Below are 113,632 nucleotides of genomic sequence, written 5' to 3' on the forward strand. Positions count from 1 at the left end.
TAAAGTGAGGACCACCTCTGCAAGCCTGTTGGCTCCCTGGAGGCTTTCTGGAACCTTGGGAGCACATCCTGGGAAAGATTGAACATTGGTTTAATTTGAGAATGCAGTAAATGTTGCAAAGATTTAATAATATTTTGTGTAAATATTTATATGGAGCAAAAAGGATGTCGTGTTCCTTGCTGTTCGGTTTTGTCAACGGGCCAGAATAACTTTATTCACCAACTGGGATCGTGCAGATTGTGGGGCGAGAAAAAAATAAAGAGGTGCCTTAAAAGACATGCGAGGTTGGCATAAGCATCCATAAATGAATGGGAAGTGGACGAGGGGTGAGAATGCCCTCCCTGCAGGACACACGCACCGCCGCGCTTGCCCTCAATGGGAGGTGTTCTGCCCGCAGCCCTGCACATAAGTGTCGAGGACAAGCCGCTGATAGATTTCACCAGCAGATTGTCAGTCCCTCCCGTGTTCCAGGGGCTGGGCCTGCGTTTGCCTGAAGTCATTCTCTGCAAATCGGTAGCAGACGAGGAAGTATTTATTTAAAGAGGATACAGCCCTCTTGCACGGGCAACGTGAATAGAGCGGAAACACCTCTTTCCTTCCCAAAAAGGTAAGAACGGCATGGGGTTTTAAAACAAAAACAATCTTCAAAACTTAAGCGACTGTTGAAGTGGGGGGTTTTCTAGTTTAAAGTTGCGAGATTTGCTTTGCCTGTTATTGAGAACTATGTTTATTGGCAGTAAATGAGTTTTTCAATACATGGAATGAAAGCAGGTCTCTCCCCAGCCTGAACTTTCAGATAAATCTCAATGCGAATTATTGATGGTTTGATCCTGTTGAGTCTGGCCATGTGGTTGAAAACTGCCATGATTGCTATTTTTGAACAACTAACTAAAGAACTGTCAGTGCCAAGCATATAATTTGTTTGAATTCTAAAACAAAATGGCATGAATCAGAATACTACCACATGAAGCCATGGTGTTCTGATACTAAACAGGTGTGACATATTGTAAAACACGAAGGATAAAGCAGGCCACCAGAAAAATTCTTCCTGGGATTTAGTGGTAGTTTTAGATGAGATGCATTTCAGGATCTTACATTCCACATCGAGAGGCTGAAAGGGCCAGGAGAGATGGACTGAAAGCAAGCAGAGATATGGGAATGGGAAGGCATAGGAGAGGAGAAATGGGAAGGAGCAGGACCAGAGAGAGAAGAGGTTCCTGTGATCCAAGCTGTTGAATAAGATCCAACTAGCAGTTACCTGACATTGTGCAACCTTTGAGATGCACTGCCGCTAGCTTTTTCATTGAAGAAGGACCCAGGCCCAAAATATTGGCCATATATCTTCCCTGAAAAAAAAACCAGTCGAGTTCCTTCAGTATTTCGGTGTGTTTTTACTACAATATCAGGGTCTGCAGACTTTTGTGTTTTATTGTGCAAAATGACCCAAGTGAGACCTGTTCACAAAGAGCAGCACAGATCCAAACTGGCTCATTATGAACTAATCAATTTACTTTTAATCAAGGACTAAGTTGTTGACAGCATTGAGCAAGCAGCATTTGCTCTCTTCTTTTCTTTGGCTTGGCTTCGTGGACCAAGATTTATGGAGGGGTAATGTCCACGTCAGCTGCAGGCTCGTTTGTAGCTGACAAGTCCGATGTGGGACAGGCAGACACGGTTGCAGCGGTTGCAAGGGAAAATTGGTTGGTTGGGGTTGGGTGTTGGGTTTTTCTTCCTTTGTCTCTTGTCAGTGAGGTGGGCTCTGCAGTCTTCTTCAAAGGAGGTTGCTGCCCGCTGAACTGTGAGGCGCCAAGATGCACAGTTTGAGGCGATATCAGCCCACTGGCGGTGGTCAATGTGGCAGGCACCAAGAGATTTCTTTAGGCAGTCCTTGTACCTCTTCTTTGGTGCACCTCTGTCACGGTGGCCAGTGGAGAGCTCGCCGTATAACACGATCTTGGGAAGGCGATGGTCCTCCATTCTGGAGACGTGACCTACCCAGCGCAGTTGGATCTTCTGCAGCGTGGATTCGATGCTGTCGGCCTCTGCCATCTTGAGTACTTCGATGTTAGGGATGAAGTTGCTCCAATGAATGTTGAGGATGGAGCGGAGACAACGCTGGTGGAAGCGTTCTAGGAGCCATAGGTGATGCCGGTAGAGGACCCATGATTCGGAGCCGAACAGGAGTGTGGGTAATGACAACGGCTCTGTATACGCTAATCTTTGTGAGGTTTTTCAGTTGGTTGTTTTTCCAGACTCTTTTGTGTAGTCTTCCAAAGGCGCTATTTGCCTTGGCGAGTCTGTTGTCTATCTCGTTGTCGATCTTTGCATCCGATGAAATGGTGCAGCTGAGATAGGTAAACTAGTTGACAATTTTGAATTTTGTGTGCCCGATGGAGATGTAGGGGGGGGGTGCTGGTAGTCATGGTGGGGAGCTGGCTGATGGAGGACCTCAGTTTTCTTCAGGCCAAAATGTTTGGCCTGGAAGTCAGCCTGAAGAAAACTGAGGTGCTCTCATGAGAGACGTGGGGGTTCAGGTGCATGGTTCCTTAAAAGTGGCAATTCAGGTGGACAGGATGGTGAAGAAGGCACTTGGAATGCTTGCATTCTCTGGGTGGAGTACTGAGTATAAATATTGGGGCATCATACTTCAGCTGTAAAGGTATTGGCGTGACCACTGAGTGCTATGTACAGTTTGGGTTTTCCATCCGTCGGAAGGATACCAATAAGTTAGAAAGGGGCAGAGGATATTCACCAGGAAGTTGGTTGGACTAGAGAATGCGTATTATAGGGAGAGGTTGGATAGGCTGTGTCTTTATTCCTCAGAGTGCAGGAGGCTGAGGCTGTAGATGTTCTGTATTTGGATTTTCAAAAGGCTTTCATTAAGGTGCCACATGACAGGCTGCTTAATAAGATGGGAGACCATGGAATTACAGGAAAGGTATTAGATTGGGTGGAGCATTGCTGTCAGGCAGAAGGCAAAGGGTGGGAATAAAGGGATCCTGTTCTGGCTGGTTGCTGGTTACTCATGGTGTTCTGCAGGGATCGGTGTTGCGGCCTCTCTTCAATGTATATTGATGATTAAGATTATGGATTAAATAGTTTTGTGGCTAAATTTGTAGATTACATCAAGATGGGTGGAGGACATTTTATATTCTTTCTCTTTTATTTTTATTCCTTTTATCATAGCTTCCTTCCTTATCAACTCCACCAATGGTTCTATAACCAAAGCAAACAGTGAAGGGTTCAATGGGCATCCCTGTCTTGTTGACCTGCTTACTTTAAAGTGATCTGGTACATATTCATTTATTACTACCTTTGCTAACGGTCCATTATATAATGCTCTAATCCAGTTAATAAATTTTTCTTGTAGTTTAAATTTCTGAATCACTTTAAACAAATAATTCCACTCTACCCTGTCAAAGACTTTCTCTGTGTCCAGCGTAACAGCTACCATTGGCATTTTATTTATTTGTGCTGTATGAATTAAATTGATAAGTTTACGAACCTTATCAGCTGCCCGTCTTTTTTTTTTAACAAATCCAGTTTGGTCTTGCCTTACAGTCATTCAGTCTGTTTGCTAGTAATTTTGCTATTAATTTATTATTTGTATTTAATAATGATTTTGGTCTGTATGACTTTGGCAATAGCGAGTCTTTTCCCTCTTTCAGAATTACTGTAATTATTGCTGTTTTACATGATTCTGGTAAGTTTTGGGGCTCTTCCACCTGATTCATTACTTCTAGGAGGGGAGGGATTAATAGATTCCTAAAAACTTTATAAAACTCTATAGGGAATCCATCTTCACCTGGTGTTATATTGTTTGGTAGTTTCATTAATATATCCTGTACTATTTCAGTCTTAAAAGATTCAGTCAATTTATTTTGTTCTATTTGTAGATGTGATAGTTCAATATTAGATAAAAATTCATCAATTTTGTCATTTTTCCTATATTTTCAGTTTGGTATAATTGTTTATAGAGATTTTTTTTAAATTAATTAATCTCCAATGGGTTATATGTGATTTGCTTATCATCTTTTCTTGTCGCTAGAATGGTTCTTTTAGCTTGTTCTGTTTTAAGTTGCCAGGCCAATATTTTGTGGGTTTTCTCTCCCAGTTCATAATATCTTTGATTGTTTTCATTATATTTTTCTCTACTTTATATGTTTGTTGTGTTTCGAATTTTAATTTTTTCTCTTCCAATTCTCTTTTTCTCTGTATCTTCTCTTTTCGCTAATTCCTTTTCTATAATTGTTATCTCTTTTTCCAACTGTTCTACTTCCTGATTTATATTCCTTTTTAATTTTAGTCATATAGTTAATTATTTGTCCTCTAACAAAGGTCTTCATTGTGTCCCATAAAATTAATTTATCTTTTACTGACTCTATATTTATCTCAAAATATATTTTAATTTGCTGTTCAATATATTCCTTGAGATCTTGCCTTTTTAACAGTGCAGGGTTTAGTCTCTATCTATATGCCTTTGGTGGGACATCCTCTCTTCTTCTTTGGTTTGGCTTCGCGGACGAAGATTTATGGAGGGGTAATGTCCACGTCAGCTGCAGGCTTGTTTATGGCTGACAAGTCCGATGCGGGACAGACAGACACGGTTGCAACGGTTGCAAGGGAAAATTGGTGGGTTGGGGTTGGGTGTTGGGTTTTTCCTCCTTTGTCTTTTGTCAGTGAGGTGGGCTCTGCGGTCTTCTAGAAAGGAGGTTGCGGCCCGCCGAACTGTGAGGCGCCAAGATGCACGGTTTGAGGCGATATCAGCCCACTGGTGGTGGTCAATGTGGCAAGCACCAAGAGATTTCTTTAGACAGTCCTTGTACCACTTCTTTGGTGCACCTCTGTCTTGGTGGCCAGTGGAGAGCTTGCCATATAACACGATCTTGGGAAGGTGATGGTCCTCCATTCTGGAGACGTGACCTACCCAGCGCAGTTTGATCTTCAGCAGCATGGATTCGATGCTGTTGGCCTCTGCCATCTCGAGTACTTCGATGTTGGAGATGAAGTTGCTCCAATGAATGTTGAGGATGGAGCGGAGACAACGCTGGTGGAAGCGTTCTAGGAGCCGTAGGTGATGCCGGTAGAGGACCCATGATTCGGAGCCGAACAGGAGTGTGGGTAATGACAACGGCTCTGTATACGCTAATCTTTGTGAGGTTTTTCAGTTGGTTGTTTTTCCAGACTCTTTTGTGTAGTCTTCCAAAGGCGCTATTTGCCTTGGCGAGTCTGTTGTCTATCTCGTTGTTGATCCTTGCATCCAATGAAATGGTGCAGCCGAGATAGGTAAACTGGTTGGCATTCGATTGTTAATAACAAGGGTGAGTGATCAGATAATAATCTTGCTTTATACTCTGTCTTAACTCTCCCTTGGATCTGCACCGATAACAAAAACGTTGATTATTGAGTAGATCTTATGTCTCTTCGAGTACTATGAATATTCTCTCTCTTTTGGGTGTTGCTTTCTCCATATATCAATTAGTTTCATGTCCTGCATTGATTTCAATGTAAATTTAATTACTTTATTCTTATTGTTAATTGTCTTCCCAGTTTTGTCTATTATTGGGTCCAGGTTGAAGTTGAAACCCCCTCCTAGCAAGAAATTTCCCTGTGTATCTGTTATCTTTAGGAAGATGTTTTGCATAAATTCCTGATCTTCTTTGTTAGGTGCATAGATATTTAGATATTAAAATTCTGAATAAATCTGGCACTTCGTCATTATCTGCCTGTTGGATCTGTTATTATTTCCTTTATATTGATTGGTAAATTTTTGTTAACTAATATAGCTACTCCCCTGGATTTTGAGTTGTATGATGATGCCACTACATAACCTACCCAGTCCCTTTTCAATTTATTATGTTCTATCTCGGGTAAGTACATTTCTTCCACAAATGCAATGTCCACTTTCTTTTTTTTTAGTAATGTCAGTTACCTCTTCCTTTTAATTTGGTTGTGTATTCCATTAATATTTACGGTCATGTAATTTAATGTGCCCATCTTGTACCTCTTTTTTCAATTCTCTCTTGTCTCCTCAACTCTTACATCTCTCTTTTTCCAATATTTCTTTTTAAATTATTTTTGCATGTCTCAATACATGATGACACGATTAAAAAAACAAATTATCCTAGAAACCCCTACAAAAAATAACACATAAAATATTCCAAAATAATGTTAACCCACCCCTGCATTGGGTTGTCTTTGACTTCTTGCCAAACAACCACAACTCCCTCATCTATTTGGGTTGCAGTAATAACCACAAGCGTCAACAGATTTTGCAGTAGCAGTTCTTCTTTCCTCACCAGCGACCCCCCCCTCCACCGAGAAGCACTATATATTTTCCAAAAGTATGACAAAGCTTTTTATCCTTCTTTCTTATCTTTTTCCCTTTATCTTTTTCAACCTTAAACTTCATATTCACATTATTATCTTTATAACACTTTTTTAGTACTTCTCGTTTCATTGTCTGTTCAGCAATTGTTCTCCAAAGTGTTGAGCTTTTTTCAGGTCTGAGAACAGTCTATTTTGTTCCCCAGGAATTAATATTTTTAATACTGCTGGATGTCATAGCACAAAATTATAGCCTTTCTTCCACAATGTCTGTTTTGTCAAGCTAAACTCCTTTTGTTTCTTTAAGAGCTCAAAACTAATGTCCAGATACAAAAATATTTTTTTGTCCTTTATATTCTAGTGGTTGTTTATTTTCTTTTACTTTTTCCTTTGCCCGTTCTAATATTTTTTCTTTCGTTGTGTGTCTTAGTAACTTTATTATTAAGGAGCGTGGTTTTTGGTTTGAATGCGGCTTTGGCACTAATACTCTATGGGCTCTTTCAATTTCTATTTTGTCTTGTAGTTCTTCAGCTTTCAAGACTTGTGGGATCCATCTTTTTATGAACCCCTTTATGTCTGACCCTTCTATGCCTTCTTGTACGCCTACTATTTTTATATTGTTTCATTTGCTATAATTCTCCAACACATCAATTTTTTGAATTGACAAATCTTGTATCTCTTTAATTTCCTTGTCTCTATCTTTCAGTTTTTCTTTTAGTTCATTCATTTCTAATTCCACAGCTGTCTGACTTTCTTCCACTTCATCTGTTCTTTTTCCTATATCTGCTTTGGCCAGCTCTAGTCTTTGCATTCTATCTTCTGCTTTTTCCATTTTTATTTTAATTGTGTCAAATTCTGTTGTTAAAATATCTTTTAATGTCTTCATTTGTTCTTCAAAAAAATTCTCTATCTATTATCAGTTTATCTTTTTTGCCTTTTATTCCGTGACAGTCTTTGTCTTCCTTTTCTTCTCTCTCTGGCTCCTTCTCTTGTCTTCTGTTCACCTCTTCTTGCCACCTGCCTGACTCTCTCTCTCACTTCAGTTGTATCCCATTGTTAGGCCCCTCTCCTGTCAGTGTCTTTTTTGTTATGCGCAGTTGCGATACTTTTTGTGGTTCAGCGAGCCATTTTTGTAGTCCATTTCGGGAAGGGTCGTTGCCCAGCTGGGCGTCTAACGGCTTCGGGGATCGGGCGTTATTTTTTAAGGTAAGGCCTATCTTTTCTTTCTGCTGTTTTCCTGTCTTCTTCTTTATCTGTCTCTCTGATCTCCTTTTTTGGTGCCATCACTTGAGTTTTCTGTCCAGCTTTGTTTTTTCTTTTTTTCTTTTCTCTGTGGAGGGCTGGTTTTCCCCAGTCACAACTCCATCAGCGTGACATCACCCCCCCTTCCCCTTCACAAAGTTGGGGAAAAAGGTTTAAACATCAAGATAAAGATGAAAATGGGAGAAGTTAAGTACAGGAACAACGAGCAACACGATAAATACTAGATTATGTATGATTCAATATAACTGGCTACATAGATTCTATATTACTCAGAAATTAAAAGAGTGGGACACAACAGCATCAGATCGATGCTTTCGCTGTAAACAAGAGACTGGAACAACATTACACGCAATTTGGACGTGTTCAAAAGTGAAAACTTTCTTGGCAAGGCATGCCAAGCACACACAGCTCTGTTTTTTTTTTAAAAAGAACTTACTCCTGATATCTTCCTTCACTTTGCACTTTGTACTTCTGTCCTCTGGTGTTTCCTATTCCTTCCTGGGAAACAGGCACTGGCTGTCTGCTTTATCTATGGCTCTCATAATCTTGTAAACCTCTATTGTGTCCTCTCATACTTCTATGCTCCAAAGAGAAAAGTCCCAGCTCTGCTAACCTTACCTCTTTAGACTCATTTTGCAAAGGCTATAATTTGCATTTTTCAATATCCAGGTAAATCTCCTCTGCACACACTCCATAGCTTCCACATTATTCCTATAATGAGGTGACCAGAACTGAACACAATACTCCAAGTGTGGTCTCACCAGAGATTTGTATAGTTGCTACATGACCTCTTGATTCTTTAACTAAATCCCCCATTAATGAAGCCCAACATCCATTAGGGTTTCTTAACTATCCTATCAACCTGTATGGTGACCTTGAGAGATGTATGGATTTGGACCCCAAGGTTCCCCTGTTCATCCACACTCCTAAGTAACTGACCATTAACCCTGTACTCATCCTTCTCGTTTGTCCTTCTAAAATGCATCACCTCACATTTATCCAGATTGAACTTCATCTGACACTATTCCACCCAGCTCTTCATCCTATCTAAATCCTTTTGTAACCTGTGACAACCTTCAGCACCTTCCACAACTCCTCCAACCTTTGTATCATCTGCAAACTTACTGATCCATTCTCTGCCTCTTCATCCTGGTCATTTATAAAGATCACAAAGAGTAGGGATCCCAAAACAGATCCTTGTGGAACTCTAGTTACTGACCTCCAGGCAGAATATTTTCCTTCCACTACTACTCTTTTCTTTCTACACTGCCAAGGTTCCATGGATCTCATGCCTTTCTGAAATTGTCTCTCATGTGGATTTTGTCAAATGCCTTACTAAAATACATATAGACCACTTCTACCATCCTTCTCTCATCTCTTTCTGTTTTTACTTCCTCAAAAATCTAAATTAGGCTTGTGAGGCATGACCTTCCCTTCACAAAGTCATGCTGACTATCTTTGAATAGACTGTACTTTTCCAAATGCTCATAGATCCTGTCTTTAAGAATCCTCTCCAATAGTTTGCACACCACTGACATAAGACTCATTGATCTATAATTCTCCAGATTCTCCCTATTATCTTTTTTAAGACCACATTTGCCATTCTCAAATCCTCTGGCACTTCCCCTGTGCCCCAGCTGTCTCTTCTTTCACTTCCCACAGCAACCTGGGGTATATTGCATCTGGCCCCGGGGACTTGTACTAATGTTTTTAAGAAGATCTAACAATACATCTTCCTTAATCTCAATGTTGTCCAGCTTGTAAGTCTATTCTATTCCAACCTGATCCAGATCCTTTTCTCTTGTGAATGCTGAAGCAAAGTATTAATTTAGGACCTCTCCAACTTCCTCTGCCTCCAAGATCATATACCCTCCTTTATTAGCCCCACCTTCATTCTCATCATCTTTCTGTTCTTCACATATGCATAGAATACCTTGGGGTTCTCTTTAATCCTTCATGACAAGGCTTTCTCATCCCCCCCTTTGAGCTCTCATAAGTCCTTTCTTAAGCTTCTTCCTGGCTATCATATACTTCTCTTAAGTCCTTCCTGTTTCCTGTCTGCTTCTTTCTTCCTCTTGATTAACTGCATCACTTGTTTCATCTCTTTTCCTATCCACTTTTCCATGAGCCAGTGGGGCAAACCTATCCTGAATCCAGCACAAGTGGACCCTAAACTTCATCCATATTAGTTCTGTGCCATCACGCTTGAACATCTGTTTCCAATTTACTCTCACTAGTTCCTGCCGTATCCCATCGTGATGATCCTTTCCCCAATTAAACACTTCCCCATTTTGTCTGCTCTTATCCTTATCCATAGCTGTGCTAAAGCTCAGGAAGTTGTGGTCACTCTCTCCAAAATACTCCCTCACTGAGAGGTCCGCCACCTGACCAGGTTCATTACCCAGAATTAGATCCAGTATGGCCTCTCCTCTCATCCGCTGGTCCACATACTGTACTGTGTGAGAAATGCTTCTTGAACACACATGACAACTGCAGCCCCATCTACCCTACTTGCAGTCAAGAAGGGCCGGTCAATATGAGGGAAGTGGAAGACTCTCATAACAACAACTCTGTAATACTACACCATTCCAAAATCTGCCTATCTTTCTGTTCCTTGGTGTCCCCAGGGCTATTTGGGGGCCTATAGACTCCTCCCAGTATAGTGATTGCTCCCTTCCTATTTCTGACTTCCACCCACACTAACTCAGTAGACACTCAGGGTCCTGCTCCTCCTGATCTGGAACATCTGGCAACATGTGCCACCCGTTCTACCTGTCGAGGGAGTTCACCACCATCATCTTGATTGCAGTGTTCATTCTGTCCCAGGCTAACATCAGGTTGAGCACACTGTGATGAGCAACCATGAGACAGCATATCCTGATCATTGGAGGGGATTTCAATCACACCAACCTGATGAGCTACCATTATCATGTCACATGCGAGAGGCGAGGAGCCAACACACTCGACCACTACTACACCATCATGAAGAATGCCTACTGAGTCATACCACAACTGCACTTTGGCAAGTCTGATCACCTGGTTGTACTTCTACTCTCAGCGTACAAGCAGAGACTGAGGACCACACACACAGTGGTGAAGATGGCGAAAGTATGGTCGTGGGAGGCCGAGAAGCATCTACAGGATTGCTTTGAATCAGTGGACTGGAACATATTCAAGAACTCATCCGTAGACTTGAATGAATATGCAACATGTGTCACCGACTTCATCAAGACCTGCGTGGATAATTGTGTGCCTACTTGCACATAATGGGTATTCCCTAATCAGAAGGCTTGGGTGAACCTGAGGATTCACAACCTGCTGAGGGCAAGATCAAGGGTGTTTAAAGCCAGGGGATCCAGATTTCTATAAGAACTTCAGGCATGACCTGTGGAAGGCTATCTACAAGAGGCAGTATCTTAAGAAAGCAACTTTTATCCTCAAGGGCCCCTACCACCCGGGCCATGCCCTCTTTCACTCTGCTACCATCGGGGAAAAAGATACAGAAGCCTAAAGCAAGCATTCAATGGCACAAGGACAGCTTCTTCCCGGCTGCCATCAGATTCCTGAATAATCAATGAACCAAAGATAATGCCTTTCTTTGACGTTTCGTGCACTATTTTTTATTTATTTTTGTAATGTCGTTCATATAAATGTTCCCACTGATGTGATGCTGCACCAAAAAAAAACAAATTTCATAATATGTTCGTGACCATTCATTCTGATTCTGACACCATCTGCAGCATCCTCCTTTTGTATAGCTGTGACCAGTAATGCTACTCTCCCCCTCCGCTCTCATTCCTCCCATTCTATTCCTTTTACATCTCATCCCTGCTACCTGTATCAGCCAATCCTGCACTTCCACCAGCCAAGTCTCTGAAACAGCCATAACATCGTAGTTCCATGTACTGATCAATGCTCTAAGTTCATCTCCTTTATTCCTAATTCTCCTAGCATTGAAATACACACATTTCAAACCCTTTAACTGGGTACATTTAAGTTTCCTCCCCTGCCTGTCATTCCTCACAAACTCAGAACACCTGACATCATACTTTTGACCTTCTGCCCTCTCTCTGCACTCGCATTCTGTATTTGATGGCGTATCGGACCCTCCCCCCCCCCCCCCCCCCTCATTTTTAGTGTGAGATTTCAGGAAAAATTTGTTTTAGTGTATTTACCTTCACTCACCTCGATGAAAACCCTTCAGCCTTGCATGGCTGAGATGCCGAAGCCTCCTCACACTTGAGCAACAGCAGAATCATGACGGAGGCTCATGCTGCGTCTTCTCACTGTAGAAATGCCAATTGATTAACAAGCATGCCGGGATCCGCAGATGGGCGAGGAGCCAGGGCAATGGGCAGGGCCCAGGTCCACCATCGCAGGGAGCAGACGATAGATCGCTTGCTTTGAGGGGAGTGCTGGGCCTCAGTGATCAGGCTCCATGGTGAGCCTTTGTCTGACGAGCATGGCTCCCTGAAAAGATTGAATGAGGTGTGGGGGCGGGTGGCAGTGAACGAGCAGCCTGTTGAGCTGTCCTAGTCGAACGAAGCCTTATCATCGAGGCCTAGCGCTTCCCTCAAAGCACTGTGGGAGAGAGTGAGCAGCAGGAGGGAGTGGGAGAGAGCAAGCAGGAGGGATGGAGGGGTTGGGAGCGAGTGAGTGAATGGGCTTTCTCACTGGGGAAGTAAATGACGGCACCAACTCCAGAAAGCACGGGTCACCCGAGGGGAAAATAGTCCGCAAAGCTGTGGGGCCACTTCCTGAACAGCCGCAGCTCCTCCGTGGGCTTATTGAGCGCTTTCCTCCTGTCGCTACCTTGTGGAGGAAAGCCTCCACCACGTTTGTATTTTGGTACCCAAAATGGCAGCACCAAAATGTTACCTTCGTTTATAGGACCCAGGGTGGTTTTTGAGGTGACTTTTTTTGGGGGTAAAAGGGGGATACTATATGCTTTCAAATACGGTAGTTTAAAGAATTAACTTTTCTTGAAGACAATAAGTGCTGTTGTTAAATACACAAAGTTAACAACCTGCCTTAACAACATGTGCATCAATATGTGTTCAGTCTATATCCATGTAATCCAGAGATCTGTATATGCGAGATGCTTTTATAGCCTGTCTGCATCTATCCTGTCTAAGCATGCCCAGGCCTAAGACAACATTTGCATAGCAGCTGCACTGAGTGCATGCTCAGCCATGTGTGGACTGACAAAACAGCTTGGTTTGTGGGTAATGTATGAATAGACTTAAAATGTGACAGGAAATCACAAAATAGGTTATATCTAAAAATTGGTGCATGACAGGAAATTTTTAAGGCCATTTTCATGATCATCAGCCCAAAAACAGAGGTGTTCAGGAAGCAAAATCTTTCTTGTCCAGTGTAATTTTATCTTTGGCAAAAATCAGAAAATGAAGAAATCTCACTGTCTTGATTCAAAAGTTTTTTAATACTACTTCTGGTCTCCAATTACAATTGATTTCTCTCCCTCTCTCACACCAGATGTTAGATGATATTTCAAGGACAGAATTCCTGAGGAATACATATTAAGAGGTTTTAATAATGGTTATTTCTGGTGGGTGATGAGTACAGTGATGCTATAGAACCTAATTTTGACTTCTTCATATATTGTCGCTCTTCTGCTCCAAAAGTTTCTTCTCTACATGTTTTGCTGCAATCTGAATAATTTTACTCTTTGGAGCAGTGTGATGATGAATAAGAATGACTAGAGAAGATAACAGAAATCGAGTGTTAGAGAGGCCACTGTAAATTTCTCAATGAAGCAGACAGATGTGTACCAAACACTTTTTCCTGATGCCAACCTATAAGTTGCCACTGTCGCAAGTATAGTTCTGTTAGATGACACTTGGATTTAAAGAAATCTCCCTTCTGGGAATATCATATGTTGCTAATTTTATATCTGTTTCACACTTATTATCCAAAGTGATGCATAAGGTTCTCAGGGGAAAAAAATCCAATTGCAAATTAGACTTTTTCATCCAGATGAATGTTGTGTGCATATTTACAATAATTCTTTTTACTTTCTCTCAGTTTTCATTCACTTCATGAAGTATTGCTTCCCAATTAGATTCTGATTTACTATTAAGTAACATATATGCCAATTACCACAGGGTATTGTTGCAAGTTTGCTGGGATTCTGATAGATTAATGTCTGTGTGGACTCTGCAAAGAGTTTATAATCTCTTGACTCTAACTGGAATTTGAGAGGCTACGTAATGATTTGGAAAGAGTGTTGATAGAATAACTAGTTCAAATTTCAGATTTATTGTCAGAGTGTATAAATAAAACCCTGAGATTCTTTTTCCGATGGACAAGGCAGAATTACCACTTATTGGTAGTGCAAAAAAAACTGTACTCAATGTATGCATGAAGAAATATAAACAAACTGCAATACAGATAGAAAAAAATAAAGTGCAAAGTAAGAGTCCTTAAATGAGTCCCTGATTGATTTTGTCGTTGAGGAGTCTGATGGTGGAGGGGTAGCAGTTGTTCCCGAACCTGGTGGTGTGAGTCTTGTGGCACCTTTACCTTTTTCCTGATGGTACCAATGAGAACAGACCATGTGCTGGCTGATGTCGATCCTTGCTTATTGCTGCTGCTCTCTAATGGCAGCGTTCCCTGTTGAGATTCTTAATGGTAGAGGGTATTTTACCTCTGATGTCCTGGGTTCTGTCCCTACTACTTTTTTTCAGGCTTCATGCACAGGGGTATTGGAGTCCCCATACCAGATACCATCATGCAGCTGTTACCACACATCTGTAGAAATTTGCTAGGGTTTCCAGTGTCGTACCAAAACTCCACAAACTCCTGAGGAAGGAGAGGTACTGACATGCTATTTTCCCGATCCCATTAGTGTTTTGGGTCCAGGAAAAACTCCCAAGAGTTTAAATTTGCTCACTTTCAGTTGCTGGTATCCTTTACATTGATTGTGCTGGAAAATAGGCTGGTGCTTTGACAAGTCTGAGATTAGAAATGTTGGAATTAAGGACGATGTCAAATCTGACTGAATCCATTTTGATGGATAGTTTTGAATGCTTCAGGTGTAATGTGCTTCAGATTTGAACTTTCCTTTCAAGTACCCATGTAATGCTAATTGATTCTTTAATTCCAATTCAAAATTTGTATGTGTTTAACAGGGGAATTAGTGATCCACCCAAGCTTCCTGACAGTTCTGCAGGTGATGCCTGAAGTACCAAGGGGTGTAGCAGGTTCACTTGGTGGGACAGTGCTGTTCTTGGGGGCCCCTGTCACCAGAGGCTCCCTTCTCTCATGTATTGTAATGCAGCAGTTGCTTTCACAGAGGGGAAACATCATTGCATCTTTACACCATAAAGTGGGCTCAAGCGTGTTAAAGTGGAGTTCAGCAGCTCACCTAAAAGCAGCATTAGCTACTAAAATATGTCAACTTGGAAATGTCAGTGTTAAGCTGAAGGTGCTCAAGGCATATATTCTTGAACTATCTGGGGTTTAACATTTTTTTTCCAAAAATGTAGATTTTATATTGAATTGGAACATATACTATAAAGGCAGGAGAAACAATTTTATTTTATGCCACCTAGAATTTATTTGAATTACTAAAGTGTTTTTTTTTTCTTCTTCAGATCTGACAAGGAAATAAATGACTAAGAAGTTTTTAATTTTATTGGCAAAGTTTCATTGCTGGTAATGTTTAAAATTTACCTGAGCTACAAGGAAGTCTTTTCCTTTAAGCACACATCAAAATGTAATTTTCTGGCCATTTTGTTGTAACATTCAGGAGATGGTTAGTGACTTAACAAGATTTTCTTGAAGAAAACTAAGTTAATTTTGTGGCCTGTAAGTTTATTATGAGCAGTCAAATCATAGTCTTGCAAAGATAGAATTCACTTGTCACCTTGAACTGCATTATCTGCTCTCTTATGGAGCAGCAAAATTTTCTAATTTTCTAAAATGGCGAACCTTTGGATTAATTGGTTGAGGGATTAGAAGAAATTGAGCAGGACCACTGAAAGTATGAAACCAGTCAGAAGAGGCCACTGGTGTTTGCGATGCCCACTTAATTGTAATTTAATCAATTCAACAGTCTCTGTTAAACCCAGTGAAATGTAGTGGGGATAAAAGGGCATCGCAGGGGTCCTTGGATTATGAAAATTTCATAAATTTTATTTTTTTTAAATTTTGACATAAAGCACGGAAACAGGCTCTTTCAGCCTACAAGCCCATACCAACCAATTGCACCGAATTGCCTTACAATCCCTGGTACATTTTAGAGGGTAGGTGGAAACTAGAACTCTCGGGGAAAACTCATGCAGACATGTGGGATTCGAACCCTAGTCCCAATCGTTGGTGCTATAAAAGCACTGCACTAACTACTTCACTAACCATGCCACCTTAAAGACTTGACATGAGGAAATTAATTCTCCTAGACTCTGCACTTGAGTATAACACTCCAATCTCTTTACCTGGAAACAAGGAGAGATCATCAAAAAAATAATCTCCAAACTCTCCTTCAGGTAAGATCAAATGTTATGAATTCCGAGTTATCTCCTATTAGCACACACAGTCACACATGTAGACCTTCTGGCCTGTCAAGCCTGCTCTTCCATTCAGTAAGATCAAGGCTGAAATGGTCATGGACTCTGCTTCACTTACCTGCCTGTTTCCCCACAACCTTTAATTACCCTATGATTCAATGAAGATATTCGATGAATATCTTTAGGCCATTTCAGATAGCCCAAAAGTTGAGATATAAAGGCGGAGAAACTCCACCAAAACGCAAAATCAACTACCTTTCTGAATGTGCGGAGGCAGTCTCCGAGCTGTATATTCCAACCCCTCTCCGAGAGGGATAATTTCCACAGTGCAGCTCTCCGCCAATCAATCTGAATGTACAGTCACAGAAAGCGGCTGTTTAGGGGTGGGCTGACAATGCCGTCAGCTCGCGACCCATCTTCCCACTCACCCCTTGCCCTCCAAGTCAGGGCCAGTGGGGCAGCAGGGGCCATTGAGGCAGCGGGAGCCAGCTGAGTAGCAGAGGTAGTCGGGGCAACGGGGACCAGGGGGACAGTAGGAGCCATCAGGGGGCGGCCGGTGCAGGCTGGGACAGCCACACAGGGCTGCTTTGGCATTCAGGGCCACTCTCTGTGATTGAAAACGTGGCAGAGCAATGGCGTCTTCCCTACCCATAATCCCCCATGCACCTGGAACTGTTCTGGGAACCATAGAGCGGTTTCAGCTGCCGGGGGATTATGGGTAGGGAAGACGGCCATTGCTCTGCCACATATTTATGATGGGTGGCGCTACGGCACCAGTTACCCCACCTCTGTCAGATCCGGAGGGCACTATGGGGCACCTCTGGATATGAATGGGACGCTGGAGCAACCTTTTAGGGCTGCTGTCTGAAAAGTAAGTTCCCATTTTTCCATCTGCTCAGTAGCCAATCTCAAGGCAGAGGCCTGACATAAAATGGACTATAAATACACTTCAAGAGGAATGCTCTTCTACTTCCTTGAGCAATGAATTCCACAGATTAAACTGCAGATAGTTTTCTCCGTGATTCGCAGGTTAACTCCCTCCATCATTCCCCATGGGCTTCATTCAGACATATGTTTCTCACAGTTCACTTGCTGATATCTAATTCTATCACCTATGCTAAATTCCCCGTTAATTCTTTGCAAATTAGTCTCAAGTGTTGTACGCCTGAAGATTTTGCATTACAATTTTGGGGAAATTGTTTATTTTTGATTTATGGAAACTTCTATTTATGAACAGTTCTTAGTAATAGAAGTATTATGTAACTCTGAGTGGCCTGCATTACATTTCCAGGATGAAAATCTCAGGAAAGCAAATTATCAAAAACAAAGGAATGTGGCTAATGATACGGTTCTTTGAAACTGCCATGGTGGCTTTTTATAGTGAAAATTAGCGATTTGTAAAGACAGGTTTCCTCTGCCTTTAAGACATTCCATTTACCTGCATAAAAAGTCCAAAGGTGGATTGGTGGGTCCAACGCAATTCAAGGGTGTTAGTGTCAGAGGTGGAGCGAAGTCACTCCACCTTCTGTGTAAAAGGATTGCAACTGAAAGTGGCATGAAACAGGAATGTAAGATGATTGATGTTGCATTGATAGTCCCGTTGCCTCACTGTGCTGTCACAGAGCAGCCGGTGGAGCTGTCAGGCTTCTCTCGTTTACATTGCCCAGTTCCCTCAAGCCGTGCTGCTTGCCTGCCCCGCTCCCTCAAGCTTGCCTGCTTCCTTACACCTCCCGCCCCCTCATGCCACTTGTTCCTGATGGGGCTGTCAGGCAGCAGGGTAATGGGGTTGTTGGGATGGAGTGGGGCAGTGGGATTGGTGTGGGGCTGATGGGGGGGGGGAGATGGGGCAAGAGGAAGAAAAAAATAAAAGAATGAAGGAAGGGTGGGCAGTTTGCAACCTCTGAAAGGCTTGGGATTAGATAAGTTTCAGTTTGCTTTTGTATATTTAGCTTTATCTTTAGCGAAAAAATGTATTGCTAGTACGTGGAAAGATACAAATATGATTGATATTAATAGATGGCATAATGAGATAATATATTGTTTAATAATGGAAAAAATATGTATTTCATGTGATAATAATAATTTTTTATTAATAAGTTGTTATATTCAGAATATTTATATTTCAATTTACATTGATTAGATCTTAATATGTGTATTTAATTTTTCTTTAATATTTTTTTTTCTTTCTTTATGGCTCTCCTTAGGAGAGTTGGCTGAAGGTGGGGGGTTTCTTTTCTTTTTTTTCTATATATAAAAAATAATGTTCATGTTTATGGTTAATTGTTGTATATGACATATTATTTGTTTTTTGAACGAATAAATAAAGTTTTTTTTTAAAAAAGGAGGGTGGGGAATGGAGAGGGAAGGGAATGAGCGGGGCGGAGAGGGACTGTCAGGCAGCAGTATGGTGGGGCTGTTGCAGCCGCTGCTGTGCTACACATCCCGTCCCCTTTTCCCCTCTCCCACTATGAACTCTGCCCTTACCCATATATCCTCCATTATCCACACATCTGCCTTGGCCCCCTCGTGCAACAAGGACAGGATTTCCCTTGTCCTTGCCAACCACCTCACCAGCCTCTGCATCCAATAAATCAGCCTCTGACATTTCCACCACCTGCTACGTGATCCCACCATCAAATGCATCTTCTCTGCTCCTCCCCTCTCTGCCTTCTGCAGGGACTGCTGCCTCCATGACTCCCTTGTTCTTTCCTCCCTTCCCATCACTACCCCCTTTGACCCTTGCCCCTATGATGTCAGGATGTACTCTACTTGCACACACATCTCTTCTCTCACCACCATTTGGGGCCTTAAATGTCCCTTCCAAGGGAAGCAATGGGTCATTGACCACTTCCGGACCTCCCTTTGTGTCTCCTCTACATCGCAGAGACTGGGTACAGACTGGGGTAATGCATCATTGTCCACCACAATAGCAGGGATTTCCCAGTAACAACCTATTTCAATTTCCTGCCCCATTTCCTTAGGCCTTTTCAAATTGCCATGCAAAATGGGGTTAACGGGCAATTTGCCCAGTTAGTGCCCCAGTTATGTAGCAGTTTGAAAGGATTTGACCTGGTCAACCCCGTCAGAATACACTGTGTCCCTGACCTACCTCAAAGGGAGTCAGGGAACCCAGTTAAACATACCTAGGTCACATCAACAGGCAATTTGAAAATGAAAATGGCCGATGCACTTATTCTGATGATGTCAGTGCTTGCGTGCGTCACTGGGCAACCAGCATCTGAACATCCAGTAGTACTTCCGGTGAGTACGTGATGCATCATTGTGGGGGTGGGATTCCCCTTAAATCGCTGGGTTGGCAATTTAATGGGTTGAACCTCCTGCAATTTAAAAGGTGCTTCCAGCACCTTTGCCCCAGTAATCGCACCTGGGTCCCAGGAGGGCTACCCAGGTGCTGCAGTTTAAAAGGTGCTCAACGAAATGATCTCCCAGTCTGTGTCCGGTCTTCCCAGATTAGAGGTGGCCATTATCAGGAGCACTAGTTGCAGTAAATGACCCCTGCAGATTCACAGGCAAAGTGTTGCTTCATTTGGAAGGACTGTTTGAGACCCTGAATAGTGTTGAGGGAGGAGGTGCAAGTGCAATTTCTTGCGGTCACAAGGGTAGGTACCAAGAGGGTGATTGGTAATGAACAGACATGGCAGTCATGGAGGGAGGACCCCTAAGGAAATTGAGAAGGGAGGATAAGATATGTCTGGTGATGGGATCCCACTGCGGCTGGCAGAAATTGCAGAGTCTATGTTGGATGTAGAGAATGGTAGGTGAGAATGAGGGGAAGCAGGTTCTTGCTGCATCTGTGGTTGGGGGGAGGGGAGCAGAGCAAATGACTGAAAAATATGGAATACTGATAGGGGCTGAGTTAATGGCAGTAGATGGAAAGCCAAGTTTTCTGAAGGGCGACAACATCCCAGATATCCTCATTCTGGGAGCAGATGCAGCAGAAACAGAAGAATTGAAAGGAACAGAATCCTGACAGGAGACGGAGGGAAGAGGTGTAATCAAGGTAACTGTGGGCTTAGTAGCTTTATAGAAGTTGTCTATTGATAGTTTGTCTCCCAAGATTGGGAAAGGGGAGAGTTTCTAGAAATTAGACCGTGTATTTGAGATCAGGGTGGAAGTTGACAATGAAGTGGATAAAGTTGACGAGATCATAAAATTCACTTGTCAACATGTCTGTCCATAGTATCATGCACTGCCAAACTAAGACCACCTGCAAATTGGAGCCAAAAAACCTTGTATTCTGACTTGGCACCGTTCAACTGGATGGTATTAGCATCAATCTCCGGTTTCTGTAAGTTGCCCCTTCCCCCCCCACCCCCCCCCCCGCCAAAAGTTTCCTTTCCTCTGGTGCTTTAGCGCTCTCTATTTCTCTTCCCTTTTCCCTGCCTCCTCTCCATTGGCTCTCTCTCTCTCTCTCTCTCTCTCTCTCTCTCTTCCCCCCCTCCCCCTTCTCCTCTGTCTCCTTTCCCTTAGCTATGCTTCCACAGACATCCAAACAACCCCTCTCCCCCAGTCAATTCACACCTTTCCTCTCTCCTGTGTCCCATCCATATCCAATTAACACCTTTTGTTGATTGGTCTGTACTCCTCCCCTCCCCCCCCACCCCCCCCCCCCCCCCCCCCCCCCCCGCCACCCATTCTTCCGTCCTTAGTTTTTAATTCAGGCAACTGCCAGCTTTATACTATTACTGTGAAGAAAAGCTCAGGCCCAAAATGTGTCCTCTGGACACTGCGCGACCTGCTGAGTTCATCCACAGCATTTCTGTTTTCACTAGATTTTAAATGACCTGACCTGCAGGAATCCAACTTCACACAAATTCGCCCATTCAATTTTAAAACATTTTTCAAGTTAGCTGTAATAATAATAAGAATTATAATTATAATAATAACATAATTGAATGTATTCATTAATGATTGAGTTCAGTATGCATTTCATTAGATAAATCATGGTTGGCGTTCAATGAAGTGTAAGAATCTGTGCAGAGCAACATGATCTGAGTTGCTTTAGAAAACAAATGGCTCTGACTGATGGAGAAATCAGCTTATGGATTTGTACTGACAATAACCACACCAGCAGTGCGAGTATAAGACAGCTTTAATAAACTAATAGGTACACTAAGAGGTCTTGTCTCTCTGCAAGACGAACCTGGAAGGCTTGACTGTAGCTCTAGACTGCTTTATATACAAGGTCACCGGGATGACCCCTGGTGACCTAGTGGTGTAATTACATATCAGCACAGGATTGTTCTCAGGAACAGAACCCTGATGTAACCTCGTGGATGCCTACTCTGGAATCATTTGTGTACGTTTGTTTAAAACTATTTCAGATTTATGCAGTGTAATTTAGTATGTGGAAAAAAACCTAAAAGAGACTAATGGTGATGATCTACAAATATAATAGCCCACCTCACTGACAAAAGGCAAAGGAGGAAAAACCCAACACCCAACCCCAACCAACCAATTTTCCCCTGCAACCGCTGCAACCGTGTCTGCCTGTCCCGCATCGGACTTGTCAGCCACCAACGAGCCTGCAGCTGACGTGGACATTTATCCAACTGCACGAAAACCAACAAGGTCGGGTCAGATACAGCAATGAGCTCTCTGAACCCTTCTCCATTAACGATGGCGTGAAGCAAGGCTGTGTTCTCGCACCAACCCTCTTTTCAATCTTCTTCAGCATGATGCTGAACCAAGCCATGAAAGACCCCAACAATGAAGACGCTGTTTACATCCGGTACCGCACGGATGGCAGTCTCTTCAATCTGAGGCGCCTGCAAGCTCACACCAAGACACAAGAGAAACTTGTCTGTGAACTACTCTTTGCAGACGATGCCGCTTTAGTTGCCCATTCAGAGCCAGCTCTTCAGCACTTGACGTCCTGCTTTGCAGAAACTGCCAAAATGTTTGGCCTGGAAGTCAGCCTGAAGAAAACTGAGGTCCTCCATCAGCCAGCTCCCCACCATGACTACCAGCCCCCCCACATCTCCATCGGGGACACAAAACTCAAAACGGTCAACCAGTTTACCTATCTCGGCTGCACCATTTCATCAGATGCAAGGATCGACAATGAGATAGACAACAGACTTGCCAAGGCAAATAGCGCCTTTGGAAGACTACACAAAAGAGTCTGGAAAAACAACCAACTGAAAAACCTCACAAAGATAAGCGTATACAGAGCCGTTGTCATACCCACACTCCTGTTCGGCTCCGAATCATGGGTCCTCTACCGGCATCACCTATGGCTCCTAGAACGCTTCCACCAGCGTTGTCTCCGCTCCATCCTCAACATCCATTGGAGCGCTTTCATCCCTAACGTAGAAGTACTCGAGATGGCAGAGATCGACAGCATCGAGTCCACGCTGCTGAAGATCCAGCTGCGCTGGGTGGGTCACGTCTCCAGAATGGAGGACCATCGCCTTCCCAAGATCGTGTTATATGGCGAGCTCTCCACTGGCCACCGTGACAGAGGTGCACCAAAGAAAAGGTACAAGGACTGCCTAAAGAAATCTCTTGGTGCCTGCCACATTGACCACCGCCAGTGGGCTGATATCGCCTCAAACCGTGCATCTTGGCGCCTCACAGTTTGGCGGGCAGCAACCTCCTTTGAAAAAGACCGCAGAGCCCACCTCACTGACAAAAGGCAAAGGAGGAAAAACCCAACACCCAACCCCAACCAACCAATTTTCCCCTGCAGCCGCTGCAATCGTGTCTGCCTGTCCCGCATCGGACTTGTCAGCCACAAACGAGCCTGCAGGACTTTTACCCCCCTCCATAAATCTTCGTCCGCGAAGCCAAGCCAAAGAAAAGAAAAATCTTCGTCCGCGAAGCCAAGCCAAAGAAAAAGAAAGAAAAACACAAAATGAGGAAATATAACTATTATAGAACCTTTTAACTGAAGATCATTAAAATAATTATTTTTTTCCTCAAATTAATAAAAGTATGCAAAACATATATCAATGACTGCATGACAAGTTAATAGCCCTAGCTATAATCTGTTTTCTGACCCTCAGTTAGACTTCATAGCATCATAGAATTAGAGAGAGACACCAAGTCCCTGTTAATCCCAATTGTTATTATCCGACATTTCTATCAACTCCTTTCCAATTCGATCACTCACGTATGCACATTAGAGGAATTTACAGGGCTCATTTATCCTATCAACCTGCACATCTTTGGGATGTGGGAGGAAACTGGGATACCTGAAGGAAACTCATGAATAGGAATCAAGGAAAAGACTCTCCCTTGATTATTTGGCGGTTAGTCCCTGCACAATTTTACAAAGTCTCCTCAGCTTGTTACTACAAACCTTCATTTGAGATTATCCCAATGATGGAAGTATTTCAATATCTATCCCAATATACTCCTTCAGGAACCTTGTGTATCAATATGATCACCCCTCATTCTTCCAAATTCCAAAGAATAGAGATCTCATTTCTTTAGCTGTGTGGAAAGTCAACTGTCTCACCCCAGGAATTAGTTATTTGGAATGTCTCCAAGAGTTGTCTATCCTTTTTTAAATAAGTGGACAAAAATTGTTCATAATACATCAACCCTGTGCAATTGTAACAGGACGCCCCTTTACCCAAACTCCAACCTTCTTGCAATAAAGGCTAATATCCCAAATGCTTTTGATTCTTGCACACCTAATCCCTCTATATTTATTCATGAGTAACATTTCTCCATTCAGATAACACTGGGCGCTTAGATTCCTCTTATCAAAATACATGACTTCACACATGTCCACATTAAACTCTATTTGCCCAATCTTCACCCTCTCACATAACTTCATCATATCTTGCTGTAGAGCCCAAGTATTATTGCAACAGGCACTCCGATTTATTTTCCTGTCATCTTGAAGGCCCTTCAGTTTGCCCTCTCCTCCGGGTTATTAAAGGTAAAAGGTAAAGGTTCCATTATTGTCACATAGAACTACATTTAGAATGTAACACACATGAAATTCTTTAACTTTGCCGACAGTAAGGAAGACAGAGAGTCGCCACTTTGTCGAGTGCCCCTCACGGAAATGAGGTCCCAGAGATGAACGAACCCACAACCCCGGTTTACAAGGCCAGTGCTCTAACCACTGAGCTATCAGAAATTTGTATTAATATATTTCATAAGGAGTAGCAGCCCAACAACTGTTTCTGGATGCTCCACCACATATATTCTTACAGCCAATGAAGGCTTATTTATTCTTTTTTCTTTGTGTTCGAACCAATAACCAGTCTTAAATCCACATGAATGACATCCCCTCATATCACATGCTCTTATTTTGTTCTCCAGCCTTTATGTGTTGCCTTGCCAAATGCCTTCTGAAAATCCAAATGCATGAACTCTATACTCTAACAACCCAATTTGTTATATTCTCAGAGTTCTACCATGTTTTTTCTAAATGACTAACCATTTCTTCATGACTTGTATACTTCAGTACCTTGGAAATGAATATGGGAATCACACACACACACACACACACACACACACACACACACACACACACACACACACACACACACACACACACACACACAATGAACTGATACATACAATGATCAAGGAAAAATCACTACAATGCCCCACCACCCCTTGACAGTGCAGGCACGGCTCTATGATGCCAACCCTTTTAACAGTGCCCATCTTACCAACAGTTTCTCCAGTACCCTTCCACATTTCTAGGCCTGGAGTGAATCAGGGTGGTCCCAAGCTAGCAAAGAGAGAGAACCAAGAGCACATGACACCTTTATGGCGCTGGAGGGACAATCCCAGATCATTTACAGGGTCCAATGGCTCAGTGTCAGCAAGATTAATCCAATTACAACAGCCAATGGTCCAAGGCCAGGTCCAGGCAGGCTGGAGAGTGCAGTCCAGGTCATTTACATAGGTCAACAGCAAGGTGTGCACTAATGGGTGGTGTGGAATCAAACAGCTGGTGTGTCCTCCGACTAGGTGGGGGGGGGGGGGGATGCTGTCATGTGACAGCCACAACCATTCCAGTACAGATTTTAAATAGCTTTATATTTCAGCCCCATTTGCTGATAATATGACTCCTACAACATTGAAACCATTAAATACCAGAGTAACGTGAGTAGTTTCAATATAATTGCTTCCATGACTGGAAATCTATGGTGGCTTACCTGTTTTACCAGTTCATATTGTGTCAACAAATTCCAACTATGAATGAATAACAACAAATAATTGTCTTCTCACTTCCTTGAGATAATAAAGGAGACTTTCTACTTCGATTCATTTGTGTCATTCTAAGGTATTACTTTCTGTCTGTCTTTTAATCGGTGGAAATTCACCGACTGACAATTAGCATTTTGTCAGCCTAGAGTAGGTGCCTTTAAATTGCTTTTTGTACTTTAATTTCTAAAATTGCTTTAACATCTCCTTGCCTTTTCGGGTATCATATTTTTCGTACTTCACAGAAGGGTCATAGAGTGTATTTCTTCAGTTCTCCATTCCCCTCCCACCCCCCACCTACATTTGTTTCATTGTAACTGATTTTTCTCTCTCATCTGCCCATCAACTCAATTTTGATGTTCCTATCAGCCACCTACACCATGCATATTTTACAGTAACCCATTAGCCTACCAGTCTGCATATCTTTGGGATGTGAGGAGACACTGGAGCATCGCAGAAAAACCAATAACAGGAAGAACATCCAAACTCCACATGTAAAGCACCAGAGATCTGGATTGAAACAGATTGCAAGATCAATGAAGGAGCAGAACTATTTGCCATTTCATGTTCTGCATGAAGTATAATATGAAGTATACTCTTTCATATCAACTACCTTAATATACCATTATTCATACGTACAAGGATTTGATGACAAATACTAAGAAATTTACTTCTACAATGTTTCTTTTATTACAAAAACAGGAACTACTAAACATGGAATCCATAAATCTAGACAAAGGCAGGAGCTGGATTTGAATATTAGAATTGATGAGCAAAGATGTTCAACATCTGTCGAGATTGTATGATAAATATTATTAATATAAGGTATAGATTAGTTCAATTTTTTTTAACATCTGCTATATTTGACACCACAAAAATGAAATCAGATTTATCAGATTAATGTTTTAGATCTGGTAAGGAGATGGGAACTTTCTTCCACTCAATTTGGTCATGTCCCAAGATAAAGCCTTTTTGGGTGGACTTAGGGAATTTTTTTAGAACAAGTTGCAGGCATTGTATTTCCACAAAACCCAGACTTATTTCTTTTGTGAAATCTAGAAGGAACAAAAACTAAGTTGAAACTAGTGATATACCAAATAAAATTTGTTAAAATGGCATTAGCAGTGGGAAGGAAGTGTATTGCTGTGACTTGAAAATCTGATTCACACTTGGGAATGAGAAGATGGAATGCAGAAATTCAAAGTTGTATCACCTTGGAGAAAATTACATATAATTTGAGAAATAAATATGGTATATTTTTGTAAATTTGGAGCCCATATATATGCACATTTTAGATATAATTATGTTGTAGTGTTTTTCCAGCCTCGTGAGACCTGAGTTAATCTTCTTCCTTAAATTGATCATATAAACCTTGTTAGAGTCATGTGTTTTGGAAAGCAATCTTCCAAGCAATCCATGAAGCTATTTTTCTTTTTCCTTTATATTATTAAATATCCTTTTTGTATATAAATTTCTTTGGGGGTGGGGAGTTTAGGGAGAGGGTTATGGGAGGGGAGGGGGATGGGTTATAACCATCATGTAATGATTGAAATTCTCTTAAATTTAAATTCTTATGTTTTTATATTGTTTATTAATTATATATATATATACAAAAATTTTAAATAAAATATTTTTAAAAATTGTTTTTTTTATTCGATATTGATTGCACGGCAATAATTTTAAAGAAAAAGACAATGAATTTGGTTGCATGATGTTTTGACCTTTGTGATTTTACAGCAGGTTGTACCCTAGATTAAGGTGCTCTCTGTGGTGTCTCCTATACCAAACCAATCATCTGCTTATCTCCATTATCATTTCTTTCACCTTACTTCATTGCTCTGAAATTGATGTCTTCTCTTTGATTTGGGCTTTTGTAAAATACTTTTGTATCAAAATTTTGATTAGAATACATTCTGTCTTCTTTACTCCATTTTACTAGTTTTACTCTGTTTTGTACTGCTCCTTCTATTCTCAATCATCATGTTAATTTCTGCTTCCAATGAACAAATATAGTTATTTCGGTTCTGGCAAGTTCTGCTGGTAAAAATGCATGATTATTGATAACCAACCAAATCATCACAGGGCAATCAACTTGGAAGGAGTGAGGAAGACTCATACAAAATGTAACACTAGGTTCCCCCTCCATGATCCCATCTGAAGTTAGACAACATTGTTAATGCCTGTGCTTCATTAAAAAAAAATCTGATCAAGGCTATGTTCAACTGTATCTATTCCCTGTTCAATTAGTTCCTTCTTGGTGTATCTTAGAAATCTGCCCTCTCTGAACACAAGTTATCATTGCACCTCCAGAACCCTTTATCAGACTATTTCTGACAAAGGATCCTGGATCAAAATGTTTGTTGATTCCCTTTTCTCACATACTGCCCAACCTGATGAGTTTTTCAGCATTTCTGTTTTTATTTTAGATTTCTAGCTTCTTAAGTTTTTTTTTTATTATAATGTTTTTTAAGATGCAAACATGCTTTTTTTCACTAAGGGTGGGACGAGAACTAGAGGAAATGGATTGAGGGTGAAATGTGAAATATTTAAGGGGAACCTCTTAACCTGGAGGATGGTGAGAGTGTGGAACGGGCTTACAGTGGAAGTGGTGGATTTGGATTTGATCAGGATTTATTGTCAGAGTACCAACAAGACATCACAATCACCCTGAAATTCTTTTTCTGCAGGTGAGGCAAAATTACCACTTATTGGTTGTGCAAAAATATCAGTGCACATGTAAACAAATAAAGAACCATAAACAGATAACAAATGTAAACAACTGTGCAATGCAGAGAAATCTTTAAAAATAGCACAAGTAAAAGTCCTTAAATGAATCCTTGATTGACTTTGTTGTTAAGGAGTCTGATGGTGGGGGGGAGGGGGTAGAAACTGTCCCTGAACCTGGTGGTGCGAGTCTTGTGGCACCTATACCTCTTTTCTGATGGCAGCAGCAGGGACAGAGCATGAAGTATGGATTCTTGATGATTGCCGCTACTCTCTGATGGCAGTATTCCCTGTAGATGTTCTCAATAGTAGGGAGGGTAGGCTGTGTTCACTACTTTTCGCAAGGCTTTACACCAGGGGTATTGGTGTCCCCATACCAGACCGTGGTCTGGTATGCACACTTTCCACCACACATCTGTAGAAATTTGCCAAGATTTCTGGTGTCATACCAAACCTTTGCAAACTCCCGAGGAAGTAGAGGTGCTGGCGTGTTTTCTTCATGATGCCTGTAGAGCTCGTCGAAAGAACCAAAGACTTGTTGATCCAAACCAAGGCTTTTATTAGCAAAAGACAGGAGCACTTCACAGGTGGCCAACCAGTCCGGAATGATCCGACCTGGCTAGGGACACAACCCTTTAAGGCCCAGACAGTAGGTGTGGCTAAGCTCTCAGCCAATCGCTGTAAGCACAGTCATTACACTCTAGATACTGTAACTATATACATTGGTGATAGGTCTGTACTATCACAATGCCATTAGAGTGTTCAGTCCAGGAAAGATCCCCCCGAGATAGTGACTCACAAGAATTTAAATTTGCTGACAGTCACAAGTCACACAGTCGTAGCTGTAAAGTGAGTACAGCAGAGGGATAAAAATGCAGCCCCGTGACACTCCAGTACTGATGGAGATTGTGGAGATGTTCTTACCAATCTTCACTGATTGTGTTCTGGAGGTGAGGAAATTCATGGTCCAATCACACAGTGGGTATTGAATCCCAGGTCTTTGAGTTTGTTGTTCAGTTTTGAAGAGATGATTCTTAAATGCTGAACTGTAGTCAACAAAGATCATCCGGCATTGAAGAGAATTTTGAATAGGTACATGGATGGAAGGAGTATGGAGGGCTTTGGTTGAGTGTAGGTAGATTGAATGAGGCAGAATAAGTAATACAGAATGGAATAGATGAACACCATAAGATTTTATATATAAATGGGAGCCAAGATTTAATGTTTGGTGACAAGGAAATGCCACTATTGAAGTATGGTATAAAGCAAATACTGAAATGGGAACAATGAACCCTGGATTACCTAAAATGCCTTTGAATCAAAAAAGACTTACCCATTTACATTGTATAATCAACTTTTGAATATTTGGTTTTCTAAGGGAATTAGAAATAGAGAAAATTGTTATGAAGGTGGAAATTTAATGTAATTTGAACAATTAAAAATAAACATAAAAATATACAATATTTTGTTATTATTAAATAAAAGCACATTTATGAGATAAACTGGGTCCAACAATGTTGTTACCTAAAAGTAGTGAACTAGAAACCTTGATTTGTAATAGATCTATTAAGAATTTTATCTCAGCCATGTAGACATTATTGCAAAAGAGAATTCATAGGTCTAGACAGAGATGGGAGACAGATTTAAATATTATTATTGGGGAGAAAAATTGGTCGGAACTATGTCTGGATAGTTTGACAAATACAATAAATGTTAGATTTAGACTGGTTCAGTATAATTTTTTTTACATTAACTATACCCCACAAAAATTAAATAGATTGAAGTCAGATCTTTTAGATCAATGTTTTAGATGTAGCCATGAGATTGGTACTTTTTTTTGCATTCTACATGGTCATGTCCAAAATTGAGACCATTTTGGATTGAGTTAGGAACTTTTTTGGAACAGGTCCCAGCAGTTAACTATACACAGAGTCCAAAGTTGCTTGTACAGGGTAATATTTCATGGATAAGACCAAAATGAAAACTGAATTTATATTAAAAAGAATTTGTAAAAATTGCATTAGCAGTTGCAAGAAAAATTTCAGCAATATCAGATCATCATTTAGGTTTGTAAAGATGGAAATTCACAACTGTACACCTATTGAGAAGATTACATACAACTTTAGAAATAAATAGGATACACTTTTGAAAATTTGATGCCCATATTTATATATTGTTGGTATAAATTTATAAATGGCTTTCCCAAAACCTCATGAAACCTCGTTAACTCCTTAGAATAAATAAACAACTAAAATTGAAAAAGGTTAGAATCAAGTCAACCAGGTCAGCTTTTTTTTTACTAATTGTATTCTTACTCTCTTTATTTCTTCCTACATCCTTTTCTATCTTTATTGGGGTTATTATTTGGGGGGAGGGGGTTGGGGGGTATTTTTCCTTTTTTGGCGGGGGGAAGTTTTTTAAAACCACGTATAATGGATTTGATATGATTACATGATTATTATATTTTGTATTTTGATATGAATATATTTATGGAAATTTTAAATAAAATTTTCCAAAAAAAGCAAGGAGTAGATGGATCAGATGGCCTGGTTTTGTTCTGTAGTTTTCTATGGTTCAATAGTTCTATGTAGAGGAGAGCACTCTGTGCACTCAGAAAGAAAAATCAGGGGCATAACTCCATTCTTTTTTCTTTGGCTTGGCTTCGTGGACAAAGATTTATGGAGGGGTAATGTCCACGTCAGCTGCAGGCTCGTTTGTGGCTGACGTCCGATGCGGGACAGGCAGACACGGTTGCAGCGGTTGCAAGGGAAAATTGGTTGGTTGGGGTTGGGTGTTGGGTGTAACTCCATTACATTTACAGGATTTCCCTATCACTTCCTGTCCACCATTGTGTTCTCATGAGAATCCACTCTCAAATATAGGCATTGAAGACGTATACTGTATGTGAGGCACTGCCTTAAGAAAGCAACCAACATCATGAAAGATCCCCATCAGCCTGACCACGATCATTTCTCACTGCTGCCTTCAGTTTGGCACCTCTAAATTAAAGAACATTTTTTTTCCCCAACCATTATCATACTCCTAACATTTTCCTTTATTATCCTAAATGTAATACTGGTCCAGGACCATCTGTTTGCACAATTGTAACATCACATTTTTTTTTGTATTAATTGCATTTGAATATTTTTTCATGTAAATTAATTTTTTTCTCTTATGCTAATTTAATTTATATTTATTGTTAGTGTATTTTATGTACGCATGTTGCTACAGCAAGGAAGAATTTCAGAGCAATTGTACATTGTACTAATGTGTATGACAATAAACTTTCACAAGATTCATTCCAGTCCTCTGCATATTACTGCATCTTTGCATTGTTAGAGATTTGAAGCTATTTCTCCAGCATAAATATATTTGCAAAGTATACCATATGGATTCTACTTTCTAACCATGTTATTCTATTAACATTTCTTGTAATTTTAACATTTTAGGCGTTTGCCATGATGTTTCAATCTAGGATTGTGTTATGCTGCCTGTTGATGATTTTTTTCTGTCAACGTGTTGAAGTTGATGAGCTACATATTTCAGCATCTCATCTTCCAGTAAGTCACCACTTCTGATAAACAAGTTGTAGCTGAACATGTAGCTAGAAAATGTATAGCTTCACAGGGATATAAATATATTTTGATATAGAATGGTACAATACAATTTTATTCATCAGTTATATCTAATTCTAATTTTTTTTTAAATGAATCCGACTCTTTTGGATTTATGTTTTAGATGTGGACAGGAAATTGGTACATTGTTTGCATTCTATTTGGCAGAGTCTTAAAGTTAAACCATCTTGGTTAGAAATGGGTAAATTATTGGAATGAATATTGGGGATTAAATTCCCACAGGATCCATTGTTATTTTTAATTGAGTGATATTAAGAAAATTGAACAAGTTGTTCAAATTGCTTTAGCAATAGCAAGAAAATGTATTGCCTAACTTGGAAGTCTGTCACGGATCTGGATATAGAAAGATGACATGCTGACATTCAGAGTTGTCTACCACTTGAGAAAAATTACTTATAATTTAAGAGACAAATATATATTTTGGAAGGTATGCAGTCCTTATTTACAAAATATGGGTGTAAATATTTAAATGAAGCTCTGACATTCCCTTTCTCCTCAGTACACTATAATAAACTTTCAAGTAATTGGCACTCCTGTTGAGAGTATCTTGTCCCTTTCTTACTCTCTCTTTCTCTTTGTGGAGTATGGAGGAGGTTGATATATAGGGAGATTTTCATATCTTTTTCTTTTGTATGCTGCATGTATATGTATTGATTTGAATTATTTTTCATTATTTGCTTCTTTTTGTGTGGTTCTAAATTTATAAATGACATTTATTAAAAAAAAGGAATGTAATTATATGTTTAACTCTCCAGTTAGTAAGGGAGAAATGAATGTTTTGTTACGAGCCCAGAGTACTCCAAAACCCAGCAGCAATAGAAATTCACAAAGACCATGGTTACTTAAACAAAACTTGCTTTTAATTTTTTTTTAAATGTAATAACATGATCAATCTTATTACTATTAATTTAACTGCCTTCTAATTTTGTGCAGAAGTATGTAATGTGTATATGTTCAGGAAAGTTTTCTGTTTCACTGTCCAATCATTCACTTTTCACTTCTCCAAGTTCACCAGTATCAGACAATTCTTATACTGTGCACAGAATTTAACATTTATGAATCTTCACCAGGTTCTGGTGCTTAAGGTTAAATGGTTACTGCTCATGAAGGTCCTTGTTGGTTTCATAGATAAACTTGTTGCTTTTTGGACACACACAAACAGACTATCTCCAATCAGTCACTTCAGTGTCTTGCAGAAGAAAATTTCCCCATCATGGGTTTTCCAAATGATAACCTCTTCTTACAGATCACCACAGAGTTCCTCTTGCTTCCCTTATTTCAGGAGAAACTGCCTAGCCAGCCATTTCTTCTTGTAAGGGCTACAAGGGTTTTGAACAGGCTGAACTCAGAACTCACAACCCATCTTCAAAATGGGATTTTTCAACCAGCCTGCCAGATTGCAATTTTTCAGCCTCAACTGCTGCTGTAGAACTGACTTCTCTCTCTCTCTCTCTCTCTCTCTCTCTCTCTCTCTCTCTCTCTCTCTCTCTCTCTCTTCCCCCAAAAGAGAAATCATATGATCCCCCCCTCTCTCGCTCTCTCTCTGCTTGTAAAAATCATATGACTTCTTTCAGGGCTCCAAACCCAATTTTTGAAAGATCTTATCAGTATCTCTGAGCCTGAACTTTATTGCCCATACACAATAGATCAGCATTCTTCAGTGCTTCTGCAAAGTTAACCAGAGCATCAACGTCTAGCTTCAGCAACGCTCTTGCATTTTAAATGAGTTGTCTTTTGTGAAGTGTTTCTCCATTTATGAAGTATAACCTATTCTAAACTCCCACAATCTATCTCTTTTAAAGACATATTTCAACCATAACTATTCTAACATCCCCCATAACTTTTCACCTTGGCAAATTAATGCAAATGTGTCATATATTTGTATGCAGCTAGTTGGTGAAATAATGAAAACTCAAAAATTAGGAAAGAGTCTGTGAGGCCAAGAATTCCAGGATATCTCTAATTATGAGACAATCCCAATTATATTTTTCTAAGGAGTTAGAGACTTTTCACCCACTTCTAATCCAATCCAATCCTTCTGTAACAAGGGGCAACCAAAATTTAGGCCAGGACCCAGTTATTGGAGTGTTTCCTGGATAGGCTGGAAGGAATGGAGCAGCTATCTGCCTCACATAGGCCACGTAGATGAGAAGGATGCCAAATCCCTGTTTCTAACCTTTGAAGGACTTTGACAGCTGGGTGACTTTGTAGGGAGATGTAAAGCCTTTGTGCCCAGCTAATAATTTAGCCAGGATTGTTACTGGAATTCCTGAGGTAAAAGTAAGGTTCACTAAAGTACAAAAAATAATATCCTTAAAAAGGAGACATTAATTACTGTGCTGCACCATCGGACAGAAGCAAACAAGTCTGTACAACAGGCTTTATTCAACCTAAACTTCCACAGAGCCAGCTGTGAGATTGTGCTGCTGTGAACTCTGAGATTGTCTTCGAAGGGCCAGCTCAGGCTTATATCCCCGAGGGTGATTGACACCTGACCGGGTGGGGCTTGTGTTGTCTTGTCCCCAAGCTCTTCTGCAGGTACAGAGGTTGCCCCCTGCAGTAGGCCAGTGTTGTACCACAACAATTACATTTTCCATTATTAAGCCTAGTGTTTAACAGAATCATCAAGTAGTGTTGCACCATCTGGCTGGTTCACCGTACTAGACCAGCATGAATATAAAAGAGTGAACCTCACTGCTGTTTGTCCCTTCTTTTCCCAATACATTGATTTTTGGGCTTAGGAGCTTGAATTGTTGTAACAACAAACAAGCCATGAATCACCTGTGGCTGAATTTTCCTAAAATCTGTTATAATTTGCAAAGTAAAGAAATCCAACCCTCTCTGTTAAAATGATTCTGGGTGTGGTAAAGTGTAGGTTAGAGTAGGAATTCAGAGGCATTAATAAGCATCCAGAGACAGGACTTCAAATCTCACCTCAACTACTGGGGAATTTTAATTCAATTCATTTACATTCCAACCATCAAACTAATGGATTGTTTGAAAAGTCATTTAGTTTCCTTTAAGGGAGGGGGGGAAAATCCTGTTATCCAGCCAGACTATGACTGTGAACACACAAATGTACAAAGACACTTAGTTGCTCTCTGATATAGCTAACTAAGCCACTTAGTTCAAGAAACATTTGTTCACATCTAAGCTGGAAGATGAACTGACATAAACAGCCATGAACTATTGCTTTGCATTTCTGAAATCCTTTGTATCCCTTTCTCACTGAAATTACCAATCCTTCAAAAGGAAATTGCTTAAATGCAGTAGTTGATCAAGGCATTTCAGGCATGCAGAGTAATTTGGGTAATACATAATGTCAATTAAAAAAAATCATAGGAGTTCAATTATGCTTTGCAACATTTTTCAAGAAAGAATATTATCAAGAAACAGTGCAGAGAGTGATTAATGAATTTTCTCTTCTTCTTTACAACATGGCAGAATAGTTCCATCAGTTTAATCTGGAGTCACAAAATGAGATTGATCTTTTTGTTCTGACATTGAAAAAGCTGAACTCCAAAAAAGATTTCGTAGGATTTTCTCTGCCTTAAAACTGGTTGATATTCTTCTAGTTGGCAAGATATTGCCTAAGAAAGTGAGAATGTAGGAATTGCATGGAAAAAGCATCAATGAATTATTCTTCTTGGGCAACATCCAGGAACAAGGATTTCCGAGATTACAATATCTTTTTCAATCATTACCTATTCGCTGTCTGGAATTTTTTTTCAAAAATTGAATAAATTAATAAGATTTGATGTAAGGAAGGGTAAGAAACTAAGAGTGGCTTTGGATAAATTAACATGGTCATATAAACAAGGTGGTTTGCAGTTACTAAATTGAATAAATTAATAAGATTTGATGTAAGGAAGGGTAAGAAACTAAGAGTGGCTTTGGATAAATTAACATGGTCATATAAACAAGGTGGTTTGCAGTTACCAAACTGAATAAATTAATAAGATTTGATTTAAGGAAGGGTAAGAAACTAAGAATGGCTTTGGATAAGTTAACACGGTCATATAAACAAGGTGGTTTGCAGTTACCAAATTTTAAAAAACTATTATTAGGGCATCTCATTTAAATTTTTTGTCAAACTTTTATCAGTTTAGGCGAAAACCCGACTTGGCTCAGGATGGAGCTATATAAATTAGAAGAAAATGTAGAATGTTTCTGAACATTTAATTTATAAATGGAATGAGAAATTAGTAAAGAATGAAAATATACCAATATTACATCATATATTAAAAATATGGAGTAATATACATTTAGAAAGATGGATAGTAAATGATCATTTGCCAAATATGTTGTTGAAGCAGAATCAATTAATTCCTTTAACAATGAATAATAATTTTTTAATGAATGGATAAGGAATTAAAAGAATAAAAGATTGTTTTTTTCGGTAATATTTTAATGACATTTGAGCAATTGAAATATAAATATGAAATATTGAATGACAATATTTTATTACCAATTAAAACATATTTAAAGGAGAAGATAGGAACAAATTTAAGGTTGGCTGAATTAAGCTACTTTTAATATATAATTATGGATACTATGAGAGTTTAAAAAATTATTACAAATATATATCAATATCTGTCTTAAATCCTAATTGGATTTGTTTCCATGTTATCAGAATTATTATTATTTAATAGGACAAATAGTTAATTTGCTTATGAACCAAACTGATACAACAATACAATCCTGCTTAAGAAAGTTAGTAATTTGGGTTTAAATGACTGTTTGAACAGTATATAATTCAATGATCTGAATATGCCACTATTCAGGCAGAAGATTATCCTACAGTAGAAGAGAGTAAAAGTCAAGACTATCTTAAAAGTGGTAAGTTATTAATGTCCTCTCATGTCCTCTAAAATCAAGGTGGCATTCTGCAGCAACTTTCTAAACTCTATCTAATGACAGATTAGTTTAAAATATCCTATTGACTTTTGAATAATTTGTGAGATAATAGGAAATTAAAAGAAATTTGGGATTAACTAATGTCCTTTAAATTGAACTGGTTACTACTTGTAAAGTGTGACTAGCCCACTCATTTCATAGTTGCAGCCTTCTCTCTCCAGTTGTACAAATCATGAGATTTGTAAACACATTTTTAAGATCAAGTTCACAGCATTCTTAAGAGGGAGAGTGAGCAGCCAGATGTCATAATCCATGTAGGAACCAATGACGTGGGTAGGAAGGGTGCTGAGGTCTTGCAAGGAGTGTTCAGGGAGTTGGGTGTGAAGCTGAAGGACAGGACCTCCAGGGGTGTGAACTCAGGATTTCTACTGCCACTTCTGTCAGAGAATTGAGTATAGGAGTTAGGAATGTTACGGTAAAGTTGTACAAGGCATTGGTGAGATCTTATTTGGAGCACTGTCTGTAGTTTTGGACACCTATCTACTGGAAAGATATGAATACAATTGAAAGAGTTCTGGGTCTTGAGGAACTAAGATACAGGGAAAGGTTAAACAGGTTGAGACTTTAGAGCATAGAAAATCAGGGGATATTTGATAGAGGTGTATGAAATTAAGTGGTGATATGTAATTACTGTCACTCCCCCAGCAGCATTTTCCCCAGTAACACGGAGACCTGTCACGACCACTGGGATCCCAAGCCAATCTGGCTGTGGACTCTGCTCCACATATCCCCCTGTTTCCCATAACCCTTAATTCTCCTATTCTACAAAAACTTGTGTATTTGAGTCTTAAATATATTCACTGAAATAGCCTCTACTGCTTCCTTAGGGAAGATCATTCAGGAGATTTACTACTCTCTGGGAGAATCAGTTCCTCCTCATTTTGGTCTTAAATTTACTGTCACGAATTCAGAGGACTATGTCCCCTTGTTCTATTCTGACCTATCAGTGGAAACAACCTCCCTGATCTCATCTTTTCCTTTCATAATTTTGCATGTCTCGTTAAGATTTCTTCCTTATCCTTCTAAACTCAAAAGAGTACATGCCAAGTCTATAATCCTTCCTCAAAAGATGGCCCTTTCTTCACAATAGGGTGTTACTCTGCATCTCCCTATGTGTTCTTGTTTTGACCCAAACCTCTAATTGCAATGAAAATACTGCAATCATATGATGTGCTCCAAGGAAACACTGTTTTGACTGTATTGAATGTATTCGTACATTCCAGTAGACCACTTATTGCTTATTTGTGTGGCAAAGCCTTGTAGTTCAACAACACAGTCTAATTATTGTGGTGCCAAAACAACAGTAGATGCCTTTAAGTTATGATCTGCAGGTTAATCCAACATATTATTTGCCTTGTCCAAATGTCTAATATAAAATAACCACCAGAGCAGCTGTATTCCAATATTCTTGAATATTCTCAAGATTGGTTGCCACAAGATTAATAGAGTTAGGGGTTTTCTCTATGGAGCAAAGAAGGATGAGAGATGGTGTAATAGAGATCAACAAGATGATGAAAGGCACATATAGGGTGGATAGGCAGCACCTTTGTCCTGGGTCCTGGGGCGAAACACCAGTGGACATCTATACACAATGAGGGGAGGAAAATTTAGGGGAGATGTCAGGAGTAAGGTATTTTTTAAATACCCAGAGTAGTGCCTGGAATGCATTGCCAAGGTGGTGGTGGTGGAGGCAAGTACAATAGGGACATTTAAAATACTCTTAGACAGGCATATGAATGCAAGGAAAATAGAGGGTTATGGCTGTGAGATAGTGAAGTGTTAGATTGTTGAGTTGGTTTATATACTGTAGGTTGGATCAACATTGTGGGCTGAAGGGCTGTAATTTAAAAAAATACTATTTATTAAAGTAATAATTTATTGTTTTAATCCTTGAGCTAACTTTTTTCTTTTGATTGTTGAATGGAACAGTCAATCAAACTACATATAAAATAGATATTGAAATAAGCTTACATGAAAATAGCCCAGCTGTTGACATACTGCAAAAGTTGTTTGAAAACGTAAGCTATCCGATTGAATTTCCAATTGAAAATAACACCATCAATATTTTGAGCATCACTCCTACAACGGGTGAGTATGGATAAAATATATGAACAATCTTTAGCAATAGAATGAATGAAAGAGGTCAAATTCCCACAGGATCGAATGTTAATTTTATTAAGGTTATAAGACTAAAACCAAAATGAAATGTATACCAAATTGTATTTGCAGATTGCTTTAGCAGTTTCTAGGAAATGTATAGCAATATCATGGAAGTCAGATATAGATTTAGGTTTGGAAAGATGGCATGCAGAACTTTGTAGTTGTATACCATTGGAGAAGATTACTTATAGTCTGTGAGATAAATGTATGTTTTGGAAAATATGGTGTCCATATTTACAAATGTGGGTTTGTGTGTTTAATAGATTCTCTGAAGACCTCACTTCTTCATTATCTCAAATGTAAACTTTATGGTATAGATGTTTTATTCCCTTGGCATTCTCTGGTGTTTCTTTTATTTTTATTTTTTCCTTCTTTCGGGGTTTTTTTTTGGTAGGGGGAAGGGGAGGTGGGAGGGTGGGGTTGGGTTATATACCACACGTATAACTTTTTGAAATGAATGTAATGTAATTATTACTGTGGTTTAAAATTTGTAAATAATTTTTTTTAAAATCTTTAGCAAAGAAGACACAAATATATTGCATTACATATCATTTTAAAATTAATGTATTAACTGTGATGTAACATCAAATCTGATCATGTTAGGAAATTCGAGGTGTTCTTTTGGCAAAAGATTGAAGCAAATACAAACTGGTAATTAGGATTTAGCACAAAATGTTTGTACTCTCTGCAGCAGAAGAAACATTTCCAGGCTTGTCAGAGATGTATTAATGGGATGCTTGGACTCATTTGCACTGTAGATGTAGAGGGCCATGACTGACATGGCACAGGGAATAAATGGAAGGAAACTGCCTTGGACTGCCACCCTGGAGGCCCTCTTGGATGATATTCAGAAGAGGAAGGATGTTCTATATTTTGTACTCACAAGGAGAAAACTTCCACCTCTCTGTGGCTTATGTGGTCAAATTCATCCCTGTGCTTTTTAATTTCTCACCAAGATTGAGCAACCCTGGAAACATTTCAAACATAGCATTCCCAAGATCAAAATAAAAGTCCAATCAGGTGAAATGGTGCATGGCTTACTCTTTTAGGCAAGATTTAGGAGAATCCACCTCAGAGTGTGAGTGGGAGTATGGAAGTACAAGGAAGATAGACAACCCTTCAAGCCTGTTCCATCAATCAATAAAATTATGGCTAATCTCACCATTCTTCTGCTCTTTACCTGCCTGATCCCCACTTAAGTATTTAAATTCTCTCGCAGTAAAGTGGGAAAACACTGCCTGCCTTTTGAATTGCTTCCCTAACTGATGCTAACTTCTAAAGGTTCAAGGAGTTTGGGAATCTCCATTGCTAACATCTTTCAACCTCTCACTTTAAAAAAAAAACTACCTTTCCAATATTTTTCTACCAAGGTGGAAGATCTCACATTTTTCCATATTGTATTTCATTTGCCAAATCTTTGACCATTTGTTTGTCTACCTCTCCCTGATGCCTCCTTGCAAATGGTCACCTAGCTTCACATCATCAGGAAATTTGAATATACTACACTTCATTGCCTTGAAGCAAACAATTAATGAGTTTGAGAATAATTAGGGCCTTAGCACCAATCCTGGTGGTACACAACTTATCACAGCCTTCTAATCTGAAAATGATCCATTTATTCTAATTCTCTGTTTTGTGCCTGTTACCAAATCCTCAGTTAGTACAGGCATATTACTCTGATGGTGAGCATCATCTCCCTGAGCTCCAGCAGTGATTATTTTCACAACCCTTTCCTTCGAGGATCACCTTACACTTCTCCATAATCTAGTCTATTTGCCATAGCATTCCCCACTCATCTAATCCATTTCTAATTACTTCCCCAATTCATCTTTGTTTAGTCGCTCTTGTCTTTTTATGTGTGCATCATGCACAAGGCCTGCTTCATCTGTGTCCTAATATGTTTATACCCATCACCAATGCAAGTCCTGCTGGTTGGGAAATTGGATAGGCAAATTCTGATTGGAAAATCTCTTAGCTGAATGACCCAAAACATTGGCCATACCTTTGCCTTTACAGACACTGCTCGACCCAGTCCCTTAGCTGAATGACCCAAAACATTGGCCATACCTTGGCCTTTACAGACACTGCTCGACCCAATCCCTTAGCTGAATGACCCAAAACATTGGCCATACCTTGGCCTTTACAGACACTGCTCGACTCAGTCCCTTAGCTGAATGACCCAAAAGATTGGCCATACCTTTGCCTTTACAGACACTGCTCGACTCAGTCCCTTAGCTGAGCCGTATTTAACTTAAGATTTGCACTTGCATTTCTATTAAAAGCTGTCTCTAAAAGCCACTGTCCTCCACTTTTCCTTTTATACTCACATCCATTAAGCACACCCTACAGCGTGTTTGTATTTATATGCATATTAAATCATTCCCTTTGTGGAATCAATTGTTTCCCACAGACTTTGATGCAGTCATTTGTTGTACTGTGATTCTCTCCCTACAGGTTAGGGCAAGATGCAGTGATCACTCATTTTGTCAATCTACCCAACATTGTACTGGCTTTGCACCACTTATTGTAAGTTAGTCACTTGGGCCAGACTATCACAAGGAATACCTCCCATCACTTTACTGAGTGCTGTTCCTCTGCTCTTCTCCCCCTCCAGTCCCTCAGTTTGTCTAATCTCATGCCACTATCCTGTGACTACCAAGATGCTGAACATAAAGGCTCTGCAAAGCCTCCCAGCAATTTATACTCAGGTGCTTTTGATGAGTGAACTGTCAGCATTTTAACAAAAAATGACCCTAATAATATTTTAAAAGGTAAATTTCACTTAGAAATGTATTTTGTTCCAGTTCTCTATCTGAAAAGGCTAAAACCTACACCTGGCCACCGGTGAGAGAAAAGGTGAGATCTAATCCATGGGCATTTGCATCTATAGAAAAAAAAACTAATTAGTTGTAAAATTCCTACTCACTACTGCATGTACTATGTGGAATGCCAGTCAATAGTACTATCTCCCCTGACTATTGAAGTGAATTAATACCGCACTTTGTCACAAGATTACTTGATCTCTATTACCCAATCAACTTTCTGCTGATTTGAGCTTTTCAACTCCAACTGCCTGAGTCACCTGACTCCAATTGCCAGATGCAGTCTTCAGACAAAATCCCTGTTAAGTCTGCTACACATGCTTCTCACAACTCCTTTTCCTATCTTTCTTTGTATCCTCTGCAAATGTTAATTCACTACACTCTATTCCTTCATCTTAATGGTTATTATAGATTGTGAGTAATTGAGGCCCCCCCCAGCACTGTGACAACTCTCCATATCTGACAATCTCAGATGCTTGTATACGCTGCCAAAATTGGGATCCTCTAGACTGATCGCTGTCTATGGTGAGTTTTTTAGAAAAAGAAAGTGCACTTCTGATATATTGAAATTAATTGAATCAGTAACCCGCATGGAGAAGATCACAGTTCAAAAAAAAATTATTGCAACAAAGTCTGTGACCAAACCATTAATTTTTCAAATGAATGATTTAACATGCATATATATATACATTTTTAAAAAAATGAAGCCTCCAGCACGGGAACGAGCTGATCCACAAGCCAATGCCACCCAATTACACACATTTACCACAACACCTGTACATTTTTGAAGGGTGGGAGGAAACCAGAGCTCCTGGAGGAAAACCACGCAGACACTGGAAGAATGTTCAAACCCCTTACAGACAGCGCTACGTTCAAACCCAGGTCACTGGTGCTATAATACCATCACATAATCCAATATGCTAACCATGCCGCCTTATAGATACCCAACATAGACAGGGTAGGGTGTGTTCCTTGTTGGATGTGAGCTCAAACCGTGGACAGTGTCCTTTAGAAATTGAAAAACACATAAAATGCCGGGGGATCTCAGTGGGCCAGGCAGGATCCATGGAGGCCAAAAGATGGTCGAAGTTTTGGACCAAAAGCCTTCATCAGAAATATGGTTGCTGCCTGACCGTGCTGAGTTCCTCCAGCTTTCAGCATCTTTCAGCACCTTTCAGAAGAACTGGCTGTCGGGTGCAGTGCTGCTGGAGCTCAGTGGAGCACCTCTCCGGCACCTCAGGGAGCCACTCCGGGTACCTCATGGGGCGGCTCCGGCACCACCTTATCACCGTTTTTGGTGAGCTTCAGCACCTAAAAAAAATGAGCACTGCACCCCTGCTGACTGTGCAGAGTTAAAATAATAGTATACTTAATGACTATACTTATTGTCATGTATAGTAAGATTCAGTTAAAAACTTCATTTTGCATGCTAACCAGACAAGTCAACCTTCACAGGTCGTATATAACAAAACTGCAGAATATTGTTTAAAACTTTGCAAGGGCAGCATCATTTTACTCATAACAAGTCCGCTCAATAGTCTAACAACAACAGGGAAAAACTGGTTTTGAATTTCCTCTCGTGTATCTGCTGTCTGACAGGAAGGGGAGAAGAGAAAATGGTCCAAGTGGGATAGGTTTTTAATGTGTTGGCCAGTTTCCTGAGGCAGTGGGAAGTGTAAATAGAATGATGGGGTTGTTTTACAAGACTGCATGATGGCCTGAGTTGTGTTCACAACTCTGCATTATAACCCATGTGAGCCATTGAAAATCACACTGTCATTCTGTACGAAATGAATCAGGCTTGCTGGGGTGCCACATATCAAACTGCCAGCCAGGCAGTTATGTGATCTTGTGATGCAGATATTAGGTTTCTCTGTCTTCAGTGCAGTCCGTGATGTGAGTCAGTTACCTTCAGAGAAGAGGGAAAATAAGGAACAAAAGATGTTATGTATTCAAAATTGTTTCCCAAATTGTTCATCAAAAAGAACAACACATTTTGTGAGGCCTGGTTGGTAACCGTACATAAGAGCAACCATATAGCATGGAGCGCCTCAGGAAGTGCCTCCTACCAGTAGTTGGCCAACCATCCCTTTTACCTAAGGGCTAGGAGGACTGCCTTCCAAATTACCCCGTTTTCCTGTTCTACCTGCCCATTGCCCCTGGGGTTGTAGCTAGTCATGCTACTAGATGCAGTGGCTCGCATTGCCAGGTACTGGTGCAGCTCCTCACTCATGAAGCTGGACCCTTGGTCGCTCTGCATAAATACTGGGTATCCAAACATGGTAAAGATCAATGCCAGCACCTTTAATACAGAGGCCATGGAGGTATCGGGGCAAGGGATGGCGAATGGGAAACAGGAGTATTCCTCCATGACTGAGAGGAAATAGATGCTTTTGTTCGTGAAAGGCAGTGGTCCCTTAAAGTTGCATGAAGGGCCGAGTGGCCTTTATCACATGGGGTTGTGCTGGATGGAAGAAGTATGGTTTTTACTCCGCACAGACCCGGTAGGTCTAGGTCATGGTCCGGACTTCCTGGACTATGAAGGGGAGATTCTGGGGTTTCACAAAATTGTACAGGCACATGATGCCCAGGTGGCAAAGGGTGTCATGTAGTGCTTGATGTTGGTCAGACTGTGCACCAGTGCAGGTCGAGGATAGGGCATCAGGGGAGTCATTGAGCTTCCCACCTATACTGAATGTTGTAGCTGAACGTGGCCAGCTCGACTCTCCAGCACAAGATCTTATCATTTTTGATCTTGCCTCTGTGAGTGGTGCTGAACATAAATGCTACTGCATGCTGATCTGTGGGAAGGGTGAGCCTCCTGCCTGCCAGGTAGTAGGTCGTGCTTAACCAATAATATAATTTTTGAGGAGCTTACCAGGTAAGTAGGATGAAGGAAAGGCCGTGGACATTAGTAAGGCTTTTGACAAATTCCACATAAGAGGTTAGTCAGAAAGGTTAAGATGCCTGGTATTCATGATGAGTTAGTAAATTGGATTTGACCTTGTCTATGTGGGAGAAACCAGAGAGTGGTGGTGAATGATTTCTTCTCAGATTGGAGGCCCGTGACTAGTGGTGTACCTCTGGGATTGGTGCTGGGTCAATTATAGTTTGCCATCTATATTAATGATCTGAATGATAATGTGGTAAATTGGATCAGCACGTTTGCAGATGACACAAAGATTGGAGGTGTTGTGGACAGCGACAAAAGTTTTCAAAGCTTGCAGAGGGATCAAGACCAGGTGGAAAAATGGACTGAAAAATGGCAGGTGGAATTTAATGCAGACAAGTGTGACGTGTTGCATTTTGAAAGGACAAACCAAAAAAGGACATACACAGTAAATGATAGGACACTGAAGATTGCAGTAGAACATTGGGATCTGGAAATATAGATGTCACGGGTGGATAGGGTTATAAAGAGAGCTTTTGGCATTTTGGCCTTCATAAATCAAAATATTGGGTACTGTATAGGAGTTGGGATGTTATGTAGAAGACATTGGTGAGACTAAATTTGGAGTATTGTGTGCACTTTGTCACCTAAATACAGGAAAGATATCAATAAGATTAAAAGATTGCAGAGAAGATTTATTAGTGAGTTGTCTAGACTTCAGGAACTGAGTTACAGGGAAAGGTTAAACAAGTTAGGACTTTTTTTCTCTGGAGTGTAGAAGAATGAGGGGAGATTTGATAGACATATTAAAATTAGAGGAGTATAGACAGAGTAAATGCTGGTACGCTTTTTTCCACTGAGGGTAGGTGAAATACAAACCAGGGGACATGGGTTAAGGATGAAAGGGGAACAGTTTAGGGAAAACATTAGGGGGAACTTCACACTTAGAGTGGTGGGAATGTGGAACGAGCTACCAGCTGAATTTTAACAGGAATGTGGATGGGAGCAGTTTGAAGGGCTATGGACTGGGTGTAGGTCAGTGGGATTGGGCAGATAAATAGTTCAGCACAGACTAGAAGGGCCAAAAGGGCTTGTTTCCGTGCTGTAGTGTTCTATGATTTTAATTGGGTCTTTAATCAGGAGCAGGTTTAGCATCACTTGTTGTTTCTACCAAGTCAAATGGGAACATTTCCTTCAGTAAAAGGCATTAAATAACCAGATGTGTTTGTATTTTCATCAAATAGTTCAATAATCAGAGAATTATTTAATATTAGTGATGCTGTTTATATTCCAAGTTTTGTGCTATAATTGGATAAAATCACATGACAATAGTCCAGGTCTTTAAAAGCTAATTCAATAACTCAGCATAGCTTCGTAAAACCTAATACCAAAGCTAATCATAAGTAAAAAATGAGTATGGCTTGTATCAACCCAATAGGTGAACAGCAAAGTTGCACTGTCTTTTGGGATGAATTGCTGCTGTTAACACTTGCATTCAAAAAGATGGTAACAATGGTAGATGCACTGGACTCCTTCAATGGTCAATTGAACAAGGAAGATATTATAAATCAAAAAACCTGACCTCTGACTTGACTAACCTGACTTGTATCCTGATCAACTGCTGAGAGAGTGGTTTTCTACGTTATAACTGTACATTATATGTAACATATTTAAGAATGAAATGTGATAGAATCATGGAAATCTTTAGCATATTTGGTTCATTTTGCTCATACTAACCAGAAATGTTTTATTATATTGAGAGGCAAACGTGTACTGCCAAGCCTATAATATAGAGGCAGCTCTGCTACTCAGTTCCAATCATTGAATTTTTGAAGTGGAGTTCTACTTTCTTTATCGACAATATAAAACCAAAAGCACAACTAACCAGAGAATAATTTCAGGGTAATAATATTTATTACATTTTCAATGTATTTTTAGATTAAGATAGGATTTATACATCTCTGCACTTAGTCTAATTTACTGAGGTACCCTAAGAGTATTTATTAGGCACTGAAATATGGAAAATGTTTTCTATATTGTGGCTTCATTACCAAATGATGGAGGAGTACCCTGAGCCAGTTTTGATGACTATGGCTTTGTTTCTGTTTCTTCAGTCTGTCAATTAAAGAGCAATGAAATTCAATGCAAATGCACTGGTGATTTTACTTGGAATTCAACATTTTGTAGAAGGTATCAACCTTGCAATGCAAGTACTGCAGCAAATCATTCCTGTGACTGCATCAGGGGTTATCCAATAGAAGCGACTTTCTGTGACGTCACACCCACGATGGTAACAACCACACAAAGTACTGCATCTCCCAAAATAAGTACAATTGCAGAGACAACTCCTACAACTGCTTCAACGAAAGTAACAACCAGATCACCTAAAAAAAGTAGGTTGAACCATATTTTCCTCATGTTTGTAAGAAAAAGTCTGAACTGCTGTGATATGGATAATCTTCTTTTAATGATGTAGAGCTCGTCGAAAGAATCAAAGACTTGTTGATCCAAACCAAGGCTTTTATTAGCAAAAGACCGGAACTCTTCACAGGTGGCCGGCCAGTCCGGAATGATCCGACCTGGCTAGGGACACAACCCTTTAAGGCCCAGACAGTAGGCGTGGCTTAGCTCTCAGTCAATCGCTGTAAGCACAGTCTAGATACTGTAACTATATACACTATATACATTGGTGATAGATCTGTACTATCAGAAATGAATCAATACAAATAATGCAAATCTGGTAAAGACTCTTGACCATAATACGTAATGCAAATATTACTGGATCGGTACTGAGTTATAGGTTTTCTTTACTTAATCCAAATTCTTCCTGAAGACAATTCATCCTAACCCAGATCAATGTTCCGAAATGTTATCCCAACACTAATGTTAAAATGCTGATCTTATCCCTACTCAGCATTCACCACAGATCTCTGAAACCACTACCACTATATCCAAAGAGCATTAATGGTCAGGACCTCTATGATTTCCTCAGGTAATCTTCCCTGGCCATGACTACTTTAAATTCAGCCACCTTTTTTTATACCTCCATGCTATTAATTACATTGCAAATGCTTTCTTCCATGGAAAGTTTAATGCAAAGTACTTATTTCATACCTTAACAATGTCCTTAGATCCATGAAGTTCTCATTTTGATCCTCAATAGCCCCCCACTCTTTTATGTGTTCTTCTTTTAGTGCTTCTCTGCTTATAACCATATAACCATTTACGGAGCGGAAACAGGCCATGTTGGCCTTTCGAGTCCGCACCGGTTCACTAGAACAACTCCACTAGCTCAAACTTCCCGCTCTCCGCCAACCCCCTCTCCTCCACGTACACATCCAACTCTCTCTTAAATGAGGGACAAAATAGAGACGAGGCAAGATGATGTCACATCCAAATGCTTTCTTCAGTTAAGCCATTTCTGAATCCACACATCCAGAGATCCCAAGCCTTATGACTGAGTCTGTGGAGCCTTTCAAATGCTTCACTAAAATGCAGACAAACCTCATCCTCTGCCAGACCTTCATCCATTCCTTTTAATGTCTGACATTCAACATGGTTTGAAGAGTAAGAAAATTAAAAAATGAGACTGGGGAAAAAAATTACTTTCCCTGGAAATTTACTGCCTGATAGAACAACATTAGATTCCATAGAATTTTAGAACCAGAGAATGCTACAGCATAGAAACACGTCCTTTGCTCCTTCTATTCTGTGCTGAATTATTAGTCTTTCTAGCCCCACTGACCTGTATCTCTTGCCTCCATGTACCTGTTCAAATTTTTCTAAAATGCCCAAATTGAGCTTGCATTCACCAATTCTGCTGACAGCTTGTTTAAACCCCGGTCTCGCTTGCTGGCGTTTTTACACCGTTGTGCTAATTGCTGCGCCACTCATACCACCCTCATTCTTTTTAAAATTTAGATGTATAGCATGGTAGCAGGCCATTTGGTCCAAGGGTCTGTGCTGCCCAATTGCACACAATTGACCTACAACCAGGTGGCATGGTTGGCATAGCAGTTAGCACAACCTTTTTACAGCATCAGCCATCGAGACTTGGGTTCGAATCCTGTGCTATCTGTAAGGAGTTTGTACATTCTCCCCATGTCTTTGTGGGTTTTCCCCAGGGGCACTGGCTTCGATCCCACTGTTCAAAACATACAGGGATTTGGATAATTGGGTGTAAATTGGGCACAGACTCATTTGTGAAATGGCCTGTTATGTCTAAATTTAAAATAATTTAAATCCACAGTACATTTATGAAGGGTGGGAGGAAACCAGAGGCCCTTGGGGAAAACCCATGCAGACACGGGGAGAACATTCACATTCCTTGCACTCCAGCCCTGATTGCAGGAGCTGTTGCTGCTTTACGCTAACCATGCCACCTCCTCCGTGCGATCACGCTGGAAGGTTTGAAAGCCTCCCTCAATGTCCAGTATCCTATTAATCTTTGTTTCAACTGCATACATGTTGATGCAATTTACCACATTATCATCCAGATCTTTGAAATAGATGACAAACAAAAATGGACCAGGCACTGAGGCACATCACTAGTCACAGGCCTTGATTCAAAGGAAAACTTCAACAACAACTCTCTGGCTTCACCTGTAAAGTCAATGTCTCATCCAATATCCTGTCTCACAATGAACACTGAGCAACTGAACCTTCCTGACAAACCTCCCATGCAAGATCTTGTCAAGGGCCTTATTAAATTCCATGTGCACAACATCCATAGCCTTTTCTTCATCAACTTTTGGGTATCCTCCTCAAAAAAAATAAACATAAAAACCTACCATGTTGACTATCCCAAAACCTGTCCATCCAAATACAGATGCTTAACCTTCTATCCAAAATCCTTGGGACTGGATACTTTTTGGATTATTTTGGAGTTTGGAATTAAAATGGCAGTGGTACAGATTCGTGCAAACAAAGACACACAGTGCTGGTTAGGATGAGGTTGCAGTGGTGCTGAACGTTGGGGAGGTTGTGGTAGTGCTGGACATTGGGGGCAGTTACAGCCACGCTGAACGTCAGGGATGGTTGTGGTGGTGCTGGACTTTGGGGGCGGTCGTGTCAGTGCTGGACGCTGGGGGTGCTGGACTCTGTTTTTACCAGAGGCACTTATAAAGTAAGCATTCCCTCATGTTCCACTAATTAATGACTTGGACTGGCATGGGTTTTCAAAGCATGAGTTGAGCGTGGATCACATCAGATTCTGTTTGGTGAGCACATAACATCCATGGAAAAAATATTTGGCTTTATTTTTTGGAATTGAAGATAAAGGGATAAACACCTGTACTTGGATGTCAGATCTCTTAGAACGCTTCACAATGACTTGCCTACTATTCTCGTCAAGCCTATCAGCCTATAATTTCCTCTTTTTTTTTATATATATAAAAAATGAATAATATGAACTAACGTCCAATCCTCTGGCAACTCACCAGTGGCTAAAGACAAGTTAAATATTTATGCCAGGGCTCCTGCAATTTCTGCACTAGCCTCCCTCAAGGTCCAAGGGAATACCTTATCAGCTCCTGGGGATTTATCCACCTTTATTTGGTTCCATGACCTCACTTTTTATTTGCTTCACTCCCACAAACTCTGTGTTAGTTTCCTTATTAAATACAGATTCTTTAAAAAAAAACAATTTAAGATCTTCCCTCTTTTGGCTCCATACATAGCTAACCATTCTGATCTTCAAGAAATCCAATTTTGTCCCTTACTGTTCTTTTGCTCTTAATATACCTGTAGAAACCCTTATGATTTCCCTCACCTTGCCTGCAAAATCAACCTTGTATCTTCTTTTAGTCCTTCTGATTTATTTCTTAAGATTTGTTTTGTATTTTTTATACTTGAGTATTCATTTGCTCCTTTTTGCCCATACTTGGATGTACTCTATACAACCCTGTACTCTATACACTTCTCTCCTCCTCTTAACCTGATCCCCATTATCTCTTGAAAACCCTATGGGTATTGATTGCCTTTAATCCAGACAGGAACACACAAACTGTATTCTGAAAATTTCATCTTTGAAGGCCCCCCACTTACTAATCACGTCCTTTCCAGAAAACAACCTTTCATAATCCACACTTTCTAGATACTTTCTCATTTCCTCAAAATTGGCCTATGTCCATTTTAGAATCACAGCCTGAGGACCAGACCTATAATTATCCATAATTATCTTGAAACCAATGATATTATGATTACTGGACCCAAAGTGTTCTCCTACGCGTATTTCGTCACCTGTCCTGGCTGGTTCCCTAAAAGGAGATCCAGTATTGCACTCAATCTATTTGGTACCTTGATATATTGATTTTTTTTAAAAACTTTCCTGAACATATTTGACAAATTCTAAGCCATCCAACCTTTTTACAGGAAGGGTATCCCAAGGAATATATGGAAAGTTAAAATCACTTACTATCACAACTTTTTGTTTCCTGCAGCTGTCTGCTACCTCTCTGCAGATTTACTCCTCCTTTTTGTGCCAGATATTGGGTGGTCAATAATGCAACCCCATTAGTGTGGTCATATCTGTCCTTTTTCTCAGCTCCACCCATCTAGCCTCATTAGATGAGCCATCTTGTCTATACTGACTTAGTACAGCTGCGATATTTTCCAACTTGCAATGCCACCCTACCTCTTTTATCCCTCCAGCTCCATGGTGTCGGAAACAGCGGAACCCTGGAACATTAAGCTGTCCCTATTGCAACTAATGTCCGCAATGCCATAATTTCACATGTCAAACCATGCACTAAGCTCAATGCCTTTCCTACAAAACTCCTTGCATTTAAATCATTGCACCTCAGAACATTATTCCAACTACCCACAATCCTTTGATTTCTGTTTTTAAGTGCAGTCTCAATATAATATTTTTCTACCCCATTCAACTGATCTTTTGCGTTATGGTCTTTATGCTGCTCTCAGATTTCATGTTTTCTCAAATTCTTTTGTGATCAGTTTGGTTCTCATTGGTATTTACAATCTAGCACATACTCAGCCATACTAGCTCTTTCTTTATGCTGGGAGCTCTGGGGTTGTTTGCTCTTGCTTTCCACCTCTTGGGAATGTGCATGATCTGCATCTAAATCATCTCTGTAAGAGCAGCCCACTGCTCAGTTACCGTTTTGCCCACCTGTCAATTTATGATTCCAGCTTTCCTGGGCCTTACTCCAATTAATTTGCTTTACTTTCTTCCTTTCCTTATCTAATCCAAATTTTATGTCTTTATGATCTCCATCCCCAAAATCTTCCCTTCTGAAACTTTGGATACTTGACCCACCTCATTTCCCAGAACCTGACCCAGCAGTACCTCGTTCTTCTCTGAACCAGAAATATACTGCTTAATACCTAGGATATGTTTTTTAAAATTCTTCACTTTCACTGGGCCTTAACATTATTGTTTGTCCAACTCTAGAATGCACCCAGCATTCTGAGCTCTAACCAATCAGAATTCGGTCCTGAACCCTCTCCCACACCTCTCTTTTCAGCACCAATGTTCTCCTTAAATTAACATTGCAGCTACTCCTCCGTCTTTCTTTTCATATCCTTCCTGAACATTTTAAAAAAAGCATCCATATTTTGTTCTGAGATTCTGAATTGTACAATTGCCATATTTTTATCATAAAGGATTTGAATAGTAAAGAATTACACATCCTTTATATTTGAAATAACAAAACCTTAATATTATGTCCCTTTCACAGATAGTACAAGATTTGCATTCAGAGTTTTAAATCTGGAATTTACAGATGACCTGAGAAATTCTTCTTCTGACATGTATAAAAAGCTTGAAAACGAATTTACAACATTGGTAAGTAACCGAGTAAATAACATTGCAAATTCTGTATGGGTATTTGTCTTTTTAATAGTGCAAAAATATGCTGGGGTGCATTAACACAATGTGCAAGACAGCATTATGATGTTAATCCTACTCCTACTGTATACTCTTCAGAAACAGGTGGCGTTCAAGTGAGAACTATGTGAGGTACATAATGTTCTCAGATTATGTCCTCAAAATAACAGCCGGTTTAATGGCCCTTGTTATTAATGGGAGGATGGTACAGCACTTATAAGTAATTTTCGTATTCATGGTTAAACTGAAATATATAATGTCTGCAGTCTAACATGCACTGCTAAATAAGCACTGAAAAAAGTGGTGGCGCTGCCAGAGCTGCAGTAATGGTAGTGCTACAGCTGGTGCAGACCCCAGGGAGTGGGGAGGGGTGACACAGCGATGCTCCACATGCTGCTATTGTCTGCCATTTAAAGGAACCAAAGGTACTTTTTTAAAAATCCTGCAACCATGAGGTCTGTGCCCAAGATGATGGTGCCTGTGTTGTGCAGTGTACCATGAGGGGTTGCAGACTTTGGGATAGCAGCGGACCAGCGCAGTACACCAGAAATGGGGAGAAAAAGGAGAAACATGGGAGACAACCCTACAGGGAAGGTGTTCACGACAGTGGACCAACAAAGATCTCAGCGGCAAAGGATCCACACAGAATGTGGGCTCCTGGTGACTTGTGGTCAAATGACTCACACAGGCTGTGGGCTTCTGGTGACGTGGTTGAAGGACCTATACAGGGTGCTGGAGACTGACTCATGGGAGCCAGAGTGGGAGCCAGGTATCACAACCACCATTCTGAGGGCAAGACGGGCTTCAAAAGGGCCTTGGGTGTTGAGGGCTTCCTGATCTTATGGGAGGATTGGATCTGGATCGCAGGCTGTTGATGGTTTAAACTGGAGTGCGTCTTCAGAGGCTGCAGGAGCATGAGAGGTGAATCCTTGCATACTCAGTGTATACTCAGTGTCTCTGAAGGAACTATCTTTTGCTTCTCTTTCTCCTATTGTTAGGAGCAACGGACAATGCTCATGTGGACTCTTGTTTGCCTTATGACTGTATTTTACATTTCTTACATGATGATAAAAGGAATATTTGAATTTTTAAGGTAACCTTGCAGGAAATAACATCATGCATTGAAAAGGGAATTAAATTATACAGTGTAGTAACAGGCCCTTCCGGCCCACGAACCTGTGCTGCCCCAAATATCCCAATTAACCGTATGTTTTGCTCCTTGTTCATTTCAGTTTAAGCATCCATTCAATTATCCTTGTGCTGAAAGTAATTATTAGAAGTGAGGAGTCACATTCCTTAAGCTTGATTAATATAGTCTAAATTGTGATTTAGCAAATTTACCTTTTTGTAACCTTTTCTTTTTATCTCTTATATCTCAATTTACTTTCCCCTCTCTTTATTTCCATTCCTACATCTAATTTGACATTAAATTCAGTCCTTCTACCTTGTATTCTCTCAACAGTTGTGCTCTTTTTTTTACAGTCCAGCCTATTATTTAGGCTTTCTGTGCTCAATTTCCTACATTGTTTGCAACTGCCTTGAAAAAAAATGTAAGTCCTGAATATGGATAGAAATATCGAGCAGCAACCATCTTAAGCTGCTTAGAAATAAAGTAAATTTAATTTTTTTTACGCACATGCTTTCATAGAAGTGAATTGAATCACTCTTCCATATTTTACTTCTTTTATAAAATGTCTTGTTTGTAATCTATTTCTAACTTTCTCCCCAGCTTGAAGAAGCATTCAGAAATGTGCAAGTCGATGCTGACATTACAATTTTAGGATTCTCGTAAGTGAAGTATATGGAGGATAGAAATTTTTAAAATTTTAGTAATCCAGTGGCAAAATTCAGAGAACATCATGTATATATAGCAACTCTAATTTCCAAAAAAAACTATGAATTTTTATGATTGTTGATATGGGGCTAGTTTCTACCCTTGACAACATAAATCTTGTAGTTTGTGTTTTTTAAAAAAAAGGATTTTATGATCCTGTTTAGATTACCTCAAAAATAGTGGGGATCTAGCAATAACAGCCAAGGTAGTTTGAGCTGGTTTCTAGACTCTTCACAGGTTGCAGCCCTTGTTCAAACTCAAGTTGTCTCCTATTATAAATGTACCGATCTCTCATAGTTTAAGGGTATAATTGAAAATCTGACATCAGCAACCAGAGTCCACAATAAATTGAATTTGCACTTGGGGCCAACTGTGCTGACTTGCAGATGTCCATGTGATATAAAGTAGGTTAGACAGCTAGCTCCTTTCTTCTACCGAACAAGGAGAAATGTTGGAACACAGGGAGTAATGTTTCTGAGCCCACTCTCTCTTCATTTAGTTGTTTTGGACAGGAAGACCTGGCTGATTTGAATGCTTTACTGTCCTCAGATAGAGTGTGGGAATCACCATGGCCACAAGGTGGCTCCAACAAGAAATAAAAGGTCAAGCAAGATTGCTCAGATTCTAGTTGCACATTGGCTTCATTTAAATTCTCCTGAAAACCAGAAGTTAACAAGGGTCTTAGCATCCAGCATTGCTGGGATAAAAATGATGGAAATTATGTCAGATGACCTATGTTCATCATTTATGTATTCACAGACAGATAAATGGCAAATCCCTGCCACTTCTGTCAGAGTTTTGAGAAAAGGATGTTATGGTAAAGTTGTGTAAGACTTTGTGAGGCCGAAGTTGGAGTATTGTGGGCAGTTTTGGTCACCTAACTACAGGAAAGATATCAATAAAATTGAAAAAATACAGAGATTTACTAGGATGTTGCCAGGACTTAAGGAACTGAGTTACAGGGAAAGATTAATCAGGTTAGATTTATTTGCTGTAGCACAGAAAAGAGTGAGGGACTATTTGATAGAGATGTACAAAATTATGATCAGTATAGATAGAGTAAATGCAAGTAGGCTTTTTACACTGAGCTTAGGCAAGATACAAACCAGAGGACATAAGTTAAGGGTGAAAGGGAAGGTTTTGGGGGAATATTAAGGAGAATTTCTTCACACAGAGAATGGTGGGAGAATGGAACGAGCTGCCAGCTGAAGTGGTGAATATGTGCTCAATTTTAACATTTAAGAATAATTTGGACAGGCAGATGGATGGGAGGTGTGTGGAGAAATATGGAATGGGTGCAGATTAATGGGACTAGGCAGAATAATTTGGCACAGACGAAAATGGCAAAAAAGCCTATTTTCTGTGCTGTAATATTCTATGATTCTTAGGGGCAATGAGCCATCGAAACAGTTGAATAATAAACCTGGCAAGTTTCCAGTTTTCGATTTTTCTTTGCTATTCCAAAATCTAATTTATTTGCACTTGTAATGGTCTGTTTGTCTGAACCACTTTATTTAAGAAAATGCCTGTTATGATTCTTTCTTTGCCTTTGCGAATTTAGTGAAGGGAGTGTTATTGTGCTCTATAACGCATTAACTGATTCAGCTTTAACCAAAGATGACGTTACTTCCACCAATCAGAATTTGATGAAGTCTCTTTCTGACCGTTACAAAGTAGAAATTTTACCCAGTAAGTAACTTTTTAAATAATAAAATAATGTTTGATGGAGAGAATTTAGAGATATAAATATGTATCTTATGACCCAACTGAACAAGATACTATATGTTCATCATTGGATTTAAAGCCCTCTAGGCTTTAATGTGCATTCATTCACTCCCAACGATGCATTGCTTCAGCACTCATGGTAAGATATGTGCTCATTTCACAAATGAATAAGTCAGGATTTAGGATTCGTTAGCTGTCAGAGAATTCTGGGAGCACAAATGGTTGGAAGAGATGACAGTTAATGTGAAGAGAAAAGCAAACCAGACCAGTCTAAACTTTAAACATTTTAGATATTTGGGCACTTTACATCAATTATTCATAGTGATGTGAGCCTCAGTATTGCTGCTTTGTTGATGACTGGCAATGTTTTGCTTGTCAAGTTGAGGTAATCAGATTAGCCATTATCTTATTAAATGTAGAGCACCTTTGAAGGGCTAAGTAGCCTATTCCTGTCTGAATTCTTACAATTAAATGTTGGTCAGCTGTGTGGTTATTTCCTTGAAATAAAGAAGGCAGAGGAGAGAATTCTTTTCAGTTGAAAAGCAATTTGCACAACAATTAGATTCAAGGCTTTTGGTGAGTGTTTGCATTTGTACTTTGCAATGAAGAGACTTGAAGCCAGTAGTTTAAAAACTACCAAGAATTTTATTTTAAAAAAATACAAACGCGATATACCACGGGAGAGTCTGGAGGAGCTCCTGGTCCCAGCCAGCACTAGATTCAATTGACACGCGTCATTGCTGGTCCTGCGCCTGCGCAATGCATGGGCCTAAGGATGGTGGCTCCAACATGATTCTGACTGGACAAGAGCAGACAATTATAGCAGCTGTCCACATCCCCTTTCGTTAGTTGACCTTCATGCGTCCCAGAACAGCAGTAAAAATTTCAACACAGTAAAAACAGCAGTAAAAGGTTTCAAAACATGTAGTAATGATTATTTACACTCCCATCCCATACTTGGATACCACAGACACCAAAGTCCTTTCATACTTGGCGCAGAGGCTTGTCAGTCCATGTTCTTGGGGATGGGCCTGCAAACACGACCAGCTCATTTTTGATGCAGCCCACTGGATGAAGTGGAGGGCTATGGCACCACATCCTCAGAAACTGAGGACACATCCTGAGATCACAGCAGAGGAGAATACTATGACTTTAGCTGGAGAGTGTTCGTCACCCCAGGGGTTCCTTTCCAGGATATTGGAATGGTTACAGCAAATTTTTGTGGTTTCTGAGGTGTTCTGTCCCATGGGCAACTCTCCAGGTCAATCAATGGTGGTGTAAAGGTTGAGTTGGATTGTAGCGGGGGGGAGGGGGGGGGTGACTCACATACCGGAAGGACGAGGCGTTGGTTCCTCCGGTACTCTTTCCCCTTGGATGAGACGAGGTATGATCGTGGCTCTTTGCAAGTTTTCACCCTGTCATATCCCTGAAGGGTCTGCATGCGTCCAACCTGACCCTGGTAGAGTGGAAAGAGAGACTGGCTGGACCTATCATAATACCTCTTTTGTGCTGATCTCCTATTGAGGAGCTGTGCCTGGAAAAATTCTGACCTTATGATTGTGGGCTTTAATAATTTTCTGGAGACCAGGATAGTCACCCGTTGTGCCAGCAAGCCCAGTTTATTGTCTCAGGGTGTGTTCCTTAAGTTGAGGAGGTTCAGGAACACACATGTTTTGTCCCAGTGAGACCACTCTATTAACTCTATGGTGCTGCGGACTGCTCTCTCAGCTTGTTGTTGGACTGGGGATATTTGGGGCTGCTGGTTATGTGCTGGAAGTCCCACTTGGCGGCAAAGTCTCTGAGTTTCTGGCTAGAAATTTGGGTGCTAGTTGTCCGATAGTACCATGTGCGGGGCCCTGTGCACCGCAAAATGATGCTTAAGCCTCGTTATAACTATAGTTGTGGCAGCCTCTTTGAGTAGATCTATCGCGAACCACCCAGAGTAGGAGTTGACCTTCACCGAGTACTGTTCCCGGTTCCACAGTTGACCAGGGTAAGTCCAGTATATGGTAGAGCTGCAGGGACTCTTAGGTCTGGTGGAGCTTGGTACTGTTGCACACGGCACAGCCCTGGATGTGGTCGGCGATGTCTTCAGTCATCCCTGGCTAGAGCATGACATTTCTGGCCCTGCGCCTGGGTGACCCCTGTGGAGAATTATGATGTACGTGGCTCGTAGTCACTTGGGAATGACTGGCCTCTGGCCTTTCATAACATTGCCATTGTCAATAACCAGTTAATCCCTGAATGGGAAGAATGATTGGATTGCTGCTGGCAGGACCCCTTTGCTTGTCCAGCCAGCCGGTCCTGATGTAAGCACTTAGGGCACTTAAGGTGGTTAAGTGTTTGTCCAGTCTGGATGAAGAGGTGTAGGAGATGGCCATCACGTTATATGAATCTGCCTCTTCAGCCAATTGCACTGTACTTTTACTGGGGGTTCTTGATAGGGCATCAGCCAAGTGCATTTCCTTGCCTGCCTTGTGGACTAGCTAGAAGTTATATTTCTGTAACCATAGCCTCATGTGCTGCAGCCTCGCTGGTGCCGCATGGATAGGCTTGTTGATAATAGTCACGAGGGGAAGATGATCTATATTGATGGTTTTGATGGGACAGTTTTTTTTTAGTGTAGGTCACATACAAACACTTAAAAACAGATCTCATTTTAAAATATTTGAGCTCTGCTCAAGCCAGACATTCCAGCTCCAAGAGCCTTTGCAAAATTTTTGGGTAGTGCCTATAGAGACTTCACTAATGGATAGTTGTTTAGAAAAGCAACAGATGAAAGAACTCGAGGAGTATGTTCAGAGTCGCAGGCTGTCTGGGAGTTCTGTTTGCTGTTCTAAGAGGGTCATGTATTTTTTTTTGTAAGCAGAGAGGGAGTCAAACAGGTGTGTGTGTGTGTGTGTGTGTGTGTGTGTGTGTGTGTGTGTCTGTGTGTGTGTCTGTGTGTGTGTGTGTGTGTGTGTGTGTGTGTGTGTGTGTGTGTGTGTGTGTGTGTGTGTGAGAGAGAGAAAATTCAACTGTAGTTTTACAGACCAGCAGAAACAGCTACGACTGGAACAAGACAAGCTGGCAAGCTTGTGGAAAAACCCCATTTAGAAGATGGGTTGTGAGTGCTTAGTTCAGCCTGGTCAAAGTCCCAAGAGGAGAGGACTGGCTGCCTAATGTTTCACTTGAAATAAGAGAAACAAAAAGAACTCTGTGATGACTTGAAAGAAAGAGGTTATCATCTGGAAAACCCTGATGGGGCAAATTTCTTTGGCAAGTCACTGACGCGGCTGATTAAAATGAATCAGTTGTGGGTATACAGCGAACAGCAGAATACTCTCTGAATACTGACAAGAACCTTCCTGAGCGGTAACCATTTATCTTTCAAACACCAAAGCCTCGTGAACTTCATAAATGTTAAATTCTGTGCACAGTAAAGAATTGCTTGCAACCAGTGAACTTGGAAGAATGAGAAGTGAGATTGAGCTGTGAATCAAAGAACTTTTCTAAACTTACATACACATTACATGGAAAGATTTGGGGAATATCCTGGAACAAACTATCAGAATTTGATACCCTCAGGTGTTGGAATTGTTTTTATTGGGGAAATTAGCAGATACAAGACCTAAAATGAGGCTATCAAAGTATCAATTGAAATTTATTAAACTTGCTTTAGTGGTGCCCAGGAAATGCATAACCATTACTTGGAAATCTGATTCCCAACTGATTCTAAACTGCTGGAAGTCAGAAATATGTTGTGTTCCTCTGGAGGAGATTACTTTACAACCTCAGAAATTCTTAAAACATGTTTTTAGGAATATGGATCAGTATTTCAGATTATACAGGGGTTCACCTTTGATGATTCCCCCCTCTGATCTCCAATCCCACTATCTCCAGTGTCCCTAGTGATATCTATGTCAAGACATTTATCCCTTAAGGGAGGAAGTAAGCTCTGGATGAATCACGTAACCTTTCATCTGAATGTAATTAATGCTTTTGGAAAACAAATGATTTTGTCACATCATATGGGAGAATTACTCTTTTTTTCTTATCGATATCACACTGGTGGCAGTATGTGGCTTTGCCCTCTTGTAGATTTAGTTGTGACCGTTGGGCTCTGTGTTGCTGGCACGTGTAGGTGATGTAGCTTGTTGTGCTTCACCTGACAACTGCTGTGTTGATGTTTCAGTATTAGTGGCTGTGGTCTCTTCATTTGATACCTCACTTGATATTGGTGTTTCAGACTTTGTTGGTATTAAAGTTTTCTGCTTCATCACATCTTGTGTCGGCCGGATGTGAATTCTGTTCATCCTCAACTGATTGCCAGAGTCTGCCTCGACAATGTATGATCTTAGTGTCTCAGCTTCTCTAAAGACCTTTGCTGGGGTCCATGTTTTCAACATCAGCTCTTGAAAATGCACATGCCGCCCTCTGAAGAGTTCTGGCAATGTTTGTGTATGTTTGTTATAATTTTGGCATCCTTCTTGCATTTCAGCTAGTCTTCTGGTTTCCTCTTGGTCTTCTGGAGGGTTTATTTTGTTTGACAGAGTTGTATTCTATCTCCTGTCATTTAGAAGTCCTGCAGGGGACTTCATATCAGCCCTTAAAAGTGTTGCTCATAATGATAGAAGAGCTAGGTATGGGTCTTCTTTTGTTTCACGACACTTAACTAGTGTGCTTTCCACTTAACTAGTTTGTCTTACAATGAACTCATGATCTTTGGGGTAGCATGGGGATGATGTAGTGAGAACAAACCCATACTTTGCAGCCAGCTTTCTGAATTCTTGTGACGTGAATGGTTTTCCATTGTCACATATTACTTGCTCAGGTATTCCTTGTTCAGCAAAGAACACTTATTTTTGAGGTGATAGTTGACACTCTCAGGCCTTTCACCCTTTTGACGAATGGAAACTTAGAGTAGTAACAGCCTACTATTAAATACCACTCTTGATTCTCGGTGAACAAGTCTGCTCCCACTGTGTGCTGACTTTGCTCTGAGTTTGCATTTCTCCATTCTCATGTGACCTTCATGTATTTTCTGGAGAATCTCTTTCTGCATTGTTTCAGGTATAATCAGTCTTGATCCAGCCAGCAGAACGCCATCTTCCAACGATACATCATCTCTGGTAGACTAATATTGATGTATTGAAGGCTGTATCTGCTTTATCCTTTCTGGCCATCCTTATATGATTTGTTGAAAAAGCATTTTCAACACCGCATTCTTACTGGTTTTTTTCTCTGATCTGGCTTAATTTATTACTGGTCATACTCATGACATGATATATCTTGATCCCCATGTCTTCCATTTCATATTTTTCATTCGGGGAAAGTCGTGACAAGGTATCAGCAAGCACCATCTCTTTGCCTAGTCTGTATTTTAAGCCATAGTCATAGCATTGTAGTCATAGAAGTAATCTCTGCAGTCTAGCTGGTGCCTTGTTTACATTCTTTCTAGTGGGCAATGATCACTTTCCACTATAAACTTTCTTTGATAGAGAAAATTGTGAAACTTCTCATCCGTATATGACTGGCAACAGCTCTCTCTCAATATTGGCATATCTGGTCTCCACTGTTGTTAGTGCTTTTGAGGCAAGAGCTATTGGTTTTCCTTCTTGTACTAATGCTGCACCAAGGCCCCTGTTAAATGCATCTACTTGCAGGGTGAGGGCTTTTTCTCTATTATAGTATCTCAACTCTGCTTCTCTGCATATTCTTTGAGCTGGTCAAAACTTCTCTGATGAGATGGTGACCACTGAAATTCCACATCTTCCTTCAGTCACTCTCTGATGTTTGCTGTGTCATCTGACATATGTGGTATGAAGGAACTCATGTACTGGACCAAGGGAAGGAAACTTCTGAGATCTTTTTTGTCCTTTGGGTGCTCTGTCTTGCCAATGGCTTTAACCTTCTCTGGGCTTGGCTTTACCCCATCAGGAGTGTACACCATTCCAAAGAATTGGCAATCCTTTTCTTTTATAATGCATTTATCTGCATTAAGTTTAATTCCAGCTCCTCTTGTTCTCTCTATGGCCTCGTGTAGATGAAGATCATGAACTTTTCATCTCTGCCAAAAACTTGGATGCCCACAGCACCTTTACACCCTCTGTAGGTCTCATAGATCTTCAGTTGGAACACATCCTGGCTCACCTTCAGGCCGAAAGGTAGTCGCAGGAACTTGTAACAACCAAATGGAGTATTGAACATTATTAGAAATGTTAATTCCTCATCTAGTTTCACATTCCAGTATCCATTCTTAGTGTCTCGCTGGCTAAAGATTTTGGATCCTGTTAGTTCCGCTGTGATGTCTTCTCGTGTTGGTGTTAGGCAGTGACCCCTTTTTATTGCCTGATTTGTCTTTAGGGTCCAGATATATTCTCAACTGGCCATTTGGTTTTCTTTGACCCTATGGAATTTACCCAGTCAGTCGGCTCAGTCACTTTGGCTCTGACCTGCATCCTTTTCATGTCCTTTAGTTCTTGCTCCAGCTTCTTCTTAAGCTCCAGTGGACCTTTCCTTGGAGCAGAGATGACTGGTTTTCAGTCTGGATCTATGGCGATGTGATATTCAAAGTCTCCAAACCAGCCAACTGAATCATCAAAGCATTCCAGGTACATGCTCATGAGCTCAGCCTTGTTTGTGACTGGAGGTTGGTTCTCCAATGGAGTGTCTCTGTTGATACTTATGGATATCTTTTTCATCTGGATCTCTAATTGACAGATCAATTGCAACTCCCAGCAGCTGTCCAGACCTAGCATTACTGGTCTGTCTGTATCTACCACAAAGAACATACAGAGGATGCTCTTTCCCTTACGGCAGCCATTGATCGTAGCTCTCCCGAGCTGCTTGATCATGGGTCCACCATAGGCCGTTAATATGACATTTGCTGTTTACAATGCACCATCATTTGGGTACCCTTTTATTATGTTCTCTGGGAACATCTGGTGGTAGAGTCTGAGTGGAAGGACGTTGCTTTGTGATCCTTCTCTGCTGTTGCATTTTAAAATATCTTTTGAATGCTAAATTGCGCTTTTGCTGAAATGTTTTAAACGATTCAACAATGTCTTCACCCTCCCAGTCCATCACTGGGTGAAATGCTGTTACTCCAACCATTTTTTTCCAGTAATGTTTTTTCTCTTCTTCTCTTTTGTATTTCAGTGACTTACAATCAATTGTATGGCTTTATTCTTGTTCTCTTATTCCACTGCCACCAAGTTATGTCTCTGTGTTACTTAGGAATCTTCTTAAATGACTTAGAAATGCCAGATTTAAATAACAGAAGAGATTTTACTTATTGATGCCTTCCACCATCTCGGGAAACTGTTCACACACACTCGTATTTGTATATCTACACCCCACAGTGGTGCACTACAGTTACTACTGTAGTGAGAAAGGTTTATTTTTACATGGTTACAAAATAGTTCGCATTATCCTGACTATATAACACCATCAGTGAAAAAAGGACAAAACTTTCTCTGTTCAGCAATGTGACACAAACTCTGGGCACTCACTCATTTCTTAATTGAAATTCAAAACCTGATAAAACATGGCTGAAAACTGCTGCCATGGCTTTTTATTGATTGCTGTTGTTCTTTGTAAAGTTGTTGCCCTGTGTGCCTTTATCTTTGTGCACATGCACAGGAAATACAGCATCTCAGCTTGGTGAGTGACCTTGGACTCCCGCATCTCGCTTGAGTCAGTTGGCAAAGTTTGAATGCATGGCTGAGATGTGCATGTCAATCGCAGCCCTCACCTCGCTGCCAGGCAGAATCACTCACCGGCAAGTGAGTTGCTGCTTCCCCTCTGTGGGATGATTGCATGGAACATGGCATCATCAGCTGGTTAATTCCAACTGTGTGTCTCTGTGATATTGCAGTGAGTGGTTTGTTCTTTTATTTCAAGCTGCTGCTTCAATATGTTTTTGTGTTAAGTATCTATTTGATGTCATTTCCCCCACTTCCTCTGTAATACATACATATACACACACATTTGGCATTTACAGGAGTGCTTGAGTTTTGTGAATAGATAGTAAATAAGGGCTTGGCACCAATGGCAAGTTGTCATTAAGGAGAGAGGGCAAGGTTTGCCGGCACAGAGTGGGGAGGATTGTGCCCGGGTGCTTGCCACCTCCTCCCCACCTCACACTGAAGTGCAATGTTCCCCTCTGCCTGGAATCCAGATTGGCAGAGGGAGAAGAACAGTGGCCCCTGTCACTCTGCAGCCAGTGAGTTACTGTCAAGCTTGTTTGACGAGTAGGACATGGGGCAGAAGGGCGACCTTCACAACCACGCTGCTTGCCCGGAACCAATTCCCTTTGATGTGCCCATTTACTTCTTCTCCTCCACCCCCAACACAATTTGATCAATAACCTGCAACCTTGACCATGCCATGCCCTGACCTGTACAGACAGCAGCCACCTACATGACACCACAAAAACGTTTCCAAAGCCAATTGGCTTCCATCTCTTGGCAGCTCCTTCCATGCAACAATCCTCATAGAAGCCAACTGTTCAGAGGAGAAAGAAAACCTTGTCCACTGATGGCGGATGGGAACCGACCGCCGCGGAGAGATCCGCGCCTGATGCTACCTTCCGGCCCACCCGCTGGCATTGGTACTGCTTGCCACAACTCCGCTCAATGTGGAAAGAATGGGAAAAATAGCTGTCTTTGCCTTCCTTATCCATAATTCCCTTGCAGCTGGAACCGTTCTGCCAGTTTCAAGGAATGAGCGAGGAGCCGGAGTGGCCCCGAGGTGGCCCGATGAGATGTCGGCTCGGAGTGGCGCTCTGGGGTTTTCAAGTGACCCCTGGAAGCACTGCACCCTGGGATGAAGATTCATTATTGGGCGAGGAACTCGGATATTGGGCTGGTATGGCGAAGGACCGTGGCACCCCCACAATTTGTGCACACCGGTTCTGTGCCCCATCTGCAATACCCTAGATACGCTTATGAGTTAATGCAGGGCCATGGACATCGATCCAGGTGTGGGACTCAAAAAATAACTGGCATGGACTTGATAGTCCAAATAGTCTCCTGCTGTGGCGTGGTGACTAACTGCATTTCAATTTTGTTTGTGGAAAATCTGATGGATAATGTATTTATAGCTGCTTTTGTTTCTTGCTTTAAGGCTGCGCAGATTAAACTTGTACTAGATCTGTATGTTTTCCATCCGTACCAATTTTCCATGAGGGATCTCTGTTGTGGAATGTTAGCTATGGTGTCTGATATTTGCTGTACCTGCTGAGAGAAGGCTCTTCTTCTATTAGCCAAAGAAGGCAATTTGGTATAAGTATTCCCCCAAGGACACGAAGAGTTGGAACATTGGTTAAGGACTGAAAGGGGATTCCAGCATCAGAGCACCTGAGGGGTGTCCTGCAGCAGTGTTGGTCATTTGCATTGATTCTTTGTTTATCACAAACTGGCAGACAAACCAGTATAGAAATTAATGTGGAGTTGGGTGGGGGGGGTGGGGGTGGGGGGGGGAGGGGTGCATGTAAGAAAGTTAAACAATACAAGATGAGCTCAGCTCTGCTGAAGCCTACTCTACCATTCCACAAATAATCAAATAGTCTCAAGGAACAAAATATAACTTGTTATTTATCTTTTGGAAAGTTTTATAATTTTCCTTTCAACAGGTGATGAAATTCCATGCCAAAATGAGATCCTAGGCATCAAAAATTTTAATGAAAATGAAACCATCCCCTGCATGGGAATGAACGGTTTCAAACTTATTATATGTGGAAAGAATGGACAATATGAAGTGCGTGATTTCTGTGTATTACCTGTGCTTACTAATCTTGATGAGGTATGTATCATAAATAACTTTACTCAAATGTTTTAACATGTTTTAACCTCTTTGCAGCCGTCTCAGATAGTCTTGGACTGAGATGAGGAGAAATTAATAGATTTCTGGAAATTAAGGGAATTGTTGCAACAAACTGGAAATGTTGTAGGAGAACAGTCATGAACTTCAAAAATTGCAGGGCAGTCTTCAATTCTGGTTATTAGATGCTTGCTCCTGTTTCCAATACATGCACCACACTTTTGATGAAATACTCTGCACCATGTAAGTACACAATAACAACAGTCGAAAACAACACTAAATATCATTTCAGACAAACATAGTTGGATCCACATACGTGGCTCTGATCTCTGAATTTTACTTTCTCCTTCCATTTGTGAACTATAGCTATGTTATAAGTTATCTACAAAATGCACTACTGGAATTCAATTAACAATATTTGGCCCCAAGTCCTTAGCCATCAAGAAGAATATGAACAAGCATAGGCCTGATAGCAAGTATTCCACGACCAATCTAAATTTTAATAGAAATGTGGCTCCTAATGTCCTGCTGGTCTCATTGCCATGGTCCCTGTGTGAGGTTCAGCAGGCCACCAGCTGCAGAATGTGATGCTCTGGCTGCCAAGTTGTCGGATAGCAGTCTGCAAGTCTTGCTGTGAGAGCCTTTTCAATCACTGTTACTTTTTAAAAAATAATTAATTGGATCTGGGCACCACCAGCAAGGCCAGCAATTATTACCATCCACAATTTATCTTGAAAGGTTGGTGGTGATCCCTCTCCTTGACCTGCTGCAGCTTTTACTGTTGAAGGTAGTGTCCAAGTGCTATTGCTGAGGAAGTTGCAGGATTCCGTGACTCAGCAACAGGTAAGGACCAAGGATGTATTTTTGGCAGGATGGTCTTGGACTTGCAGAGAAAACTGCAAGAGTTGGTGTTGCCATGTACTTCAAACCCCAGGTCTTCCTTGGTTGCAGAGGCTTGGAAAATACTGTCATGACGTATGGGATGCAACTGCATTACATTTTGCCAATGGTGCACACTGCAACCACTGCTGCTGCTGGGAGAAGGAATAAATGTGTAGGTGGTTGATGCAGTGACAAACAACTGGACTGCATTGTTCTGCCTGCTGTCAAACTTCATTGCTGGTGCTGTACAGTTTGAGAAAAGTGGAAAATATTCCATCAGGTTTCTGACATGCCTTGCAGCTGATGGAAAGGGCTTGAGGTGTGAAGTTCAAAAACTCGAGCTGCTAGGGGTCTTGAGGGAAACTGAGGAGGCGGAGGAACTCAGCAAGTCAGGCACCATTCAGGAGTAAAAATTGTGACAAATGTGCTATGATTTTTAGTTTAAACTGTATTTTATACTTGTATGACTTAGTAAGGTTATTTTGTGAGATTAGTTTCAAGGGCAAAAAGACAACACATTTGCATTTTAAAAACAGAGAGAGGGAGATTCTTTCAAGATGACAGCTGACATAATCTTAAAGACAGAAGTCTGCTGTGACTACAGCTGAAGCAGAAGATTTGAAAGATTTTATGATGGTTCTTGAGATACTGAAAACAATGGACTGTTTACTCAAGAAGCCATTTTGCTGGCTAATTATAGACAATTCTGAAGCAGGAATGAAACATCAGAGACAATTATTTTGATTTTAAGTTTGGGAAGACATTAAATTATGCTATTTAGCATGAAGATGTTAAAGGGTTCTGAAGGACTTCAAAGGTTGTTATGATGTCATACCATGTGGCAGAGAGATTTTCATCAAAATCAGAGACAAAGGGGGTCAGTTCAAGAGAAGGCCATCCTGTATCGACAAGATTGAAAAAGCAGCCATTAATTCCTTTAAAAGAAGGAAGGCTGTCTGTGTTGTCCTTAATAAAAGGAAACACACGAAAAATGGTATTTTTTAAAGAAATAACCACTCCAACTGCCTCTAAGAAAAGAGGGCAGTCTTGTGACCATGAAAAAAGGTCATTTTTGATTAAGAAAAAATTCATCATGGAAGACAGACTCCATAACTCTAAGAGGGCGTTTGTGAAATCACTTGTATGAAGGAACAACTCTATAAAAGAAAGATGTGAGTTTTAAAGAGTTCTGAAGACATAATGTTTAAAAGTGCTTCATAATGACTTCTGAACTGCAATTTAAGGAGATCCTCAAGATCAACAGGATGTTTGAAACTGGACTTCAACACTGACTTTTTCAGAAATGTTATAGTTTGGAATTTAATCATACACATACACATATACATTTGCGCATTTTAGGGTTTAAGATAGAGTTTAGTTTCGAGATAAGTAAAGAATGTTATGTCATTAATAGTTTAATAAAAAACTATTATTTGGAATTTACCAGTGTCTGGTGAATTTTCCATTGCTGTTCCTTTGTTGGTACTAATAAGATTTTATGAGTTCATAACAAATGGTCAGTCAATATTTGGATTTTGGATACTTTTTTGAGAGTCAGGAGGCAAGTCACTCGACGCAGGATATCCAGCCTCTCACCTGCTCTTGTAGCCATGGTCTTTATGTGTGAATGGTTCAGGTGCATTTCTGGTTTATGGTGACCCCAGAATATTGGTAGTCAGGGTCTTGGTGATGGAAAGACCATTGATTATCAAGGGGAGGTATATCATTTTGATCAGAGAGATTCTGAAATAAATGAAAATAAATTATAAAAAAAATTATTGAACAAACATATCAAATTTATTACGAACACATTGTGGTACTAGGTGTACCTAGCACTTTGTTTTAGAGCCATACAACATGAAAACCATTCAGCCAATTTTCCCATGCTGGCTGAAAAGCACCACCTCACTAGTTCCACCTGCCAGTGTTTGGCTCATATCCATCTAAACCTGTGCTGATCCAAATGTTTCTTAAATATTACGTGCTCTCAGTTCATTTTCATTGAAGTAGGACTGTCATTTTAAGAGAACAAATCAAGTTGAAAGTCCTGCAAATTTTGGAGATTGACTGTGAGTTGACAGGGAGTGCACTCAATTCGCTACTTCTGAAGAGAATGGAACACAAGTGCAGAGACTATTTAACCAACATGTTAAAGAAACAGGACACTGTTTGATCAGGGGTCTTTTACAGGAAGCAGCATAGGAATAACAGCTTATACACTGTGCTGAAGTGGCTTCATGTGGCCAAAGCAAAGGTCACTTTAAAAGGGGACTTGTTGAATCCTATCATGGCCAAAGGGGACTTGTTGAATCCTATCATGGCCAAAGGGGACTTGTTGAATCCTATCATGGCCAAAGGGGACTTGTTGAATCCTATCATGGCCAAAGGGGACTTGTTGAATCCTATCATGGCCAAAGGGGACTTGTTGAATCCTATCATGGCCAAAGGGGACTTGTTGAATCCTATCATGGCCAAAGGGGACTTGTTGAATCCTATCATGGCCAAAGGGGACTTGTTGAATCCCATCGTGGAAAAAGTGAACTTTTTGAATCCAATAATGGCAAAGGAAAAGTCTCTTCTGAAAGGAATTGTTGAAATGGCCATAAGAAAAGGTCACTTGAACTGATCCAAATTTGGCTTCTGGAAGCAGAAGAAATACTGTGTTTGGATCATGACCATTATGAAGGTCACTTTGGACTGACCCCCAAAAGGGTTCTGGAATTTTGTGAAATTCACTCGCTTTGTTTCCTCTAGAAAAAGAAAAGGTCATTTTTGACTCTTTGGCTTGGCTTCGCGGACGAAGATTTATGGAGGGGGTAAAAAAGTCCACGTCAGCTGCAGGCTCGTTTGTGGCTGACCAGTCCGATGCGGGACAGGCAGACACGATTGCAGCGGTTGCAAGGGAAAATTGGTTGGTTGGGGTTGGGTGTTGGGTTTTTCCTCCTTTGCCTTTTGTCAGTGAGGTGGGCTCTGCGGTCTTCTTCAAAGGAGGCTGCTGCCCGCCAAACTGTGAGGCGCCAAGATGCACGGTTTGAGGCGTTATCAGCCCACTGGCGGTGGTCAATGTGGCAGGCACCAAGAGATTTCTTTAGGCAGTCCTTGTACCTTTTCTTTGGTGCACCTCTGTCACGGTGGCCAGTGGAGAGCTCGCCATATAATACGATCTTGGGAAGGCGATGGTCCTCCATTCTGGAGACGTGACCCATCCAGCGCAGCTGGATCTTCAGCAGCGTGGACTCGATGCTGTCGACCTCTGCCATCTCGAGTACCTCGACGTTAGGGGTGTGAGCGCTCCAATGGATGTTGAGGATGGAGCGGAGACAACGCTGGTGGAAGCGTTCTAGGAGCCGTAGGTGGTGCCGGTAGAGGACCCATGATTCGGAGCCGAACAGGAGTGTGGGTATGACAACGGCTCAGTATACGCTTATCTTTGTGAGGTTTTTCAGTTGGTTGTTTTTCCAGACTCTTTTGTGTAGTCTTCCAAAGGCGCTATTTGCCTTGGCGAGTCTGTTGTCTATCTCATTGTCGATCCTTGCATCTGATGAAATGGTGCAGCCGAGATAGGTAAACTGGTTGACCGTTTTGAGTTTTGTGTGCCCGATGGAGATGTGGGGGGGCTGGTAGTCATGGTGGGGAGCTGGCTGATGGAGGACCTCAGTTTTCTTCAGGCTGACTTCCAGGCCAAACATTTTGGCAGTTTCCGCAAAGCAGGACGTCAAGCGCTGAAGAGCTGGCTCTGAATGGGCAACTAAAGCGGCATCATCTGCAAAGAGTAGTTCACGGACAAGTTTCTCTTGTGTCTTGGTGTGAGCTTGCAGGCGCCTCAGATTGAAGAGACTGCCATCCGTGCGGTACCGGATGTAAACAGCGTCTTCATTGTTGGGGTCTTTCATGGCTTGGTTCAGCATCATGCTGAAGAAGATTGACTACCACTCGCCTAAAAGGGCATTTCTCTGGAAACATCTCAACAAGGATTTTGTGAGTTTACAACTCTCTGTCACCTGGTCTCTCCCACCTACTCCATGAGTACTTCTGTCACCTGGCCTCTCCCACCTACTTCATGAGTACTTCTGTCGCCTGGTCTCTCCCACCTACTTCGTGAGTACTTCTGTTGTCTGGTCTCTCCCACCTACTTCATGACTACTTCTTTGCATCAATTTAAAGACTGCATGTCAACACTGGATAAGACTGAACTTTGAAATGACATTCCAGAAATGTGCTTGAGCTGTTATGGTGTGGGATATCACACCCACACACACCCACACACACCCACACACACCCACACACACCCACACACACCCACACACACCCACACACACCCACACACACCCACACACACCCACACACACACACATACGTATATTTGCATGTAGTTGGGGGATAATTTTCAATAATTTATCTTAAATATAATTACTGCCTTGGCTAATTTCTATTGCTGCTGAGTAGGTTAAAAAAAATGTGATTAGAATTTTTTTGAGCTAATTAAAAGGCTTGTGTGTAAAACTACAGCAGCAATGGACATTGATAAATTTATGGGATTATCCATCTTTGCATATTTGTAAGGGGTGAAAAAAAGTGAATTGTTGACTATTGCACAAAAGTTGGAATTGGCACTAGTCAATCAATGAAAAAGGCAGAGATCCAGAAATTTATTGGTGACTATTCAGTAATAAAAGGGAAGCTTGGAGAGGAGGAGGTAAAACAATTTCTCCAGAGTGAATCCCATGAGCAGAGGCCACCAGAAGGGTAAATTGAGTTGGAAAAACTTAGATTGGAGTTTGAGAGAGGAAAGCTTAGAATGGAAGAAGCAGAGAGGCAAAGGTGATTTGAGTTAGAAAAATATTGATTAGCAAGTGAAAGAGAGAAGAGAAGTGAGGGAAGTCCACCTTCTCGTACTAGCAAAAAGTTTCTGACCAATAGGGAGGTGAGGTTAGTTTCTCCATTTGATGAGGCAGAGATTGACAAGTACTTTCAGCATTTTGGAAAAAGTAGCTAAAAAGGCCAAAAGACTACTGGTCCCTCCTGTTACAGAGTGTGATGAAAGGGAAAGCCCAGTAGGCTTCCTCTGCCCTTGCAACCCGACAAGTGGCTCATTATGTTTCTGTGTAAAGGGAGACTGTGTAAAGGAAGCCATGCTCAAGGCTTATGAATTGGTTCCAGAAGCCTATATAGAGAAATTTAGGAATTTGAGAAAATCAGGGAACCTGACTTGTACAGATTTTTGCCTATGATAAAATTGTGTGCTTTAACCGGTGGTGCACATCAAGGAATTTTAATGGGGACCATGACAGTTTGTCGAGGAAATTAAGAGGTGTATTCCGGATGACATAAAAGCTTATATGGATGAAAAGCGAGTGGAATGTGCCAAGTAAACTCTCTTGGCTAATTGGAAGTGGGGTGATCTTGTTATTAATTATAAATATTATAATTATAATTATTAATATTATTAATTACAAATAACCAGATAATTATTAATTATTTAACTATACAATATTATTTTTAAATATTAAAAAATACATACTCCCAGTTCATTTTCATTTGAGTGTGACTGTCACTTAAAGAGAACAAATCAAGCTGCCAGAGTTCTGTTGCTTTAATATGTTGGTCACATGGTCTCTGCACCTGTTTTCCAATCTCTTCAGAAGTAGTGAATTGAGTACATGCTGTCCCTAGCCTGTCAACTCACAGTCCATCTCCAAAATTTGCAGGGCATGCAGCTTGATTTCGCTAATACTGGACTCCTCATTCAGAGCAGCAGAGCATGAATTCTGACTGTGAGGCACAGGAGCAGTTCATCCAACTCCAAGGGGAAGGTGCAAGTAAAAGGGAATGCATTTTTTGAACTGAATTGAGAGTCCTTTAATCTTTTAAATTACATAGAAGTGTTTTGAATGATTTCTAATTTATTTAATTTTTAAAGCAAATTTTCCATTCTTGTTGATTTGGAGTCGTATTTGGATTTTGTTTGGCCCTCACATTCCTTGACAGCTTCATCAGTTGGCAAAATTTTGCTTGCCAGCTGTTAATACTTTGTAGAGGACATCATCATCAGCCCTCTCCCATCCAGCACCACGTGGCACAGAACTGCCATCAATCAGGACTTCACCATTTTGTACCTAGGTGGTACTTGACAGTAAGTTGGCAAATGTAACAAAGTTAAACAATTGGTGTGTTTGCATTCTGACAAATAGAGGAAATAATGGCACATTTATAAAGAAAATATAGAAAGGGCAGGAAAGGGCTTTGGCAAATACTAGAGCGCATCGGATGTCCCCCAAAGTTCCTCAACATGATTATCCAACTGCACGAAAACCAACAAGGTCGGGTCAGATACAGCAATGAGCTCTCTGAACCCTTCTCCATTAACAATGGCGTGAAGCAAGGCTGTGTTCTCGCACCAACCCTCTTTTCAATCTTCTTCAGCATGATGCTGAACCAAGCCATGAAAGACCCCAACAATGAAGACGCTGTTTACATCTGGTACCGCACGGATGGCAGTCTCTTCAATCTGAGGCGCCTGCAAGCTCACACCAAGACACAAGAGAAACTTGTCCGTGAACTACTCTTTGCAGACGATGCCGCTTTAGTTGCCCATTCAGAGCCAGCTCTTCAGCGCTTGACGTCCTGCTTTGCGGAAACTGCCAAAATGTTTGGCCTGGAAGTCAGCCTGAAGAAAACTGAGGTCCTCCATCAGCCAGCTCCCCACCATGACTACCAGCCCCCCCACATCTCCATCGGGCACACAAAACTCAAAACGGTCAACCAGTTTACCTATCTCGGCTGCATCATTTCATCAGATGCAAGGATCGACAATGAGATAGACAACAGACTCGCCAAGGCAAATAGTGCCTTTGGAAGACTACACAAAAGAGTCTGGAAAAACAACCAACTGAAAAACCTCACAAAGATAAGCGTATACAGAGCCGTTGTCATACCCACACTCCTGTTCGACTCCGAATCATGGGTCCTCTACCGGCATCACCTACGGCTCCTAGAACGCTTCCACCAGCGTTGTCTCCGCTCCATCCTCAACATCCATTGGAGCGCTTTCATCCCTAACGTCGAAGTACTCGAGATGGCAGAGGTCGACAGCATCGAGTCCACGCTGCTGAAGATCCAGCTGCGCTGGATGGGTCACATCTCCAGAATGGAGGACCATCGCCTTCCCAAGATCGTATTATATGGCGAGCTCTCCACTGGCCACCGTGACAGAGGTGCACCAAAGAAAAGGTTCAAGGACTGCCTAAAGAAATCTCTTGGTGCCTGCCACATTGACCACCGCCAGTGGGCTGATATCGCCTCAAACCGTGCATCTTGGCGCCTCACAGTTTGGCGGGCAGCAACCTCCTTTGAAGAAGACCGTAGAGCCCACCTCACTGACAAAAGGCAAAGGAGGAAAAACCCAACACCCAACCCCAACCAACCAATTTTCCCTTGCAACCGTGTCTGCCTGTCCCGCATCGGACTTGTCAGCCACAAACGAGCCTGCAGCTGACGTGGACTTTTTTACCCCCTCCATAAATCTTCGTCCGCGAAGCCAAGCCAAAGATAGAAAGGGCTTTTATTTTTTAGCATAAGGGCATCAATCTTTGTAGCCAGCTGTAAAGCTAAAGAATGAAGACGGGCAGTAATGTCTCCTCCACTGTAACACTGCCACTCTGTCTGGATGGGTACTCAGTCCTTTGCTTTTCCTCTTCGCCCATGATTGTACAGCCAGATTTTGATCCAACTGCAGCATCAACTTTTCTGATGACCCTGCATTGATAGGCTGAATATCAAACCACGATGAGAGGAAATGTAGAAAAGAGACTGAAGTTCTAGTGGATGGTGCCAAGATAACAACCTCTCTCTCAACATTAGAAAGACAAAGCAACTGAACATGAGAGGAGCAAGAGTGCACTCTACTGTCCACGTCAAAGGAACTGCAGTGGAGACAGGAGATCACTTCAAGTTCCTGGGCGCAAACATTTCCACTGGCTGACGAGCACTAACCCTATTGGCCATTCCACTGGCTGACGTGCACTAATCCTATTGGCCAAGACAGCACACCAATGACTCAACTTTCTTCGAAGACCAAGGAACTGCAGCATGTCCCCATGTCGGTGAACAACTTCTATAAGCGTACTTGCTGGATGAATCAGTGTGCTATGGGAGATGCTCTGCTCAAGGCCGAAGAAACTACAGAAGGTGGTGAATGCAGCTCACAGCATCATGCAAACCTCCTTCTCCTCCATTGATTCCATCTATACCTTCTACTGAAGGACTCATTGCACCCTGGGCACACTCTATTCTTCTTTCTCCCATCAGGGAACAGGTTCAAGAGTGTGAAATTGCAATCAACAGGCTTAAAGACAGTTTCTTCCCTGCAAGCAACAGGCTATTGAACAAACTCCTCAACAGTGATGTCATGCTGCCCTTGCTTTGTGCTGATTGATCTCTTCATTGCAACACCTCACTCTGGATGGGTTCTTGTCCTGCTACCTTGTAAAGCTACAAAATATTAAATTTCCTAGATTACTTATAGAAGAACCTTCTCACTGGACAAGGTATAATGTGATAATAAACTTAGATTCACTGTTGACTGTCAAAAGGATATTGGAGCATTTAGCTCATGTACCTCAGAGTCATTGTGGTCTCCTGTAACAATGTTTGATTGGTTTTGTAAGTCATAAAGTATTCTTAGAATCTATATTTCCTCTATTAACAAAAGATTTTAAAAGTGAGATGATTTTTAGACTCTCCAGGATCTTGTGTGATTTTCAGGATTGGTTAGACATGGGACAATGGTTGGGGAAATGGCTGGCAAATGCACTGGCATGCAGATGTTGACTACATCATAAATATTTACTGGTTTGTCCCTTCCAGACTTGCAAATTGATGTAAGCATTTCTGCTTTTATTTTTCAGCTGACCAGTTCTTCCATTGAAGTGGAGCAGAACTTTTCCAGTCTTCTTCAGGTCTTATCCACTGCTTCACAAAATGAAAACATCACTAGTCCTGGAAATGTAGAAGCTGTCGTAAACATCTTGATGAAATTTTCCCAATCAAATGCAAAGCCTAATGAAACAGATTTGGAAGTAAGAACAAGCATCTTCCAAAGAAAGCTCTGTCCTTTTTTTTTTTTGCACCATTTTAAAAAATTTGAAGTGATTTAGCAAGATGAACAGCAAGAGTGCAGTTTATATCATATACTTCTTTCTCTGAAACAACTCCAGTGATGGGATGATGATGTCAATCTTTCACCTTGGTAACATTGATCAAATTCACAGGTGGTTTGATGCAAGGATCTGGGTTGGGTTAGTATTAATCCAATTCAGGGCATCCAATTTATCCACAGTACACATGCCCAGAAACAGGACAGCCATTTTTTTGGACATGTTAAGCCTTAAATCCCACTCAGATTACCTCCAAATAATCATGAAATGAGTGAAGAATGTGTTCAAAATAGAGTTTGGACATTTTCCAACCAAAATCATACACTCAATGGGACGTGAGCATTTCCCAGTAATTTAGCTCATTTTGAAGAGCAGTCACAGAAGGGTAATATCATTTAAAAGCCTATACAGCAGCAGCACCTACTTTGTCTATCTTGGAGAAGACAGAGAGGTAGCTTGCAGCTTTAGTGAGGGAGACCTGGACTTTCTCATTATTGAGATAAATATTGAAGGGGGATCTTGGGTCAAGGAAGCCTGAAAATCTACAAAGGCCACCAAAGGGAGAACCTGGCAATTGGTGTTTGACTGACTCCTCTAGTGCCTGAACCCCCTTTCCACATTCTCAAGATGTGTCCGTGTGGGCTACACCCAAATAGAATGGTTGTCTTGATAAATTTCACTGATAGGATCAGGGATTCATTCAAGTGTTCTGATCATTGCAGATGGTCCTGCAAAAGATGACACATGGGGGACATGTCATCTGGGCTCTCCGCCACTGGTTATTGATGAACTGTGTTGGTTCAAAGGACAGTAAATGGATTTTGTAGATGACGATTTTGCGCACCTCCCTGTCAGATAGCTCTTTATCGCCTGTGCAGTCAATGAGGCATGCCTTTTGGGGTTTGTTCTGTGTGCTTCCCTTCCTCCATCACTGACCGTGGTCTTGCGATGTCCAGGTCGTGCAAGATCACAGGAAAATAGTACCTTGACGATCACTAGCCCCCTCAAACCTTCCACACCATTCCACATCATTGATGATCTGTCACGTCTCAAATCCTCTTCTGTGCCACTTGCCCAAAACATTCTAGTCCTTGATAGTTCAAATATTTATTTATCTCCATCCTAAATATCTTTTATAAGCTGGCCTTCAACTCCCTCAGGGGCAGGAAATCCCAGACATTCACTCCCCTCTGGAGAGATTTCTACATATCTTAGTTATAAATGGCTGCCCCTTTCCTTATAAGGAAGCAACACACAGTGACAGAGTCAATGCACCTGTCTGCAAAATAGTTTGTGGCATCTCTGGGCTGATGTTAACACAGGACTCTCATTTTCAGAAGATGAGTGGCATTTTCCACATTGATCTGAATGTTCAGCTGCTGTGGTGAGACTGAAGTTCTGCCTGGAATCATGGAAGTGATCTTGCAACCACCCCTGTCTCCTCCATTCCCTATTCTCCCCTCCAAGATCAATTTTCCTGGGCAGTGCTGGTCGCATAAAGTATCTGGCTATTCAACCTTCCTGTGGATGAAGACAGGGAGCATGGCATTTACCGTCAGGAAAATCTGATGATGGTTCATTACCACCTATATACTTTTAGTGAAGTGATGGTCTGGATTTTTAAGTCCTCATTAGGATGCACATGCATTCAATGACTGAAAGCACGTACAGGGAGTCAACAATATCCTGCTGACCTATTTTCATTAAAATCAAAGTGAATGAGATGTGAGCACAGTGAACAACAGATTGTAAAACAAGGCAGAAATCTTCAGCAGCTGTTTGGAAAGATTCTGTAGTGCTAAGGTTGGGAATTAATATGACTTTATGCCCCATGAAGAGAATACTACAGGTGAATATCATCACTCAGCATTTCACATATCTCAGTGATGAAGGTCTGGGGATACCTGTGAATAAATTGTCCTTTGAGGAAGCGAATCTTTGGGACTCTGTTCCGGAGTGTTGTCGTGATCATAAGGGGGATTTCAAGAAGAAGCAGATGATCTTTGGAAAGACCAGGGAATTGAGGGCTGTGGAAAACTGCCGCAGAAGATGGTGACAATGATGATTAGTTTATTGTCATACACATTGTACAGTGAACATATGTTCCAAAATGTGTACTTGCTGCAGCCAAACAGCTATTTACAAAGAAAAAAACTACAATTGTATATCAATTGAATCAAATTAAAAAGAGATGACAAATACATTAGATAAATATAAATATTTACATTAATACTAGGGCTAAAAAGTGACTTTCAATAGTGCAAATCGTCCTTTTTTTGTCTCTGATTAGTGAACCAAGGGGAGGCTGAAGTCTGATAGCTGTTGGAATAAAGCTTCTGTATATCGCCTCAAACCGTGCATCTTGGCGCCTCACAGTTCGGCGGGCAGCAACCTCCTTTGAAGAAGACCGCAGAGCCCACCTCACTGACAAAAGACAAAGGAGGAAAAACCCAACACCCAACCCCAACCAACCAATTTTCCCTTGCAACCGTGTCTGCCTGTCCCGCATCGGACTTGTCAGCCACAAACGAGCCTACAGCTGACGTGGACATTACCCCTCCATAAATCTTCGTCCGCAAAGCCAAGCCAAAGAAAAAAAAGATATCTGAACATTCGAATTCTCAAACCAGGCTGTGATGCAGGCATCAGTAAAATTTCCACAGTGCACCCATAGAAGTTTGATAAGAGTATCCTATGACATGCCAAATCTTCTCAGCCTCCTGAAGAAGTAAAGGCATTGGTATGCCTTCTTCACAGTTACCCCAGCAGGGGTTTTCTGAGATCTGGACTCCTAGGAATTTGAAGGTTTTAATTCTCTCCACTTCATTTCCATCAATGCAAGTAGGTGTGTGTACCCTCCCCTTCTCCTTCCTAAAATCAACAACCATTTCCTTGTCTTGGTGACATCAAGAGCAAGATTGTTGTTCTGGTGCCATCTAACCAGGTTTGCAATCTCCAGTCTGTAGTCTGACTCATGATTTCCCATTATTTGGCTAACAACAGTGACATCATCAGTGAATTTGTTTATTGAGTTGGAGCTGAACTGGGTTGCGCAGCCATGGGTGTACAAAATTAGAGTAGGGGTCTAAGCATGCTTTCTGTGTTGATGGGCAGTGTGGAGGAGGTGATGTTGCTGATCCACATTGATTGGAGTCTGCAGATGAGGAAGTCAAGGATCCAGCTGCAGAGGGATGAACAAAGTCCCAGGTCATTTAGCTTGGTCGTGAGTTTTGATGGTGTAGAATGCTGAGCTGTAGTCAATAAACAACAGCCAATGTAGTTGTTCCAGTGGTCTAGATGATCTAATGCAGAATGGAGGGCCAGCAAGATGGTATCTGCCATAGACTTGTCATGATAGGTGAACTGAACTGAATTCCGGTCCACCTGACAGAAGAATTGATTCACTCCGTAACCAACTTCATAATGGAAAACATCAGTGTCACTTGCCGATAGTCTTTGAGACAGATCACCTTTCTCTTTTTTGGCCACAGAATGATGGATGAAGCAGGCGGGAACCTCTGACCTCTGAACTGAGAGGTTGAAAATGTCCACAGAAATTTCTACCATTTGGTTTGCACAGGTTCTTAAGAACTGGCAGGTGCATTCGCTGGACCAGACATTTACAGAAGATTCACGTTCCTGAAGGTTCTGTTCACCTCGACCTCAGAGATTAGGAGCATAAAGTCACTAGGGGCTGTGGGGGCTTTCAAGGGTTCTTGCTTTTCAAAGCAAGGATAGAAGGCTTTGAGCTCAACTGGAATGGATGTATTGCAATGAATGATACTGCCTTCTAGAATGTGATAGCATGCAAACCCTGCCACAGCTGTTGTGCATCAGTCTGAGACCAGCTTGATCTGGAATTGTCTCTCTGTGTCAATGATGGCCTTCTGGAGATTTACTCTAGCCTTTCTATATGCTTCTGAATCTCCAGCCCAAACACTTCATATCTAGTCCTCAGCAGTTTGATGATCCCTTAGTTCACCCATGAGTTCTTATTTGGATACCCCCAGATACTATCAGTAGGAACACACTTGTCTACACATTTCCTGATAAAGTCGGGATTCACTGCTGATCCCTTGAAAGTTGCTCAGTTCAGAGGAGATGAAGCTTTTGGCAGATCAGCCAAGAGCATATTGAATGGCAAAACCATCTCCAGACCCTGAGTGGTTAATTCTGGCTCCTTTCTTCTCTCTTTATGCTGGTAGGATGAGTCTTGAAGACTATGGAAGTAAGATCTCTGCATTCAGGGTTGCCTTTTCCTCTTCCCCCCTCATCTTCAACCAATTCGGCAAGACCAATCGATCGTATGATGCTACCTCTGGTAACACTGTGCTGGCTGCATTTTCTATCTTGTATTTTGATGCCTAGGATTAATAATTACCATAAATATTCATGTATAATGCGCTCCGTGTATAATGCGACCCCCCCCACCATTTTTGAGGGGAAAAAGGGGGAAAAATTTTACCCCCGTGTATAATACAACCCCCCTCCCTTCACCCGCCTGAGTCGTGTTGCCGTCTCTCCAGCCGCTCGCCTGCCCACCCAAGTCACGCTGCCATCTCTCATGACCCCCTCATCCCCTCAGCCGCCTGAGTAGCACTGGCGTCTCTCACAATCCCCCCTCCCCTCGGCCGACTGAGACATGCTGCCATCTACCGCTTGCCAGCGTCTGCCCGAGTCACACTGCCGCTCGCCCACCTGAGTCGCGCTATCGCTCGCTGGCTCAGCCGCCCAAGTTGCACTGCTGCTCGCCCACCTATCTAGCCACCTGAGTCGCGCTGCCGCTCACCGGCTCACCCGCCCGGCCATCCGAGTCGCGCTGCCGCTTGCCCGCCCGCCTGGCCACCCGAGTCATGTTTCTGTCTACTCTCGAGTATAATGTGACCCCCCCCTCTATTTTTGAAGGGAAAAAGGGGGAAATCTTTTTCACGTTATACTCAAATATTTACGGTAGCTCTAGTACTTTCATCAATAGTGTATCAGCATGGCGTAAATTATTAACATGATTTCTGGGGAAATGAAATTGGACACTACAGCTTACAATTATGTTGGTGATGAACAGCCTCGATAGTGATGCTTATGGTGGGTAAGTTTACGAAGGTTAGAATAGAATCTTACAAGGGTTAGCGTAGAATTTTACATTAAAAAATCTGTGATGGGTGAATAGTTTAATTAGTAGCTTTTGTTATTGGAAAATTGTGTCTGTTGACCGTTCAGCATAGAATGTAGCTCTCATTAAAATGAAACAATACAGGAAACATCAAAAATTAGTTGACTGATGAGAACAAGTCACTTGAGTTTCTTGACCAATCCAGAGAATCCAAAGGATTCTTTGGTTCCCTTGCCTGGATGTGGGTGCAGCTGCCTGTGCTTACATTTAAGGTTCAGAAAAGCTACAGGAAAAATGCATAGCCAGTAAAGATTGGGTTGACAAGTTTGGCAATTTAGGTGGACTTGGGGGTCAGGCACTTGTCCTCTCTAGAAGTAGGAGGAGACTGCTCTTTTCCCAGAAGGTCCAGCCCAGGAATTTCAAGGAAATTTGCAAAAGTTCTTAGCTGTGGTAGAGATCATATTACACAAAAAATGGGGATTTCCAGTTTGTGCTCACATAGCAACAATTATAATTTTTACACAGAAATACAGGAAAAAATTTGTTAAAAAATTTGAATACTTACCTCCAGAGTGATTGTTTACATAGCACTTTTCGTAAGCACTTTTACACTGCCTTCCTGTGTTGCGGAGTTTGTCAGAGGGTGAACATCGTATTCATTAGCCTAGTTTTTTATGGAGTGTCTGCGGTCAACTTATGCTGCATGCCACTCTGTAAAAATGTGTAGGGATCTTGGTGAAAAATTACAGGATGGAATTTAGCAAATAAATTCTATCAGGACATTTTTACACTGCCAGTGAAGCAGAACATTTGCAGAAGTGTTCTGCTTCTCAGCGGCTGTGTAAAAGTGCCTATTCATGATTTACTGGAATGGCTTTGATGATTTGACTAGGAGGGGGGAGACTTTTTCCTGATTTTTATTTTAGTGTATTGGTTCAGGCCTTTTCTAATTTTATGTCTCTGGATGTGGCAGGGGTTGGGGGGGGTGTGGGGGTGGGGGAAAGAGGGTGGGTCTTTCAGTGTCAAGTTGCAGTTAATGCATAAGTAGGTTGTTCCTTGAAAATTTGTACATTCAACTCTTTATCATTATCCATTTATGTTTAAAAATATGGGACTTGCTGTGAATTGCATTTCACTGTTTGATTTAATAAAGCTTTTCTTTGTGTTTTACAGAATTTCTTGCAAACTGTGGACTCTGTAATTTCTAGTGAATCAATAAACACATGGCAAATTCTCGCTGGAAGACCTAATACCAACCTCAGTTCTCAATTATTACAGTCAGTGGAGGACTTTACAAGTATGCTCAATCTGACAAACAGCACTTCAATAATTAGACAAGATAACCTTCAACTCTATGCTGTTAAAATTGATGGCAATGAAAATATTTCATCTTTTGAAAGAACCTATGATCATTTTAATATTGAAGAATACAGCAATTTATCTGCTAGCATAAACATTTCCAGTGATGAACTTAAAAAGGTGAAAAGTAATCTAATTGTCTCAATTGCATATCCAACATGGATTGATATTTTATCCAGTAATACACTCTTTGGTGATAACTTCATAATTAATGGTCTTGTTATGACAATAACATTAACTGTTAAGAAGCCACTTAATGTAAACATGATATTCTCAGCAAGAAACCATTCACTTGATTTTAACACTGCTACGTGCGCATTTTGGAATTTTACTGCATCTGCATGGGATCACACTGGCTGTACAACTATTCAAAAGAACACAAGCATCACATGCTCCTGTACGCACTTAACATCTTTTTCAATATTAATGTCTCCTTCAAATAAAGATAACAATACTTTGAAGTATATAACCCAAATTGGAGTTGCTGTTTCTATAGCAAGCTTACTAATTACCATTATCATAGAAGCAATTGTATGGAAGCAAGTGACCAAGAATAAAACATCACATACTCGCCATGTTGCAATTCTGAACATTGCCGTAAACCTGCTGATAGCAGATGTATGGTTCATTGTGGCTTCCTCTTTAACAACAGGAAAAAAAGCTTGTGTGGCTGCAACCTTCTTCATTCATTTTTTCTATCTTGCCTTATTTTTTTGGATGTTTACTCTTGGCCTTCTACTTGTGTATCATCTGGTTTTGCTATTTCATGATTTCACCAAGTCAACTTTGATGGGAATCTCATTTGGTATTGGATATGTGTGTCCATTATTAATCTCCGTCATCACAATTGGAGTTGCGTATCCAAGAGGCAGTTACCTACGAGAGAATGCATGTTGGCTCCGTTGGAAGGAAGAATATCCAATTCTTGCTTTTATTATACCAGCTCTGGTTATCATCGCAACCAACATTATTGTTCTAATTATAGTCATTTATAAGCTCCTACGACCAACAATTGGAGACCGTCTTCGGAGCAATAATGAGGATAAAGAGACATTCAAACAAATTGTGAGAAGCATTGTAGTGCTAACTCCAATCCTTGGACTCACATGGGGATTTGGAATACCAACCTTTCAAGAGAAATCTCCTATTGCTTTTCACTATATATTTACAATTCTCAATGCTTTTCAGGTATGTAGTATAAATAATACATAACATTTGATGTATAACTGCATAATTATAATTAAGTATCCATGCAAAATAATCTAAATTAATTAAGGGCATTCCAAAAGTTCAATACAATGGATAATTCCTTACAAGTCTGCATGCTAATAGCTCTGTAAAAGTAACATGGGTGAGCCCAGCTGAAGAGGCAATGTGGCAAATTTAGTGTTCTTGACAATCCATTCTTTAAGAAATCAATGATCTAGATGTTAACACTGCTTTTTCTTCAGATGCTGCTTGACCTGAGTATTTTCAGCACTTCACAATTTTATTTCAGATTCTCAGCATCTGCCATTTTATTTTTGATTTTCAAGTCATTATTTCCTGCGGAATTTCTTTGAATTGTCTTTAGATATTGTCAGGGCATCTCAACGTGCACCTGACGAAGCAATGTTATGCAGGTACACGATCCTTTATCCAGAACCCTTGGGGGACAGTGTGTTCCAAATTTCGGATTTTTCAGAAAGCCCACCCGAATTGTGCTGCCATCTCCCCCGACCGCCAGTCCCTCGGCCGCCTGGACGCCTCGCCCGACCGCCAGACCCTTGGCCAATCGGCAATCTCCCCTGACTGCTGGTCCCTCGGCCGCCTCCCCCAACCGCCGGTCCTCACTTGCTGGATTTTGGAGCTTTCCGGATTCTAGATGTCTGGATAAAGGATCATGTACCTGTACTTTTTAAGATGTAACTACAGTTGCAATGAAGACTAAGGAATCATAGATATTATTAGATGATAGTATTGAAGCACCCCATGGTCTGGTCCATTGAATGAGGCACAAATTTGAATCCTGACATTGCAGCTAGAGAATTTAAATTCAAGTAATTTTAAATAATGAATCTAAAATAACAAATAAACTAATATCAAAAAACACCAAATGTTGTGAAAAAAAACCAAAAAAAAACGGATTCACTAATATCCCTCTGGGAAATTTTGGTCTTCAGTAAACATGGCTCTAAGGCTACCTCTAGTATTTACATTGCTAGTAGATCCGTATTCTATAAACAGGCTCTGTGGAAATATATGTCCAATGCTCTGTAGCTTCTGGATCTCTCTCTGACCATTTCCAGACCCATTACCATTTGTAGCCCTGCTCAGTTATATTTCTCTCACGGCACAACCAGCTGTTTGTTATGGGTGGCTGAGGCATGGGAAATTGAATGCTATATTCTTAATTCTTCCCAGCTACTGAAAGTTAACGTCCCCTCCTTCCCACTCTGGCTCTGCATCACCTTATTGTACGTACAGGGCCATAACACACTGAATTCTCAGGAAAGCACTGTGTCCAGTGTTGAGCTGTATATTTTTTTGCAGAATGTCAAGTCCTGGGAGAATGTGCAGAACTGATTTACTGAATAGTGTTAAGAGTAAAGATTTTTGGCTGTGTGAAAAGACAAAGAAACGAGGTTGATTTTCCTAGAACCAAGATAATTAAATGGACTTCATAATAGAGCTGTTTGACAAAACAAACAAATCAGAGTTGTTTCCAATGACAGCAGGGGTACAAACAGCAGGCACAAATTTAAGATTAGTTATTCATTGGAGTACTGTTTCTAAAGGACAACTGAAGTAGATTAACTGCTAATCTGCAAGGCGATTTAGATAAATTCTTGAAAAAGACAAGATTGGCTATCCATGGCCAGGGAACTTGGACTAAGGAGGATTATTTCAGAGGTGCAATAAATATATTACACCTTTAGAGACGTAGGTCTTCAAATTAGGCTTTTGTTCAAGGAAATATAAATAGTTGCGATTTGTAGACAATGGGGAACAGAACAGAAGGGAAATAGTAACCTTTCTTTCTCAACCATCTCTTAAAAATTGTCCTGCTAATCTACTGGAGCCAATTTGAATTCCCAGGGAGCTGGGAGATAGGGAAAGAGAGGGAGCTGGTTGGTTTTAAAAATGGGTAGAGAAAACGCTTATTGCAAGCTTTAGTACAGGCAGTTTGTAGTGCATCAAAAGATGGTGTTTAAGGAGAGTGACAAATGAGTAGTTGTTTAAAAATATTTGCCTCTAATTTAATTTTCAGTTTGAACAATAGCATGCAGGGTTCTATGGACCTTAGGAAACCAAGCCATTAAAGGAAAGAAGGGATAGCATGATGCTTCAGCTCAGTGTATTCATGGCTGATTGGACAGGAGGAAAAGGAATACTTCTTCAACCCACTCCACTATAATCCTCTATCAACGTACTGCTTCTGTTTCCTTGTGATTAGAGCCTGACAATCCGCTCCTTCCTCTAGACCTGACCTGTGTTGTCATGTGCTCCAGTCTGCAAATATTCTCACCATTCCACTCTGCCCTCCCTCCTTGCCATTTATTTCCCATCTCATTGCAAATCTTGGCTCATTGCTTTTATTGGCTATGCTACATCTTCAATAACATGGGGGTTAATTTTAACAGAACCCTTCACATATCTCAAGGCATTTCACAAGAACTTCATCAAATAAAACTTAACACTACACTGCAAAAGATGATAGTAAGAATAAGTGTCCTAAACTTTGGTCGAAGTGATTGCTTAAATGAGGAAAGAAGGAGGGAATTCTGGGACTTATGGCCAGGGTAGTTCTAAATGTTTTTTTTGTGTGTATTATTTTCTTTATTGCTTTAAGGTACACAAATTACAATCAATATAATGAGTTTAACCATCAAAATCCAATAGGTTCCAAGGAGATAAGAGAATCAGATTTATTCTTCTAAATAACTAATTATTTTTCATTTTTTAATCACATCAATAATAATAATTGAAAGCATCACTTTTTAGTGAGGGAGTCATTCAACATTTTACAAAGGTAAAACTGTTTCACATTGCAATGACGGATAAACAAGTGGAAATGGATAAGGAAAGTTTATTATGCACTGTTAACATCAGAAAGGTATATGTGTTAGGTATTAGTTATCTCCAGTTCACATCAGATTTTTAAGACTCTGCATATTATTCATCCATCTACTTGATAACATGCCAGCATGGTAGTCCAGCTGTAAAGGATTGACTCATATTCAACTTTGGAATCATGTTTCTTGTCGAAGACCTTGCTTTCAAAGCAAATGCTAATCCACATAAATTAACCAGGGTTCACAGTAAGTGGGAAGCCAATTGCATCTATATTGGACATTACACAAAAAATATAAGCTTCAAACAAGCCTGAACTGTTCACTCTACCTGCTGATTAAATAAAAGCTAAGTGAGCAGACAAACATAAACTGGACTAACTGTAGTAAAATCTCCAACCAATTTTACTGGCCCTCAAATGTGGTTGTTCAGGTGTACAAGAAGTTGGCATCTGAAGAAAGCAGAGCTCAGAGGGTGTAGAGACAGGTGAGATTGTAGAGAAAGAGAGGGAAGACTACATGGAGACACTTGTAAACAAGGTGAAGATTTTAATCTTTTAAAATCATTCTCTGCACAAGAAATGTATGGATTTTCGGTGGGTAAGGATGGCCTGGTTCAGGGTGGACTGAGATCAGGTGACAGGATGGGATTCTTCAGAACTTCCACCATTCTAAGAGGAGAATTGTAATAACAAAGGCTTTTGATGTAAATGGCTGAAGAAAAGCATTGACTTTTATAATGTACTTCAACCTGAGTAAACCAGGTTAACATTTAATGAAATGTTAGAAAATGTGTGAAAATGTTTAAAGATCCATTTGTTTACTGTAAACTACTTTCCATTTCTAGGGTTTCTTTATTTTAATCTTTGGAACATGCATGGATAAAAAGGTGAGCTGCATCTATTAATTTCACCATCTTTTCTGCAATATGTCTTTTTTCACCTCACCTCATGAAATGTTTTGAATTGCTAACACAGGTGCGAGAAGTTTTACTGAAGAAGTTCTCATTATCTGGATTTTCTTCTCGAACAAGGGTAAGGCTGGAAAAAAATAAATAGAACTAATGAAAAAAAATGTGTAAAGAATTTGGGAGAAAAATGGTTAAAGGCTAGCTCAGAAAGATGGGGTTAGCTTTGGATTCTAATGGAGAGTAGAGAACTAGCAAATTGATGACACCTGGTTGTGGTGGACTGTTAGCCAGAATCAGACACACAAGCCAGAATCAGACACACACAAAGATAAAGTCTGTACAACAGGCTTTAATCCACAAAGACTTCTACAGAGCCAGACTGGCTGTGGCTGCAGCAATTCTGTGTGAGGCCTCGGGAGGCCGGCGCAGGCTTATATCCCGGGGATTGACACCTGACAGGGTGGGGCTTGATTCATTCAGGCCAACTGATTGACAGCCAGCCAGGTGTTGCCCTGTCCCCTTACACTCCTGCAGGTACAGAGGTTGCCCCCTGCAGTTGGCTGGTGGTATACCACCACACTGGTATCCTTAGAAATTGAGTTTGGGCAGCAAGATGCTTCTGTACTAATGAAAAGCAAGGAATTAAGGGAATACAGAGGAAAGGTGGGGTCAAGAGACTGAGATGGAGAGAAAAGGATTCAAGATTTGCTGAAGATTTTTTTAAAAAATGTGTTTCCACCCACCAACTTCACAAGCTCCATGAACAGACATTGAGTAAGTTAAAGACAGATGGCAATATGCAATAGGGTGAATGTGCTTCTCTGTGAATGGACACATTTCAGTTCATGTCCTTACTCTTGTTGTCAAGAAATCAAGGGCCAGAAAGCTTTGAGGAAATGCTAGATTCAACAATGAAGTCCCAAGGCATATGCAACATTATAATGATGGAAATCTGGTTGAATTGACAGGCAGTCATTGAAATAGCCATCAAAAGTTTCTGTAAATTTATTTTGTGTTTATGTCTCAGCTATTACATTTTCTAGATGTATATCTATTTTTGTGCTTTTTTTTATGGTTGCTGGTTTTAAACGATGCCACAGAAACATCAACTTATTAATATTTTAGTTACAATTAACACAGTTTGTGGCTGTTACCTTTAATTGTGAAATATGGTAGGGGAGAGGTGAACACCAGGGAAGCCTTGCTATAACTGTAAGACCGTACCTCAAGTCCTCTGTCCTGTTTTGGGTCCTTATCTACAGAAGGTTATACTTGCTTTGAAAGTAGTGTACATTTTCTAGTTTGATTCCTAAATGGAAATAACTAATATGGGTCTATTCCAGAAGAATGAGTGATGATCTTGGAGCCCAAGGAAACATAATTTCCCCACACCTTCCCCCATACCACTCTTACACTCCAGTTGGCAAAATTCAAAATGCCATCAAAGTAAACCATTTTCTGATGGTCCTTCTTTGGAATACCATATGATGTTTACAGCCCTATACTCCTGGGAGTGGGTAGCAGGGCTTGGGCAATTTGAAGCTGCATTCTGATAATTTGCTGAGATGTCCTCCAAGAGCCCTTCTGAACTGAGAGAAGGGTGGAAAAGGAATTACAATATAGACTGCTTCTTGCATTAATTTCTGTGCCTTTACTTTTTCAGACTGCACATAGTACCTCCACAGGGAAGATTCGCACCAAGCCTGGTTTTCTGTTTCCTGCGCAAAGTAAGTATAACCATTCAACAGAATACGAGTTGAGGTCAGCTTCTTTTCTTCAGAATACCTGTTGTTTAGTAGTGAATGAATTTATGTTTTGATGTATTTTCTAATTAAATTACCACCTTGGGCCTGATTTTAACAAGGAAATTACACCTATATAAAACGTAGAATAAAAATCATTTCAGCAGGAGGATTAGGCACTTTGACACATGGAGTCTGTGCCAAAGTTGATGCCAAATTGAACACAATACATATCCAACCATTCCCTGGCAGCCTGTTCCAGGCACCTACCATTCTCTGTGTAAAACAAAAACATCTGATTTAAATTACCTTGTCCCACTCTGCACCTCACCTTAAACATGCCCTGTGGCATTTTTACCCTGGTAAATAGATTCAGAACATCTGTTTGAGCAACACCTCTCATAATTTTATAACTTCTATCAAGCCTCCAATACTCCAGAGAGAACAACCCAAGTTTGTCCAACTCTTCCTTAAAGCTCAAGTCCGCTAATTCAGGCAGCATCTTGGTCAATCTATACCCTTTACAAAGTCTCCACGTCCTTCGTTTCAAACTGAATGAATATATTTTATGTCCTCCTATGGTGAAAAATATCCAGGGTAATTTTAATAGTCAAGATATATTTAAATTCTTAATGGAAAGCCAACAGATTAAATGCACAGAACTAGATGAGGGATGGGTTGGTGATGAGAGTGGGGGTAGGACTGTGTGACATTGGTGACTAAGAAGCTATCTTCTGAGCAGATTGTGGGATGGCAAGGATGGACAGAATTAGGGAGTAATGAGTAACACTTCCCTGCATTCTGGATCTGCTGAGGGGAATTCTTAAAGTGCCTAAATTCTAATCTGGATCTGCATAGCAGGCGACCAGCCTCTGCCTCTCCAACTGTCATGTCAGTCCAATTATAACTAACACCAGATCGGTTTGACATAATACATGATGCTGACTTAGGAATTTATACAAGGCAAGAGCCTTGTATAGGTAGGGATCCCATTTGGCACAAATGGTGGTGAGTGTACAAGTAAACTACTTGTTTTGACCTATCTCCTTGTTGCTTGTTTAGCATGAAGCTAAGAATGAACATTTTCCAAATTTTCATGCACCCCATCTTATATCAAAAGAAGTTTGCATGTTGGCACAGGATTCTGTGCCCTTCCTGAGCTGAAGGTTGGCCAGAAAGTACACGTGCTCAATGGTCTTGTTATCTTGAATTACATTTCAATCTTACACCCTGTCTGCCAGTAAGATTGTCCCTAATAATAATTGCTGCCTCCACTCTTGCTTCTCTCCTTTGGTGTTAATTTATGGGATGTGTAGATTATGGGTGAAGCGACCATTTATTTGCTTTCCTGAAACACTTGAAGACTGAGTGATTTATTTGGGCCATTTTAGAGGGCAGTTATGGGCGTAGGGTCTGTAGAGCTCGTCGAAAGAATCAAAGACTTGTTGATCCAAACCAAGGCTTTTATTAGCAAAAGACAGGAGCTCTTCACAGGTGGCCGACCAGTCCGGAATGATCCGACCTGGCTAGGGACACAATCCTTTAAGACCCAAACAGTAGGCGTGGCTTAGCTCTCAGCCAATCGCTGTAAGCACAGTCTAGATACAGTAACTATATACACTATATACATTGGTGATAGATCTGTACTATCACAGAGTCAAACATACTTCAGACCACATTTCCTGTGTTGAAAGACACTAATAAGAATTTACCATAATCTAGTAGTTTCCTCATTATCAATAATAATTTTAGTTTGTTGTTGTTATTCCAATTTATTTGATTTGTTTAATCTTTAAGTTCTTCTGCTGCCATGATAGGTTTTTAATTCAAACCTTCTAAGTTTGTACCCAGGCTTCTGAATAAGTAGTTCAAAATCAAACCACCACACAAATATATCTCAGGATTAGCTTTTCAGTGAAATGAAGTTAAAATCTCTGCCCGTACACTATTTATCACCTCCTCCAGGTATATGTTCCATTATGTAGCCTCAGCTGTTCTTTTACAGTCATCCCATTCATTTGCAATTTTTTAATGATTTAATTTCCTCTCTGTGAACACTCTCTACAAATTCTTGTCTCTCATCCTTTTGAAAAGCTTCTCGTACGATCAGGATTTTGCTCACTTTACCTTGTTTTTCTCCTGAAATTACTCAAAAATCTGGTCCTGATTTCAATCTCCAATGGAATAGACAGCTACTCCTGCATATGGAAGTTTTTTTTGTTTCAGCTGGTGCTCAACTTAATATTACAGTTTAAAAAAAAAAGCAGGTGAATCAGTAAAAATGTATGTGTTAATATTGATTTGTTACTTGACTTAAGCCTTTTGCTTTTGATTTGATCTTTCAGAGAACTATGATATTTCTGGACGGATACACTCGGGTAGCAAGGACAAATTTCTGAGCTACTCTACTCTGAATTAACTGCTACAGCTTGGAAGATAAAACCAATTCTTCAGATGCAGAAGACAATTGGTTACCACCTTGATAAAATGATTTCAGCAATGAATTTGAAAAGAAATTATTACCTCAGACAAAAGTAAAAAAAAACTGTAGTTAATTGTTGGCATATCATTAATATGCCTTATTCAAAGGGATAAGCAGGGTTTTCATTGTAAATCAAGGTAACAATTAATATTAACAAACAATGAGAACATTTTGGATTTAAATTACCATTAATATTTAGCAATTAACCTGCATTGTATGAATTGTTATAAGATTCCACTATAATGAACTTACTCATTTGCATGGATTTTTCTGACTGTATAATTGGATAATTCAGACAATGTTCAGTTTAATTTTTGATAGCTAATTTTGTGCACTCTTTTTATCTTGGATGTCACTCTTTACCCCAACGTGTCTAATTTCAGGTGGGTCATACATTTTTCCTGCAATGGATCTGTGGAAATTTTCACAGCTTTGTGGATGTTAAACTATTCCAGACACACGATTGATCTGAGGTTCTGAAAGGTGCCCCTTTTCCATGTGGAAGTATGCATAACTTCGGCTTAGTGATCATATCAGATGCTCTCTGTGTGGCATTCCTCAGAGTGTTCTGGTTTCCTCCCACATTCCAAAGATGTACGAGTTAGAGGGTTAATTGGTCACATGGCTGTATTTGCGAGGCACAGGCTTGTGGGCCAAAGTGTTAATAACTGTGCTATTTCTCTTCAATAAAACCTTAACAGAAATATTTTTCAAGGCCAGTGGACTGAATTGCCTTCCTTTCATAATTTATTTAGTGAAAAAGACTGGGTGAAACTGAGATGTGAATATATCATTGGTACTTGGTTTCAGCTTGGTCAGTTATAGGCACGTTATGGCTCAGGAAAGAAATAAAAATATTTCCTTTGCAAGGAAGGGGAGAAAACTTTACATGACTTCCACTTTCATTTGCTGTTCCTTCATCCCTGTTAAGATATGTGTTTGTTTGGATATTGGATAATGATAGGATCTGGCTTTCTGGGATTGAATTGCCTGCTGCCATTCACTGACTATATTCAGACATTGGGTGGTATCAGCAAAAGATCCAGAGGACTATTTTCCTTGGATTAGACTACATTTTGAATCAACACATATGAACAAAGAGCTACAAAAAATGTCCATTTGTCCTCAATATCATAAATTGTATGTATTCTGTTTGGGTAAATGGATAAATAATATTTTCCATAGTCTTTTTCATTGCTCTTTGTGAAGCTGGGTTGATTACTTCCTGATTCCCATGAATATTACCATTTCAGTTAGTCATAAGTTTGTTTTAATGTCCCAATTTTACTGAGGATAGTTTTTTTTATTACGTAGATTTGCAGTCTAAAGTTTCTTGAGAAGCGAAGAGGACTATGAGAATTTCAAAAGGGAGATCAACGTTTCATTTTGAGAGAGATGCTCATCAAGTCTGCTCAGAGTCTTTGACTGTAGCAGTGGATCAGGAGAATACTTTGAGTCTTCTTTGTCTATCGAATATGACATGTTACAAGTTTTAGTGCAAAACACTCTGACCACACATATTAGCTTTCTTTTATTTGCTTTAAATTATTATCATTTACTGTGTGTTCTTGTTTCTGAACACCTGCATGGGCTTCCTTATTTACCATGAACTGGTGTGTTCTTTTGAAAGCAAGATTCAGGTGAATGGCAGATCAGTCATTTTTGGGAGAGAACAGATTGTTTCAGTGATTGTTTTCTGGCTGCTAATTTTAAATGTCAGTTGAATCAAGGGGTAGGGAATTAGTCAAACTGAGTTTAGATTCTGTTGAGCCATTCTATTAAGTGTGATTCCATGATGCATTTTTCCTGCCCTTTAGAAAATTCCCCAGAAGCATTTCCATTAGCTCCCATTCCAGAGCCTCATGAAGAGGAGCACATCCAGGGATACTGCATGGCTTCATCAGCTGCGAGTACTGTGTTTCCACCTTGTTGTGTCTGGGAATTTAGCAATAGGTAATTGTGGATCCAATTAAGTGCATGGACAGATTTTAGTTCTGCCATTATTTTGTTCTCTCCTTCACTGCAATACAATTATTCATTACCTTTTGAATTCTTGTTCACATGCTGACGGGTTACTCATCAACAGTCCAGCTTCGTTATTTTATGTGTATGAGCTGTATGGGTGGCTAGTGAATTTTTTTTAAATGACATGATTGTGTTAGTCCATTGAATTCTGAAAACTGAACATGCAGAAGAAAGGGTACAAGTTTTATTCATGGTTGTGTAACGACATGTAAAGACAAGGGCAACACGGCTGGCTTAGTAGTTAGCACAACGCCTTCACAGTGCCAGCAATTGGGACTGGACCTTGGTTCAAATCCCGTGCTGCCTGTAAGGAATTTCCCCGATGGCTCTGCTTTCCTCCCACCGTTCAAAAATGTATCAGGGTGTATAGGTTAATGGGGTGTAAATTTGGTGGTATGGATTTGTAGGGCAGAATTGGCCTGTTATAGTGCGGTATATCTACATTTAATAATATGATTTTGTTAAAATACTGTAAGTGCTTTTTTAAAAATGTTAAAGATAATTAGGTTGCCGAATACTGCTATAAATTAATTTTCTGTAGTTAGAAGTACAGTATGTTTTTAATTTCCATATTTTAATTTTATTTAATAGTAGCTAAAGCCTTAAAATATGCATGCTTGAGAATTATTGTTAATTTTAATAAGGATTTTTTAACCAACCATCAGTTATGATGGAATATAAATTTTGTAAATAATTGGAATTCCACATTCATCATTGATGTGCTCCATTTCTCTTCATGCCCGACTATTAATGTAATATTACATTTTTGGTGAATATTTTAAGATATTTGTGAATACAAAATGAAATAAAACTTGTAATAGATATTGTAAATTGGTATAAATCCGTAAAATCAATTTACATTTAATGTGATAAATATAAGGACATGCAGCACAATGTTAATGTTCATCATTTATTCTGCTCTGCTGAACATAGATTTATATTTATTTTTGATATACCATAATAATCTTTTATTTTTATAGTTATGCTATCCTGAAGAAAACACTTTAAATGATAATACTAACCTGAAATATATTTATTTTTCAGCATTAGAATTGATAATAGCAGAGCTGAAAAGGCTAGATCTCCAATCTGTGAGTCAAGGATGGTTTGGGAAATGTAGCAAATATCAGGTTAAACAAAGGCGAGAAATCAGACTGTTCAAACTACAGGGGAATCCCTCCATTTGCCTCCATTGCAGGCAAAATCTTTGCTAGGATTCTCCTAAATAGAATAATACCTAGTGTCGCCGAGAATGTTCTCTCAGAATCATAGTGCGGCTTTTGCGCAAACAGAGGAACTACTGACATGGTCTTTGCCCTCAGACAGCTCCAAGAAAAGTGCAGAGAACAAAACAAAGGACTCTACATCACCTTTGTTGACCTCACCAAAGCCTTCGACACCATGAGCAGGAAAGGGCTTTGGCAAATACTAGAGCGCCTCAGATGCCCCCCAAGGTTCCTCAACATGGTTATCCAACTGCACGAAAACCAACAGGGTCGGGTCAGATACAGCAATGAGCTCTCTGAACCCTTCTCCATTATTATATATATATATAAAAAAATATAAAATCAGGTTTTGTCCAATCAGTTGAGTCATTGGTATCAACTATTGAGAGGATACAGAAGTATTTGAAGAGATAACAAATATTCTTTGGAATAAAATTGCTTGATTTAAAAAAAAATAAAAAATCACTGAAACAGAAAGTTAAAGCAGAGTTCAAAAGTATTCAAATGTATACATGGCTTTCTTAGACTAAAGGTCATTTCTATTGATTGGTTAAACGGTTTTCATGGCTATTGACTGCAATTTCACTGGATAAATCAAATGCAAAGTTGGAAGAAAACTGTTAAAGAGTATGTGTTTACCAATTGGGCTGATTAAAGTGAGGATTACTGGGTCACTTAAATAAAATTGAAAAAAAGTATTGGAAGTGGAGTTGATAACTCTATTCATAGACCTTGCATCGATGCCTTTGAATGGAGTTATCAGCTGATGAATAGAGAATTTTTGCTCATGTAAATATACTGTTCCTTCTTCAGTAAAAGTGATTTTGGTTAAGTAAAGGCAGAAGCAAAATACTGTAATGCAAATGCTGGAAATAAGGCACAAGATTTTGGAAATGTTCAGCTAAGCAAGTAGTTCCAATGGAGAGAGTAATAAAATTAAATTTTTAGGACAATTACTTTCTAATGGTGACTTATAGAGAGGGTTGGGGTGGGATGAAGTTTTATGATGTATAGGGCAAGTTTTTTTTAGAAAGTGCTGGGTGCCTGGAACAGGCTGCCGGGGGTAATTGTTAAAGCAGATATTAACATAGTGTTTAAGAGGTTTCGAGGTAGATGCTTGAATATGAAGGGAATGGAGAGAAACACTTCAGGTGCAAGCAGCAAAGTTTGAGTTTAAATTGGGCATCATATTTAGGGCAGACACATGGGCTGAAGGGTCTGTCCCTGTGCTGTACTGTTCTATATTCTGTGTTGAAGATGTTCCCAGATAGAAGTTCCAGCAATCTCCACAATGTCAGAGAAGTAATATTGGGGGAGATTTTCCATAGCCTTCAAATCACTGGCTGCCTTCCCTTGTGCTATACTGATTGTTTCGGTATGGCACTTGTATCAGGAGCCCAGTTCCCAGTGCATTGATGTGGCCCAGTGCAGCATGGCATCTGTCTAGATGCTAGTACCTGCTGCACTCATAGTGACTACTGTCAGTCTCCACTCCTCCAGCGTTATCAGATGTCAAAGCTGCTGTATGAATGGTATCTGAATGTTTGAACAGTTCCTTGACACTGAGAAACAATCTGTAACAACAAAAATATAAAAGAAAATATTTGTTAGAAAATATTATATTAGCCTTTTATATTTTAAATGCTCATCCACACAATAAAATCATTGAAATATACTTCAATAATAATGCAAATATAATTCCTTAACATTTTGCTGAAACGTTTTTGCACTGGTTCAATGCAGTTTGAGCTCAGCTGATAGATTTTCTAGCCTGGGAGCTGAAAACTTTGCAGAAGATCCTTTTATCCTGTTAAATTCCATGAGGAACCCATGAAAGTAACAGAGGGAAACCTCAGCATTTTGGCTGGGGAAAAGTTTCCACCACTAATTTAGGCCAATGGCAGCAGTGGGACCTGCATCAGGGCATAGGTTTGATTTAAGTTTATTTGTCGAATGAAACACGATAGGCCGCAGGCCCTGTGATTGTAGTAAGCACACCAAAATTCTAGAGGAACTCAGCTGGTCTTTTCAGCATTGAAAGGAGACGAAGATATATTGATGACAATTCGGGCTTGAGGCCTTCTTCAAGAAAAAAAATCAGAAAAGGCAAAAGTTCAGAATATCTACATTCAAAGAATGGGGGAGGAATCCAACAAATGGTGTTAATTGATGTGATAATGGACTAGGTAGAATTTATCATGTCTGTGTGAAAGAAGACAGGGAATGGAGAGACCATGGGGGAAAGAAGGGGGTGGGTTTTTGTAAATGAAAGCCAGAGATGTCAATATTAATGCCATCTAGATGGTGGGAACCCAGTCAGAGGATGAGAGGTTGCTTCTCTAATTTATAGGTGGTCTCAGTCCAGCAGTATATGAGACCATGGACAAACATGTGGGCAAAGGAATGGGATGGAGAATTGAAACTGGTGGCCAATGGAGAACCACATTATTGTGGCGGACAGAGCCGAAATGCTCAACAAAGCAATCTCCCAGTATGCGTCCAGTCACTCTGATGGAGAGGAGACCACAATGGGAGCACCAGATGCAGTATATGACCCTTGCAGATTTACAAGTGAAATATTGCTTCACTTGGATATTGTTTTCTGGCAAGGATGTGTTCAGTAAGTGGAAGGCCTTCAAAGGAGAAATTTTGAGAGTGCAGAGTTTCCATGTTCCTGTCAGGATTAAAGGCAAAGTTAACAGGCTTAGGGAATCTTGATTTTCAAGGGATAATGGTGATCTGGTTAAGAAGAAGAGGTGTATAGCAGGAATAGGCAACAAGGAGCAAATGAGGTACTAGAAAATGTAAGAAAATACTTGAGAAGGAAATCAGGAAGGAAAAAAGAAGACATGAGGTTGCTTTGGCAGATAATGTGAAGGTAAACCTGAAGGGTTTCTACAAGTACGTTAAGAGTAAAAGGGACAAAATTGATCTCCCAGATGATCAGAGTGGTCGTCGATGGTAGAGATCAAGAACATGTTTTTTTGCATCAGTATTTACTCAGGAAAGTAAGTAGTAGTGTCATGGAACATCTAGAGATTAAAGAGGGGGAAGTGCTTGCTGCATTACAGAGATAAAGATGAATAAATCCCCCCCAGGCCTGACATGATATTCCCTCAGACCTTGAAGGAGACTAGTGTGGAAATTTCAGGGGCCCTGGCAGAAATATTTAAAATGCCCCTAGCCAAGGGTGAGGTGCTGGAGGATTGGAGGGTAGCTAATGTTCTTTTAAAAAAAAAGGCTCCAAATATAAACCAGGAAATTACAGGCCAGTGTTCTGAGAGATTGGATATACAAGTATTTGGACAACCAAGGCTGATTACGGATAGTCAGCATGGCTTTGTGTATGGTAGGTCATTTTTAACAAATCTTATGAGTTTTTAGAGGGAGTTACCAAGAAAATAGATGAAGGAAAGGCTATGGGTGTTGTCTACATGGACTTTAGTAAGGCCTTTGACAAGGTCTCACATGTAAGGTTACTTCAGAAGGTTCAGACACTAGATATCCATGGAGAGGTTGTAAACTGGATTTGAAATTGGCTGCATGGGAGAAGACCGAGAGTGGTAGTCGATGAATGCTTCTCAGACTGGAGTCCTGTGATTAGTGGTCTTCCTCAGCTGGGACCATTGTTGTTTGTTGTCTATATCAATGATCTGGATAATAATGTGCTAAAATTGATCGGAAAGTTTGCTGATGACACTATGATTGGAGGCATTGTAGACAGTGTGGAAGGTTTTCAAAGCTTGCAGAAGGATCTGGACCTGCTGGAAAAGTGGGCCAGAAAATGGTAGATGGAATTTAATGAAGTGTGAAGTATTGCATTTTGGAAGGAGAAAGCAAGGTAGAAATACACAGTAAATGGCCGTGCACTAAGGAGAGTGGAGGAACAAAGAGATCTGGGAATACAGATACATAATTCCCTGAAAGTGGTGTCACAAGTAGACAAGGTTGTAAAGAAATCTTTTTATCATCTTGACTTTCATAAATCAAAGTATTGAGTACAGGAGTTGGGATGTTATGGTGAAGTTGTATAAGACATTGGTGAGGCCACATTTGGAGTATTGTGTGCAGTTCTAGATGTCAAACTACAGAAAGGATATCAGTAAGATCGAAAGAGTGGAGAGAAGATTTACTAGGAATTTTCCAGGTCTTCAGGAATTAAGTTAGAGGGAAAGATTAAACAGGTTAGGACTTTATTCCTTGGAGTGTAGAGGAATGAGGGGAGATTTGCTGGAGGTTTACAAAATTATGAGGGTTATATACAGAGTAAATGTGAGTAGGCTCTTTCCACTTAGATCAGGAGAGATAAATATAAGAAGACATGGCTTTAGAATGAAAGGGGTAACTTCACTCTGAGTGGTGGGAGTGTGGAATATGCTGCCCTTTGACATGGTAAATGCGGGCTCAATCTTGTGTTTTAAGAATAAATTGGACAGATACATGGATGTGAGAGGTCTGGAGGGTCATGGACTGTGTGCAGGTCAATGAGACTAGTGGAATAATGTTTCAGCACAGACTAAAAGGGCTGAATGGCCTGTTTTCTGTGCTGCAGTGTTCTATGATTCTATGGTTCTGGGTAAAGATGCGATGAAGATGGAGCCCTGCGGAAGGCGAAGAGAGGAATGTGTGCCTAAATCCTAATCTTATCACACTGTCTCCAGGTTAAAGGGGTATCCATAGGTACAGGTATGGGCCCCAGCTATTCCTGTCATTTTGTTGGCTACAAGGAGCAAGCCATGCTACAAGCCTACATATGCAAAGCCCTCAACTCTTCCTCCACTATATTGATGACTACTTTGGTGCTGCCTCATGCACCTATGATGAATTTATTGACTTCAACTACTTTACTGGCAACTTCCACCTTGATCTCAGACACACCTGATCCATCTCTCCCCTTCCTGGATCTCAGTGTCTCCATCTTGGGAGACAAGCTTTCCACCAACATATATTACAAACCCACTAACTCCCACAACTACCTGACTTCACTTTGTCCACCCTGTCCCTGGAAAGGATTTTATTCTCTTCTCTCAATTTCTCCATCTTTGCCACACCTGTTCCCAAGATGAGGATTTCTAGTCCAGATCTTCCTAAATGTCTGCCTTCCTCCAGAAATGTGGCTTCCCCTCCACCACTATCAACTCAGCTCTCACCCGCATCTCCTCCAGACGCAACAAACATAGAACCCTCCTTATCCTCACCTACCACTCCACCAGCCTCTGTATCCAACACATTATCCTCTGGAATTTCTGGCACTTACAGTAGGATCCCTCTACTAGACACATCTCCCCTCACCTCTCTGCCTTCCATAGGGATCACTCACTCTGTGAGTCACTCATGCTCTTATCCATCCCCACCAATCACCCCCCACCCCCCCAGCACCTTCCCCATGGCTGCAGGAGGTGCCACATTTGTGCCCACACCTCCTCTCTCACCACAGTCCGGGCCCCAAATAGGCCTTTCAAGTGAAGCAACACTTCACTTATGTATCTGCAGGATTGATTTACTGCATCCGGTAGTCCCTTTGTAGCCTTCTCTATATTGGAGATACTGGGCACAGATTGGGGGATCACTTCACTGAGCATCTTCACTCCGTCCGCACCAGTGACAGAGACATCCCAGTAGCCAACCGTTTCAGTTCTGTGTCACGCTCCCATACTCACATGTATATACATGGCCTAATATACTATCTCACTAAGACCACATGAAAATTGGAGGAACAACACCTGATTTTCTGCTTGGGCGCTCTCCATCCAGAAGATATTAACATTGACTTTTCCAGTTTCTGCTAACCTACTCTCCTATCCACCACACCACCCCCCACCCATCCCCCTTCATGCAGCATCAGTAACTCTAAAAGATTAGAAGTTTTGTAAAACTGATAGCCTTTTGGAATTATTGATGGCACATCAATTTTATTAGGAATGGAATGGAGGAACGTCCATGCTGGTCGACTGTCCTGGACAGGGGAGGGGGCTGTGGGACAGTCACCTTTATTCAGGAGTCTGTGGGAGGAGCCACGGGTACAGTCAGCTAAAGGGGCAAGTCCAAACAGCTAAATATACATACAGTGGTTTACCACCCCCTCTTCGCTTCCTTTCCTCTACCCAGCTCTATACCCCATTTCCCCTCTATTTACCTTGCAATCCTAACTCCCCTTGCTTGCTGCTATCCCCTCCTTCGTTTCTCCACCTATCAGCTCCTGCCTTTGCGACCATGCCTTCCCCCTACTCTTATTTAGATGCCTACTGACATTTTTCCATATCTTGATGAGGGGCTCAAGCCTGAAACGATGGTGATGTATTTTTACCTTTGCTATATAAAGGACACGGTTTGACCTGCTGAGTTTCTCCAGCATTTTGTGTTTTCACTTCAGCCATGGTGTCTACAGACTTTCATGTTTTACCATGATTTGATTGGCTACTTTTTAACTACACCAGTGTGCCTCTCATCCTCTTACTTGGAAGCGGGCTGGCATGTCGGTTCTTCCTTTGATGTTTCCATCACCAATTTTTTTCTTTTGTTCTCTCTGTTGGAAAGAATCCATGAATTTCCATGCAACCATCAATAAAAAGTGGTGGCTTGAAAATTGTCAGGTTTCCTCATGATTCGGTGAAGAAATTACTGGTGAATGATGCTAAATGCCATTCACACAATTTCTCCGAGGGGAATTTGTTGCTGTCTTACCAACAATTCAGTAGAAAACTATGAGAATCCCTGTCAAATTTCATCTCATTGTTAAAGGGAGAGCACTTTTTTTGGGTGGGTGTCATCTCCTCTCAGTGCCAGGGCTGGAAAATGAGGCACTCTCTGTGGTGGTAAACCACTGGCCTACTGCAGGGGGAATATAGGATTTTTTTTATTCAGAGGATGGTTGGGTGTTTCAAAAGCACTACCTGAAAGGCTAGTGGAGACAGAGATACTCACAAGTATCTGGGATATCACATGAATTGCCAAGACATAGAAACCAATGGACCAAGTGCTGGTAAATGGGATTAGGATAGATGGCTACTTGATGGTCTGGGTGGGCCAAAGGGCCTTTTTCTGTGCTGTATGCTTCAATGAGTAGCACTTCTAGAACTCCCTACCTAAGCCATGACTTCAAAGAGTAGAGCTTTGGCTATTTTCCCCCCACTCTAACTAGAGTCAGTTTCATGATGACACTATCGGCTAAGCTGCATCAGTATATTCAACACAGGTTGTGACTAAACACGAATATATTTAAAAGGGAATTAGATATATTTCTTCAGTATAAGGGAATTAAGGGTTAGGGAGAGAAGGCGGGGACGGGGTACTGAACTTTAAGATCAGCCATGATCTCATTGAATGGCGGAGCAGGCTTGAAGGGCCAAATGACCTACTCCTGCTCCTATCTTCTATGTTTCTATATTTTATGGAACAAATGCCTTAGCTTTTAAATTCAAATTAAAGCAACATCTGCTGGAAAGTCCAGCTAATAGCTTGGCCGTGCAATGAGTAATATTGCATTTGCTAAAATGCAGTGAAAACGTAACCTGTGGTGGCTCACCCACGCAGCAGGTGAACCGGTGCCAGCAGTTGTGGTCAAGTCTGCACTCAGAGACATACTTGGGACCTCTCAGTTTGGGCCAAAACAACGGACAGGTAGTTGATGTCACTTTCACCCCGCATGAGCACCGAGACCGCTAGGACCAGCATGGACCTTTTAAGTGGATGAGTTTGAATCAGTAAATCAGTTGGTTCTAAACTCCTCCCAACTCAGCGTGTTTCTTCCACTCTTGGAGGCAGATAGCCACATTGGTGGCCCCAAGGTCCAACGGCATTTGGACCTGACACGAACGACTCCAGCAACGTAAGCAACTCGACTTTTCAAAATGCAGTTTTGCTTAAACTGCCAACTTTTTGGACCACTCAACCCCTTGTCTGATTTCAACAAACAGAGGCCCAATTCTGGGCCAGGAACATTGTATCTGATGAGACCAGGTACTATTACGTGGTAGTGGCGCTTGACCAAGAGACAAGAAGCTGAAAAATAGTTGGCAGGTATGAAGCACTCAAAGCCTTGTTGGTCAGCACTTTCGGCTTCTCATGTTGTAAACAGGCCTAGGCGACCACACACTGTTGGCCTTAATGAGTGACATGCTGGAGTTGGCAAACGGTCATAAGCCACGTCTACTCTTCGAAGAGATCTTTTTGGAGCAGATGGCGGGGGACATCTGCCTCATACTAGCAAATGAGGATTTCTCCGACCCACGGAAGGTGGCCATGCACACAGACTTTCTGTGGCACGTAAAAAGAGACAGTGGAACAAACGTCGGAATTAGTACTGTGTCACGATTGAAGGCCCAGCCACTCTGCACCCCAGCAGCGGAGTCAGCAACGCCTACACCGAGAAACGACAACAGCTCCGACTCTTGGTGTTTCTATCATCAGACGTGGGGATCCGGGGCCTACTGTTGGTGACCGCCATGCCGGTTCCAAGGAAATGATAGAGCCAGCCATCGCTGATGGCGATGGCGGATGACCAGCAGAATAGCCTCCTGTATGTCTGGGACAGACACTCTGAGGCCAGGCTCCTAGTAGACACCCCCCTCGAGCCAAGATGCCAGACTGAAATTCATGGCAGCCAATGGCAGCACCATCTGTATATGCATTACCCCTTTGTAATTTGGTTCCAGCCGATTCATATAGACGTTTACACTGGCCGTGGTATCACAATCATTGCTGGGTGGAGACTTCGTCTGTGCACACTGTTTACTGGTGGACCTGAAGGGACGACGGCTAGTCGACCCAAAGACATTTCAAACCTTTCCCCTCGGTGAGGCCAGATTGCCAGCCCCACACCTAGACACAGTCACGTGCTCAGACAATTAATTTGCCAGGGTGTTGTTGGCGTTCCCATCCATTGTTAATCTGCATTTTTCCATGGCAGCCCTCAAAAACAATATGATGCACCACATTCCCACTCAGGGACACCCCCTACATGCCCGAGCACACAGGTTACCACCAGATAAACTCCGACTAGCGAGGGAGGAGTTTAACAAGAGGGAGGAGATGGGCATCATACGGCATTCAGACAGCCCGTTGGCCTCACCACTCCATATGGTGCCCACGTCTGTAGGAGGATGGAGGGGACTACAGGAGGCTGAATGAAGTGACCATCTCTGATAGGTACCAAGTCTTGCACATCCAGGCTTCATGGCCAACCTGCACGGGGCACACATCTTTTCAAAGATAGACTTGGTGCGAGGGTATCATCAAGTCCCTTTCCACCCAGATGATACCTCAAAGACAGCCATCATAACCCCGTTCGGCCTTTTTGAATTTCTTAGAATTCCGTTTGGCCTGAAGAACCTTCCAACGCCTTTTAGATGCAGTAGGGTGGGACATGGACTTTCTGTTCATCTTCCTGGATGACATCCTGGTAGCCAGCTGCTCCCACCAGACCTCTGCCTATTCTGCTGCCACCTCAGTGACTAGGGCCTGGCACTGAACCTCGCCAAGTGCCAGTTCGGCCTACCCCCCACTGACTTCTTGGGGCACCAGATTGACTGTCATGGAGCTGTTCCCCTGCCAAAGAAAGTGGAGGCCATTTGCAAATTTGCTAGGCCCAACGCAGTCAAGGGCTTGCAGGAATTCATTGGAATGGTTAATTTTTACCACCATTTCATCCCCTCAGCGGCCTGGATCATGCACCTCCTGTTCAGTTTGATGTCTGGCAAAACCAGAAGTAGCTTGGACAGAAGAAGTGACGGTGGCTTTTAACCAGGCCAAGGATGCTCGAGCAAACACCATGCTCCTGGTTTACTCACAGGTAGATGACCCCACACCCTCACTGTAGACACGTCCAAAATGGCAGTCAGTGGCGTACTTGAACAGTTAATCAAAGGCCAATGGAAGCTGCTCGCCTTCTTCATCCGATACCTGTGGCCCCAGAGATCAAGTCATGATGGCATAGACATGCGCCAGGATGCTGATCACAACCTGGGTGGCAAGGTTCGGGATCCCGCCCACATCATCTCAGACAGAAGGGCACAGTTCACCTCTGTTCTGTGGTCAGTGGCAGCGCAGCTGCTAGGAATCCAGCTCCATCAACGACTGCGTACCACCATCAATTGAATGGCCTGATGGAACGTTTCCATGGGCACATGAAGTCAGACCTAATGGCAAGTCTCCAAGGGCCCAACTGGGGTAGATGAACTCCCCTGGTTCCTACTGGGCATCACACAGTCCCCAAGGAAGACAGACATGGCAGTGTCATCCACAAAACTAGTTTATGGTGCACCGCTCACAGTACCTGGCAAATTTGTGCCTGCACCCCATGACCAAGAGGACACATTAGCAGAGGTCCTGACCAGACTTCGGGAGAGACTCGGAACACAGGCCCCAGTGCTGATGTCCCACCACAGAGCAAGGCCCTCCTTTGCACCCAAAGACCTGTGGTAGAGCAAGTACTTGGTCGTTTGCTGAGGAGTGCACAGACCACCCCTACAGCGGCCGTATGAAGGATCCTTCAAAGTAGTACGTCATAGCGGGGCAACTTGAGTTTTGGATGTGGGTGGCTGGAAAGAGATATTTACCATAGACCACCTCAAGCCAGCACATCTGGACATTGACAACCCAGTCGTGGTCTCACCAGTCATGAGGCAAGGGCGGCCACGTAAAGCATACAGTGTATGGTTTCGGCGCCTCCTATCGCCATTTCTGGGGGGGGGGGGGGGGGAGGTCATGTGGTGGTTCACCCATGCGGCAGGCAAACTAGCGGTCGCAGTCAAATTCACAGTCAGAGACATACTCGGAAGCTCTCAGTGCGGGGCAAAACAACAGACAGGAAAATGACATCACTTTCATCCCGCATGAGCTCTGAGATGAGCATGGACCTTTTAAGCACGAGTTTGAATCAATAAATCAGTTGGTTTAAAACTCTACTTGACTCAGCATATTTCTTCCACTCACGGTGGCCGATAGCCACAAACCTAGGTAATTCTGATGCAAATATTGTTACTTGTTTCAGATTTTCAGAATTCAGATTTATTGTCAGAGTGGCACGGCAGTATTACCACTGATCACTGAATATGTAAAAAAACCAAAGAACTGTAAACAGATAACGAATGTAAACAAACTGACAACAGCAGATGCCAATTCATGTGCAATATTCAAAGTGCGACACTGTTAGTCTTGTGGTTAGTGCAATGCTGTTACAGCACCTGCAACTGTGGTTCGAATCCCACACCGACTAAGGAGTTCGTATCTTCTCCCTGGGTTTATTCTGGGTGCTCCGGTTTCCTCCCACCTTTCAAAAACATACTGGGTTGTAGGTCAATTGGGTGTAATTGGGCAGCATGGGCTCGAGGGCTGAAAGGCCCTGTTACCCTGCTGAATATCTAAACAAAATAGTTAATAGATGAGAATTGGTTTTTCATTTCCTTCAGATAATTGCTGATGTCAATAATAAATATTTAATATCAAAGTGTTACTATAATTTATTTTATTTACATTTTGGGATCTGGCCATTGCTAGCAAGACTGGTGTTTTTTGTTCAACCCTGACAGCCATGAGAAGCTGGTGATGAGCTGACAACTTGAACTACTGCAGTCCTTCTGGGCCATGGACTCTTAAAGGTAAAGGTTCCTTCATTGTCGTGTGATACTACATTTAGGACGTAACATACATAAAATTCTTTAATTTTCGTCGACAGAGAGTCGCCACTTTATCCAGTGCCCTTCACAGAAACCTACAATACCTGGTGTTCCTAGGCAGTCTCCGCTCCAAGTATTGACCAGGCCTGAGCCTGCTTAGCTTCCGCGATCAGACAATCTCAGGCATATTCAGACTATATTAAGGAACTCTGAGGTTTGGACACAGCAGTCTATTCCCATATCAGGGTGCTGTGTGACTTGGAAGATATCCTGCAGGTGGTAGTGCTTCCCTTGTCCTTGTTTGTAGAGGTCAAAGGTTGGGAGTGGTGTCAGAGCATCCTTCTATAAATGGTACACTGTTCAATAACAGTACGCCAGCAGGGAATAAATGTCTAGGATCTTGAATGGGGCCAGGGTGAGACCACTCCTGGAATATTGTGTGGTGGCCTGATCTCCCTAATTAAGGAAGGTCATGCTTTTGATAAAATTCTAAGTTCAAATTTATTGTTAGAGTACATACAACAGTGAGCTTCTTTTACCTGCGGGTGAGGCAGAATGACAACTTAGTGATAGTATATTAAAAAAAAACTGAATTCAATGTACACATGTAAACAAATAAAAAAATGTAAACAAGCTGTGCAATAGAGAGAGAAAAAAATCAATAAAGTGCAAGAGTAAGAATCCTTAAATCAGTCCCTGATTGAGTTTGTTGTTGAGTTGTCTGATGGTGGAGGGTTATCAGCTGTTTCTGAAGCTGGTGGCATGTATCTTGTGGCACCTATACCTCTTTCCTGATGGTAGCAGTGAGAATAGAGCATGTGTTGGGTGATGTGGATCCTTAATGATTGCTGCTGCCCTGCGATGTCAATGTTCCCTTTAGAGAGGGTCTGTGATGTCTTGGGCTGTGTGAAGAAGTGCAATGCAGTTCTCTAGATTGATTGCTAAGGTGACAGGCTGATGGATGACAAGTGATTAAGCAAACTGGGTACGTTCTCTCCAAGGTGCATAAAAAGAGAGGTGATCCCAATTAAATATTTAAACATTTCTGGGGTTTGATAGACTGAATACAAGAATTATATATTTTTCTGGCTGGACAGGAGATGGCACTGAGATAAAAGATCAACATTAATTGACTTTGAATGGTGAAGCAGATGCAAGGGGCCAAACCTCTAAGCCCTGCTGAGTAATGTCAGATGTCACTAATGCCTGAACATGGATAAGTAAAGCTTCACGTAAGAAACAGGAGCAGTAGTACATGACCACTCCCGTCTGCTCCACCAGTCAATATGATCATGCGGATCTAATATTGGCCTCGGGACCACTTGTCTACTTTCTCCTCTTGTGAATTGACTCCCTTGTAAGTTAATGCATGTTAATATCTACCATGAATATATTTAATAACTCCACGTCTGTAACTCTCTAGGGTAGAAAATTCCAAAGATTCACAACCTCAGAAAAGAATTTCATCTTCTGAAATAGCCAAACCCTTATTTTTAAACGATGTGCCTGGTTTTAATTATCACCAATAAAGGAAGCATCCTCTTAACAACACGTTGTCAATCCCACTCAGAATCCCATTTGTTTCAAATAATATTACTTCTTCTAACCTCTAGTGAGTCGAACCTGCTCAAGTTCCTATCGTATGTCAATTCATTCATGCTAGGAATGAATCTAGTGATCCATCATTACACTATGTACAATTCAAGCATAACCTTCCTTAAGTACTGGGAGATCAATTATTTATAAACGTAATACCTGGACAAAGTATGGTCTCAACAACTTGATTTATTTCATTTGCTGAGGAATTGAGAATGGAATTGAACAATGTGCAATGATGCTCACTTCTGAGACTAATGGAAGGATAATAATTGCTGAAGCAACTGAAGGTAGTTGGGGAGAAGGGGAGTCACGTGATGGAGTAGTGGCCGGTTGGGTAGAACCAACACTCTCCAGAAAAAAGAAAAAAAAAATTGGAAAAAACAGAGCTCAACAAACAAAAAAACTCAGGAAATAGAAGATAAAGTTACAGAGAAGAGCCAGAAGATGGCATGCAAAAAAGAGGAAGTAAGAACAACGGAAAAAAAAAGGAAAATCACCAGAGAAGAAAGAAGAAGGCCTTACCTGCACGCAGGAGCAGGGAACAACAGTGGTGAAGAGCAGGTGATCTCCGATGTTGGTGAGTTCCCAGCGAAATCGCAACCTCCCGACCGGTGGACTTCAAAAATGGCTCTTGGAGCCAAACAAAAGTCTGCAACTGTGCAATCAAAAGACAAGGTGAACACCAGCAGGGGGGGCTCAGCTGAGGGTTGGGCAGCTACAGGGCGTCCAGCTCAGAGACGCCAGCATCGTGGCGCTCAGCTGGAGGAAATCTACAATAAAAAAAAACAAAATAATGGCGAGGAAAGAATCAAAGGGTGATGAACAGCGACAAGGTGATCGATGACGAGATAATCTACAGCAGGAGGCCCAGCAAGAGGTGGCCTGACAAAGACATAGAAGTAACTCATCAGAAAGAGCAGAAGAGACACAGATACAAAGAAGAGAAGAAGACACAAACACAGGTACAGACACAGAAGAAGAGGAAGAAGAAAACCAAGATCTTAACAGGGAAAATGAAGGTAAAACAGATGGACAAAATATAGATAAAGCCTTTTTTGAAGAGCAAATGAGGTCATTAAAAGAATAGTTATAATTAGATTTAGTGCAATTAAAAGAAAAATGAAAAGAGTAGAAGATAAAATGCAAAGTTTAGAGTTGGTCATGACAGAAATAGAGAAAAGAGTAGAAAATGTGGAGGAGTGGGAAACTGCTGTAAAAATGGAAGTAAATGCTTTAAGATAAAAATTGGAAGAAGGTGACAAAAAATTAAAGAGACACAAGAGTTGTTATCTCAGAAAATTGACATGTTGGAAAACTACAGTAGGCGAAACAACATAAAAATAGTGGGCTTGAAGGAGGGTGAAGAAGGTGCAGACATGAAGGGATTTATAAAAGGATGGATCCCGAAGGTTTTGGGAATGACAGAATTGCATGAAGAAATAGAAATAAAAAGGGCACACAGAGCACTAATACCAAAACTGCAGTCACATCAAAAACCAAGATCCATCTTAATAAAACTTTTAAGATATACGACAAGAGAGAATAGACTGGAGTGGGCAAGGAATAAAGTTAGAGAAGATAATAAGCCATTGAAATATAAGAGACAAAAAATATTTTTTTACCTGGACTTATATTTTGAACTCTTAAAGAAGAGGAAGGAATTTAATACGGCGAAAATTATTTTTATGAAAGAAAGGTTATAAATTCATGTTAAGACATCCAGCTGTACTTAAAAGTATTTATACCTGGGGAACAAAACAGGCTGTTCTCGGAACTGGCGAAAGCACAAGAATTTGCAGAACATTTGCAGGACGGAAGAAGAGATGAAGAGGAGTGACAAGAAAGAAGACCGGCAATAAAATATGCAAAAAGATGTGATAATATAAAGTAAAAATAATGTATATATAAAGATCTAAAGATGGAAAAGGAAGGAAGAAGGGGAAAAAAAGGAGAGCTTTGTTAATGTACAGAAAAACAGTGTTATCTGGGGGGGGGGGGGGAGAGAATAACCGTCACTGCAAAATCAGTTAATGCTTGCGAGAAAGATTGCAAACCAAATGGAAAGAAGAGTTGTGGTTGCCTGGCAAGGGATAAGGGGCAACCCAAGGAGGGGGGGGGGGGTTCATTTGGGGTTAAGGTGTTATAGGTTGTAGGGATTGTTGGAGTATTTTGTGTTTTAAGGGTGTTGCCATACATTGAAATTAAAAAGGGAAACTTCAATAATGGAAAAAAAAGGGGATGGAGGTGGCGAGGAGGAGGAAAAGAGGTGTAAACAAGATATAAGGTGGCTACATTGAACTCTATGACTATAAACATTAATGGAATACATAACCAAATGAAAAGGAAGAGGCTACTAAATTTACTGAAAAAAGACAAAAATAGATATAGCATTTGTACAGGAAACACATCTAACTGAAGTGGAATGTAACAAATTAAAGAGAGACTGGGTAGGACACATAGCGGCAGCATCATATAATTCAAAAGCTAGAGGTGTAGCCTTATTAGTTAACAAAAATGTACCAATCAAGATAGAGGAGGAAATAACAGATCCAGCGAGGAAGTATGTAATGATAAAGTATCAGATATACTCAGAATTTTTGACTTTTCTCAATAAATACACACCTAATGATGAGGATCAAAGGTTTATGCAAGATTTTTTTTGAAGATTGCAGATACACAAAGACATATATTGATAGGAGGGGATTTTAACCTTAATTTGGATCCAATGTTGATAAAACTGGACAAAAGACAAGCAAAAAGAATAAAGTAGCCAAATTTATGGTTAAATCAATGCAGGAAATGAAACTTATGGATATATGGAGGAGACAACACCCAAAAGAGAAGGAATATTCATATTACTCAAGTAGGCATAAAACACACTCAAGGATTGATATGTTTTTGTTGTCGGCCCATATTCAAGGGAGAGTCAGGAAAACTGAGTATAAAGCAAGACTACTTTCAGATCATTCACACCTGCTATTAGCAATAGAACTGGAGGACATTCCACCAAGAACATATAGATGGAGGTTAAATCCCATGTTACTTAAAAGACAGGACTTTAGAGATTTTATTGAATGCCAAATTAAAACATATTTTGAAATAAACAAAATAGGTTAAAGATAAATTTATACTATGGGATGCAATGAAAGCCTTCATTGGAGGACAGATAACAAGCTATGTAACTAAGATGAAAAAGGAATACAATCAGGAAATAGAGCAGCTGGAAAGAGAGATAGCAAATACAGAAAAGGAATTAGTAAAAAGGGACGATATAAAGAAAAAGAGAGAATTGGCAGACAAAATAATAAAATATGAAACATTACAAATGTACAAGGTGGAGAAGAACATAATGAAAACAAAGCAAAAGTATTATGAATTGGGAGAAAAAACACAAAATATTAGCCTGGCAACTTAAAACAGAACAAGCTAAAAGAACTGTATTGGCATCAAGGAAAAAGGACAAACAAATCACATATAACCTAACAGAGATTAAGAAAACTTTAAGAAATTTTATGAACAACTATACCAAATTGAAAATTAGCAGAAAAATGATAAAATAGAAGAGTTTTTATCCAAAATTGAACTGACAAAATTGCAAGTAGAGGATCAAAACAAACTGATAAAACCATTCGAAATAGAGGAAGTACAGGATATATTAAAAAAAGCTGCCGAACAATAAAACACCAGGAGAGGATGGATTTCCAATAGAATTTTATAAAACATTTAGAGAGTAATTAATTCCTCCTCTCCTGGAAGTAATGAATCAGGTAGAAGAAACACAAAACTTAACAAAATCATGCAAGACAGCAATAATCACAGTAATACCAAAGACGGGGAAGGATCTATTAACACTAGCATCATATAGACCAATATTCTTACTTAACTCAGATTATAAAATAATAGCAAAATTATTAGCAAACAAATTGGTTGATTGTGTACCAAAAATAGTAAAACAAGATCAAACTGGATTTGTCAAGAAAAGACGAATGGCGGACAATGTCTGTAAATTTATTAATTTAATTTATGCAGCTTAAGGGAGTAAAAAACCAATGGTGGCAGTTGCCTTAGATGCAGAAAAAGCCTTTGACAGAGTAGAGTGGAACTACTTATTTAAAGTGTTACAGAAGATCAATCTGCCAGAAAAATATATTAACTGGATTAGAGCATTATATAATGGACTATTGGCAAAGGCAGCAGTAAATGGATATGTATTGAACCAATTCAAATTAAGTAGATCAACTAGGCTGGGATGTCCATTAGCCCCTTCATTGTTCGCCTTAGCAATAGAACCAGTGGCAGAGCTGATAATATAATAAAATAAAATAAAATAAAATAAAAGGGATAAAAAAAATAAAGGAGGAGTATAAAATCAGTTTACTTGCAGGTGACATCATAGCATACCTAACAGAACCAGAGAAATCAATGAAAGAACTACATAAGAAATTGAAGGAATATGGAGAAATATTGGGGTATAAGGTCAACGCAAATAAAAGCGAAGTGATGCCAATGAGTAATGTGGATTATACAGAATTTGAAAAAAAAGAATCTTCATTTAAATGGTAAACACAAACAATCCGATACCTAGGTATCAGGATAAACAATAACTTAAACCACTTGTACAAACTAAATTATCAGCCATTAATAAAGACTTAGAACATTGGAAAGAATTATTGCTAACGTTGATAGAGAGGGTGAACTGCATTAAAATGAATATGTTCCCAAGGATACAATACTTATTTCAAATGTTACCAATTCCCTTAACAGAGAAATTCTTTGTTGAACTAAGGAGAATAATAGGAAATTCTTGTGGAAAGGGGGGAAACCGAGGGTAGTGCTAGATAAATTAACAGAGAGGTATAACCAAGGTGGTTTGCAGTTACCAAACTTAAGAAATTATTATAGAGCCGCACAATTAAGGTACTTATCAGATTTTTACCAGACGAGAAAAAAAACAGAGACAATAGATAACCTTTCCTTTGAGAACGGGAGAGAAAAGGAATCAAGAGAATAGAAAATTGTTTTCACAGGTTATATATCACTCATCAAAAATTAAAGGAATGGGATCCAACGTTATCAGATAGATGTTTTCGCTGTAAGAAGGAAATGGGAACAACAATACATGCAATTTGGGCATGTACAAAAGTGAATACATTTTGGGAAGAACTAAATCAGATATTAAATAAAATCACAAAAAACATACCAAAAAATCCAGAAATTTTTCTTTTTAGTAACAATAAGAAGTAAAGAATTAGGTCTCAAATTAGATAAAGCACAAAAATGATTCATTATGATAGCCTTAGCAGTAGCAAAAAAATGTATAATGTTAACTTGGAAAAATGGAAGAGCCTGAGAATACAGCAATGGTACTTGGAAATGAATAAGTGTATTCCATTGGAAAAAAATAACATATAATTTAAAAAATAAAGTTACATTGTTTGAACAAATTTAGGAACAATACATGGAACATAACAGAAAGAGCTTGCCTCGGACCTCCATTTCCTAAAATGATAAGAAGATAAAAACGATTAGATTTAGTGTGTAAAAGTAGATGACACATTTTTCTTGTTTGTTTTTCCTTTGTGTGAAGATGCTGTTTTATTGTATTGTATATGTATTAATATTTATTGGCTTTGGAGGGTGATGGGAAGGGGGGAGGGAGGGAGAAAAGGGGGAAAATGTCACTGTGTATATTTAATGAGAAACATCTGTACATATTTTGGTTGATATGGTTCATAGTGTGATAAATAAAATTTAAAAAAAAGATAGTTGGGGAGAGGACATTGAGGACATTGCCACAAGTAA

The 113,632-nt window shown here is 40.7% G+C and overlaps 1 protein-coding gene across 2 annotated transcripts; it reads left to right on the forward strand.

Annotated features, from left to right (window-relative positions):
* The first annotated feature begins 486 nt into the window (after positions 1-486).
* On the forward strand, positions 487-92,084 carry LOC138736756 (adhesion G-protein coupled receptor F2-like). 2 transcript variants are annotated; one of them, XM_069886764.1, is made up of 16 exons: positions 487-607; positions 3,669-3,703; positions 31,490-31,600; positions 36,460-36,514; positions 38,522-38,680; positions 46,579-46,857; positions 52,162-52,268; positions 54,040-54,098; positions 55,706-55,833; positions 65,486-65,655; positions 75,462-75,632; positions 81,994-83,367; positions 87,079-87,120; positions 87,209-87,265; positions 88,805-88,868; positions 91,229-92,084. In XM_069886764.1, the coding sequence occupies exons 2-16, from the start codon at positions 3,695-3,697 to the stop codon at positions 91,300-91,302; spliced, it is 2,859 nt and encodes a 952-aa protein (XP_069742865.1). In that variant the 5' UTR covers positions 487-607; positions 3,669-3,694; the 3' UTR covers positions 91,303-92,084. The 2 variants fall into 2 exon arrangements, with proteins under 2 accessions (XP_069742865.1, XP_069742866.1); XM_069886765.1 differs by lacking the exon at positions 3,669-3,703.
* The last annotated feature ends 21,548 nt before the right edge of the window (positions 92,085-113,632 follow it).

The sequence above is a fragment of the Narcine bancroftii genome, chromosome 6 (assembly GCF_036971445.1).
Source record: "Narcine bancroftii isolate sNarBan1 chromosome 6, sNarBan1.hap1, whole genome shotgun sequence".
In the NCBI taxonomy this organism is placed as follows: Eukaryota; Metazoa; Chordata; class Chondrichthyes; order Torpediniformes; family Narcinidae; genus Narcine; species Narcine bancroftii.

Bases quoted from the DNA above. Each gene is read 5' to 3' on its own strand.
- LOC138736756 (XM_069886764.1), top strand. The intron at 54,099-55,705 runs GTAAGTGAAGTA...TTGCGAATTTAG, and splicing joins ATTACAATTTTAGGATTCTC to TGAAGGGAGTGTTATTGTGC. The intron at 55,834-65,485 runs GTAAGTAACTTT...TCCTTTCAACAG, and splicing joins CAAAGTAGAAATTTTACCCA to GTGATGAAATTCCATGCCAA.